Genomic DNA, 122,413 nt, shown 5'->3' with positions numbered 1-122,413 from the left:
GAACCACATCTCATTCAGTATCTGGATCCTTTATCTCAACAAGCAGACTAGATGTTCCTGGTATCATTTGTCATAAACAAATCATCTCCTTAACAGTAAGTCTATTTTAACATGTAAAGAGTCGAGCTAAGTACAGAATTGATAGGAATCATAATGTTGGTATTTGTGCCCTAAGGAACTATGAATGTGCAGCATTTTAGGTATTTATAATTTTATAAATAATTTTATCCATGCAGATTAGTCTAAGTGCAATTCATAAGTGTGCAACTGACCAACACATTTACGCTTTTGAGTTTCAGTTACAATCTCATTAAGTTTATACAGAATTGGAATATTTAAGAAAACAAGTTTCACCACATTAATAAGCTTAACAAATTAGATTTGTAGTAATAACAACTTGAGGATATTTGTTGGTTAATTGAAGTGCTGAAAAATATAAAAGTATTTAATTCATAAAAACAGTGAAGAAGTGTAAAGGGAAATCTAAGTAAGTTTAACATTGTGCCCCAAACATTAAAGTCTTCTTAAAACTGAGTGTTAAAATTTTCTAGACTTAAAAATAGAATAATAATATTTATAAAATGAACTTAAAGTTATAAGAATGGCTTATCTTTTTTCATTTTTATTGGTTTGGTACAGGAATCCAATCACTATTCTCTGTACATCTCTTGAAGCACCTCTCCAAACTTAAAGCAAACATCTCCCTTTATTGCCATTTATTTAGGAGAAGTTTTTTTTTTTTATTATTTCATTTATGTCCTCTATTCTCTCAATCTTCTCAATCTGGAAATCACATTAGATACAATATAGAATTTCTGGATTTATTCTCCCTGTATATGAACTTCTTTTTCATGCTTTTAAATCTGTTGATTCCTTGTACTGGGAGAGCTTGTCATTTCTCAGCTTTTATTTTGGCTGCTCCTGCAGTCCCCCATGACTCTTGCATCACCTTCTTAATCCACATCCGAGATATGATCACTACAACCTTAACTAATGAGCCCTGAGTTACATGATGAGGAGGACACCAAGATGGTCATAACCTGATCTCCTGCTTCACCAATGAGCTGGCAGTTGCTGCCATGCAAGGCTGCAGTTCCATAAGAAAAGGCAGTTACAAGTCACAAAAATAGCTGAGGAGGTATTACCACATCCACAGCCATGTTGATATTGCACTGAGTTATTTAGAGTCTCTTTCCGTTGGTTATGGCATGTCAAGCATGGGATACCTATGAAGAGGTTTGGCAAAAGCTCAGGCATTGAGGCTGGTTTTTTGGAAGAGTCAAGATAAAATACAAACAAAAGTAATGGAGGATGCTCTTCCTTTATCCCTTCTTTGGTGAAGGTTCCATAAAATTATAATAATGGTGTTTAATTTATTGCTCATTGCAGGGACTAGAGGCAGATAGCTCCAAACTATGAACTTAGACCTGAACTAGAAGTTCTTCCTCTGAGAACTCACTTGTGTTCTCTCTGTGCAGAAACTGCAGGAATGGATATTTCTGCTCTTTCGTAAAGACTCGTAGTATATTTACACTTAGTTTTCAAAATTCCAGCCTTAATCTCACTCATGCTAATCATCCTAGAGTTCCTGCTCCAGGCTAGGTACCAGGGATGCCATTTTCATGCAACTGCAGTTGACAGCTTACTCTTCTGAAATAAAAAGTTGCCAAAATCATAGAAACTTGCTGGCAAGGGGAAGAAATCCAAGATATAAGACACACGTGGGGCAGAATGCCATGATAATCTGGGACCACAGTGTGTGAGCATTTCGCATGTCAGAGAGGTACTAGGGTCTACTGCATTGGTCAAAATAAACCTTTAGGCAATCACATCGGCTTTTTATTATTATCCTTTTCTTCCTTCCTTCCTCTCTTTGTTTCGCTCTTATTTGCATTATTCAGGACCACTGTGGCACGCAGGATCTTTAGTTGCAGCATGTGAACTCCTAGTTGTGACACGTGGGATCTAGTTCCCTGACCAGGAATCGAACCCAAGCCCTGTGCATTGGGAGCATGACATCTTAGCCATTGGACCACCAAAGAAGTCCCCAGCTCTTTTCAGCCCTTACATGAAAAAAATAAATATATCTAGTTCTTTGACCTAAAGAATCCACTCACCTCCCTCCTTAGTGTCATATGATAAGACCAGACTGAGGTGACTTTCAAGATTTGTCAGTGCTTCTGGAATGCCAGGGAGCTTTGGGTTGTAATTGCCCATGTGTCACCTCCAGCTATCTGCTAGACTGCCTCTTTTCCTTCATATTCAAGTTAACCGTCACAGACTCCTGCGGTGCTCCTTATCTTTTCTGTCACAGCACAGACTGGCCTTTCTAATACGTACTAAATTAGCTTTGATTTTGTCTGAGAGCCTCTAGATTCATAAAATATGCCAGCTGGAAACTGACTCATGCAATTCAATTCCCTAACTTCAGAGAGTTATGGTAACTGTTAAAACCCTACAGGCTGGTGAATGGTAAAGCTAGAATGGGAAAGGATTTCTGACTCTCCACTGGGGGCTACTTAGTCTACTGATGAGGGAGGGGCACTGACTGTTTACCCTTGTATTCCATAAAAGGCTTCTCCTTGTTTTAACCCTTCAGTTATTTCAGCAGAGTGGATGGCGTGGTGGCCATACAAAGGCATGTGATGATTTTTTCCCTGCTGTGGATAACATCCTAACTCTCCTTTCCTAGATTTCCATGGCTTTTTCACCATGTGCCCTTCTGTAACCGTGGATCAGCCCTTTTCTCTTTAAGAGAGTGCACCACAGGATGACTTCCAGCTTGCTTTTTCCAGGGGAGAACACAGGTGCTACAAAAAGAGATGTCTCACGAAAAGGAATCATAACATAAGGGTGGGATACAGTTGAATGACAAAAACAAATATCTAAGGTGTTTGAATCAAGGTCCATGCATTCATTTATTTCTCAAGGTAGCAAGAAGATAAGACAATTGAAATTCCATCTATAATGAGTTACAAATGATAGTAAGCCCAGGAACCTTGAGCATATATATCTATAAGGCAAATAAAACAAATATTTTTCAGAATGTGGGCATCACACTTTAGCTAACCTGAGGAGAGCCACTCCAAGCCCCCAACACCGTGACACCAAGAATCATTCTCAACCGATTGTTTTCCAAACAAAACGTGAAAAGGCAAATCTGTGACTAATAATAATAGAAGAAAATTTTCATCCAGAAAGACTGGATGCCCATCAAAGTCACATCTCTTCTTCTGATTCTGGTTCTCGTTCAGCATTTTTCAGGAGTCCAACTTCTGAGGGGCAGAACCTCGTAAATCGAGATTTAACCAACCTGAAGACATAATGAAAATCATCTTGTATTATGCTGTTTAAAATTAAACCCCCAAATTATCTGTATCTATAATACAACAAACTCCAAATTATCTGTGCAAATGGAAGAGGTACCCCCAAAAAGAAAAATCACTTTTATTTGTCTTTGGAGCTACCTGTGAACATTTTGTGGATTAAAGCTGCATAGGAGCAAACAGACACAATAAAGCTCTAATATGTAATGATTGTTTGCATCATATTCAAAATTTATAACTTTAATAATTTCTAAAACAAGCAAGAGAATCTCTGAAGTAAGCCCAGACAAAAGAGCTCAGGTGTGTGTTAAAGAAGCCCTCTCTAAGAAGGAAGCACACAAAGGCATCTCCTTCCCCACGTCGAGCCCCATGTCAAGCCTGGGCTGTACTGCAGCCCTTACTGCAGCCCTTACAGCTCTCTGAAGACTGCAGCAGTCTTCAGAGAGCTGCTTCTGTGCTGGCCCCAAGCTGCTCTATTGCATGTGATGGGCCTGGATGCATTCAGAAGTTGAAAGAAGTGACCTCTATTCTTCTAACTATTTGCATAGATTAAGAGAATCTGTAGGTGTGGTTGGGAAATTATCATTTTGGCATTGGAAGATATGAAACTTCTTGGTGGCAGAAACTCAGCAGGCTCTTTTGTTCTCTGATATAATAAAAACTAGGTAAAGCTTTTCCTGTACAGGATTATTTGTGAAGACATCTCGCTGTGACTATGTCAATAAAACATAGCTAACTTTCAGAAATATACAATATGGAAACAAACTGATAAATAAAATCATTCTCATTTTTTGAAAAAATGTCACTAGCCTATCTGTATCTATACACTTGTTTCCTGCCTTTCTTCTCCCACTGAAGGTCTGGCCCACCCCTCACAATATACCTAGTTTTTACTTGTGCTCTGGATCTCACTGGAGTATGAACTTCCTAAGAACAGAGACTTCATCTTATTTACTGCCCTGACTCTTGTCAGTGTCTAGAACGATGTCTGGTACACAGTGCCTCACCACATATTTAATGATTTAATGGGCTTGTGGAACAGTCTTCCAGGAGTTTATATTACTCATCTTGCTGTTGTTGTTCAGTCACTCAGTCGTGTCAGACTCTTTGGGACATCATGCACTACAGCACGCCATGCTTCCCTGTCCTTCACTCTCTCCAGAGTTTTCTCAAACTCAGTCCATTAAGTCGATGATGCCATCCAGCCATCTCGTCCTCTATCACCCACTTCTCCTCCTGCCCTCAACCTTTCCCAGCATCAAGGTCTTCTCTAATGAGTTGGCTCTTGGCACCAGGTGGCCACCAGAGGTAATTCTTCAGTCACTTGCAACTCACCATTAATTCCTCCAACACACAACGGAGCTGTATCAGTAACATCTATTGACTTATCAAGAGCCAAGAAAAACTACTCAAAATCACTTGGCTTGATAATTAGTTAACTATTGACCTTGCTCCCAATGTCCTCAACTCTTCAATGCACTATTATCATGAAAGGCTAATACTTCTAACTAAGGTGACAACTGGCACAGTGTGTCATTTTGAATCCCACACAGTCACCTCCATATTGCAAAACCTGAATATGCATTAAATGAAAGGAATTAATTAGTTACTTCATTCACTAGATTTATTCCTGATGACTCCTAGAAAATAAATAACTGTCTACTTATTACCAACTAATTGTTAACACAGAATCTAAGGACTCCTGCTGTTCCCCACATCTGCTCTCTGAGCTGTATCTGTTGCTGCTGTTGTTCAGTCATAAGTCGTATCCAACTCTTTGCAACTCCATGGACTACAGCATGCCAGGCTCCCCTGTCCTTCACTATATCAGGGAGTTTGCTCAAACTCATATCCATTGAGTTGGTGATGCCATCCAACCATCTCATTCTCTGTCACCCCCTTCTCCTCCTGCACTTAATCTTTCCCAGCATCAGGGTCTTTTCCAATGAGTTAGCTCTTCATATCAAGTGGCCAATGTATTGGAGGTTCAGCTTCAACATCAGTCCTTCCAATGAATATTCAGGACTGATTTCCTTTAGGATTGATTGGTTTGATCTCCTCGCTGTCCAAGGGACTCTCAAGAGTCTTCTCCAGCACCACAGTTCGAAAGCATCAATTCTTCAGCATTCAGCTTCCTTTATGGACCAACTCTCACATCCATACATGACTACTGCAAAAACCATAGCTTTGACTCTACAGACCTTTGTTGGCAAAGTAATGTCTCTGCTTTTTAATATGCTGTCTAGGTTGGTCATAGCTTTTCTTCCAAGGAGCAAGCATCTTTTAATCTCATGGCTTTTAATCTCATTTTTTAATCTCATGTCACCATCCACAGTGATTTTGGAACCCAAGAAAGTAAAATCTTCCACTTTTTCCATTTTTTCCCCATGTATTTGCCATGAAGTGATGGGACCAGATGCCATGACCTTAGGCTTTTGAATGTTAAGTTTTAAGCCAGCTTTTTGGGTCTCCTCTTTAACCTTTATCAAAAGGTTCTTTAGTTCCTCTTCACTTTCTGCCATTAGGGTGGTATCAGATTGGGGGATAGAGTAATAAAAGGAAATGCAAATAATTTTTAGTTCCTAGAATCATGCAAGTGCAGAAAATTAAGGTCAGGGTATGTCTGGGCTTTTGCTCCCACATGTTCTCTTCAGTTAATATAAGAGCAGAGCTGAGACTCTGGGTATATACTTCCAGAGTCGATCTGGAAATCAAACTTTCAAAAGGCAAAGGTACAATCTGATATGAATTTTGTCATTTCTATTTTGTTCTTCAATATGGCTCACAAGAGTCGTCTCCTTGAAGACCAACATGAAAATGGGTAATATTTCTCCATCCATCCAGAGGGGCTTTTGAAATAGTTCTGTACCACAGTGGTATTATATATGAAATACAACAAAGATTTCATAAAGATAGGTCTGTCCTATGAGCTGTCATAAGGACAACAGCAGGCATGGGACTAGATGAGGCAATCCTTAAATCATTATTCTGGAAGGCTGAAAAGCACGCCTTCATTTTTCAGAGATTTGGGAGGTAGGAGTTTCATAACCCAGTTTTGTTTCCATGGTGATCTTTGTGCTCTGTCAAATAAATTCTGATAGAATGTCCTCAAAACCCATCAGCTGTGACTGAGTTACAATCCAGTTCACAGTCAAACCATGATGAACAGATTTTCAAAACTCTTCATGACTACAGGAACTACATATGACCTCACTGAAAGTTAGTATATATTCTTCATGATATTCTTTAAGCTACTGCTTAATGTTATATAAAAATACATTAGAACACAAGTTCTTGGCCTAATATTTCAAGAGCAATATGAGAGTGAAACTTAAAAGCACATAAAACATGATTTCCAAACAACTGAACACCATTTGAGTAGTTCTGAAACAGATCTGTTAAAACAGAAATAAGTGTCTATTGAGTACCTATATAATTTTGACAGTATGACAAAAGCTGTGAGAGATATGAAAAAAGGTCTTTTCCTGCAGGTGAACAATCTAGTTAGCAGATAAGACTAACCTGAGCTAATAGTAAATATCACAAGATAGATCACAACTGTTAAAATGTGTATTAGAGACTAAAGTACTGCAAAACTCTTGAAGGGAGATAAGCAAAGACTAAAACAATCACAGAAGTTTTCACAGGAGAGATGGGCATTTAATTAGGATATGCCAGGTAGAGGTAACTATGTGGTCAATAAGTCAAAGGTTCTGGGTAAGGAGAGGCAACTGAAACAGTAAACATGGAGCTTCTGGTTTCTAGAAAACTATAGGTGGATAAGAGATTCATTAGTGGTCTGAAGGTTTTTGAAACAGGAAGAGACAATAGTCTTCTTTTGGCTCTGGATGGGAGCTGACATGGGGTAGAGAGATTGCTTGAATGCTGGCTTTATTCTTGGAGGCTGCACAGCCCCTAAGGAGATGAGGCCCAGAAGTCAGCCTAAAACAACAGAGGAAGAAGTCAAGTTTCACTCAATGACAGAGTGAGTCTTAACCACCAGCACATACACATGCTTTGAGGGAACTGAAAAGGACTAATAGAAATCACTCAGGGAGAAGGTAGAATTTGCCAGCACCCATGGCACTTAGACCTCTGTACTATGCTGTGCTTAGTTGCTCAGTTGTGTCTGACTCTTTGTGACGCTATGGACTGTAGCCCGCCAGTCTCCTCTGTCCATGGGGATTCTCCCAGCAAGAATACTGGAGTGGGTTGCCATGCCCTCCTCCAGGGGATCTTCCCAACCCAGGGATCGAACCCCATGTCTCCTGCACTGCAGGTGGATTATTTACCATGTTAGCCATAAAGGAAACTTAGACCTCAAGTAGGGGGTAACTACAGATCAAGGTAGGCTGACCCAAAATATACAAGAGACATAATGGAAGCTAGACCAGGAAAAGATTTCCTCACCCAGAGACACAACACCAAAGCTCTTTAGCAGTGAAGCTCAAAGAAGCACAGAGCAGGAGAGATAACCTGGGTAAATGTCTAGAGAAAGGACTAGAAAGCTAGTTCAGGCAGAGTCTGAGACCCCTCTGGTCTAGAATCAGCTACTGTAATTTAGGGATTTAGAGAACAAGCTAGATGTGTACTGTCCAATATGGTATCACTATGCATATATGAATATTTAAATTAATTAAAATTAATGTGGCAGTAGGCACATGTCCACCTGCAATGCAAGAGACCTGGGTTCAATCCCTGGTTGGGAAGATCCCCTGGAGATTCCCCATGGACAGAGGAGCCTGGTGGACTACAATCCATGGGGTTGCAAAGAGTTGGACAGGACTGAGCGACTAAGTACAGCACAGGCACATGTCAAGTGCTCAATAATCATACACAGCTCATGTCTATACGATGACCATAGATATAGAACAATCTTCAATCAATGCTAAAGTCTGAAGGATTGGAGCCTGCATGATTAATAGTTGGAATCAGCTAGGCCAACTGTGGTTTGGCGTTACCTACCATGCTAATAGAAATAATAATGAACCATACTCGCTTCTTTCATTCCAACAATCCTTCAAGCTTCAGTTTAATTCTCAATTGTGAGGAGGCCTCCTCTGTGTTCCAATAGTGCTTTATTCTTACACTATTTCCATTTATCGTACTATATTTAAACTGTCTCTCTCCCCATAGGGTCTATACCTTATACACTTTTTGATACAGAAGAAGGAGAACAAGAACTAGAGGAATAATAAAAAGAACAAGAGTGAGTGGGGGAGGTGGTTCAAGATAGCAGCCTAGGAAGGTCTTGAATTCACCTCCTCCCATGGACACTACATAAAGAACAATTCCCTATTAAAAAAAAAAAAAAAAAACCTGAAAACCATCGAAAAAGCTCCTCTACAACACAGGACAAGGTTCACAATGAGATGGGTAAAAGAGGCAAGAGACATGGTCCCGTCAAAGACCCCATCCCCAGTGTGAAGACTCACAATCAAAGAGATCTCACAGATACAGAGCTTCTTCCTGAGGAGCAAGAATTTGTGCCCTATATCAGGCACCCAAACGCTTGGGACTTGCATTGGTGAGATGAGCCCCAAAACATCTGGCTTTGAAAGACCAACAGGACTGATGTCGAGAAGAACCAAAGGGGTGTAAGGAATAGAGATTCCATTGTGAAAGGGCTTGCATGCAGCCTCACCCACTTGGCCATACAACATAAAAGCCACAGTTTGAAAAGTGTCTAGACCATACATGAATGGAATTCATTTCCTAACCTTAGAGCATCTACTAGCAAGGAAGAAATCTGTTAGGATTCTCTCCAGGGATGGAAGCACTGGCAGGTTCCATTTTTGCTTTCTTCGGCCTCTACTTTGCTAGTGCCAGCACTAGCAGCCACCATTTTTGCACTCTTTTTCTAACTTGCTAGCACCAGTGTTAGAAATCAAAGGAGAAATTAAAAATTACCCAGAGATAAGTGTAAGTGGAAATACAACATACCAAAACCTAGACAGCAAAAGCAGTTCTAAGATGAAATTTATTTATAGCAACACAGGTCTACCTCAAGAAATAAGAAAAAATTCAAATAAACAGCCTAAATTTTACATCTAAGGGAACTAGAAAAAATGAACAAAGAAAGCCCAAAGTTATTATGAGGAAGGAAATAATAAAGATCAGAGCAGAAGTAAATGAAATAGAGACTAAAAAAGCAATAGAAAAGATCAATGAAACAAACCGCTGGTTCTTTGAAAAGATAAAATTGGCAAACTTTTAGCCTTACTCCCTAAGAAAAAAAAGAGAAGGCTTAAATAAGTAAAATCAGAAATATAAGAGGAGAAATTGCAACTGATACCAAAAAAAAGGTACGAAGGATTAAGAAAGTATTATGAACTGTTAAACACCAACAGATTGAATAACCTGGAAGTAATGAATGGTGACTGCAGCCATGAAATTAAAAGACGCTTACTCCTTGGAAGGAAAGTTATGACCAACCTAGATAGCATATTCAAAAGCAGAGACATTACTTTGCCAACAAAGGTCCGTCTAGTCAAGGCTATGGTTTTTCCTGTGGTCATGTATGGATGTGAGAGTTGGACTGTGAAGAAGGCTGAGTGCCGAAGAATTGATGCTTTTGAACTGTGGTGTTGGAGAAGACTCTTGAGAGTCCCTTGGACTGCAAGGAGATCCAACCAGTCCATTCTGAAGGAGATCAGCCCTGGGATTTCTTTGGAAGGAATGATGCTAAAGCTGAAACTCCAGTACTTTGGCCACCTCATGCGAAGAGCTGACTCATTGGAAAAGACTCTGATGCTGGGAGGGATTGGGGGCAGGAGGAGAAGGGGATGACAGAGGATGAGATGGCTGGATGGCATCACTGACTCGATGGACGTGAGTCTGAGTGAACTCCGGGAGTTGGTGATGGACAGGGAGGCCTGGCATGTTGCGATTCATGGGGTCCCAAAGAGTTGGACACAACTGAGCAACTGAACTGAACTGAATGAATAAATTCCTAGGAACATACATCTTCCAAGATTGAACCATCATGAAATAAAATATCTGAATAGGTCAATTACTACGAAAAAGACTGAAACGGTAATCTCAAACAAAAAACTCTCAATGAAGAAAAGTCCAAGACCAGGTGGTTTCACTGGTAAACAGTACAAATATTAAAAAAAGATTTAAATACCTATCCTTCTCAAACTTTCAAAAAATGTAAGAGAAGAGAATGCTCCCAAACTCATTTCACAAGGCCAACATTACCCTGATGCCAAAATCAGACAGATATCACATAGGAAAATAAAATTATAGGCTAATATCACTGATGAACATAGGTGCTAAAATCTTCAACAAAAGATTAGCAGACTGAATTTAAGAATGCATTAAAAGGATCATGTACCCTGATCAAGTGGGATTTATTCCAAGGATGCAAGGATGGTTCAACATCCACAAATCAATAATATGATACATCACATTAACAAAAAATAATTAAAATCATATGAATAGATGCATTTATGATTTAGAAAACCTCTCAACAAGTGGGTATAAAGAGAAAATACTTAACCTAATAAAGGCCATATATGACATGCTCACAGGTAACATCATACTCTGTGATGAAATCATGAAGGTTTTTTCCTTTAAATCAGGACCAAGACAATGATGCTTACTCTCGCCACTTTTAGTCAAAATAGCATTGTAACTCAGAGCATTTAGGCAAGGGGAAGAAAAGCATATAAATTGAAAGGGAAGAAGTAAAACTGTTACTATTTGCAGATGACATGATACTATATATATATATATATATATATATATATATATATATATATATATATATATATGACTTCCCTTATAGCTCAGTTGGTAAAGAATCTGCCTGCAATGCAGGAGACCTGAGTTCAATTCCTGGGCAGGAGGATCCCCTGGAGAAGGAAATGGCAACCCACTCCATTTATTCTTGCCTAGAGAATCCCCATGGACAGAGGAGCCTGACAGGCTACAGTCCATGGGGTTGCAAGAGTTGGACACAACTTAGAGACTAAACTACTATATATATATATATATACACACACATTATATATATATAATGTAAAACCCTAAATACTCCACCAAAAAAAACAGAACCGATAAATTCAGTAAAGTTGTAGGGTAAAAAATTAATATGCAAACTCATGTTTTTATATACCAACAATGAACTATCAGAAAGAAAAGTTAAGAAAAAAATCCCATTTAAAATGGCATCAAAAAGAATAAAATATAAAATACATGCAAACAAATTTAACTAAGGAGATGAAAGATCTACGTACTGAAAACTATAAGACACTGATGAAAGTAATTGAAGAAGACACAAATAAGCGGAAAGATATTCCATACTTACGGATTGGAAGAATATCATTAAAATGTCCATATTACCCCAAACGATCTATAGATTCAATGCAATCCCTACCAAATTACCAAAGGTATTTTTCATAGACATAGAACAAACAGTCCTAAAATATGTATGGAATCACAAAAGATCCTGAATAGCCTAAGCACTCTTGCAAAGGAGAACAAGGCTGGAGGAATCATGCTTTCTGATTTCAGCCTATACTATGAAGTTGTAAAATCAAAACAGTACGATATTGGCATAAAAAGATCAATGTCACAGAACAGATAGCCTAGAAATAGACCCACACATAATATGGGCAGTCAATTTACAATAAAGAAGGCACAAATACAAAGTAGGGAAAGGCCAGTCTCTTCAAAAATAGTGCTGGGAAAACTGGATAGCCACATGCAAAAGAGTAAAACTGGACCACTGTCTTACATCATACACAAAAATTAGCTCAACTAAGATAAGTTTATAATATTTTATGCTTTATGTAATAGAATATTACTCAGCCATAAAAAAGAATGGACTGGACCTTAAGGGTATTATGTTAAGTGAAATAAGGCATAGAGGAAGAAAAATTCCATATGATTTTAGTTATCTGTGAGATGGGAAAAACAAATGAACAAACAAAACACATAGATACAGGGAACAGACTGGTGGTTGCCAGAATGTGGAGAGGTGGGCATAAATAGATGCAGAGTATCAGGAGGCACAAACTTCCCAGTTATGAAATAAATAAGTCTTATAGTTTTCAAAGTATAGGTCTTGTGTCTCCTTCAGTAGGTTTATTCCTAAGTATTTTATTCTTCTTAATGAGATGGTAAATGGGGTTGTTTCTTGAATTTCTCTTTCTGATCTTTCATTGTTAGTGTATAGAAATGCAACAGATTTATGTGTACTAATTTTGTGACCTGCAACGACCAAATTCATTGATGAGCTCCAGTAGTTTTCTTTAGGATTTTCTATGTATAGCATCTTTAGGATTTTTTGTATATAGCATCATGTCATCTGCAAACAATGACAGTTTCACATCATCTTTTTCCAATTCGGATTCTGTTTGTTTTTGTTCTCTGATTGCCATAGCTAGGACTTCCAAAACTATGTTGAATAGAAGTGGCAAAAATGGACATCCTTCTCTTGTTCCTGATCTTAAAGGAAATGCCTTTACCCTTTCACTGTTGAGTATAATGTTAGCTGTAGGTTTGTCATACATGACCTTTAAGGTATGTACTCAAATTATGTTGAAGTATGTACCCAAATCCCAAAGAAAGGCAATGCTAAAGAATGCTCAAACTACCACACAATTGTATTTATCTCACATGCTAGTAAAGTAATGCTCAAAATTCTCCAAGCCAGGCTTCAGCAATATGTGAACCGTGAAGTTTCAGATGTTCAAGCTGGTTTTAGAAAAGGCAGAGGAACCAGAGATCAAATTGCCAACATCTGCTGGATCATCAAAAAAAGCAAGAGAGTTCCAGAAAAACATCTATTTCTGCTTTATTGACTATGCCAAAGCCTTTGACTGTGTGGATCACAATAAACTGTGGAAAATTCTGAAAGAGATGGGAATACCAGACCACCTGACCTGCCTCTTGAGAAACCTATATGCAGGTCAGGAAGCAATAGTTAGAATTGGACATGGAACAACAGACTGGTTCCAAATAGGAAAAGGAATATGTCAAGGCTGTATATTGTCACCCTGCTTATTTAACTTGTATGCACAGGACATCATGAGAAACGCTGGGCTGGATGAAGCACAAGCTGGAATCAAGATTGCCAGGAGAAATATCAATAACCTCAGATATGCAGATGACACCACCCTTATGGTTGAAAGTGAAGAGGAACTAAAGACCCTCTTGATGAAAGTGAAAGAGGAGAGTGAAAAAGTTGGCCTAAAGCTCAACATTCAGCAAACGAAGATCATGGCATCCGGTCCCATCACTTCATGGCAAATAGATGGGGAAATAGTGGAAACAGTGTCAGACTTTATTTTCTTGGGCTCCAAAATCACTGCAGATGGTGATTGCAGCCATGAAATTAAAAGACGCTTACTCCTTGGAAGGAAAGTTATGACCAACCTAGACAGCATATTAAAAAGCAGAGACATTACTTTGCCAACAAATGTCCATCTAGTCAAGGCTATGGTTTTTCCAGTGGTCATGTATGGATGTGAGAGTTGGACTGTGAAGAAAGCTGAGCACTGAAGAATTGTTGCTTTTGAACTGTGGTGTTGGAGAAGACTCCTGAGAGTCCCTTGGACTGCAAGGAGATCCAACCAGTCCATCCTAAGGAAGATCAGTCATGGGTGTTCATTGGAAGGACTGACGCTAAAGCTGAATCTCCAGTACTTTGGCCACCTCATGCGAAGACTTGATTCATTGGAAAAGACCCTGATGCTGGGAGGGATTGGGGGCAGGAGGAGAAGGGGACGACAGAGGATGAGATGGCTGGATGGCATCACTGACTCAACGGACATGAGTTTGAGTGAACTCCAGGAGTTGGTGATGGACAGGGAGGCCTGGCGTGCTGTGATTCATGGGGTCGCAAAGAGGTGGACACAACTGAGCGATTGAACTGAACTGAACTGATGTACCCAAATTATGTTGAGGAATGTACTCTCTATGTACACTTTCTGAAGAGTTTTTTAATCATAAATAGGTGTTGAATTCTGTCAATAGATTTTTCTGCTTCTTGAAATGATCCTGTCACCTCACACCAGTCAGAATGGCCATCATCAAAAAAATCCCCAAACAATAAATGCCGGAGAGGGTGTTGAGAGAAGGGAACCCTCCTAGACTGTCAGTGGGAATATGAATTGGTGCAGCCACTATGGAGAACAGTATGAAGGTTCCTTAAGAAGCTAAAAATAGAGCTACCATATGATTCTACAATCCCACTCCTGGGCATATACCCAGAGAAAAACACGGTCCAAAAGGATACATATACCTCAATGTTCATTGCGGCACTATTTACAACAACCAAGACATTTAGGAAGCAACCTAAATGTCCATAGACAGAAGAATGGATTAAAAAATTTGTGGTAAGTATATATAAAGGAATATTACTAAACCATGCAAAAGAATGAAATAATGCCTTGTGCAGCATCATGAATGAACCTAGAGATTGTCATACTGAGTGAAGTAAGTCAGAGAAAGCAATATCATATAATATTGCTTATACATGGAATCTAAAAAGAAAGGACATAAATGAACTAATTTACAAAACAGACATAGACTCACAACAGACTTAGAGAAGGAACTTACAGTTATGGGGGGAGGAATGGGGGATATTTAGAGAGTTTGGGGTTGACATGTACACACTATTATGTTTAAAATGGATAACCAACAAAGTCCTACTATATAGCACAGGGAACTCTGCTCAGTTTCCTATAACAACCTAATGGGGAAAAGAATTTGAAAAAGAATAGATACATGTATATGTAGAATGGAATTACCTTGTTGTACACCTGAGAATAACACAGCCTTGTTAACCAACTGTACTCCGATATGAAATGAAAAGTTAAAACATGAAAATAAAAGAAATAAATCATGGGAATGTTATATATAGCATGGTGACTATAATCAATAATATTGTATTGTAGATTTGAAAGTTGCTAAGAAAGTAAATCTTAAAAGTTCTCATCACAAGAAAAAAAGTGTTTGTAAATTTGTATGGTGACAAATGGTATGCTGCTGCTGCTGCTAAGTTGCTTCAGTCATGTCTGACTCTGTGTGACCCCATAGACGGCAGCCCACCAGGCTCCCCTGTCCCTGGGATTCTCCAGGCAAGAACACTGGAGTGGGTTGCCATTTCCTTCTCCAATGCATGAAAGTGAATAGTATAACTAGACTTATTGTGGTGGTCATTTTGCAATGTATATAAAAGTTGAATCATTATGTTGAACACCTGAAACTTGTATAATGTTGTGGGTCAATTGTGCTGTATTTAGTTGCTCAGTTGTGTTCAACTCTTTGGAACCCCATGGACTGTAGCCCATCAGGCTTCTCTGTCTATGGGGATTCTCCAGGGAAGAATACTGGAGTGGGTTGCCATGCCCTCCTCCAGGGGATCCTCCCAATCCAGGGGTCGAACCCAAGTCTCCCACATTTCAGGCAGATTCTTTACCACCTAAGCCACCAGGGAATCCCCAAGAAATACTGGAGGGGGTAGTCTATGCCTTCTCCAGGGATCTTCCTGACCTAGGAATTGAACCAGGGTCTCCTGCATTGAAGGAGGATTCTTTCCCAGCTGAGCTACCAGAGAAGCCCCATGTCAACTGAACTTCAATTTAAAAAGAAATCTACCATAGGAACCAGGAAAAAAAAAAAAACAAAGACAAGAAAAAGAAGAATCTTCATTGAGTTCTTATTATGTTGTAGGCAGTTTAAATACATGATTTTCATTTAGGTCTCCATTTTTTAAACAACAAAACTGATATTTAAGGTGATTAAATAATCTACCCTAATATAGCTGACAAGCAGTAAAGCTAGAATATGGGTTCTTAGCAATCTGTATATTGCTCCTCATCCATCATGAAACATTGTATCAAAGTCCTTGTAAAAACATGGATCATTTAACTGAATCTTACTGTTAGAAGTATTGCAGTAAATGTCAAATTAATCAGATATTCAAACTTAATGGGAGACATACATGTTTGTCAAGAATGACCACAAGCTTGGGAAATTCCATAACTGGGGTATGCATGGGGAAATGGAGGGGGCTCACTGCAAGTATGGGGAGGACCATGTGGAAAAGAAAACAGCATATGCAAAGACATGGAGGCACAGAAGAGTGTGTTGAAGGGTGATGCATAGGTTAGGAGCACAGCAGAGACACTTTTTAGCTATTCCAACTTAAACCAAATTTATTCTTTTTATTGGAAATGTCTGTGCTTATAGACAATTTTCTGCTATATTACTCTGTTTTGTGGAATGCTAAGGAGTGAAATACCTCTTTGAACTTAAATTTCAGTACTGTTGAATCTTTTTTTTTTCAGTATTGTTGAATATTAATGATCATATCCCAAAAAATAGAACTTCCACGAACAAAAAGCACTAACTTACCAGGTGACAAAGACATAAATTGCTCCAACGATGCTAATGGCTGTTGCATAATGCCAACAAAAGCATATGGAGAGAAACATAACGTTGTCATGATCCATTAAATCCCATGCAGGACCTCCACTGGGAGGATAAAGGATAAACCCAATCTGTAATTTAAAACAAGAGCACACATTAAGAAGTACCAGCCATATTCCCAAAGATGGTGCAGTTCAAAATGTTTCATTTCAAGATTAATGGTAACATAACTCCCATTATCTGAGATGCTACAGATAAGAAACTCTACCTGTTTTACTAAAATGGACAATATCTACTAGTTAATTCTTTTGGGAAAATGTTAAGGATATTTATAGATCAATTTTCAAGATATGAATAGTAATCATCTCTGGATATTGGTGGACTTTCAGAGAATATATTAGGATTCCAAGTTGCTCAGCTTCACTAAATTATTTCAAAGTCAGAGTTTTGAAAAACAGGTTTTAAAATAAACAAAGCCTTTAATCCATTTTGAGTTTATTTTTGTGTTTGGTGTTAGAAAGTGTTCTAGTTTCATTCTTTTACAAGTGGTTGACCACTTTTCCCAGTACCACTTGTCAAAGAGATTGTCTTTTCTCCATTGTATATTCTTGCCTCCTTTGTCAAAGATATGACCCAGAGGGATGGTATGGGGAGGGAGGTGGGAGTGGGGTTCAGGATTGGTAACATGTGTACACCCGTGGCAGATTCATGTTGATGTGTGGCAAAACCAATACAATATTGTAAAGTAATTAGCCTCTAATTAAAATAAATAAATTTAAATTTAAAAAAATAATAAAAAAATAAAATAAACAAAGCCCATGGGTAACATTATATTCATACTGAAAGCTTATCTCCTAAGATCAGGAACAAGACAAGGGTTTCTTATTTTACCAATTCTACTTAACACTGTACTAGAAATTCTAGCCAGTGCAATTAGTCAAGAAAAATTGATAAAGCACATCCACATTATAAAGGAAGAAGTAAAACTATCTATATTCACAAATGACATGATCTTATATACATATAATTATAAAGAATCCACAAAAAAAACCTATTAGAGCTAATAAATAAATTTAGCACACTTGCAGGATACAAAATCAACACACAAAAGATGCAATGAACAATCCAGAAAAATTGTTAGGAAAACAATTCCACTAATAATAGCACTGAAAAGAATAAAGTACTTGGGAATAAATTTAAGCAAGGAGGCTCAAGATTTGTACTTTGCAAACTACAAAACATTGTTGAAAGAGATCAAAGAAGATCTAAATAAATGGAGTATAGCCAGGGGTCGTAAGAGTCAGACACAACTTAGCAAATAAACCATCATTACACCATATATAAAAATAAACTCAAAATGAATCAAAAACCTAAATATGAGAACTAAAATCATAACTCTTAGAAGAAAACACAAGGAAAAAGCTTCATGTCCTGGGATTTGGTACTGATTTCTTAGACATGACACCAAAACACACCAAAATTTAAAACTTATGCACATCAAAGGACAGTTCAGGAAAATGAAAAGACAACCCTTAGCATAGGAGGAAATTTTGCAAATCATATATCTGATAAGGAATTGATATCTAGAATATATTAAGAACTCCTAAATCTCAACAAAAAGCCAAAAAAAAAAAAAAAGCCAAACAAAATTTTAATGGGCAAAGGACTTGAAGACTCATTTCCCCAAAGGTGTTTAAATCCTCAATAAGCTCAAGAAAAAAATTATAAACATCACTAGTTATTAGAGAAATGCAAATCAAAACCACTATGAAATATCACTTCACACCCCCTAGAATGGTATTAATAATAGTAAGTAACAAGTGTCGGTAAGGATATGGAGAAATTGGAATCCTTACACGTTGCTATTGAGAATGTAAAATGATACATATATGCGTGCCCAGTCTTGTCTGACTCTTTGTGACCCCATGGACTGTAGCCCTCCAGGCTCCTCTCTCCATGGGATTTTCCAGGCAAGAATACTGGAACAGGTTGCCATTTCTTACTCTAGAAGATCTTTCCAATCCAGGGACCAAACCCATGTCTCTTGCATCTCCTGCATTGACAGGCAGATTCTTTTCCACCGTACCACCCGGGAAGCCCATAAAAATGATACAGCCATGTGGAAAACAATTTGACAGTTTCTCAAAAAGTTAAAGTAGAATATCATTTTAGATACTGTATTTACCCAAAATAACTGAAAACAGGTATCCAAACATCTACACAAATGTTCAAAGCAGCATCATTCACAAGGGCCACAGTTGAAAACATTCCAATTGTCCATCAACTGATAATGAACAAGCAAAATGTGGTATTTCCATACCACAGAATATTATTCAGCCATAAAAATGACATTAACTTATAATGCAACATGGATGAACCTTGAAAACATTATGTTAGAGAAAGAAGATAGGCACAAAAGGTAATATATTGTATAGTTCTGTTTGTATGAAATAACCAGGATAGGTAAACCATAGAGAAACAAAGCAAATTAGTGGTAACCGGGACTGGAAGGAAAAGAAAAGGGAATGACTGGTTAATGGATCTGGGGTTTACTTTCAGGGTGATGAAAATATTTTAGAACTAAACAGAGGTGAGAGTTGCACAACACTGTGACTGTACTAAATGTTGCTGAATTATACACTTTAAAAAGCATAAAATGTTGCTAGAGGGGAGAAGGTTCCGGGGATGAGAGAACTGGTGAGGGAGATTAAGAGGTACAAATTTCCAATCACAGAACAAATGAGTTCCAAGTATGAAATGTATACTGTTGGAAATATAGTCAATAATTATGTAATATCTTTGTATAGTGGCAGATAATAGATCCAGATACTACATGGATATTAGATCCGAGGGATCATGTTGAAATGTATAGAAATATCAAATCACTATGTTGGGCATGAGGAACTAACATAGTGCTCTAGGTCAGTTATACTTCAGAAACAAACTTACAGAAAAAGAGATCAGATTTGTGGTTACCAGAGGTGGGAAGTGGGGGAAAGGGAATTGGATGAAGGCAGCCAATGGGTATAAACTTCCAGTTATAAGATAAATAAGTGATATAATGTACAATGTGATCAATATAATTAACACTGCTGTATGTTATGGAAGTTAAGAGAGTAAATCCTGAGATTTCTTATCACAGGAAACAATTTTTTTCAATGTCTTTAATTTTGTTTCTACATGAGATAATGGATAGTCACTAAACTTATTTTGGTAATCATTTCATTAAGTAAATGACATCATTGTGCTGTACATCATAAACTCATACAGTGTTGTATGTCAATTATTCTTTAATAAAACTGAAAAAGCAAGGAAGGAAGAGAGGGAGGGAGGAATTTAATTCTGTTATGTGAATTTTACTCCAATAAGAAAAGTAAGATAAATAAATGATACGTAGATAGACAGAGGAACAGATGTCAGGTTTGAGATCTAAATGAAATACAAAATCAAGATAATTACATGGATAATTGTACAAAAGTCTACCATATATTAGCTAACTATGTGTCAGTTACTGTGCTTAGGAGATTTCTCTACTATGGCCCTTCAATAATATATTATTATCCCAAGTTAATGTAATGTTATCCTCATTAACAAGACTGGAAAATTGGGTGGTTTAGTAATTTGCTTCTGATCATAAATCTAATAAATGTAATCTTACTGGGGGAAAAAAAAGCATTTTAGTTTATAATATTGAGTGAAACCATTTCTGTTGGAAATTTCCAGTAATATGAATAAATCAGGGAAAAGTAAGAGTTATGCCTTAATCACATGTTCCTATTTCCCATTTGAAAGGTTTCCCTTTAGGGAATTCCCTGGTGATCCAGCAGCTAAGATTCTGTGCTCCCAATTCGGGGGGTCTGGGTTCTATCCCTGGTCACAGAACTAGATCTCATGTGTCACAACTAAGAGTTTGCATGCTGAAACTCAGGATCCTGAATGCCCAACAAAGATCAAAGATCCTGTGTGCTGCAACTAAGACTCAGCACAGCCAAATAGATAAATATTTAAAAAATAAAGGATTCCCTTTAGTTGGAAGGAGAACTGCCACTGGTACTTCCTGGAAGATGTACCACCATGTGTCAGGCACTGTAACCTCACTCAGGCACATAAACTTCACCCTAATTCTCATCCTCACAACCACCCCAAGAAGAGGGTGTCATCATCCCCATATCACAGAGGGTAGAACTGCAACTCAGAGACTTTGGTCATGTCCCCAGTATTACAAAACAGCTGATTGACTAACAGGGTTCCAAGCCAGGAGGGCCTGCCTCCAGAACTCTGTGTGCTCCTTCTTCTACCCAACATGCTCTTTCATCATTTAGCCTTTCTCCATGGGGCAATGTGGCTTGGACACAGTGGCTTGGAAGGACAGTGGCTTGGACACCAGGGTCTGAGTGAGTCATCTCAGCAGTTTGATACAGTTTGAACAATCGGTACTGAGACATAGTTGGTCCCATGAAGACATGGTACTGTCTCTCCCTTAAAACACAGATTATAGACTGGCAGATCCTGAGCCACATCTATATCACAGATGTGCTTTGCCTGCCCTGCACATTTTAAAAAATAAGTTGAATTAATTCACAATGCTTGAAAAATTAGGGAACTTCACGCAGAAGTCCATAGTCTCAGCTTACTTCTAAAAATAGAAATATCTGGCCACACCAGACCTGTATTTCAAAGCATGAACAGCAACATGTATTCTCCATTGATTCATCATTCAGGTTGGTAGCTGCCTGACCAAGTGGAGCAGTCCAGAGGCCTTCATTTTTACACTGGTGCTATGTACTTTATTTATTAACCAATGTCACATTCATAAATTTTTCTAAAATATCAAAGCTGACAGACTCCTTTTGTTGTGTCTATTTTATAGATAAGAAATCTAAGTAAGGTGCAAACCTGCCTCTGGGTCTCCAAACAGTCACAAAGGCACTTGCATCATTGCAAGAGCTCAGGACTCTGCATAAGGGCAGGGCTCCATTCTAAAGGGTTGAGTAATTAACAAAAGAGAGATCAATCATCAAATTAGAAATCTGAGCTTACAGTACCCATAAACTCCAGGACGAGAATGCCACCCAGCTGCTTTGCCTGCTGTTTGGACATATCTGTGTTTTGTAATACCCCTTTATAATACTTCAAGGAAAGCTCACAGTGGAAACCAAAGTGATCAGAGCCCAGGTCCCTGAAGGCCCTGGAAGAAAAAGAGACTTTCTAGCTCCTCTGTGCTCACTGTATGGAAATGACAATAAGGAAACTCAAACCATGTAGTCAATTCTCAGTTTAAGGGGCCCAGCCATTTCAACCAGGGTGTCAGAACTGCTTCTCATGTTTTCCTCTCACATCAATACATGGAGGTTGACAGAGAAATCTGTGTCAACCAAAGGCCTTTTGAGAGGTTGAGTTTAATGACCTAGTTAGTTTAAGGACTAGCTCTCCAGTTCCCACCCATCAGTCTCACTTGTGTTTCTTCAATTCCATTCACATTACTCACCTATCCCAGCCTGGGGAGTGATCAACTCCAGCTCCCAGAGGGAAGACATAACAGTTGTTGTGGGTTAAATCATTCCTTCTAAAAGGGCGTGTTGAAGTCCTAACCCCTGATACCTGTGAATGTAACCTCATTTGGAAATAAGGTCTTTGTAGATAACATCCAGATGAGGTCATATTGGATCAGAATTGACCATAAATCCAGTGGTGAGTGGGGCTTCCGTGATAGCTCAGTTGGTAAAGAATCTGCCTGCAATGCAGGAGACCCTGGCTTGATTCCTGGGTCGGGAAGATCTGCTGGAGAAGGGATAGGCTACCCACTCCAGTATTCTTGGGCTTCCCTTGTGGCTCAGCTGGTAAAGAATTCACCTACAATGTGGGAGACCTAGGTTCGATCCCTGGGTTGGGAAGAAGGCTGCCCACTCCAGGATTCTGGCCTAGAGAATTTCATGAACTGTATAGTCCATGGGGTCACAAAGAGTTGGACACAACTGAGCGACTTTCACTTTCCAGTGATGAGTGCCCTTATAAGAGGTCCATGTAAAGACACAGGTACACAGAAATACACAGGTGTGACTCTGGAGGCAGAGATTGGAATTATGCTACCAACAGGCCAAGGAAAGTCAAGGATTGCTGGCAACTGACAAATTCTCCCTTGGGGCCCCCAAGAAAGAACCAACCTGCTGACAACTTGATTTTTAGTTCTATCTCCCAGAACAGTGAAGTCTTCCTGCTTGTTGGAATTTGTTATTGCAGCCCTTGTACACTAATACAGGGGCTAAGGCTGAAATAAGCAGAAGAGTATCACCTGTCCTAAACTCAAACCTGGACACACTGGTGACTCTCACTTATCTTTCAAACCCCAACTAAAGTTCACCTTCTCCTAGAAGATTTCTCAACCCTCTTCCTATGGAATTAATAGTATCTCCTCAAGGCAGAGGCATTTTCAGATTGGAACATTTCATTCAAGCAACAGTCTCATAAGATATCATTACTATTTTTTAGTTGAGGAATCTTAAGCACACAGAACAGTTAGTCTATGGTCATGTGATTAATATGGTAGATTCAGAATTCAGATCTGGGTCCGCCTGACCTGGACTCACAGACTTCTCCCTTCATGCCACAGTCACAACTGTTTTTTGAGTTTCCAAAATAAAATCCCTCCCAGGTGTGTTGTCCTCTTTCCTTGATTCTCTCTGCACTGTGGTCCTCACACTGGGAATGACAAAGTGCAAAAGTGAGCTTTAGAAATACTCATTCACAAACAGACTCAGAAAACATGATTCATGGAATAAATAAATGTGCCTGAGAGATTTTTTTTAACCTTTTCTAAATTGCCTTTGATTAGGCTTTTGAGAAAAATATATTTGGCTGTAATGTGGTTCAAGAAACCATTTTGATAGGTGGGGAGGGGAACTCCCTTCAGGTTTGTCTATTACTTAATCATTTATATATGAGCTATTTTAAATAATGGCCACTGTGGGTATTTTCCTCATTCTGTTCACCTCTCCATATTTATGGTTCCAAGAACCCAGGTGTACCTTTTCTCTAATCTGTCTATATATTGTTTATTAATCACATATGGAGAAGTAGTAAGAGAAAAAATATGCTGAAAAGCAAATCACAGTGTAATAGTATTACCTGAGATAGAGTTTGGGGCATAAACATTCATAGCAACAAAACATGGAAGCAAAATAAATTCACCTAAGCCCCTGAAACATTTTTGTTTCAGAGGAAACTAACAGGGAGAGGGCAGGGGAGGAGACGTATTGTTGTTAAACCTGCCTTTCCCGCCAGTGTGTGTGTTTGCATTGGTATCAAATGTTCATTTTCCTTTAAGTCCCAAACTAATCTAGGCATAATGACAGATGGAAAGTTTTTAAATGATCTTGGATTTATGCCCAAAGATTCTAACCTCAAATCTCTTCCTTAGAAAAGCTCCTGGGGAAATATGAAAATATTATTCCTCTGCCAGAAAGAACGATATTAAGCCAACCTATGGCCTGGAGAATCCCAGGGACGGGGGAGCCTGGTGGGCTGCTGTCTATGGGGTCACACAGAGTCAGACACGACTGAAGCGACTTAGCAGCAGCAGCAGCAGCATGGTCAGTTATGAAAGCTCACAGCTTCCTCCCTCAGATATTTAATCAAACATTAATGATTAAAGAAGCACTAAATAGTTTCATTCATTCTGAGCTTATCTTTATTATTCCTTTTTTCAACTCTGGGTTTCCCCCTTTCTCCTTACTTTCTAACTTCTTTATTTGCATATTTAGCTCTTTAAAAACTTGATTTAGTAAATATATGGAGAATCGTCAACCCAACAAAGATGGAATATACTATTTTTTCAAATACATGGAACATTTACTGCCAGTGACATTGGGCTACATTCCAAAGGCAGTCTCAACACATTTTAAAGGGAACACATACAAAGCAATAGAATTGCAAATAAACAATAAAAAAGAAAGAATATTTTGGGGAAACTGAAAAGTATGCTCCTAAATAACTCATAAATTAAAGAGGAAAGCACACAGAAAATGCAACATTCAAAATTTCCCAAGAGTGAAATCTCACAGGAGGTAGCTAAAGTAATATATAGAAAAGGAATTCTATAGAAAGGTATGGGGCTTCCCAGGCAGCTCAGCAATAAAGAATCCACCTGTTGTGCAAGACCTGGGCTCAATCCCTGGGTTGGGAAGATCCCTTGGAGGAGGGCATGGCAACCCAGTACTCTTGCCTGGAGAATCCCATGGACTGAAGAGCCTGGCAGGTTATAGTCCATAGGGTCGCAAAGAATCAGACAGGACTGAAGCAACTGTGGACACATGCAGTCTTAGATGTATTATATGTGAAAATAAGAAAATTAAATATAAGTGAATATTCAACTCAAAAAACTAGAGAGAAAGAGAAGACAACCTTATGACATTAAAGAAAAAACTGAAAATAAGGAGAAATTGACAAATCCATAACTAATATAAAATTTTAACAGATCTCTATCAGAAAGTGAAAGATCAACTGAATGAGAAGCAATTAGAAACAGAGAATACATAAACATACAATTAAAAAGAGTTCCAAGAGCCTGCCTTTACCCCACATTGAGAGGAATTTTTAATTTCCTTTTAGTTTCCCTGGAGCCAAACAACCAGCCATCATATCTACCCCAGACCTGGAGTCCATAGGCCTGCAGTCCACATCTTCTCCAACTATGCATTCCTATTCTGTCTGGCCCGCCGGTGGCTTGCCCTACTTTGGGTTGTTTAATTGCAACTACATATTTTTTACCCTCTTACTTTCATTTAGTTTTCTCTTTTTTAATATCTTTTTAATTTCATAGGTATTTTTGATAGTTTATGTATCATTGTTATATGTTTGAATCAGAGGAGATTTGCTGAAGCATAAACCCACTTGTCATCTTGGTCAGAAGTTACCACTGTTGAATTTTTTTTAATTTATTTTTAGTTTTGGTCAGCAATACATGCACAATATACAGTAAAGTATTCCCATCAAGAGATACAGAATGCATAATTATGTTTTACATGCCATTCTATTTAGCTTCCCAACAGATGATAAATAATCTCACAATGCAACTTCTGTATACCAGCTGGTTAAATTTACTGATTATAAATTTTATCACATGATAAATAATTTTTTACTTTTTCTATATGATTTTTCCTTCAAAATAACCCTTGAATCTAGCTCTTTACTCGCCTTGAATCTAGCTCTTTCTACTCTCCCACAAGCTTAAATATCACATCTTTCCTAGCTACCATTTCGACCATGATATTTCTCTGCCCCTTGCCCACAAGGGCATTGTTATCACTCTTCACTGAAATGCAAATCCCTGGAAGAACCTCATCATCCCATATCCTTGAACTTTAGTGACTAAAAATCTCCTTTAAGAAATCTTCTGTCATTAAACCACATTCACCTTTCATCCCAGACTTTCATTATATCTATATATGTATATTGGATTATGACTTATCAGTCTCTATAAAATAGTAGTCCCCAATCTTTTTGGCAACAGGGACTAAATTCGTGGAAGACAATTTTTCCATGAACTAGGGTGGAGGAAGTGAGAGTTTCAGTTCAATTCAAGTGCATTATATTTTTTGTGTACTTCATGTTTTTTCATATTATATCAGCTCCTCCTCAGATCAGACATTAGATCCCGGAAGTTGGGGACCCCTGCTGTATTGTAGATGTTCACTATGTTTTCAACAACACTCCAAGATTAGGGAGTCAACAGTAAAATGGAAAATGCCTGGGATTTGGAGTCAAACAGACCCACATTTAGAACCTAGCTCCATTACTGAGTGATCCTGGGAAAGTAACTTGCTCTCTCTGAGCCTTCTTTATCAGTCAATTGGGAATGATAATATCTAACTTCCAAGTTGTCATGAGGACAAAATGAAACACAAGGACAAAATGAGAATGAAATAATGTGTATGTAAAAGTCGCGTCCAGCAGCCAGCACATACTTATTCCTCAACACATAATTCCCTCCCTTTCCTGCCTTCCATGTTTCTCAAGCTTATTACTCATTAGGCTTTAAGTGACTTTAACATCAGGAACTGCTTCCAGCTAAGCACCAGCTCAGAGTTCCTACAAAATGGATATTCAGGTGTGTGAAGAAGGTGGACACCTCCCACCTCCTTTCCTGCTGCTCTGTCACTATTCCCACCAGGGTCACTGAGCCCCTCAATTAAGCATCACCTGTCAAAGGCTCACATTCTCACTGCCAGCAGAATATCAGAAGGCAGTCTCTGGGTTTCAGAGCACAACACCTACAATCAAAGAGAGAAGGCCATCAGTGCAGACACCAGGCACGTTGACTGGAGGCCCCAACTCACCTGCCAGAACCAGCTTCCCTGAAGCAGGAAAAGGCTTGTCCGCAGAAGTTCCACAGTTATACTGGTCTGTGCAAAGAGCTCCATGAAGGCAATCACGCCTGTCGAAAACACGACCAAGACCAGAAGCTTGTGCACAAAGATGTCCAACATTTCCCGGCCATGAATGTGATTGTAGAAAACAAAAGCTGTCAGAGGCAGAAAAAATTGTTTGCCTTTTTCAGTGAAACTATCTACTGTTTCCCTCAATACACAACTTTCATAAACACACACATTTATTTGTCCAAAATATCAGATGCTCACTGCTTCCTACAATATTGGAAACCTCTAGCATTTGGGGGGACTTCCTAGGTGGCACAGTGGTAAAGAATCTACCTGCCAATGCAGGAGGTGCAGGAAATGTGGATTCCATCCTTGGGTCTGGAAGATCACCTGGAGTGGGAAATGGCAGCCTACTTCAGTATTCTTGCCTGGAAAATCTCATGGACAAAGGAGCCTGGTGGGCTACAGTTAATGGGGTGGCAAAAGAGTCGGACATGACTGAGCACACAGCATTTTTGGAGTCATCACTACCTCTTTAGGATGGAATCTTTGAAATTTCCTTTCCCCTTCCCCAGCTTTTATTCTCTTCTCCACTATATCATGACATTTTCTATAACTATATTTCAAAGCCATGTTTTATGCAAAAATAAGAATAATAAGCATGAAGGGAACAGTGAAACAGGTGTTGAGGTGAACAGACAGATGAATGAGACAAACCTTCACCTTAAGAAATTCAGTCCACTGAAGGCAGTAAATATACACACAAGTCATAAGAGTGGAATTTGATGGGTGTTATAAGATTCTCTGGAAGCTCCCAAGAAGTAGTAACTAACTATATTTTTTAATCCCATGGACAGAGATGCTGGCTTCAGTTTCATCCTTTTCATTTAGATGAGAGGGAAAAGATGTTCACTGAAAATATGGTAACACCCTCAGATAAAGAGAATCCTGGCATCATGGCTGGTGCCCAACCAAAGCTCTTACCTTTGGATGTGGGAGGCAAAGTGGACATTAGGAAAGACTATCTCTTGATAATGGGGAGATTTTTCTAGTTCTACAAACAATCTATCCCTTATATATAAAATAAATGAAAACAAATCATTAAATACTTGTTTTCAGTGTTTCTGTACAGAGTAACAGGGAGGCTAATGGAACAAAGAATGTTAGGACTTCATTTTTATGCGACCGGATTTTTTGGACCCTGTTTATCATGTAATGGTGGAGTTTCACTATATCAATATTAGATTTGGAAGCTACTCTACTGTGAGTGGTGGTCTCCTCGTTTGAGGATATTTATGCTTCACTATTCTCAGCTCAATTTTATATGTCAAAAATGGAAATAATGATCATCTCTTGGATAAATCAGAGATAAACAATGGCTGTCATTATTGTTGATTCGTTGCTTAATCGTAACAGACAAGTTCTGCAAGCCCCATGGCTGGAGCCCAGTAGGCTCCTCTGTCCATGGAATTCTCCAAGCAAGAATACTGGAGTAGGTGTTTCTTTAAGAAAATGTGAACTATGAATAAAACACATTGAATTTTTTCATGTGTTGTACTAAATGAGTCAGTGTGTGTGTGTGTTAGTATTCAGTCATGTCCAACTCTTTGTCACCCCATGGATTGTAGCCCACCAGCCTCCTCTGTCCATTGAATTCTCCAGGCAAGGATACAGGAGTGGTAGCCATTTCCTTCTCCAGGGGATCTTCCTGACCCAGGGATCAAACCCAGGTCTCTTGCATTGCAGGCAGATTCTTTACGAACTGAGCCACCAGGAAAGCCCAAATGAGTCAGTAGGGAAGGAAAATCTTTGGCATCCTGTCTAGGACATCTCAATAGCTCACCACGGCCCAAACTAAACAAATGACCTTGTGGGCCAAGGCTATACCAGGACACAAAAGAAATATTATTGTAAAGGGCTAGACAAATGTCCAAGAATAATGAAAGGTATATGAAAATACTCATACTTACCCTCCACAAATAAGGCATTTGATAACATTAACTTGCTAAAGGAGGCAGGAAGTGAAACGACGGTAGAAGATAAGATATTGGTTACACCCAGCAGCCCAAAGAAGAAGTACATGGTAAAATGCTGCCAGCTCAGGAGTTGGACCCATTGACCCTCTTTGTAGTCATATAAGGTCAGGTGTGGTCCTCCAGGATAAAACTGTTCTCCAAGGATGCCTGCAGAGGGATATATCACACTTTAAGCCATGTTTCCACAATTTTACTGAAAAAGGAAGATGAAGAAGAACAGGCTACTTCTTATCCCAATATATTATCTTTTTATGGCACTGATTCTTCTATCTGGGCTGTTACCTAACAACTGAGCACTGGTTCTTTAGGCTGGTTTTGAAGCTTCAAAGATTGGTTTGGATAATCATTCTTAGTCAAAGATAGTGAGTTTCATCAAACAGCTATTTCAGATCTTCAAAGCTAATGGTCTTAGTTCCACAGAGTTCCCTGATTAGTTCCCCTGATGGCCTTAGTTCCTACTTTAATCTAATGACTAGATAAATCCTGAGTAATTTTAGATTTAGATTTGTGAGATTAATCCTATAGCATCTGATTAATTCTTCTTACATAGTACATCTTTGGGTAGTGAGTTGTGCTTGGTTCAGGATTAAAATGCTAGAGTTCAGCTTCTCCCCAGTTACGGATAACTGAGAAAGCACACACAGATATAGCATACAGTCTAGCCAGTTACACAAATTCTGAAAAACTTTCTTGAAGATGCTGCTTCATTTATTTATCTATAGAATTTGGCAAGGAAATTCCTCTCTTTGAAAAATAGTTGATCCACAGTTGGATGACCATCACAAAGACCTCTCATCATGAACAAAGTATGAAGAAATCTGAAGGAAAATTAGGAAGTTCTGCCTTCAATAAAGGAGAGGCTGAAGTGGAGCTCTAAAAACACAATGTTTTTACAGAATCATAGAACCAATGGAAAGGCCTTACAATCATCTGGCCCAACCTCTGTCTCTAATTTAGTAACCACACAAAAAGGATGAACACAGAAGATAAGGTTTTCTTCAACCTGAACCCTGTGGATAGCCTATCAGCAATAATTTATTATTGACACTTTCCCATAATCACTTGATTACCTTTGTGACATTTTGAAAAATGGTTTTGGATAGAGTTAACTCTTTCAGGCCTCAGAATAACTGACATAAAATTATCTTAAAGGCTCCAACTAAATCTAAAAAGAAAATTCACCTTGACTGGACAGGCAAGTTAATTGCTATGACTAACTCATAAGGAATAGCCCTTTGTATAACATGAAGTATAAGTTCTAATAAATTATACTAGGTAGAAATTACAATTAGAATAGGTATTCAGGTATTTTTAATGAAATATTTATTTTAGCAATTTTTTGTTTTGATATTGAATTATCTCCTTGCATGTGAAAATACCCCAAAAAGCAAACAGAACACAGAAAAGGGTCACTCACCCGTTAAAGTCATTCCAACTATTACAATTCCTTCCAACATTTCAGCTCGATGGAATAATGCTTTGGAATCAAGGTAAGAAGTCCGTTTCTGCTTTTTGAAGGCATATTTCAGAATGTACTTTATAGTCCACCAAATCCCCAGGATAAAGAAGAAGGATCCAGGGAGAGCATGGCCTTTGAAGTTCCCCATAACTACCAAAATAAGAACATAGAGAAGATGAAGGTGTTTCCTTTCCAAAACTTGGCCAAAACATCACTTATTCCCATGTACTATCTTCTGATGATGGTAGATATATACTGCTGGGTCAGAGGATCCAGTATAACTGTCGACAGACATAGACCAATTACAGGATCAACAATACCATCAAGTAGAAAGACAGACATTCGTTGAACAATTAACCTTATTCTAGGCACTGTGTCTACTGGTTTACATGTGATCTCTAACCTAATTTTCACAATATACCAACGAATCAGGGGTTAAATCATATTTTCAATTGGGATACAGGTGTAGAGAAGTGAAATTACTTATCCAAATCTCACAATTATTAAAAAAAACTTTGATGAATGTGAGTCTCAGTGAACTCCGGGAGTTGGTGATGGATAGGGAGGCCTGGCGTGCTGCGATTCATGGGGTCGCAAAGAATTGGACACGACTGAGCGACTGATCTGATCTGGGTGTAGAGTGAAAGAGAAAAAGAGAGAAGTCTGGGATGGATGTTTTGGCCTGAGAACCTGGGAGAAGGGACTTGCCACTGTTTTTAACAAGGAGCTCAAAAGATCTCTTAAAAGTGATAGTGTGTACTCAGCCAAAACACTTTAATCATATTTGAAAGATAGTAATAGGAAAGTTCTATCTTTATGTTTAAAACTCAAAGTGATATGAAATTGCCTACAAAAAATTTTAAGTAGGTAATTTCAGAGTATCAAACATCAAGTGTGTGGAAGAGACCACTAGTGCTCATCAAATATCTGTGTATTCTTCCACGCACTTTTCCTAGCCTCCTCTCCATTTTAATCAGAACCATGTTTCTAGTTCTGTCCAGCAGATTGTGGCATTTGTCACTTTCATGTTAAGTCAGTTAAGAGCTTATGTGACTCCTTTAACTTGTTTTTCCCCTGCTTTGGCAACCTAGGCATGGTATAACTACAACATAGAAGATAGTCAACCAGATTGCATTAGATTTTTGCAGGAAACAACTCTTTATTGAGTTAAGTCATTAAAAGTTGACATTTAACAGCCTAATCCAGCAGATTGAGAGGGATACCAAGCCAAATCAAATTTAAATTCTGTAAACATAACTGCTATATGATCGAGCAATAAAAAACAGAAATATCCTCCTTTTTTGGTCAGTGCTATAGAAAACCAGGCTTGAATTGAATTGCTACATGATCAAGCAACAAAAAACAGAAATACTCTTTTTTTTTGGTTTTGACCAAATATGTCTTGAATTCAGTCTTACAGAAATTCAGTCTTGAATTTTTTGAGTTTACGTGAGTAGTCCTTTGTTCAAAGCTAATGTACCTTCTACAGAATAACAAAGAGAGAACTCAGAATCGTCCCTGTGGATTGGACAGTAGATCAGTGCAGAAGAACTCATGAGAGGGGGATTTCAGGATTCTCCCCAGCCCAGTAGGGCTGAGTGCTGGACCCCTTGGTTTGGGACAGATTCCTTTGAGTTACTTCCACATCCTCCTGACAGAACCGTGAAGTTTCAAAGATGAACTATGAAGCTGACTAAAACACTAAAAGTCTCTTAAATCTCCAGCTGAGATCCCAGACGGACATTCCAGCAGCCCCTGAATCATCCATACACTGGAGTGGGTTGCTATTTCCTTCTCCAATGCATGAAAGTGAAAAGTGAAAGTGAAGTTGCTCAGTCGTGCCCGACTCTTAGCGACCCCATGGACTGCAGGCCACCATGCTTCTCCATCCATGGGATTTTCCAGGCAAGAGTACTGGAGTAGAGTGCCACAAGAGACTAAAAAATATGTCTACATGGGATTGAAAAGTACACCTACACTGTAAATTTTTTTTAACTTTTCTGGAAAAGAATCTGATATATTCTAAAGGAATCTTAAAGATTTTTACGTTCCTTGGTACAGGGATTGCACTTCTAGGAATTAATCCTAAACATCTAACTGGAAATAGAAGTACCAAATTAGAAATAATATACATCTCTAAAATTAGGAGATAGGGGATATATTTAGTTAAAATAAATAAATAGGATTTTTTTAAAAACTGAGGAAGATCTGAAGACCTAGAAAACAAGATCTGAATCCCAACTTTACCATTTACCCACTCCATGTCTTTGGGAAAGTTATTTACCCCTTCAGGGCCTCAGATTCCTCTTCTGTTGTGATCATGGGGCTCATGTGCTCAGTGGTATTCAACTTTTTGCAACCTGCTCTACAGTAGCCTGCCAGGCTCCTCTGTCCATGGAATCCTCCAGGCAAAAATACTGGAGTGGGTTGTCATTTCCTTCCCCGGGATCTTTCTGACCAAAGGATTGAACTCTCATCTCTTGCATCTCCTGCACTGGAGGCAAATTCTTTACCACCTGGGAAGCCCCCCTCTTTTCTTAAGTAAGACAAACTTTCTAACTGATAAAATGAGATATTTCAAAGCAAACAAACCACAGTATTATTAAACAAGCTCCTGCTATTCTCAACCCATCTCAAACTATGAAAGAGAAACAAAAGTAAAACCAGATGAGAAATTCTACTTGGATACCAACTGCAGCAAAGCAAGAAGCACCTATACCATTCACCTAGCAATCATTCATGTATGGCCTGTAACATTGCTCCTGCTGCTGTCTTAGAGGGTTACTAGAATTTTCTGTGGTTATTTAACTCCTTGACTGCAATTAAAGTATAAGCTGCAAGTAGATTGAAAGCAGGAACCAATCTACTCTTCCATTCCCCACTGGACCTATGAAGCTCTAAGTTAACAAGAGTAAATAAGCCCTTCTTATAACACAGGATCACATATTTATTCAACACCTCCATTGAACTAATCATCTTATTTATACCACCCACTACCAGAAAATAATATTTTCTCCAGTTATCACCACTCATCCACTTACTCAAGCCCAAAAATATGAAAGTCATCCTAGAGTCCACCTGTGTCCCTGAAAACTAATTGGTTATTGATACTTACTGCCTCTACTTCCTTTGTCAATCCTCTCCTGCCCCAAACTTGGTTGACTTCCCCTAGCCTCTTGAATTTTATCTACTTGGAAAATCCTCCCTCATGGACAGACAGAAAAGAATCACTCTTACACCTTCTCAGAGTACTCAGTTCTTATTTTAATGAATTCTTTGTGTGATTAGTTACTGGAAATGTGCCTTCTCCATTAGCCTGTATGCTCATCACTATATTGTGAGAGCCTGTAAAGCAGGTAATTGAGGCCTCTCAGTGGTTATGAGCCTGGGTCATCCATTTTTTCTCTTTTTTTAGGTTCTTGGTATATGGGGGATAAAAAAGAAGGAAGTTCCAAACAAGAGTTACCAAGACTGTGGTTGCTTTTAAATATTCAGGTTTTCCTAATAAATACTTTGAATACACACATAAAATATATTGCGTATTTTAGAAATGGCATGAAAATATCTGAATTGTAAAACTCTAAGCCAAGTCTACCTCCATGACCAGCTAACAGATTCTTGTACCCCCGAAGGCTGAACAAACCAGTATATCTCAGAACAGTCCCTGGGATGTGATTGGGAGGCAATGGGAATAGTTGAAAGATTTTGAGATGATCAGAGTGGGATAAGAAATGACTCCTTTTCCTATGTCAGTTATAGAACTTCTGTATCATTAGCCTTTTAATCTGAAACATTCTAATAGTTCCAATCTTTCTGTTTAAAAGACCCAAACAAAATGAAGTCAAAGCAGTCTTGCTATATTTGCCTGGCTAAGGGACTCAACAGACCCAGTTGCTCCTAAAAACAAAAATGGCACTCACTTAATTTCACTTCCATTGTGGAGAGAGAAAACTCACTCAGAACCTCAAACATCACTCAAGTCAACTTCTAGAACACCACCACCTGTACATCTGTCTTTTGTTCCCTGGTTGCCTATTGCCTGCAAGTGCAATTGCTGGTAAAAACCTAGTAATCCAGAGTTTAATTAGATCTCAATCCAAAAGCTGACATGTTGCCTTTGGAAGGAGAACATGGGGCCCTCCTCCACAAAGCAGAGCACTCCCGCCAGACAGCCAGCAGAAGCCCCAGGGAAACCACCAGGCTAGCAAACCAGAAGGTCCTTCATCAGCATCCTCCCTGCTTGATCGCACCACTTATAAAGGTTCAGGCGGCCCTAAAGTGGTGAGCTTCATGATTCAATCACTGGTTTCTAGCTTCCAGTCATCCTAAAAATTTATACACTTCCCCATCCAGAAAAAACCCTCTGCTCCTAATGACACCAAACATCACCCCCTAAGCTAAGACAAGAAACAATGCCTGAAACCCCTATTAGCTGTATTTTACTGACCAACACCTGCCATACACGAACACTCACTCACCACCCAAAAGGGAAATATTTTAAAACTCTAGCATTTGGGGGTAATACTGAGCAAATCTCAAGTGCAAAATCAGGTGTTAGGTGTTCATTCCCATTAACCAAAGCCACTTAAACAATGACCAGGCCTGTGTACGGAAAGGGGAGAGAACTGAAAATAGTTGCGAGAAACAGGTTCTGAAATTTACTCATTGGATTCTGAACCAGATATAAATGAAAACCATGGAGAAAAATTTAAACTAAAAATTCATCTTCAGCCACCACCAAACTTCAAGTAAAAATTCATCTTGAGCCATGACCAAAATAAAATAGTACTAAATCTTATTTAGTGACTCATATCAAGACATTTATAAATCCAATACAATAAACCCATTTGAGCTATTTCTTGAGCTCACTTTATCATTTGCCTTCATTTTCAAAGCAATGTGTATATAAGCATATGTAGCTTTAATTTTTTTTTTGATTCTCCATCATTCCATATCAGTTCTTTCTCTCCCAAATTTCAACTGTTGATGTATGGAACAGTCTTATGGACTCTGTGGGAGAGGGAGAGGGTGGGAAGATTTGGGAGAATGGCATTGAAACATGTAAAATATCATGTATGAAACAAGATGCAAGTCCAGGTTCAATGCACGATACTGGATGCTTGGGGCTAGTGCACTGGGACGACCCAGAGGGATGGTATGGGGAGGGAGGAGGAAGGAGGGTTCAGGATGGGGAGCACATGTATACCTGTGATGGATTCATTTTGATATTTGGCAAAACTAATACAATTATGTAAAGTTTAAAAATAAAATAAAATTAAAAAAAAAAAAAGACATTCTTAGTTAAATTATCCTTACCTTCACACTTTCCTCAGTGTCAACTCCCATGCAATTCTCTTCTCCCAGAATAGAATTTACAATGGTCCCAGTCTCAAGAAGGAAAAGCAGATACTGACTGGCCTAAATCTAAAATTGTCCCGTTTTCCTCCTTGGAGACTAAACCAATGTGCTCACATTAAATCAATGTGCCACCTTGAACCTGAGCAGATAAATCTTCCGAATATGTCACAATGCCTGCATTGTGTGTCTAAGGACCACATCCTTTTAAACACCCTACCTCCAGTTCAAACATTGTGCCACAGAATATTTCCCAATGAGACTCACCTTGACACCCCACCCACATGACCACAGTCCTGTCCCACCTGCTGTGAAAACCAGAGCCAGGAGAACATGTCTGATCTTTGGCCTCTGTCTTCCAGGCTATCAAGATGGACAAGCAACAAAAGGAAAGACCATGGCAGCAGTAATGTAATAAAGCCTGATTTTAAGTCTGATAAAGACAAACCATCTTCTTACAGGGCATCAAGCAAGAGACTGGCACAGGTGCTTAAGTTGGGAGTCACAGTCAAATCAAAGTTATAGGAATAAGAAAGTTCAGTTCAGTCCAGTTCAGTCACTCAGTTGTGTCCAACTCTTTGTGACTCATGGACTGCAGCACACCAGGCCTCCCTGTCCATCACCAACTCCCAAAGTTTACCCAAATTCATGTCGGTGATGACATCCAACCATCTCATCCTCCGTCATCCCCTTCTCCTCCTGCCTTCAATCTTTCCCAGCATCAGGGTCTTTTTAAATGAGTCAGTTCGCATCAGGTGGCCAAAGTATTGGAGTTTCAGTTTCAACATCAGTCCTTCAAATGAGTATGCAGGACTTATTTCCTTTAGGATGGACTTGTTTGATCTCCTTGCAGTCCAAGGGACTCTCAAAAGTCTTCTCCAACACCACAGTTCAAAATAAGAAAAGATGATGGGAAAACATTTAAGTAGGTCAACAGTGAAGGTCACTTGCCCTCACAGAATACACAAACTGAGAGATAGGTGAATAAATAAGTTAGATTAAATTATTCTAAACCAATATGAGGCTTGCACAAAGTAAAATGTGGGCAAGAAAGAAGCAACAGTCTGACTCTAACCTGGAGAGCCAGCAACTGCTACCTATCTGCATTCAAGTCTTATTTCCTCCTTCAGTGTAAACTCTTGGTGAACAAGTGCCATGTCCCCTAGAATGCTTCACACCTAGTTAGCACTCAATAAATAGCCAATGAATGACGAGCTCCTGCCTGGGACCCCACCTCCCTGAAACACTGGCCTGGGTGGCAAACAGGATCAGAAAGAGTCAGGGTGCCTAATTAAAGGCAGACTGGGCTCATTTCACATCTACTAAATCAATCAGCAGGAGGAAGCCCAGAAGTCTGCATTTTTAAGAAGTACTCACCACTTGATCTTTAGGTACTCTTGAGTTTTGAGGAACAAAGGCTTAGAGTATGTGGGGGACAAGCAAGGTGGCACAAAGACACTCAGATTTAAATGTGGCTTCCCCATCACCATACCCCAGAGGTATTTGTCTTCCATAAGTACCTAAGTCCTGATGTGTTTGCTTACATCACACTTCGTATTAGGCAATGGTGTGTGGCTCAACACCTGCTCTTGAGACCAGACGCTAAACTGGCTCTGTCAGGTGACAATAACCATTCCAGAGTGCTGCCATTCTATTTATTTTACTCTATTTTATCATGCATTATTAAGACATCATTTTACTTTTATCTTTTCTATACCCCTGGTTCTAATTCCCATATCCTTCTCAATGTTCAGATAGCTAAAACCATCCATGTCACATGGATCATTCTTCTTCAAACATCCAGAATCACAAACAGAACACTCAACTTGAAACTATGTGACAGGATAAGGAAATCCAAAGACATCTTGAAAAACAAAACTGACAAATAGAAAGTAAGAATAAATGCCATGTTACATTATGTGCCTGTAGCCAACTCTTCAAATATAGAAGCCTAGATTGTTTCTGTTAGTAGTGTTGCACCTGATATGGGTAGGAAGCTGCTGCTGCTGCTAAGTCACTTCAGTCGTGTCCGACTCTGTGTGACCCCATAGATGGCAGCCCACCAGGCTCCCCCATCCCTGGGATTCTCCAGGCAAGAACACTGGACTGGGGTGCCATTGCCTTCTCTGGGGTAGGAAGCTAGCAGGTACTATAAAGTGCGAATAACTTTTCATGTATCTGCTTATTCTCTCTTTGAGAAAACTGAAGGAAATATTCTTTCCACCACAGTTCAGTTCAGTTAGTTGCTCAGTCGTGTCCAACTCTTTGCGACCCATGGACTGCAGCACGCCGGGCCTCCCTGTCCCTCACCAACTCCGAGAGTTTACTCAAACTCATGTCCATTGAGTCAGTGATGCCATCCAACCATCTCAACCTCTGTCGTCCCCTTCTTTCCACCACAGGTATGAGGAAACTGATACTCCAAGAGATTTACTAACCAACACTATGGCACAGAGTTATTAAAGACCAGAGCCAGGATTTCAAGTTCTTTATATATCTGATTCCAAATCCCATTCTGTCCCCCTATATCAGGGCAAAGACTAGAAAAGGTTTTTGAATAGTCCCATCAGAAAGTCTTCATCAAGTACATTTGCATAGGTTAAACATAGAAGGGAGAGGAATCGTCCCTCTAGGATTATCAATAACTGAATTATCAGCACCAGTGAAGGAGGTGAAGCTTTTAATGTAGCCACAATATTTATTTATCCACTAGGATAGTCAAAGTCAGAATGCACAAGGATGCCAACAAAAAAGGAAATCAGGCTGAGTAGTGTGCAACATCATTTGACAAAGGTCTAGACACTGAGATGAGTATTAGTGATGTGGTAAGAATCTAAAGCAGTCATCTGTATTTCCAGGCTTCATTCAGTTCAGTTCAGTCACTCAATCGTGTCTGATTCTTTGTAACCCCATGAACTGCAGCATGCCAGGCCTCTCTGTCCATCACCTACTCCCAAAGTTTACCCAAACTCATGTCCATTGAGTCAGTGATGTCATCCAACCATCTCATCCTCTGTCATCCCCTTCTCCTCCCACCCTCAATCTTTCCCAGCATCAGGGTCTTTCAAATGAGTCAGCTCTTCACATCAGGTGGCCAAAGTATTGGAGTTTCAGCTTCAATATCATTCCTTCCAATTAACACCCAGGACTGATTTCCTTTAGGATGGACTTGTTGGATCCTCTTGCAGTCCAAAGGACTCTCAAGAGGCTTCTCCAACACCACAGTTGGAAAGCATCAATTCTTCGGTGTTCAGCCTTCTTCACAGTCCAACTCACATCCATAGATGACTACTGGAAAAAACATAGCCTTGACTAGATGGACCTTTGTTGACAAAGTAATGTCTCTGCTTTTTAATATGCTGTCTAGGTTGGTCATAACTTTCCTTCCAAGGAGTAAGCGTCTTTTAATTTCATGGCTGCAATCACCATCTGCAGTGATTTTGTAGCCCAGGAAAACAAAGTCAGCCACCGTTTCCAGTCTTTCCCTATTGTTTGGCATAAAGTGATGGGGCCAGATGCCATGATCTTCATTTTCTGAATGTTGAGCTTTAAGCCAACTTTTTCACTCTCTTCTTTCACTTTCATCAAGAGGCTCTAAAGTTCTTCACTTTCTGCCATAAGGGTGATGTCATCTGCATATCTGAGGTTATTGATATTTCTCCCAGCAATCTTGATTCCAGCTTGTGCTTCTTCCAGCTCAGTGTTTCTCATGATGTACTCTGCATATAAGTTAAATAAGCAGGGTGACAATATACAGCCTTGATGTACTCCTTTTCCTATTTGAAACCAGCTTGTTGTTGCATGTCTAGTTCTAACTATTGCTTCTTGACCTGCATACAAATTTCCCAAGAGGCAGGTCAGGTGGTCTGGTATTCCCATCTCTTTCAGAATTTTCCACAGTTTATTGTGATCCACATAGTCAACGGCTTTGGCATAGTCAATAAAGCAGAAATAGATGTTTTTCTGGCACTCTCTTGCTTTTTCGATGATCCAGCAGATGTTGGCAATTTGATCTCTGGTTTCTCTGCCTTTTCTAAATCCAGCTTGTACATCTGGAAGTTCACGGTTCGTGTGTTGTTGAAGCCTGGCTTGGAGAATTTTGAGCATTACCTTACTAGCATGTGAGATGAGTGCAATTGTGCGGTAGTTTGAGCATTCTTTTTTATTGCCTTTCTTTGAGATTGGAATGAAAACTGACCTTTTCCAGTCCTGTGGCCACTGCTGAGCTTTCCAAATTTGCTGACATATTGAGTGCAGCACTTTCACAGCAATATCTTTTAGGATCTGAAATAGCTCAACTGGAATTCCATCACCTCCACTAGCTTTGTTCATAGTGATGCTTCCTAAGGCCCACTTGACTTCACATTCCAGGATGTCTGGCTCTAGGTGAGTGATCACACCATCATGATTATCTGGGTCATGAAGATCCTTTTGTACAGTCCTTCTGTTATTCTTGCCACCTCTTCTTAATATCTTCTGCTTCTGTTAGGTCCATACCATTTCTGTCCTTTATTGAACCCATCTTTCCATGAAATGTTGCCTTGCTACTTCTAATTTTCTTGAAGAGATCTCTAGTCTTTCCCATTCTGTTGTTTTCCTCAATTTCTTTGCACTGATCGCTAAGGAAGGCTTTCTTATCTCTCCTTGCTATTCTTTTGAACTATGCATTCAAATGGGTATATCTTTCCTTTTCTCCCTTGCTTTTCACTTCTCTTCTTACAGCTATTTGTAAGGCCCCCTCAGATAGCCATTTTGCTTTTTTGCATTTGTTTTTCTTGGGAATGGTCTTGATCCCTGTCTCCTGTACAATATCATGAACCTCCTTCCATAGTTCATCAGGCACTCTGTCTATAAGATCTAGGCCCTTAAATCTATTTCTCACTTCCACTGTATAATCGTAAGGGATTTGATTTAGGTCATACCTGAATGGTCTAGTGGTTTGCCCTGTTTTCTTCAATTTAAGTCTGAATTTGGCAATAAGGAGTTCATGATCTGAGCCACAGTCAGCTCCTGGTCTTGTTTTGCTGACTGTATAGAGCTTCTCCATCTTTGGCTGCAAAGAATATAATCAATCTGATTTTGGTGTTGACCATCTGGTGATGTCCATGTGTAGCGTCTTCTCTTGTGTTGTTGGAAGAGGGTGTTTGCTATGACCAGTGCATTCTCTTGGCAAAACTCTATTAGCCTTTGCCCTGCTTCATTCTGTACTCCAAGGCCAATTTTGTCTGTAACTCCAGGTGTTTCTTGACTTCCTACTTTTGCATTCCAGTCCCCTATAATGAAAAGGACATCTTTTTTGGTTGTTAGTTCTAAAAGGTCTTGTCGGTCTTCATAGAACCGTTCAACTTCAGTTTCTTCAGCATTACTCGTTGAGGGATAGACTTGGATTACCATGATATTGAATGATTTGCATTGGAAATGAACAGAGATCATTCTGTCGTTTTTGAGATTGCATCCAAGTACTGCATTTCAGACTCTTTTGTTGATTATGATGGCTACTCCATTTCTTCTAAGGGATTCCTGCCCACAGTAGTAGATATAATGGTCCTCTGACTTAAATTCACCCATTTCAGTCCATCTTAGTTCACTGATTCCTAGAATGTCGATGTTCACTCTTGCCATCTCCTGTTTGACCACTTCCAATTTGCCTTGATTCATGAACCTAACATTCCAGGTTCCTATGTGATATTGCTCTTTAAAGCACAGGACCTTGCTTCTTCACCAGTTACGTCCACAACTGGGTGTTGTTTCTGCTTTGGCTCCATCCCTTCATTCTTTCTGGAGTTATTTCTCCACTGATCTCTAGTAGCATATTGGGCACCTACCCAGGCTTCATGCTGCTTCACAACTCATGTCAATGAAAACTGTCTAAAATACTTTGTCAAAAATCATAAAATTACACACTTAAAATTTATGGCTAAATTTTATTATATGTAAATTATACTTCAATAAAGCTAATTGAAAAGGGAGAATGAACACTTCTGCACTTACTTCTCTCCTGGCAATCTGGAACATGATTTTGATGGATAGAACCTTAGCAACTATTTTAGATAATAAGGCCCATGTTGAAGAGACAAAGCAGTGAATCTGAAAGAAACTTAATCTGGACAACTTTGTTAGGATCTATCCCATTCCTGAATACTACATTTCCATGAATATTTTATGCAATATGGAAATGAAATCTATCATGTATAAAAGCCAAAAATATTTAAATCTATTTTGTACAGCAACAATAACCTTAAAAACTATGTTTCATATAATAGCTAACATTTTGTTTGCTTTCTGTATACCAGTCTCCATTCAAGTAAGTGCTTTGCATTTTAACTTATTTAAACTTCAGAAGAAACCTCTGAAGTAGACACCAGTGGATACTCTTGTCACTCTGATTTTATACACAAAGAACTTGAGGCAAAGTTAGAACTAAGATGTCCACAATCACATAGGTGATAAGTAACAGTACTGGGCTTTATATCCAACCCTTGGTCTACAGTACCTTTACCACAATGTACCATAAATACAGTTAAAAAATACATGACCAAGAAGACTTTGGCAATTAATGTAACTGACAAAGGCTGAGCAGCCAGAATGTAATTTTTAACCAGGAGTCAGTTAAAAAGAAAAAAAAAATTCTGTTCCCCTATATGCTTCTACCATGGGCAAGAATAAGAACAAACAATTCAACACAAGGCAAAACCTTAGTGACTGATAATCATATGAAAAGATGTTCAATATCACTAGAAATCAAAGAAAACTAAATTTAAAGTAGAGCTATATTTTCACCTATTACTTTGTCAAAATTAAAAACGATCTATTACATCAAGTGTTGAGGAGAGTGTGAGGAAACTGGAATGCTTATACACTGCCAGAAGTGTAAATGAGATTGCTGGCCATAGTCCGGCACTTCCATATGTACTATGTACCCTAAAAATTCATAGACTAGACATGTTCCCTTGAATATAAAAAAAAAATTATTGCTTCATTGGTAGTAGTAACATGAAATTAGAAATAACCTGAATATCCATCAACAGAGAAATGGAAAAATAACATGAAGCAACATATATGTAGAATACTAGAGTTAAAAAAGACCTCTTTAAAGATAAAATGCACTAGATCTATATTTAGCAACATGAATGGATTTTTAAAGCATTAAGTTGAATGAAAATTGCAAGTTGCAAAACACAATTATGGTTTGATGCAACTTACATATTGTTCTTACAAACCATTCATTGCTCACTCACATATATGAATATAAAAATATAAAGGCAAGAATAGTCACTATTTTTTAAATTTTATTTTATTTTTAACTTTACAATATTGTATTGATTTTGCCATATATCGAAATGAATCCACCACAGGTATACATGTGTTCCCCATCCTGAACCCTCCTCCCTCCTCCCTCCCCATACCATCCCTCTGGGTCGTCCCAGTGCACTAGCCCCAAGCATCCAGTATCGTGCATCGAACCTGGACTGGTGACTCGTTTCATATATGCTATTATACATATTTCAATGCCATTCTCCCAAGTCATCCCACCCTCTCCCTCTCCCACAGAGTCCAAAAGACTGTTCTATACATCAGTGTCTCTTTTGCTGTCTCGTATACAGGGTTACTGTTACCATCTTTCTAAATTCCATATATATGCATTAGTATACTGTATTGGTGTTTTTCTTTCTGGCTTACTTCACTCTGTATAATAGGTTCTAGTTTCATCTACCTCATTAGAACTGATTCAAATGTATTCTTTTTAATGGCTGAGTAATACTCCATTGTGTGTATGTACCACTGCTTTCTTATCCATTCATCTGCTGATGGACATCTAGGTTGCTTCCATGTCCTGGCTATTATAAACAGGGCTGCGATGAACATTAGGGTACACGTGTCTCTTTCAATTCTGGTTTCCTCGGTGTGTATGCCCAGCAGTGGGATTGCTGGGTCATAAGGCAATTCTATTTCCAGTTTTTTAAGGAATCTCCACACTGTTCTCCATAGAGGCTGTACTAGTTTGCATTCCCACCAACAGTGTAATAAGAGGGTTCCCTTTTCTCCAAACCCTCTCCAGCACTTATTGGTTGTAGACTTTTGGATCACAGCCATTCTGACTGGCGTGAAATGGTACCCCATAGTGGTTTTGATTTGCACTTCTCTATGAACAAAGCTAGTGGAGGTGATGGAATTCCAGTTGAGCTATTCCAAATCCTGAAAGATGATGCTGTGAAAGTGCTACACTCAATATGCCAGCAAATTTGGAAAACTCAGCAGTGGCCACAGGACTGGAAAAGGTCAGTTTTCATTCCAATCCCAAAGAAAGGCAATGCCAAAGAATGTTCAAACTACCGCACAATTGCACTCATCTCACACGCTAGTAAAGTAATGCTCAAAATTCTCCAGGCCAGGCTTCAGCAATATGTGAACTGTGAACTTCCTGATGTTCAAGCTGGTTTTAGAAAAGGCAGAGGAACCACAGATCAAATTGCCAACATCCGCTGGATCATGGGAAAAGCAAGAGAGTTCCAGAAAAACACCTATTTCTGCTTTATTGACTATGCCAAATCCTTTGACTGTGTGGATCACAATAAACTGTGGAAAATTCTGAAAGAGATGGGAATACCAGACCACCTGATCTGCCTCTTGAGAAATTTGTATGCAGGTCAGGAAGCAACAGTTAGAACTGGACATGGAACAACAGACTGGTTCCAAATAGGAAAAGGAGTTCGTCAAGGCTGTATATTGTCACCCTGTTTATTTAACTTATATGCAGAGTACATCATGAGAAACACTGGACTGGAAAAAACACAAGCTGGAATCAAGATTGCCGGGAGAAATATCAATAACCTCAGATATGCAGATGACACCACTCTTACGGCAAAAAGTGAAGAGGAACTAAAAAGCCTCTTGGTGAAAGTGAAAGTGGAGAGTGAAAAAGTTGGCTTAAAGCTCAACATTCAGAAAACGAAGATCATGGCATCCGGTCCCACCACTTCATGGGAAATAGATGGGGAAACAGTGGAAACAGTGTCAGACTTTATTTTTCTGGGCTCCAAAATCACTACAGATGGTGATTGCAGCCATGAAATTAAAAGACGCTTACTCATTGGAAGGAAAGTTATGACCAACCTAGACAGCATTTTCAAAAGCAGAGACATTACTTTGCCAACAAAGGTTTGTCTAGTCAAGGCTATGGTTTTTCCTGTGGTCATGTATGGATGTGAGAGTTGGACTGTGAAGAAGGCTGAGCACCGAAGAATTGATGCTTTCCAACTGTGGTGTTGGAGAAGACTCTTGAGAGTCCCTTGGACTACAAGGAGATCCAACCAGTCCATTCTGAAGGAGATCAGCCCTGGGATTTCTTTGGAAGGAATGATGCTAAAGCTGAATCTCCAGTACTTTGGCCACCTCATGAGAAGAGTTGACGCATTGGAAAAGACTCTGATGCTGGGAGGGATTTGGGGCAGGAGGAGAAGGGGACGACAGAGGATGAGATGGCTGGATGGCATCACTGACTCGATGGACGTGAGTCTGAATGAACTCCGGGAGTTGGTGATGGACAGGGAGGCCTGGCGTGCTGTGGTTCATGGGGTCACAAAGAGTCGGACACGACTGAGCGACTGATCTGATCTGATCTGATCTGATAATGAGTGATGTTGAGCATCTTTTCATGTGTTTGTTAGCCATCGGTATGTCTTCTTTGGAGAAATGTCTATTTAGTTCTTTGGCCCATTTTTTGATTGGGTCATTTATTTTTCTGGAATTGAGCTGTAGGAGTTGCTTGTGTATTTTTGAGATTAGTTGTTTGTCAGTTGCTTCATTTGCTATTAGGTCCCATTTGTTTATTTTTGCTTTTATTTCCAATATTCTGGGAGGTGGGTCATAGAGGATCCTGCTGTGATGCATGTCGGAGCGTGTTTTGCCTGTGTTCTCCTCTAGGAGTTTTATAGTTTCTGGTCTTACGTTTAGAAGGATAGGCACTATTAATAGTGGTTTCCTTTGGGGAGAGTGAAGGAGACTAGAACTGCGGGATACCAGGGGGTGCTTAATCTGTAATATTCTCTTTTATTTAAAAGAAAGAAAAACTTGAAACAAATAATACAAAATGTCAGTTTTGCATGGTCAGAAGACTAGAGAATGCCTTACTGTGCACTTTCATTATTTTTTTTAATTAATAGATTTTATTTTTTAGAAACACTTTAGGCTTATAAAAATTAAGCAAAAATACAGAGTTCCATGTTTTCTATCCCCAACCCTCACAGTTTCCCAATTAATAACATGATGCATTAATGTGTTACCTTTGTTACAACTGAGGAACCAATCATGATACATTTTTATTAACTGAAGTGCATAATTTACATTAGGGTTCACTCTTTGTGTTTACAGGTCTTGAGTTTGACAAATGCATCATGTCATATATCCACCAGTACAGTAACATACAGAATATCCCTCAAAACTTCCTTTGCTCCACCTATTCATCCCTTCCCTCCTGCCCCTGAGCCCCTGGCAACAACTAGTCTTTTTACTATTTCAATAGTTTTTGTCTTTTCTATAATATTATATAACTGGAATCATACAACACGTAGCCTTTTCAGACTGAACCCTTTCTCTTAGCAACAGGCATTTAAATTTCCTCTATGTCTTTTTGTGTCTTGATAGTTCATTTCTTTTTAGTGCTGAATAATATTCCTGTAGGTCAAGAAGCAACATTTAGAACCAGACATGGAAAATGGACTGGTTCAAAATTGGGAAAGGAGTATGTCAAGGCTGTATACTGTCACCCTGTCTATATTTAACTTCTATGTAGCGTACATCATGCAAAATGCCAAACTGAATGAATCACAAGCTGGAATCAAGATGTCAGGGAGAAATATCAACAACCTGAGACATGCAGATGATACACCACCCTAACGGCAGAAAGCAAAGAGGAACTAAAGAGCCTCTTAATGAAAGTAAAAGAGGAGAGTGAAAAAGCTGGCTTAAAACTCAACTTGCAACAAACTAAGATCATGGCATCTAGTCCCACCACCTCATGGCAAATAGATAGGAAAACAATGGAAACAGTGACAGACTTTATTTTCTTGGGTTCCAAAATCACTGTAGATGGTGACTGCAGTCATGAGGTTAAAAAACATCTGCTCCATGGAAGAAAAGCTATGACAAACCTAGACAGCATATTAAAAAGCAGAGACGTCACTTTGCCAACAAAGGTCTATATAGTCAAAGCTATGGTTTTTTTCAGTAGTCATGTATGGATGTGAGAGTTGGTCCATAAAGGAAGCTGAGCACCAAAGAAATGATGCTTTCAAACTGTGGTGCTGGAGAAGACTCTTGAGAGTCCCTTGGACAGCAAAGAGATCAAACCAGTCAATTCCAAAGGACATCAACCCTGAATATTCATTAGAAGGACTGATGCTGAAGCTGAAACTCCAATACTTCGGCCATTTGATGTGAAGAGCTGACTCACTGGAAAAGACCCTGATGCTGGGGAAGATTGAAGGAGGGAGGAGAAGGGGATGACAGAAGATGAGATGGTCGGATGGCATCAATTCAATGGACATGAGTTTGAGTGAACTCCGGGAGATGGTGAAGGACAGGGAAGCCTGGCGTGCTGCAGCTCATGGGGTTGCAAAGAGTCGGACATGGCTTATTGACTGAACAAAAACAACAATATTCCATTGTATGACTGTTTCACTGTTTCTTGTTTTTGTTTTTTAACCCATTCCCCTATTGAAGGACATCTTGATGCTTCCAGTTTAGGATGTTTATATTATACAGTTGCTATACACATTTAAACATTTATGTGCAGGTTTTTGTATGGACATCAGCTTCCAACTCATTTGAGTAAATATCCAGAAGCACAATCCTGAATCATGTGGTATGAGTATGATTTGTTTTGCAAGAAGCTTCCAAATTGTCTTTTAAAATACCTGTATCATTTTACATCCCCAGGAACAAATAACAAAGAATTGCTCCATATCTATCCATTTTAGCATTTGATGTTGTCAGTGTTCTGGATTTCAGCCATTCTAATAGGTGTGCAATAGTACCTTATTGTTGTTTTCATTTCCATATCAATAAAGACATAATTTGTCATCTGTATATTTTCTTTAATGAAGTGTCTGCTCAGATCTTTCACTTACTTTTTATTTGTTTTCTTACTGCTGACTTTTAAGAGTTCTTTGTATATCTGGATTTCTCTCCTTTATCAGACACTTGAATTGCAAGTATTTCCTCCCAGTTTGTGGCTTTTTTTTTTTTTTTTTCATTCTTTTAAAAGTATCATTCACAAATTGGAAGTTTTAAGTTATAGTGTAACATACATGTTTTTCTTTCATGGATTGTGCACTTGATGTTGTAGCTAAAAACTCATCATACCCAAGGTCACCTTGATTTTCTATGTTATATTCTAGAAGTTTTACAGTTTTTTTTTTTACATTTAGGTCTATGATCCATTTTGAATTAATTTTTGTGAAAAAATATAAGGATTATTTATAGATCTTTGTTTTTTTGAATGTGGGTGGGTATACAGTTGTTCCAGCACCACAAAGATTATTCTTTCTATGCACAGAATCTCAAAGATCACTTGACTATATGTATGTGAGTCTATTTATGGGCAGTCTATTGTGTCTCATCTATGTGTCTTTTCTTTCACCAGTACTACACTGTCTTGATAAGTGTAGCTTTAAACTATTTCTTGAAATCAGGTAGAGTCAGTCCTCTGATTTTGTTCTTCAAGATTGTGTTGGTTATTTTGGGTCTTTTGCCTTTCTATACAATGTTTAAATTTAGTTTGTCAATATCCACAAAAAATTTGCTGGGATTTTAAGTGGTATTGCATACATAGATCAATACAACACTGAATCTAAGAACTGACAACATTGGTTCATTTCACCCATAAACATGGAATATCTTTCCATTTATGTAGATTTTTAATTTCTTTCACTAGAGGTTTATAGTTTTCCTCATATAAATCTTGAACATATTTTCTTAAACTTGTATTTCTTTTCTTTTTTTGGTGCTAAGGTAAATAGTGTCAAGCATTTCTTTTAATTAATCATTGTAATTGAAGAATAGTTACTTTACAATATTGTGATGGTTTTTGCCATACATCAACATGAATTGGCCACACGTATATATGTGTCCCCCCGATCCTGAACACCCCTCTCACCTCCCTCCTTACCCTATCCCTCTGGGTTGTCCCAGAACACTGGCTTTGGGTGCCCTGGTTCATGCATCAAACTTGCACTGATCATCTATTTTACATATGATAATATACATGTTTCAGTGGTATTCTCTCAAATCATCCCACCCTCACCTTCATCCACCGAGTCCAAAAGTCTGTTCTTTACATCTGTGTCTCTTTTGCTGCCCTGCATATAAGATCATTGGTACTGTCTTTCTAAATTCCATATATATGTTTTAATATATAGTATGTGTCATTCTCTTTCTGACTTACTTCACTCTGTATAATAGGCTCCAGGTTCATCCACCTCATTAGAAATGACTCAAATGCATTCCTTTTTATAGCTGAGTAATATTCCATTGTGTATATGTACCACAACATCCCTAACGATTCACCTGTCGATGGACATCTAGGTTGATTCCACGTCCTAGGTATTGTAAATAGTGTGAAATGAGCATTGGGGTACATATGTCTCTTTCAATTTTGGTTTCCTTGGGGTGTATGCCCAGCATTGGGATTGCTGGGTCTACTATATTCCCAGTTTTTTAAGGAATCTCCACACTGTTCTCCATAGTCGCTGTACCAGTTTGCAGTTCAACCAACAGTGTAAGAGGGTTCCCTTTTCTCATGCCTTCCAGCATTTATTGTTTGTAGACTTTGATGGTGGCCATTCTGACCAGTCCTTTATCGAGCCCATCTTTGCATGAAATGTTCCTTTGGTATCTCTGATTTTCTTGAAGAGATCTCTAGTCTTTCCCATTCTGTTGTTTTCCTCTATTTCTTTGCATTGATCGCTGAAGAAGGCTTTATTATCTCTTCTTGCTATTCTTTGGAACTCTGCATTCAGATGTTTATATCTTTCCTTTTCTCCTTTGCTTTTCACCTCTCTTCTTTTCACAGCTATTTGCAAGGCCTCCCCAGACAGCCATTTTGCTTTTTTGCATTTCTTTTCCACGGGGATGGTCTTGATCCCTGTCTCCTGTACAATGTCATGAATCTCATTCCGTAGTTCATCAGGCACTCTATCTATCAGATCCAGGCCCTTAAATCTATTTCTCACTTCCACTGTATAATCATAAGGGATTTGATTTAGGTCATACCTGAATGGTCCAGTGGTTTTCCCTACTTTCTTCATTTTAAGTCTGAATTTGGCAATAAGGAGTTCATGGTCTGAGCCACAGTCAGCTCCTGGTCTTGTTTTTGCTGACTGTATAGAGCTTCTCCAACTTTGACTGCAAAGAATATAATCAGTCTGATTTCGGTGTTGACCATCTAGTGATGCCCATGTATAGAGTCTTCTGTTGTGTTGTTGGAAGAGGGTGTTTGTTATGACCAGTGCATTTTCTTGGCAAAACTTTATTAGTCTTTGCCCTGCTTCATTCCATATTCCAAGGCCAAATTTGCCTGTTACTCCAGGTGTTTCTTGACTTCCTACTTTTGCATTCCAGTCACCTATAATGAAAAGGACATCTTTTTTGGGTGTTAGTTCTAAAAGGTCTTGTAGGTCTTCATAGAACCGTTCAACTTCAGCTTCTTCAGTGTTACTGGTTGGGGCTCAATAAAGGACAGAAATGGTATGGACCTAACAGAAGCAGAAGATATTAAGAAGAGATGGCAAGAATACACAGAAGAACTGTACAAAAAAGATCTTCACGACCCAGATAATCACGATGGTGTGATCACTGACCTAGAGCCAGACATCCTGGAATGTGAAGTCAAGTGGGCCTTAGAAAGCATCACTATGAACAAAGCTAGTGGAGGTGATGGAATTCCAGTTGAGCTATTTCAAATCCTGAAAGATGATGCTGTGAAAGTGCTGTACTCAATATGCCAGCAAAATTGGAAAACTCAACAGTGGCCACAGGACTGGAAAAGGTCAGTTTTCATTCCAATCCCAAAGAAAGGCAATACCGAAGAATGCTCAAACTACCACACAATTGCAGTCATCTCACACGCTAGTAAAGTAATGCTCAAAATTCTCCAGGCCAGGCTTCAGCAATATGTGAACTGTGAACTTCCTGATGTTCAAGCTGGTTTTAGAAAAGGCAGAGGAACCACAGATCAAATTGCCAACATCTGCTGGATCATCGAAAAAGCAAGAGAGTTCCAGAAAAACATCTATTTCTGCTTTATTGACTATGCCAAAGCCTTTGACTGTGTGGATCACAATAAACTGTGGAAAATTCTGAAAGAGATGGGAATACCAGACCACCTGACCTGCCTCTTGGGAAATTTGTATGCAGGTCAGGAAGCAACAGTTAGAACTGGACATGGAACAGACTGGTTCCAAATAGGAAAAGGAGTTCGTCAAGGCTGTATATTGTCACCCTGTTTATTTAACTTATATCCAGAGTACATCATGAGAAACACTGGACTGGAAAAAACACAAGCTGGAATCAAGATTGCCGGGAGAAATATCAATAACCTCAGATATGCAGATGACACCACTCTTATGGCAGAAAGTGAAGAGGAACTCAAAAGCCTCTTGATGAAGGTGAAAGTGGAGAGTGAAAAAGTTGGCTTGAAGCTCAACATTCAGAAAATGAAGATCATGGTATCTGGTCCTATCACTTCATGGCAAATAGATGGGGAAACAGTGGAAACAGTGTCAGACTTTATTTTGGGGGGCCTCCAAAATCACTGCAGATGGTGACTGCAGCCATGAAATTAAAAGACGTTTACTCCTTGGAAGGAAAGTTATGACCAACCTCGATAGCATTTTCAAAAGCAGAGACATTACTTTGCCAACAAAGGTCCGTCTAGTCAAGGCTATGGTTTTTCCTGTGGTCATGTATGGATGTGAGAGTTGGACTGTGAAGAAGGCTGAGTGCCAAATAATTGATGCTTTTGAACTGTGGTGTTGGAGAAGACTCTTGAGAGTCCCTTGGACTGCAAGGAGTTCCAACCAGTCCATCCTAAGGTCAGTCCTGGCTGTTCTTTGGAAGGAATGATGCTAAAGCTGTAACTCCAGTACTTTGGCCACCTCATGTGAAGAGTTGACTCATTGGAAAAGACTGTGATGCTGGGAGGGATTGGCAGCAGGAGAAGGGGATGACAGAGGATGACATGGCTGGATGGCATCACCAACTCCATGGATGTGAGTTTGAGTGAACTCCGGGAGTTGGTGAAGGACAGGGAGGCCTGGCGTGCTGCAGTTCATGGGGTCGCAAAGAGTCGGACACGACTGAGTGACTGAACTGAACTGAACTGAATGTCTTCTTTGTAGGAATGTCTGTTTAGATCTTTTGCCCACTTTTCGACTAGGTTGTTCAATCAACCCAATTTGATTGGATTGTTCAATTTTCTGGTATTGAGCTGCATAAGCTGCTTGCTTTATTTTGGAGATTAATTCTATATCTGTTGTTTCATTTGCTATTATTTTCTCCCATTCTGAGGGCTGTCTTTTCACCTTGCTTACAGTTTCCTTTGTCATACAAAAGTTTTTAAGTTTAATTAGGTACAATTTATTTATTAATTTCCATTACTCTGAGACGTGAGTCATAGAGGATCTTGCTGTGATTTATGTTAGAGAATGTTTCAAACTCCAATTGTTCATTGCTGATATATAGGAGAGCAGTTGACTTCCATATATTAACCTTATATCTTGCAATCATAATCACTTACTAGTTTCAGGAATTTTTGGTTATTGTTGATTCTCTTGGATTTTCTACATAGACAATCATATCATCTGCTTAACAGTTTTATTTATTTCTTCCCAACATGTACACTTTGTATTTCCCAACCTGTGCATTTTGTATTTCCTTTTTTTATATTATTGAATTAGCTAGAACTTCTAGTATAATGTTTAATATTGCTGGTAAAAGGGGACAAACTTGCCTTGATACCAGTCTTAGGGAGAAAGCATCCAATCTTTCACCATTAAGTATGATGTGAACTGTAGGTTTTGTGTAGATATTCTGTATCAAATTAAATAAGTTTCCCCTTCTATACCTATGTTGCTACTTTTCAGATTAAAAAAAAAAAACAAACCTAAGACAGTCTTTGTTGTTGTTGTTCAGTCACTCAGTCATGTCCAACTCTTTGCTACCCTGTGAACTGCAGCATGCCAGGCTTCCCTGTCCTTCACCATCTCCCGGAGCTTGCTCAAACTCATATCCATTGAGTCGGAGATGCCATCCAACCATCTCATCCTCATCCTCAGTCATCCCCTTCTCCTCCCGCCTTCAACCTTTCCCAGCATCAGGGTCTTTTCTAACGAGTCAGCTCTTCGCATCTAATGAGTCAGCTCTTGTGGTCAAAGTATTGGAGCTTCAGCTTCAGCATCAGTCCTTCCAGTGAATATTCAGGACTGATTTCCTTCAGGATTGACTCCTTTGATCTTTCAGTCCAAGGGACTCTCAAAAGTCTTTTCCAACACCACAGTTCAAAAGCACCAATTCTTCGGCGCTCAGCCTTCTCTATGGTCCAACTCTCACATCCATACATGACTATTGGCAAAACCATAGCTTTGACTATATGGACCTTTATCAGCAAAGAAATGGCAAAGTAAGATGGTCTTTAGAACTAGAAAATAGAGAACCTTAAATGCCAAGTTAAGAAGTTTGAATTTTATTCCATGGACAATAAGAAGTAACCAAATGTTTCGAGTAGGGGGGGAAAAAAAAAAAGGATGTGACAGAGATACGCATCAGACCCCTTAAAATCTTCCACAATACAAGAATCTAATTTCTATTTAAAGATGTCCAGACAACTCCTCCAACTTCCTTCAATACCTCATTCTGCTGACATTCAAATCTCATGCTCTGTTAGCCCTGCCTCATAGCCAACTTGAATCCCTTAGAGGTCTCAAGGAAGATGCAGAATATTCATCAGTCTTGATAAACTGCTTTCACACAAACCTTACTTGCAAACTCAGTATTTTACTACCTACTCCCTGCCCATAAAAGAAAGTTATGTTACTCTTGTTCAGAGCAGAGACACAGGCAACCCATGGCCCATACTCACTTATTAAGCAATGTACAGTCAAAATACAGTGACTACACCTGAATCAACAGTGTCGACACAGTCATTTTCATCATACCTTCTAAAGAAGGAGTTGCTATTGTCAAGAGCTCTATTCATAAGGATATCTAGATGCCTGTCTACAGAGAACATCCTGTAACCCAGTTCTATCCACTGGGGACATAAGGTTAAATCAGAATCCTCATTTTAGCCAGATCTCCATGTGACTTACATACACAATAAAAACTAGAAACACTGGTCTGGTCTAGGGCAGAATTTCCCAACAGTGGCACTATTAACAGTCCACGCCAAATTATTTGTTTATTGGTTCTCCTGTGCTTTCCAGAATGTTCAGCAACTTCCCTGGCCTCTACCTACTAGATTCTGACAGCAGTTTCCCCCTAACTGTGAAAATCAAAGATATCTACAGATATTGATAAATGTCCCCTGAGGGGCTAACTCATATCCCCTTCCCAAATAAAAAAACACTGGTTTATAAGACCCTTGGTTCAAACCCCTTAACATAAAAATAGGTGGGTTTTTTTTTTTCTTTCTCTTCAGAAAAAGACAAATATAACAAGTTTAGCTGTTAACTACTGTATCAAAATATGTTCAAACAAGATTATGTGCACCTTTTTCAGAAAGATAAAGTACATGTTATTGCAACTAACAGAACAAAACTTCATTTTGAAAGATAAGACTTGCAAAATTCCCATGACCTTTCATATAAACATTTTTGAAGTGTACTGTTTAATATTACTATTGAAGACAAAGGATTTGGCATTAAATATGACATACACGAGGTCCAAGGACCTATCCTTTCATGTCATCACTGCAAACATATTTGCTCTGCTGCTAAGTCGCTTCAGTCGTGTCCGACTCTGTGCGACCCCATAGACGGCAGCCCACCAGGCTCCCCCGTCCCTGGGATTCTCCAGGCAAGAACACTGGAGTGGGTTGCCATTTCCTTCTCCAATGCATGAAAGTGAAAAGTGAAAGTGAAGTCGCTCAGTCGTGTCCAACTCTTCATGACCCCATGGACTGCAGCCTACCAGGCTCCTCCATCCATGGGATTTTCCAGGCAAGAGTACTGGAGTGGGGTGCCATCGCCTTCTCCAATATTTGCTCTAGATGCCATCATATAAAAGTCTATCTAGAACATCTCCCCATTTTGAAAAAGATCATCTACAAGGCTAATGCTCTGTGTCCACCCTTAAATAGTGTGTGTGGTGACAAAGTAGGGGAAGTCATGTTCAAATTCAGTTTATGAGAAAACAAATAAATTGCAGAAGCTGAAGCTAGCATGGTGATATCTGAACACTGTACGATTTTGCTGGCATAGAGAAGGAAAAGTTTGCATAATAATTCTTTGGTCTCTTAGTCTCCTGGATTCAGGAAATTTAGGTCTCATATGTATTCTGATTAATTTTTTCACAGAAGCCATCTAGGAAATAATGGTTCCTGATTTGGATGAGTGTCTCTGGAAAATATAGAAAGAAACAAGACAATTTCAGCTATTGATAAACTAGCTCAGGGTATCCTAGCAGAAAACAAAGAAGAACTAAAGAGCCTCTTGATGCAAGTTGAAGAGGAGAGGGAAAAAGTTGGCTAAAAACTCAACATTCAGAAAACTAAGATCATGGTGTCTTGTCCCATCACTTCATGGCAAATAGATGGGGAAACAGTGGGAACAGTGACATATTTTATTTTGGGGGGCTCCAAAATCATTGCAGATGGTGACTGTAGCCATGAAATTAAAAAACGCTTGCTCCTTGGAAGAAAAGCTATAACCAACCTAGACAGCATATTAAAAAGCAGGGACATTACTTTGCCAACAAAGGTCCATCTAGTCAAAGCTATGGTTTTTCCAGTAGTCATGTATGGATGTGAGAGTTGGACTATAAAGAAAGCTGAGCACTGAAGAATTGATGCTTTTGAACTGTGGTATTGAAGAAGACTCTTGGAAGTCCCTTGGACTGCAAGGTGACCCAACCAGTCAATCCTAAAGGAAATCAGTCCTGAATATTCATTGGAAGGACTTATGCTGAAGCTGAATCTCCAATACTTTGGCCACCTGATGCAAAGAACTGACTCATTTGAAAAGACCCTGATGCTGGGAAAGATTGAAGGCAGGAAAAGAAGTGGACGACAGAGGATGAGATGGTTGGATGGCATCACCGACTCACTGGACATGAGTTTGAGTAAACTCTGGGAGTTGGTGATGGACAGAGAGGCCTGGTGTGCTGCAGTCCATGGGGTCACAAAGAGTTGGACAGGACTGAGCAACTGAACTGAACTGAACTGATCCTGAGGGGAGGATGGGGACATTGGTTGTGCTTGGAAGTTTTGAGCTGGGCTGAGCTGAGTCGAAGGGGCGAGGCCAAGGCAGGGGAAACATCTATGCAGTGGACGAGACCATCGGCCCAGTACTACCCTCAAATACGTATGGTCTTATTGATTCCATTACACAGAAGAGACAGCTAAGCTTAGAGACATTTGCCACTTGCCTGAATGTCTGTAGTTAGTAAGTGGTAGAGGGCAGAAAAGGAAGCCAAATCTCCCAAGTACTAGTGGACAGTGTTCTTTCTGTTAATACAACACCAAATACCCTTGTTTTAGTTTCTTGTTGCTGCTCTAACAAATCACCATAAATTTCAGCAAAATATTCAATATCTTTCAGCTCTGGAACTCAGAAATCAGAAATGAGTCGCACTCAAATCTCAGTCTCTCTCTCTGAAGCTGCTCCACATTCTTCTGTTGCTACGTGTCCTTTTTATTTCTCTGATTATCCTGCCTCCCTCTTGTAAGGACCCTTATGGTTACATTGGGCTGACCGGGATAATCCAGAGTATAATCTCCTTATCCCAGATCCTTTACTTAATCAAACCTTCAAAATCCCTTTTACCATGTGAAGAAAAACAGAATACATCACCCCAAAGAATGGCTCTTTGACATAAAAATTATTTTTGAGCTGAAGGCTATTAAGAATGCAGGGAGGAGGCGGTCCTAAGATGGTGGAGGAAAAGGAGAGGGAGATCACTTTCTCCCCAACAAATACATCAAAAGAACATTTGAACACTGAGCAAATTTCACAAAACAACTTCTGAATGCTGGCAGAGAACATCAGGCACCCAGAAAGGCAGCCCATTGTCTTTGAAAGGAGGTAGGGAAAAAAATATAAAAGACAAAAAGAGAGACCAAAGAGGGAGGGATGGAGATCCATCCCGGGAAGGGAGTCTTAAAAAAGAGAGAAGTTTCCAAACACCAGGAAACACTGTCACCGGCGAATCTGTAGCAAGCCTTGGAACCTCAGAGGGCAACATAACCGGGAGGAAAAATATATAAATAATTAAAACCCACAGATTACATGCCTAAGGCAACTCCCAGCGGAGAAGCAGTGCAGACATCTGCATCTGCCACTAGCAAGTGGGGACTGGACAGGGAGATGTGGGCTGCATTGCTTAGGGTAAGGACCGGGCCTGAATGCCCTGAGGGCAATCGGAGGAAACTAACTTGAGATAGCAAACCATACTGTGGGATAGCTATCCTGCGAAAAGCCCTAACCTAAAACACTGCCAGGCCCACTCACAGAACAAAGGACTGAGCAGAGCTAGCTGACTGCGGACCGGCCCATCCCCCGCTGGAGACAGGCAGGCGAGGGCAGCCAGAGCCAGGAGGAGGGGGCAATTGCAGCCCCAGAGAGGCATCATCTACCAAACTGCAAGCAGGCTTCATTGCTAACCAAGTCTTCTTGGGATTCTGGATGGTCGACATCTGCCAGGAGGGTCACAGCCAGAGAGAAGCTCCCCAGAAGAGACACACGGCACACCTGAGAAGGTGCGCTGGTTGTACACCCAGAAAACCGAGCAGCAGGGACGGGGGAGACGATAAGTCGCAGCGACTGTACTCGCCAAGCACCTGGTCACCTGAGCTGCTCAGACCTGGGAAGGACACAAAATGCAGGCCCAACTGAGTCTGCGCCTTTGTGGAGTATTTGAGTACCTGAACCTGAGCGGCTTGGACATGAGAAGTGCATACAACCCAGGGCCGGCCTCAGACAGTCCCGTCAGAGAAACCTAGAGCCTGAGCAGTGTAAACAGGGAAAGCACACACTCCATAAGTGGGGGCAAACCCAGTGTGGCCAAGACAGTGTGAGCACGCCCCACACACGCCAGTGATATTTGTTTACAGTGTTCCTCCCTCCCCACAGCACGACTGAACAAGTGAGCATAAAAAAACTGACCACCACCACCCCCTTGTGTCAGGGTAGAAATTAGACACTGAAGAGGCCAGCAAACAGAAGCTAAAATAAACAGAGGGAACCACTTTGGAAGTGACAGGTGCAACACATTAAAACTCTACAGTTAGCACCGACTACATAGGAATGGGACTATAGATCTTGTGAAGTGTAAGCCAGATCAAAGAACTATTTGAAAATGAACTGACCTCACACTGTCCACAACAACACCAGAGAAAGTCCTAGATATATTTTTACTATTATCATTTTTTAAATTAAAAAAAATTTAAGTCCTATATTAACCTTTAATTTTCATTTTTATAACCTATTACTTTGCAAAAAAAAAGACCCTATTTTTTAAAGCAAACTTCATATATATATATATTTTATAATTTTTGTGACTTTGTTTTTTTCTTTAATATTGTATTTTTCAGAATCTAACCTCTACTTTAGATTTTTAATCTTTGTTTTTTGGTATTTATTATCAATTTTGTACCTTTAAGAACCCAATCTTCAGTACCCATTTTTACTTGGGAGCAAGATTACTGGTTGGATTGCTCTCTCCCCCTTTGGACTTTCCTTTTTCTTCATCAGGTCGCTGCTATCTCCTCCCTCCCTCTTCTCTTCTCTACCCAACCCTGTCAATCTCTTTGTGTGTTCCAGGCTGTGGAGAACACTTAGGGAACTGATTACTGGCTAGATCAGTCTCTCTCCTTTTGATTCTCCCTTTTATCCTCCTGGCCACCTCTCTCTCCTTCCTCCCTATTCTCTTTTCTGTGTAACTCCATAAACATATCTGAGGGCTACAGACTGTGGAAAGCACATAGGGAAGTGATTACTGGTTAGCTTGCTCTCTCCTCTTTCGATTCCCCCTCTTCTCCTCCTGGTCACCTCTATCTCCCTCCTCCCTCTTCTCTTCTCCATGTAACTCTGTGTACCCCTCCGGGTGTCCCTCACTGTGAATAAACTTTACATCATTGACTTAGATGTTTTATCATTGGTGCTGTATAGATGGAGAAGTCTTGAGGCTACTGTAAGAATACGACTGAAAACCAGAGCCAGGAGGCTTAAGTTCAAATCCTGAGAACACCAGAGAACTCCTGACTCCAGGGAACATTAATCAGCTCATCAAACGCCTCCATACCTACACTGAGCCAAGCACCACACAAGGACCAACAAGTTCCAGAGAAAGACACAGGAACATAGGCCTGAACTTCAATATACAGGCTGCCCAAAGTCACACCAAACCCATTGACATCTCAAAACTCATTACTGGACACTTCAGTGCACTCCAGAGAGAAGAAATCCAGCTCCACCCACCAGAACACTGACACAAGCTTCCCTAACCAGGAAACCTTGACAAGCCACCCATCCAACCACACCCACAGCGAGGAAACTCAACAATAAAGAGAATTCCACAAACTGCCAGAATACGGAAAGGCCGCCCCAACCACAGTAATATAAACAAGGTGAAAAGGCAGAGAAATACCCAGCAGGTAAAGGAACAGGATAAATGCCCACCAAACCAAAGAGGAAGAGATAGGGAATCTACCTGATAAAGAATTCCAAATAATGATACTGAAAATGATCCAAAATCTTGAAAACAAAATGGAGTTACAGATAAATAGCCTGGAGACAAAGATCGAGAAGATGCAAGAAATGTTTAACAAGGACCTAGAAGGAAAAAAAAAAAAAAGAGTCAATATATAATGAATAATGCAATAAATGAGATCAAAAACTCTGGAGGGAACCAACAGTAGAATAACAGAGGCAGAAGACAGGATTAGTGAGGTAGAAGATAGAATGGTAGAAATAAATGAAACAGAGAGGAAAAAAGAAAAAAAGAATTAGAAGAAATGAGGACAACTGCATAGACCTCTGGGACAATGTTAAATGCCCCGACATTTGAATCATAGGAGTCCCAGAAGAAGACAAAAAGAAAGGCCATGAGAAAATACTTGAGGAGATAATAGTTGAAAACTTCCCTAAAATGGGGAAGGAAATAATCACCCTAGTCCAAGAAACCCAGAGAGTCCCAAACAGGATAAACCCAAGGCGAAACACCCCAAGACACATATTAATCAAATTAACAAAGATCAAACACAAAGAACAAATATTAATAGCAGCAAGGGAAAAACAACAAATAACACACAAGGGGATTCCCATAAGGATAACAGCTGATCTTTCAATAGAAACTCTTCAGGCCAGAAGGGAATGGCAAGACATAACTTAAAGTGATTAAAGAAAATAACCTACAGCCCAGATTACTGTACCCAGCAAGGATCTCATTCAAATATGAAGGAGAAAGCAAAAGCTTTACAGACAAGCAAAAGCTGAGAGAATTCAGCACCACCAAACCAGCTCTCCAACAAATGCCAAAGGATCTTCTCTAGACAGGAAACACAGAAAGGGTGTATAAACTCAAACCCAAAGCAATAAAGTAAATGGCAATGGGATCATACTTATCAATAATTACCTTAAATGTAAATGGGTTGAATGCCCCAACCAAAAGACAAAGACTGGCTGAATGGATAAAAAAAACAAGACCCCTATATATGTTGTCTACAAGAGACCCACCTCAAAACAAGGGACACATACAGACTGAAAGTGAAGGGCTGGAAAAAGATATTCCACGAAAATAGAGACCAAAAGAAAGCATGAGTAGCAATACTCATAAAGTAGACTTAGTAGACTGGTCTACTAAGTAGAAAACTAATACAATTATGTAAAGTTTAAAAATAAAATTAAATTAAAAAAAATAAAAAAAATAAACACACACATACACACACACAAAAGAAATGGAAAGATATCCAGCAATCTTCAAATTTAATGCAATCCCTATCAAAATACCCATGACATTTTTCACAGAACTAGAACAAATAATCCTAAAATTTACATGGAACCACAAAAGACCCAGAATTACCAAAGCAATCTTGAGGAAAAAAAGCACAAAGCTGGAGGAATAACCCTCCCAGACTTCAGACTCTACTATAAAGCTATAGTAATCAAAATATACTCATACTACTATGTAGAGGGCTTCCCTGGTGGCTTAGCTGGTAAAGAATCTGCCTGCAATGTGGGAAACCCAGATTCGATCCCTGGGTAAGATCCTCTGGAGAAGGGAACGGCTGTCCACTCCAGTATTCTTGCCTAGAGAATTTCATGGACAGAGGAGTCTGGCAGGCTTCAGTGCATGGGGCCACAAAGAGTCAGATATGCAAAGAGTCTGACTGAGGGACTAACATTTTCACTATGTATAAAATAGATAACCAACAAGAACTTACTGTATAGCACAAGAAACTTACACTCAATGCTTTGTAAAACCTATAAAGGAAAATAATCTGAAAAAATAGATATATGTGTATGTATAATGAATCACTTTGCTATACATATGAAACACAAAATCAAATATATACTTCAATAAAAAAATTTTAATAAAAAAATTTAAGTTGCACAAAAAAACAACAACAACAACAAAAAAGATAAAGTAGACTTTAAAACAAAGGCTGTGAAAAGAGACAAAGAAGGACACTACATAATGATCAAAGGATCAATCCAAGAAGAAGATATAACAATTATAAATATATATGCTCCAACATGGGAGCACTGCAATATGTAAGACTAATGCTAACAAGCATAAAAGGGGAAATTAATAATAACACAATAATAGTGGGAGACTTTTTAATACCCCACTAATACCTATGGATAGATCAACTAAACAGAAAATTAACAAGGAAACACAAACTTTAAATGATACAATAGACCAGTTAGACCTAATTGATATCTATAGGTAATTTCACACCCAAACAATGAATTTCACCTTTTTCTCAAGTGCACATGGAACCTTTTCCAGGATAGATCACATCCTGGGCCATAAATCTAGCATTGGTAAATTAAAAAAAAAAATTTTAAATCATACCAAGTATCTTTTCTGACCACAATGCAGTAAGATTAGATGTCAATTACAGGAGAAAAACTATTAAAAATTCCAACATATGGAGGCTGAACAACATGCTGCTGAATAACCAACAAATCATAGAAGAAATCAAAAAAGAAATCAAAATATGCGTAGAAACGGATGAAAATGAAACACAACAACCCAAAATCTATGGGACATTGTAAGAGCAATGCTAAGGGGAAGGTTTATAGCAATACAGGCTTATCTCAAGAAACAAGAAAAAGGTCAAATAACTAACCTAACTCTACGCCTACAGCAACTAGAAAAGGAAGAAATGAAGAATCCCAAGGTCAGTAGAAGGAAAGAAATCTTAAAAATTAGGGCAGAAATAAATTCAAAAGAAATGAGACCATAGCAAAAATCAACAAAGCCAAAAGCTGGTTCTTTGAGAAGTTAAATAAAATTGACAAACCATTAGCCAGACTCATCAAGAAACAAAGGGAGAAAAATCAAATCAACAAAATCAGAAATGAAAATGGAGCAATCACAAAAGACAACACATAAATACAAAGGATTATAAGAGACTACTATCAGCAATTATATGCCAATAAAATGGACAACTTGAAAGAAATGGACAAATTCTTAGAAAAGTACAACTTTCCAATACTAAACCAGGAAGAAATGGAAAATCTTAACAGACCCATCACAAGCACGGAAAATGAAACTGTAATCAGAAATCCTCCAGCAAACAAAAGCCCAGGATCAGATGGCTTCACAGCTGAACTCTACCAAAAATTTAGAGAAGAGCTAACACCTATCCTACTCAAACTCTTCCAGAACACCACAGAGGAAGGTAACCTTCCAAACTGATCACCCTAATACCAAAATCTAAAAAATATGCCACGCAAAAAAGAAAAATACAGGCCAATATCACTGATGAACATAGATGCAAAAATCCTTAACAAAATTCTAGCAAACAGAATCCAACAACACATTAAAAAGATCATACACCATGACCAAGTGGGCTTTATCCCAGGGATGCAAGGATTCTTCAATATCCACAAATCAATCAATGTAATACACCACATTAACAAATTGAAAAACAAAAACCATATGATTATCTCAATAGATGCAGAGAAAGCCTTTGACAAAATTCAACATCCATTTATGATAAAAACTCTCCAGAAAGCAGGAATAGAAGGAACATACCTCAACATAATAAAAGCTATATATGACAAACCCACAGCAAACATTATCCTCAATGGTGAAAAATTGAAAGCATTTCCCCTAAAGTCAGGAACAAGACAAGGGTGCCCACTCTCACCACTACTATTCAGCATAGTTTTGGAAGTTTTGGCCACAGCAATCAGAGCAGAAAAATAAATAAAAGGAATCCAAATTGGAAAAGAAGAAGTAAAACTCTCACTGTTTGCAGATGACATGATCCTCTACAAAGAAAACCCTAGACTCCACTAGAAAATTACTAGAACTAATCAATGAATATAGTAAAGTTGCAGGATATAAAATCAACACACAGAAATCCCTTGCATTCCTATACACTAAGAATGAGAAAATAGAAAGAGAAATTAAGGAAACAATTCCATTCACCATTGCAACGGAAAGAATAAAATACTTAAGAATATATCCACCTAAAGAAACTAAAGACCTATATATAGAAAACTATAAAACACTGGTGAAAGAAATCAGAGGACACTAATAGATGGAGAAATATACCATGTTCATGGATTCGAAGAATCAATATAGTGAAAATGAGTATACTACCCAAAGCAATTTATAGATTCAATGCAATCCCTATCAAGCTACCAATGGTATTCTTCACAGACAAAAAACCTCGAATAGCCAAAGAAATCTTGAGAAAGAAGAATGGAACTGGAGGAATCAACCTGCCTGACTTCAGGCTCTACTACAAAGCCACAGTCATCAAGACAGTATGGTACTGGCACAAAGACAGAAATATAGATCAATGGAACAAAATAGAAAGCCCAGAGATAAATCCACACACATATGGACACCTTATCTTTGACAAAGGAGGCAAGAATATACAATGGATTAAAGACAATCTCTTTAACAAGTGGTGCTGGGAAAACTGGTCAACGACCTGTAAAAAAATGAAACTAGAACACTTTCTAACACCATGCACAAAAATAAACTAAAAATGGATTAAAGATCTAAACATAAGACCAGAAAATATAAAACTCCTAGAGGAAGACATACGCAAAACACTCTCGGACATACATCACAGCAGGATCCTCTATGACCCACCTCCCAGAATATTGGAAATAAAAGCAAAAATAAACAAGTGGGGCCTAATTAAACTTAAAAGCTTCTGCACAACAAAGGAAACTATAAGCAAGGTGAAAAAACAGCCTTCAGAATGGGAGAAAATAATAGCAAAAGAAGCAACAGACAAACAACTAGTCTAAAAAATATACAAGCAACTCCTACAGCTCAATTCGAGAAAAATAAATGACCCAATAAAAAAATGGGCCAAAGAACTAAATAGACCTTTCTCCAAAGAAGACACACAGATGGCTAACAAACACACGAAAAGATGCTCAACATCACTAATTATCAGAAAAATGCAAATCAAAACCACTAAGAGGTACCATTTCACGCCAGTTAGAATGGCTGCGATCCAAAAGTCTACAACCAATAAGTACTGGAAAGGGTGTGGAGAAAAGGGAACCCTCTTACACTGTTGGTGGGAATGCAAACTAGTACAGCCTCTATGGAGAACAGTGTGGAGATTCCTTAAAACACTGGAAATAGAACTGCCTTATGACCCAGCAATCCCACTGCTGGGCATACACACTGAGGAAACCAGAACTGAAAGAGACACGTGTACCTCAATGTTCATTGCAACACTGTTTATAATAGCCAGGACATGGAAGCAACCTAGATGTCCATCAGCAGACGAATGGATAAGAAAGCTGTGGTACATATACACAATGGAGTATTACTCAGCCATTAAAAAGAATACATCTGAATCAGTTCTAATGAGGTGGATGAACCTGGAGCCTATTATACAGAGTGAAGTAAGCCAGAAGGAAAAACACCAATACAGTATACTAACACATATATATGGAATTTAGAAAGATGGTAACAATAACCCTGTATGCGAGACAGCAAAAGAGACACAGATGTATAGAACAGTCTGTTGGACTCTGTGGGAGAGGGAGAGGGTGGGATGATTTGGGAGGATGGCATTGAAACATGTATAATATCATATATGAAAAAAGTCGCCAGTCCAGGTTCAATGCAGGATACAGGATGCTTGGGGCTGGTGCACCACTGGGATGACCCAGAGGGATGGTATGGGGAGGGAGGTGGGAAGGGGAGTTCAGGATGGGAAACACGTGTACACCTGTAGCAAATTCATGTTGATGTATGGCAAAACCAATACAATATTGTAAAGTAATTAACCTCCAATTAAAATAAATAAACTTATATTAAAAAAAAAAAAGGGGTGCTCAGGGCTGGTGCACTGGGATACCCAGATGGGGAGGGAGGTGGGAGGGGAGTTCAGTATGGGGAACACATGTACACCTGTGGCAGATCTATGTCAATGTATGGCAAAACCAATACAATACTGTAAAGTAATTAGCCTCCAAAAAATAAATAATAAATAAATTAAAAAAAAAGAATGCAGGGAAAGCTCTACGTCTCTTTTTTTACCTAAAGGCAGAATACACATTCTTCTTTCACTGGAGATAGTCTTACCAGTCCAGAGATGGCCCCAGAGGAATCTGCAAATGAATATTAGCCACTAGTTCCCTGCCATATATTTTTCTTCCCAGTTTGCTGCCCTCAGAAGCCTAAGCTTGCTTTCTTTGTCCTGTCATTTCTCTCCACAGTTATTGCTCTTTGTTGAAGATGCTGTAGAAACTGTAGTTCTAAGCCACTTAGAAAAGTGAAAAGTGACTTTTCACTGAGGTTTCTCCCATGTGCTATGCACTGCAGGAGTTAATAAACTGTTTTCCTCTTGTTGATCTTTTTGTTACAGAGTCCGAGCTGAAAACCTAAGATGAGTAAAATTTTGTCTACCCTACTTCCTGACGACTCACATGAAACAGGTTGGGATGTCCCACTCTCTCCAGATCCTGCAGATGGGATCCTGGAACAAAAAGCCAGGGAAAGGTAAGAATTCCTACCCAAGTCAGCTCTCTCAGGTCTCTCTGCAATTCCTGAGCAAGAAAGGAAGGTAAAATTTTCCCTTATCCCTTCCTCTCCAAATGTTTTTCCAAAGAATTATTTGTAAATTTTAGTTATTTAAACTGTGACTCTGTGGATTTGGTTTTCCAGGTACCAACAGCCTCTGGGGCTTCCCAGGTGACATGGTGGTAAAGAGTCTGCCTGCCAGTGGAGGAGACACAGGAGATGAGGGTTCAACCCCTCAGTCAGGAAGATCTCCTGTGTCAGGAGCCATGTTAGGCATTACTGACAAAATGGAGGCATGGCCCCAACCCCTTCTCCTCATCTCACAGGCACAGTCCCGGGATGAAGGAGTTAGACCTTGTGATTCTGACTTGTTCTTTCCTTTCTTTGGTTGAGTTGGCTGGAAAGAATGTTAAGGTGCTTGAGAGAAGCATGAGAAAGCACAAAGCCTTCTACAGTTGTGCCCAGGAAATAATCTATAAAATAACCATTGACATTTGTTCAAGGATCTTTACAAAGAATGTCCCAGGATGAGCACATAGGCCACAGCTTGAGGCCATGGGAAGGATTGTTATCTGAGACCTGTTTGTGTGGGGAATGTTTATGGCAAAAGAAGTTTGCTGAGTTTAGTGTTTAGGAATAATTAAGAATAGCTAGAAGCCTTTTTAGGAAATAATGATCTTAAGATGCTAGGGGCAAATAGGATTTAGAAAGATAAGAAATAAACTGAGGAATGTGGCATGAATTACAATGTAATCACAAGTATAGGACACATAAGAGAAAGTAGATAATAAATAGTAAAGCCAATTCTGAGAGAATCGCTGAAGCAGGAACTCTGTAGGACAACAATGATTTCTGGAGACAATAAATCTGGGTGGGGAAAACTAAAAATGTCAAACCTATGACCTAATGCTTTTGTCAAAGTATAAAAGAAAACCTGAAGCTTAAAATAAACATGTAGTTCCATACTATGAGTCAGAGGCTACATCCGCCGACACCACTCACCCCTTCAGGCTGATTCCCTGGCTGCTGGAGCTGGACTCCGGCACTCCTGGAGAGAAATAGGCTACCAACTCCAGTATTCTTGCCTGGAGAATGCCATGGACAGAGGAGTCCAGTGGGCTACAGTCCATGAGGTTGCAACGAGTCAGACATGACTGAGCAACTGAGCGCACACGTGCACGCACACACACACACACACACACACACACACAGCCTCTCAGAAACAGTCTTTAGTTTCCAGAATTGTCTCTGTCTTTTGTGGTGTTTCATAAGGAAGCCATAAAGGACCTTTGTCATCTCTCCCTTATTTGTATTATTTGCACTGGGAAATTTTTCAGCATAATCCCTTAGGTACTACACAGATTAGTGGGTCTGTGATTTAAGGTATCTCACTCTGTAAGAAACCAGAGCTTCTTCACGCCATGTAACAACAAAGGTCTTTACTTTCTTAGACAATCTTTGAGGGAAACTTTGCATTTCAAGGGGAACTGCATCTTATGTAGAATCTTTGGGGATGACTCTAAAACTGGACTGGAAGAAACACAAGCTGGAATCAAGATTGCCAGAAGAAATATCAATAACCTCAGATATGCAGATGACACCACCCTTATGGAAGAAAGTGAACAGGAACTAAAAAGCCTCTTGATTAAAGTGAAAGTGGAGATGGAAAAGTTGGCTTAAAGCTCAACATTCAGAAAACAAAGATCATGGCATCCGGTCCCACTACTTCATGGGAAATAGATGGGGAAACAGTGGAAACACTGTCAGACTTTATTTTTGCGGGCTCCAAAATCACTGCAGATGGTGACTGCAGCCATGAAATTAAAAGACGTTTACTCCTTGGAAGGAAAGTTATGACCAACCTAGATAGCTTATTCAAAAGCAGAGGCATTACTTTGCCAACAAAGGTCCATCTAGTCAGACTATGGTTTTTCCTGTGGTCATGTATGGATGTGAGAATTGGACTGTGAAGAAGGCTGAGCACCGAAGAATGTGTTGGAGAAGACTCTTGAGAGTCCCTTGGACTGCCAGGAGATCTAACCAGTCCATTCTGAAGGAGATCAGCCCTGGGATTTCTTTAGAAAGAATGATGCTAAAGCTGAAACTCCAATACTTTAGCCACCTCATGCGAAGAGTTGACTCATTGGAAAAGACTCTGATGCTGGGAGGGATTGGGGGCAGGGGAAGAAGGGGATGAAAGAGGATGAGATGGCTGGGTGGCATCACTGACTCGATGGACATGAGTCTGAGTGAACTCCGGGAGTTGGTGATGGACAGGGAGGCCTGGCGTGCTGTGGTTCATGGGGTCGCAAACAGTCGGACATGACTGAGCGACTGAACTGAACTGAACTTGTGTCCATGGTTAAGCCATAAAAGGCACATTGGTTTCAAGTCATGAAAAGGCTTATTCATTTAGTTACAGTCACATTAAAATAGGTATACCTTTAAAGATTTGAGCTTTTATCTTTAAAAAGATATTTGAGAGATTTCTCATTAGAAACTAGGCCCCAAGAACACATAACAAGGTTGTTTTATTGTTCTTTACTCTGTAACCACACCTCCTCAGCTCCTAGTCTTTCTGTATATGGGGGCCCACCACAAAACATAAATAAATAAAATTCACAGCCTATACTACACTTAAGAAATGTCTTAAATAATAATTGCTTTAAATTTCTCATAATAAATAAATATGCTCCTGATTTTTCTTCTTTAAAAAAAATTTCTAGTGACTTAGTTTCTGGTGATGTAAATTTTACCACATCTCTAAAATATAAACATCAGAAGAGTTAACTAGAACACTACCTACAACTACCTGAGACTGGATGGAAAAAAGAAGAGAGACTTTTCTTTAAACAAACAGCTATGAAAGGTCCCTTGTTCAAAATCTAGTCCACAGCCTCTATGAGGCTATCTGTCAAGAGCAAATTTTAAAACCTTAAAAATTTTCTCCACAAATATTGGTAAAAATCTTTAGCCATCTAAGCAAATAACCTTACCTTGTTCCATCTGCCAGAAATGCAATTTGAATTGAACTTTCTTTTATAAAGTGGTCAGTTTTATATTCCATAACTTTTATTCCATAAAGGGCTAAAATTTTTAAATGAAAGGAATAAGATGTTTGTTTGCATCTGTGTGTATATTTATATATGTCTGGGCATGTGTTATGTATATGTGGTATTTTTGTACCTTTGGATAGTATTGCCAAAAATAACATCTGAAAGAGCTTAATAAGGATGTGTATAAATTAAAATGTTCCTAAAATGCTCAGAAATATAGAAATGAACCAAAATGTTTTTCAAGTTCGATTGGGTTAATCTTTAGTAAATAAAAGCTAGTTTAAGTTTTAAAATTTAATAAAACAAGCATTTCGTCAGGAATTTCAACTTTAAATTTAACACATATATACAATTTTTTCTACCTGGACTTAATAGTCAAACAAGCATATGTTACCTCTACTAGACATTTAAGATTATAAAATTACAAATCAAATCTAAGAGAAATATACAACAAATTGCTTTATGTACATCAAGCACAACAGCAAAACAAGAAAAAGAAGCTATGTATTTAATTTTTTAAGTGCTTTGCTTCTATGATTATTAAGAATAAGTTAATTAACTAAAAATAGGTGGGATAAGAGTTTATAAATTAACTTCTCAACAATGATTATATTTTACTTAAAAACGGCTTCCAAAATCTTCTTGGTGAAATAAGCCTTATTCTATGTTAAGTGATAGGTAGTCATTAACTATCTAGATTATTTCCAGAAGATACAATACTGAAACATTATTGCTAAACAGAAGTTCACTTTTGGCTTCTTATGACAGAGGGACAAAAGACATTTGGGTCTATTAATAACATGTTTTTCTTGCCGTGTTAAAATTTGTACCATGAATAAAAGTCGTATGTATCTAGAAATTATGAAATGTTTAATTCATAATTTGCCAATCCATAAAAAAATGTTGGTATGTGACACTTCACAGTTGTCTGCTTCTTAATTCTCACTGAAAACTAGGGTTACTAGGGATTAAAATTTTTAACAATATATGTAATTAAAATTACTAATATAGTAAGAAAAAAACTCTGTATGTAAAGTATATAAGGAAAGTAAGATACAATTTTGGTAAGAAAAGATATGAGGTATGAAGATGCTTTTCTGTTATGGGAAATGCGGAGTAATTTTCTCCTGGTTTAGAGGTTAGGGTTAGGGTTAGGGTTGTTGGTGTGCTGCAAGTCATGGGGTCACAAAGAGTCAGACACGACTGAGTGACTGAACTGAATTGAAATGAAAGGTTGTTTCAGAATAATATAGGAGAAAAAAAAAGGACAAAACTAAACAGATTTAGAAAGTTTGGAATATAGACAAAATCTTGTATAGTCAAGATGGCTCAAATTGAATAAATTTACCACAAAACTTTTTTTTTTTTAAACAAGGGATTTTAAAATAAGCTTTAATATCAAAAGTGAGCATATGTAAAACTAAAATTTATTTTACACCAAGGAAACTAGAATTGAAAGAGACACGTGTACCCCAATGTTCATCGCAACACTGTTTATAATAGCCAGGACATGGAAGCAACCTAGATGTCCATCAGCGGATGAATGGATAAGAAAGCTGTGGTACATTTACACAATGGAGTATTACTCAGCCATTAAAAAGAATACATTTGAATCAGTTCTAATGAGGTGGATGAAACTGGAGCCTATTATACAGAGTGAAGTAAGCCAGAAAGAAAAACACCAATACAGTATACTAACGCATATATATATGGAATTTAGAAAGATGGTAATGATAACCCTGTAAGCGAGACAGCAAAAGAGACACAGATGTATAGAATAGTCTGTTGGACTCCAACCCTCTGTTGGAGAGGGTGAGGGTGGGATGATTTGGGAGAATGGCATTGAAACATGTATATATCATATATGAAACAAATCGCCAGTCCAGGTTCGATGCATGATACAGGATGCTTGGGGCTGGTGCACTGGGATGAACCAGAGGGATGGTATGGGGAGGGAGGTGGGAGGGGGATTCAGGATGGGGTACACGTGTACACCCGTGGCGGATTCATGTTGATGTATGGCAAAACCAACACAATACTGTAAAGTAATCAGCCTTCAATTAAAATAAATAAATTTATAATTTAAAAAAAGAAAAAAGAAAATAAAATTTATTTTCCTTTCTCTGTTAAAAGAACTAAGTCTTTTCAGACTACTGATCTGCTCTTGGTAAGAGATTATAAAAGATTCTGGATTCTGGATTTTTTTTAACCTTTTAAGAAATCTTCCTATAAAACCAAGATTTTTTTAAATTTATTTTTTATTGAAGGATAATTGCTGTACAGAATTTTGTTGTTTTCTGTCAAACCTCAACATGAATCACCCATAGGTACACATATATCCTCTCCCTTTTGGACTTCCCTCCCATCTCCCTCCCCATTCCACCCCTCTAGGTTGACACAGTCAAACTAGTCCCTGTTTGAGTTTCCTGAGCGATACTCCCGTTGCCTATCTATTTTACATATGGTAATATAAGTTTCCACGTTACTCTTTCTAAACATCTCACCCTCTCTTACCCTCTCCCCATGTACATAAGTCTATTCTCTATGTCTGTAAAACCAAGATTTTATGTCATCAAAATATTACCTGTGCTTCACGTTGTCTTTACCAGGTGTTCAATTAATTAAGAAAAAGGGTCTTAATATTAAGAGAGCTAAGTTTTGCTTTTTTTTTCCTCAGGACATGTAACTTTCTGTATTCACCTTTAAATCTTTTTATTGTCACTGTGGATAAATGGATAATATATTATTTCACAGTGATCTGTGATCCTCGTAAATCAAGTGTTTCAAGCTTTCGACATTTTTTACAAACTTTTCAAAACCAAATTCTAAATGAAATCTTTTTGATTTGGAACTAACTTTGAGATTTTCCAGGGGTATTCTGGAAAATCTCAAAGGATTTGTTCTCTAAAAAGAGAAAAGTTAAATTAATTAGGCTTATTTGATATGTTAAATTACATGGGAATAAGAAGGATTCCCTGGTGACTCAGACAGGGTAGAGTCAGCCTGTAATGCAAGAGACCCGGGTTCAATCCCTGGGTCAGAAAGATACCATGGAAAAGGAAATAGTAACCCACTCCAGTATTCTTGTCTGAAAAATCCCATGAATGAAGGAGCCTGGAAGGCTACAGTCTATGGGGTCGCAAAGAGTTGGACACAACTGAGCATCTTCACTTCTACTTCTAAGAAATGATGCTAAATCATCTTTAGGTTCTATTTGTATGGGTGTGTTAGTATTTTAAGTCGTCCAGAAATCATAAAAAACTGACATGTCCTAGTATGATGTTAATAGTCATAATTCCAGCTATCATCTTAAAATGTTGTATGTCACAGATAGCCAATTTTCCTTGTCAGTTAAATTATAATGTATTCTCATCAGACTTTTAACCATGGCCATGCATACGTCTTTTGGAATTCACAGAAAGTTATTGTTTTATTCTGATGCTGCCCTGAAAGCTTAATTTCTAGAACTGTAATAGAAAAACTGATTGATCTATAAAACTGTTAACCCATGATCAAGAAGAACAAGAATTAATTACATAGGACTAAATGAACTGATAAGGATGATTATAATTTTTTATGATTTTTTCCTTTGAAACATACCAGCTCATTAATGTTTTGCTTTTCCAAATTTAAGGAAAACTTTTTCTCTTTTCTATCAAGCTACTCATAATTTATGGCAATTTGGTAAATTATATCTTTGTAAACAGAATTTTCTCTCTATCTGATCCCTCAAGAATTCAGAAACTTATTATTGAGTATTCTTATTTTCATGGCACTATCAGTTCTGTTCAATCGCTCAGTCGTGTCCGACTCTTTGCGACCCCATGAACTGCAGCACGCCAGGCCTCCCTGTCCATCACTAACTCCTGGAGTCCACCCAAACCCATGTCCATTGAGTCGGTGATGCCATCCAACCATCTCATCCTCTGTCGTCCCCTTCTCCTCCTGCCCTCAATCTTTCCCAGCATCAGGGTCTTCTCCAATCAGTCAGCTCTTCGTATCAGGTGGCCAAAGTATTGGAGTTTCAGTTTCAGCATCAGTTCTATGAATGAACACCCAGGACTGATCTCCTTTAGGATGGACTGGTTGGATCTCCTGGCAGTCCAAGGGACTCTCAAGAGTCTTCTCCAACACCACAGTTCCAAACATCAATTCTTCAGTGCTCAGCTTCCTTTAGTCCAATTCTCACATCCATACATGACTACTGGAAGAACCATAGCCTTGACTAGATGGACCTTTGCTGACAAAGTAATGTCTCTGCTTTTCAATATGCTTTCCAGGTTGGTCATAACTTTCCTTCCAAGGAGTAAACGTCTTTTAATTTCATGGCTGCAATCACCATCTGCAGTGATTTTGGAGCCCAGAAAAACAAAGTCAGCCACTGTTTCCCCATCTATTTGCCGTGAAGTGATGGGACCGGATGCTATGATCTTAGTTTTCTGAATGTTGAGCTTTAAGCCAACTTTTTCACTCTCCACTTTCACTTTCATCAGGAGGCTCTTTGGTTCTTCTTCACATTCTGCCATAAGGGTGGTTCATCGGAATAACTGAGGTTACTGATATTTCTCCCAGCAATCTTGATTCCAGCTTGTGCTTCTTACAGCCCAAAGTTTCTCCTGATGTACTCTGCATAGAAGTTAAATAAGCAGGGTGACAATATATAGCCTTGACGTACACCTTTTCCTATTGGGAACCAGTCTGTTGTTCCATGTCCAGTTCTAACTGTTGCTTTCTGACCTGCATACAGGTTACTCAAGAGGCAGGTCAGGTGGTCTGGTATTCCCACCTCTTTCAGAATTTTCCACAGTTTATTGTGATCCACACAGTCAAAGGCTTTGGCATAGTCAATAAAGCAGAAATAGATGTTTTTCTGGAATTCTCCTGCTTTTTCCATGATCCAACAGATGTTGGCAATTTGATCTCTGGTTCCTCTGCCTTTTCTAAATCCAGCTTGAACATCTGGAAGTTCATGGTTCACGTATTGATGAAGCCTGGCTTAGAGAATTTAAGCATTATTTTACTAGCGTGTGAGATGAGAGCAATTGTGCAGTAATTTGAGCATTCTTTGGCATTGCCTTTCTTTGGGATTGGAATGAAAACTGACCTTTTCCAGTCCTGTGCCCACTGCTGAGTTTTCCAAATTTGCTGGCCTATTGAGTGCAGCACTTTCACAGCATCACCTTTCAGGATTTGAAATAGCTCAACTGGAATTCTATCACCTCCACTAGCTTTGTTCATAGTGATGCTTCCTAAGGCCCACTTGACTTCACATTCCAGGATGTCTGGCTCTAGGTGAGTGATCACACCATAGTGATTATCATGGCACTATAGTTATTTGCATAAGTTCTGTGAGAATCTGCTTTCTTTATAAAAGAACACTGTGGGCAATATTGATTATATTACCAAGACTTTGATTGGAATGTAGTATTTGAGAATGACGTACATAGACTCAGACATAACCAGACAATATTAAGAAACTAAGGTTGGCTTTATGGATCCAACAAAGCCTCCCTTCAAAAAATTACCAGGTATCCTATTTATAGGGTTCCCAGCCTAACCAATGAGAATGGAAAATCATTTCCTAGCAGATACAGAACCTCATGGCATTTTAGATCTCAAGAAGAGAAGAATTCACCTAAATCTATAGGACTTAGAAGTGAGTCCTTGGCTTGGCTTCCAAACTCTATCAAAAGTTCTAGCAAAGCAGACTTAAAAGGGCTTACATGATCGATCTCTATTCTTGCTGCATTTATATAAATAATCAGATCAAGTTTAATGAAATTAGACTTATTTGGCAAACAAATTAGTTTCATTTTGACTCTCTTTGGTAAAAATGGAGGTGACTAGAGAGAGAAAAATGCTGTTTCAATGGAAAACTATAACACACCTTTGTGGAACATTAGATCCTAGCCCTGTTCACTGTCACTGAGGTTTTGTTATTTGCATGTGAACTAGAGTGAATCCCAAATTCTTTCATTTCCAACACTATCTGGTCACAACTCTCCAAACTAGCATTTCGAGTGTTTTTCCCACCCTTCTGACTTGTAATCACTAAGAAATAAAACTGCCCTTTCCCCAAAACCACTGAAGCTGAACAACTTGATATAAACAGAAATATCACCCACCACAGTTCAGGTATGGACAACCTTGTCCTTCCTGCCTGCTGCTGTATAGGTCACTCAGAAGGTTCACTGGAACACACCGATGACATCCTCAGAGACATTCAAACTGCAAAACATACTTTGAGCTCAGTATCTTGAAATCTGTTCAGCTGATGGTCATCTGGATTCAGAAACCGGTTTTATAGTCAACTCCAACCATTAAACATCCTTTTCCTTTAGTTTCTATAGAAATGCCTCTTACTAAATCCCTGATTGCTCGCATCACACAGTCGCTTAATTTAGATGGAAACTAATGGGAGTCAAACACGACTGAGCAACTTCACTTTCACTTTTCACTTTCATGCATTGGAGAAGGAAATGGCAACCCACTCCAGTGTTCTTGCCTGGAGAACCCCAGGGATGGGGGAGCCTGGTAGGCTGCCGTCTATGGGGTCGCACAGAGTCGGACACAACTGGAGTGATTCAGCAGCAGCAGCAAACTTAATTTAGATGGAAACTACCTACAACACCACCTTCTGAAATGGGACACAACTGTTGAACTGAAGGGACCTATTATCAAACTAAGAGACTGATTCAATAAAATATGAAACAATGTTCTTAAATCCATTCTTTTCTGCTTGTTCCTGTCTATATTCTTCTCCCCATTTGCTGATCTCTTACTTCACAACTTCTAACCCAACTCGACTTTTAATATGTGACACTTTCTAAAAATAAAGTTTCAAATTGGGAACTAAAGGAAATCAGAATAAGTCATCCCAAAATATGCCTCTTGGACATAAAAACAATTTTGAGCTGAAGGCAGTAGCAAGTGGAGGAAAAGCTCTCTCTACCTGCCTCCTTTCTGTCTAGAGGCAGGATGTAAGTTTTTCTTTAACTGGAGACAGATTCTTATCAGCCTGAAGGTGGGAAGATGAAACTGCAAACAAGTTGCCATTAGTTTCCTCCCATATGTTTATCTTCCCACATTGCACCCCTTGAAAACCTAAACTGCTTTCCTCTGTCTTACCATTTCTCTACAAATTTATTGTTTTTTGTTGAAGATGCTCTATATCCAGAATTCTAAACTGCCACTTCGAGTTATTTTTCAATGAATTTTCTTTCACGTGATATCTGCTACATGCATTGTTTTTTGTTTTTGTTTTTAAAGACTGTTATTTTTCCCTCCTGTTAATCTTTTTGTTAAAAATACCACCTGAAAACCTAAAATGGATAGAGGTCCAGTTTTTCCCTTCCTGATTCATGTAGAGCAACTCGCTCTGTTTCCAGAGATTAGAACTTGGCCATTTTAGGGCTTCCCTGATAACTCAGTTGGTAAAGAAACCACCTGCAATGCAGGGCACCCTGGTTCAATTCCTGGGTCAGGAAGATCTGCTGGAGAAGGGATAGGCTACCCACGCCAGTATTCTTGGGCTTCCCTAGTGGCTCAGCTGGTAAAGAATCTGCCCATAATGCAGGAGACCTGGGTTTGATCCCTGGGTTGGGAAGATCCCCTGGAGAAGGGAAAGGCTACCCACTCCAGTATTCTGACTTGGAGAATTCCATGGACTGTGTAGTCCATGGGGTCGCAGAGTCAGACACAGCTGAGCGACTTTCGCATACCCTTTTAGGTATATCAGTCAGATGGAGCGCCTCTGACAGTCATAAAAATAAAAACTTAAAAAATCTCCAACAGACAGTGGGGAGACAACAGAAATGGAAACTGGGTTTTTCTGCTACCAAGCAAGGGAAATGAAGGAATGAATAAATGGCTGTAGAAATCTCCAGAAAAAGCCTGTAAGAGTTAAGCAATCCCAGTTTTTAGTTTGACTGTTTCTGATCTTTGGTCCACGTAACTAGACTTGTCCTTCACAAAGTTAATTCCTTAATCACTCTCTGACCCGAGGCATCCTGCATCTGCATTCTTTCCCTCACACACCCTTGTAACAGTCTTCAGAAAGAAAGTCACAGGCAGATAATCTTGAGGATGACCAAACCCAGTGTTGTAGCTGTTACGGAACTTTCCAGAAGAATGAAAGACAGTCACTGCCTTGATCCTTACCACATACTTATGAAGAAGACACCCAGCTATAACACCTCTGCCTATTTCCCGGGGGACGGGGGACACAGTTGAGGCGCTAGCCTGTGTTTCCTCTTTGCCAGGCAAAGGAATAAAACCACACTTTCTTTCTCCTTCATGACTCTGTATTTCTGCTCGGCATCCGTGCACAGAGAGCCAAGATTTTGGCAGCAGAAGGAGCCTCCTTAGACTCTCAGTTTCCATCACTGAAGAAAACTCAAGGGCCTAGTGTTATGTACTTCTCAATCCTGGCTGCACCACAGAATTATCTGAAGAGCTCATAAAAAATAACTAATGCCTGGACCTCAATTCCAAGAGTTTCTACTTCAAGTCTGCTTATATATATACATCTCCTGGCTCAGCCCCTATTTTTTTGGAGTACTTTCTCAGCGCTACTAAGAGGTTGTTTTCCAGGATACAGCCTCAGCAAGACCCTGAATAAAACTCAGACTCACAACTCTCCTGTTGTACAGTTTTAAACTCTCCAGATGGTTTTTGTTAACTCTCCAGATGATTCTCATTATCTAGAGGTGAACCCACTAAGCCCGTCTCTTATGCCTGGTATCTGAGCTCCATCAGCCTTGCTGACTGCTACACTAAATGAAGGAAGGGAAGGGAAAGAGGGGCTGACCACGGGTCCTGTCATGTGCCAACACATAATACATTTTACATATACCAGTTAATTGAATCTTCTTAATTATCATTCTCATTTTAAAGATAATGATAAAAGAGATAAATTTCATAAGGATTACAACTTCAGTCACAATAATGTTGCAACAGAACCAAGATTCAATGCCAAGCCTATATCCAAAGGGGACAAAGGAGAAATAATATTTTTTGAGCACCCACCAATCTAGGAGCTCTATAGAATCCTCCCAATTCCATGAGGCATTATTTTCCTCCATTTTAAAGACATTTGACAAGTCAGTGACTTGAAAGGCTAACTAACTTGTCCAGGACAAATAGCTTGTAAACAACAAAACCTGGATCTTGATTGAAGTCTGTTCACTTCTAAAACCCCCTCCTCTATCCCATCCTTCTCTGAGCCTCAAAAGCTAATTCTAACCACCGTAACAAGAGTCATTAACATTTATTAAGTGCTGACTTTGTATTAAAAATGGTACTCATAGCTTTATATGTGTTATCCAAGAAAAAATCAAGTAAAATGATTACAACAGAAAAAATAGTTTTCAGTATATGAGGTATGGGCCAGCAGCATCTCTTGCAACAATATTCTCAGATAACTCATCAGCACAATGAAGTTGGATAAGACTGCTTCAGATGGGCTTTGGTTTTGCTTCTTATCTTTTCAAACAGTTGTTCTGGTAATACATAGTCTGGTCTAAGGTTCTCCATTTACCAGATTCCACAGGCCCCAGTGAAAGATACATAAGGAGGCAGCTGCTTCCATTCTGTGGTTGAAGATGATGTTAGAAAAAAAAAAAAAATACAATGTTAAAATACCTTCTTCTCAGTATGGCCATTTTTCTTTGAGCATTTCAGGGTATTGTTGTCTAGATACACATTGTTATCTCCCAATATCCACAGCAAGAGGTCACTCCTTAATAAAACAGATTATACTGGAGGTGGGATTACCTAATAGCCCTAGGAAAGCCAGAATGGGATAAAGCACTGTTTCTCAAACTGTCTGTAATGTACAGACATTTTAAAAGGAAATAAATTCCTTTCAAGCCAGCATGTTGACAAATTGTTTCTTAAATGTTAATAGTAAAATATATATATTTGGACAACTGTGAAAATAAAACCGATTTATAAATTAAATATAAGCAAACACTACAAAACCAACACAAATCAAACTAATGCAAATCAAATAGACAATTAATTCTTTCAAAATAAGTGGCCTTTCGCAGCTACAGCATATATTATTTTTGGTCCAGACGATGTATATTATTGTGTTCCCCCAACTGACTCATATCTCTATTCAAACTAAAATCCACTGTAAGGTTGCCTGGCATTTTAAGACCATCTTCTTTATTCATCAACCCTTAATAATTTAATCAGCACTACATGCCCTGCATCATGATCCAAAATACAAAAATGTCAGCTTCAGCACTGAGGTCACTGGCCGAACTCTAATAAGACACTCATCCAGGTAATGTAGAATATGCTTACATATTTCTCAGTAATTGCGCAGTCAGATTATCATAATAAAAAGTTTGCAGACCCCCTTCCTCACCCTCCAAGAACATATCAGCAGACTCATAGCAGTCTATTGACAGCAACTTGAGAAACACTAGGATAAAGAATTAGGAAGAATTGTACCCAAATTCAACTCTCACATCCATACATGACTACTGGAAAAACTGTAGCTTTGACTAGACAGAACTTTGCTGGCAAAGTAATGTCTCTGCTTTTTAATATGCTGTCTAGGTTGGTCATAACTTTTCTACCAAGGAGCAAGTGTCTTTTAATTTCATGGCTGCAGTCACCATCTGCAGTGATTTTGAAGCCCAAAAAATAAGTCTGTCACTTTTTCCATTGTTTCCCTATCTATTTGCCATGAAGTGATGGGACCAGATGCCATGACCTTAGTTTTCTGAATGCTGAGTTTTAAGCCAACTTTTTCACTCTCCTCTTTCACTTTCATCAAGAGGTTCTTTAGTTCTTCTTCGCTTTCTGCTATAAGTGTGGTGTCATCTGCATATAAAGAAATATAAAGAAAGCTGAACGCCGAAGAATTGATGCTTTTGAACTGTGGTGTTGGAGAAGACTCTTGAGAGTCCCTTGTACAGCAAAGAGATCCAACCAGTCCATCCTAAAGGAAATCAGTCCTGAATATTCATTGGAAGGACTGATGCTGAAGCTGAAACTCCAATACTTTGGCCACCTGATGCGAAGAACTGACTCATTTGTAAAGACCCTGATGCTGGGAAAGATTGAAGGTGGGAGCAGAAGGGGATGACAAAGGATGAGATGGTTGGATGGCATCACCAACTCAATAGACATGAGTTTGAGTAAGCTCCAGGAGTTGGTGATGGACAGGGAAGCCTGGAGTACTGCAGTCCATGGGGTCACAAATAGTCAGACACAACTGAGCGACTGAACTGAACTCTACCCAAATAGTTCATGAGAGGAAATTTCTCTTTATATAAATATTTTAGCTAATAAATGCAGAGGAAATTATAGACTTTAGAATTTTACAAGCCAGGATGAACTAATAAATTCAGGCAGTGATAAACAAAGATGATCGACATCCAAGAAAGACAGTCCAACAAAATGTGCCTGAAGTATTCTTGCAAAAAAAAGTGAACCTAGGTGTGATCCAGCCTTGCTATGAAATTCTTAACTTACAGCAAATACAGGGGCAGAGGAGCTTATTAAGTGACATCATATGCAACCAGTAAAACCAAATGATGCAAAGTTCTACAGGACAAACTAGCTTCTTCAACAAATAAACTGCAAGAAAAACCAACAGAATCAAAGAGAGAACTTGTATACTAACAGAGACTTCTGAGTCCTATCTATAATAGCAATGTATAAACTTTATATAGATGTTAATTCACACAAAGGTATAGTTCAACTTTTAATTTTATAGGGGTGATAATAGTGATTATATTTAGGGGTTTTTCTTAATTTTTATTTTTAAAAGATATATATGAAAATATTATGGACCAAATAATGTGATGACTTGTTAGTTTAGATGATTATAGTTTCCAAACTGTGATGGTTAATTTTGTATGTCAAATTGGCTAAGCCCATGCTACTCGGTTTTTTGTCAAACACCAGTCTACATTGCTGTCAATGTATTTTTCAGATATGATCAACATTTAAATCAGAAGACATGGAGAAAAGCAGATTATCCTCCACAGGACAGGGGGGTAAGGCAGGGGAGCAGGGGGCAGGGAGGGGATGTACTCAGTCAGTTAAGAGCCTCAAGAGAAAAGACTGAGGTTCTCCAAGGAAGAAGCAATTCCGCTTCCAGATTTCCTTCGCAACAGAAACTGCAACATCAACTCTTCCCTGGTTCTTTAGCCTGTTGGCGTATGCTACAGATTTCAGATTTGCCAGTTCCACAATCTCAAGAATCAATTCCTTAAAATCAATCAATCTCTTTCCCTTTCTCCATGTAGTCAAACACGCACACACATCCTTTTGGTTCTTTTTCTCTGAAGAATTCTAATACCAAAATTATCTGGAAGAAATGAGAAATGAATAAGGAAACAGATAAAACAAAATTGGCTGTAATTCAACAATTACTAAATTGTTGCTAGTTGACATATTATACTACTGTCTCTATTTTTGTGTCTTCACACATTCTACTTAAAAAATTGGGAAAGCTAAAAAGAAACAAAAAAGCCAAGCCAAAAAAAATGCAAGACTTGTTTTGCTTTTGTTATTTTTTTGTCACAAGGTCTTGAAGGCAGCACAGCATACGGGAAATCAAGGCTGCCTGAGGCATCTGAGGTCCTGACAAGACTCAGAAGAGAGTCTTCCCCGGAAGGGCCTGGCCTTGGTAGTGACTCTTCCCTTGACCTTGAACTTCCAGTCTAATTTAGACTGCACCCTCTCTGTCTACTTTATAGAGGGAAAGAAAAATGCTGTGAGGGAAAAAAGACAGAAATTGAATTTATACTTCAAATTCAAGTTCAGACAAGAAGAAGCTGAGTTTTGCAGCTCGCTATGTTCCATGGGAAATGCTCTGACTCCTGTACAGGAAAATAAGGGGTCAGAGTGAGTTGAAGTCTCCTGCCTTCCTGCCTCCTCCCTGTCCCCCAACTTTACACTTAAAGCTATTATTTCAGGGGAAAAAATCCTCCATGCTTCTGCCCCCATCTCATAGAAGGTCAGGTATGCAAGTGCATGAAAAAAACCTCAAGGTAAATGAGAATTAACAAAGGAAATATAGAGGAATGAGGAGCTGCTGCTTGGGCTGCCTGGGTGTGAGCTGGCTCATGTGTCTGTGAACAGTAAGGTCCCTGAGAAAACCATACACGAGCCTTCCTTAGACAGAAATCTGAAAGGTCCCATGAAAGTATCAGTCACCAGTGTTGACAGCTTTACAAGTTTGTCAGCCAGGTTTTCAGTACCTACCCTTCAGCCCTTGGGTAGGCCTACTTGCCATATTTATCAACAACAACAAAATATAGGATACCAGTGAAATTAGAATTCCAGATGAGCAATTTTTGGCATAAATATATCCCATGTATTGCATGTATTACATGAAATTCAAATTTTGCTGGGTATCCTGTGTTTTACCCAGTAACTTATGAAGGTATTTCCATGGAGTAAAGAACATTGCAACAGCTCAGTGTGGAGATTTCTCAAGTAATACTCATGAAGCTAGTAAAGAAACTGTCAGTGAAGTGCCACATGAAAATAAGAAGGAAAAAAAGAAAGAATATTTCTCTCTCCCTAAGAATGAAATCCATTAGCATGTTTCTCTGAGTAAGAGATCTCAGTTGACTTGGCTGTGACTTCTGAGTATATCCAAATGTCTATTTAAACATCCTATGCTTTTCTGAATTACACCGTGGCTATTTCTTAATCAAAAGTGCCCCTGTGCCTCATTTATACAGTAGCTCCATAAAGGAGTTGTTGAAAACTTAACTTTTTTTATTAGCTTTCATGTACTCTCACTTTATAAATTTTTATGTTGCACTAATTCTGGAAAAGATCCTGTATTCCTCTCTTGCTGACAATCTGCTACATACTACATCTTTCAAAAAGATAAATGAAAAGGAAAATGAAGTCTCTTGTTCAGTGATTCCTCATCTAGATAATACTCCCAAAGTGTGTGTGTGTGTGTGTGTGTGTGTATGCTTTTCAACCAACTCCTTTGGATCTACTTGGACACACGAGAGGGCCTCAGGGGTTCCACACTGGATGGTCTCTTGAAGTCTATCCAGCTTCTTGACACCACTGTTCAATGTCCCCATCCAGTGTTTCCAGCCCACATCACAGCTGCATAGAAGTCAGACTACAGCCCATCACCATTTAAAAAGAGGCTGCTAACTGGCACTAGGGATACAGAAAGAAAAGGAGATACCACTGTTAATCAGCACATCCATGGCTTACCACTCATTTAAACAATATGCATGGATTAAGGACTTCCCAGATCTTCCCTGGTGGCTCAGACAGTAAAGTGTCTGCCTACAATGCGGGAGACCTGGGTTCGATCCTTGGGTTGGGAAGATCCTCTGGAGAAGGAAATGGCAAACCTCTCCAGGACTCTTGCCTGGGAAATCTCATGGACAGAGGAGCCTGGTAGGCTACAGTCCATGGGGTCGCAAAGAGTCGGACACGACTGAGAGACTTCACTCACTTCTCACGGACTAGGCACCTGCAAAATCTTACCCTCCCATCCCTTAGGGGTACAAATTACAGTTAGGTTCCTGGTATTAGTAAGAGGAAACTAAGGCTTAGAAAAGACAAAGCTTATTGGAGGTGTCCTCACAGCAAGTTAAATGGCAGAGCTGGGATTTGAACCTCATCTCACTGACTCTGAAATCCATGCTCTTACTGATATGCACCTGCCCTTACATGGAGACAATGAAACTCAGTGTGTGAAGGACAAAGAGGACTCCAGCATGCCTGGCCCAGAGGGCGAGGTGGGGCAGGAGCAGGAATTATGTAAACTGGCTAGAAGTGAGGCTTCAAAGCTTACTTGAGGCCAGCTGCGCATCCTGCTGCAGGCCCTGCTTCTCTGAGCGCTGTCATTATGCAGACAAGGAAAGATAAAGTGTGAAAAGAGAGACAGAGGTGCCCACAGCTCCAGGCATGCTGCTCCTCTGCCAGTATCTGGAAGCTAGTAAAAGCTTTGAAGCAGGGAAATTGCAGTCTAAATGTTATTTCAGGGTGATTAATTTGGTAGGAATGCACAGAAGATATTAAAGGGAGCAAGAGGCTGGAGGCGAGGAAACTGGTTAAGAGGCTATTGCAGACGCTAATTTCCAAGATGAGTCTGACTCAGAACAGGGCAGTGGAACGGGGGTAAAAGAGCAGAAGTGAGTGTTCCCTGCCAAAGGAAGAACTGACAGGCTCTGGGGACCTGCAAAGCTGTGGCTGCGGGTCAGTGATGGTCTGAGGCTGGGACAGACAGAGGAGGAAAGACACTTCCAGAGCCAGTACATGTCCCAGCCCTGAACCCTGACGTACCTGTCTCTTCTGTCTCCTCTCTAGACCACAAGCGCAAAGGAGTCATGGAGCCTCCCTGTGTCTGGCAGCCCCACAGCTTTTCCCCATTGCCAACCACATGCTGCGGGTTTGGTAGACTCAGTAAATATTGACTGGCAGTCTGTTTCTTCCAGCTGGAATGCTGTGTTCCCACCTTTGCCTGGAAATGCCACGGGCAAATGCTTTCCTGGAGGCCCAGCTCAAACACCTCTCCCTCAGAGAGGCCTCCGGTCAATTTAAATTAGATCCTGCTGTTTTCCTCCCAGAGAAACTTCTCTTTACATACTTCTTACAATATGTACTTTTACATTTGTTACTTTTTTATTTTTCACTTTCTGTTGTTGCTTTAGCTGTCAGTGGCAGTTTTCTACTCCCCACTAGGCATAAGCACTGCGAAGTCAGTTTGTCTTTTCACCAGGGAGTCCCAAAAGCCCACAAAATGCTATCCCCTAAGAATAAAATGTAATTTTAAATTGCCAGTAGCTGCATTTTTTAAAAGTAAGAAGAAACTGGTGAAATTAATTTTGATAACATTTTTATTTAACCAAACATATATAAAATGTTATCATTTAAACATATGATCTATAGAAAAAATTATTAATGAGATTAGTTAACATTCCCTTTTTTGCATTAAGTTTTCAACTCACCACATATCTCAGTTGGAATTAGCCAAGCATTCTCTAAACACATGTGACTAGTGGCTGCTATAATGGACTATTAATATAGATACTTGCAGGATGCTTACATGTACTACTTTCTTAGTACAAAGTTAATTCATGAAAAAAGGAGGTTGGGAAGGGTAGAAAGATGGAGAAAAGCAAGAGAGAAAAAGACAGGGAAGAGAAACTAACCTTTGCTGGGTATTTACTTTCACCTATCAATAAATTGTGTGATTTAATTCTCATATCAACCCTGGAGAGGTAGGTTGAGAACAGTCTATAAATGAGGACACTATCTCTGCCCACATCACATTCTCTTTTGAGCAAAAGAAGCAAGATTCAGAACCAGTCTCCCTTACCCAGCTGTGCTGCGTTACTCACACAAGCCATACCTAACAAGTCTAAACAGGCCCCACTGCTATCTACACTTTCTCCCCGCAGGTAAGACAGCCCAGGGCTCCTATAAGGTATTATTTTGAATCTCACATACTCTCTCATTTCAAAAGTATAGTCTAACCATTGCAGGCTAACGTGGGAGTGTCTCCTTCATCCTCCAGACATATTTCAGAGGAATTCTTATCCCATTGCAGCCGTTAATTGTTGTTGTTGTTCAGTCTCTCAGTTGTGTTCGACTCTTTGTGACACCATGGACTGCAGCATGTCAGGCTTCCCTGTCCTTCACCATCTCCCAGAGCTTGCTCAAACTCACATCCAATATCCAGCCTTGACCTACTGCTTTCCCAATTTGGAACTAGTTCGTTGTTCCATGTCCGGTTCTAACTGTTGCTTCTTGACCTGCATACCAGTTTCTCAGGAGGCAGGTAAGGTGGTTTTGTATTCCCATCTCTTGAAGAATTTTCCAGTTTGTTTTGATCCACATAGTCAAAGGTTTTAGCATAGTCAATGAAGCAGATGTTTTTCTGGAATTCTCTTGCTTTTTCTATGATCCAATGGATGTTGGCAATTTGATCTCTGGAAATATTTCCTACAGACATGTTTCAGAGGAATTCTTATCCCATTGCAGCTGTTCATTAGGACTCTGCTATAACCAAACAACATGATGGCATTTAAAGTTCTCCAAATATTCCAAACTCCCTAACATGCCTCCTTAGCTCTATAGAGTTTTTCTGCTGCCTGGAACCCTTCCTTCCTTCAACCAATAATACACATCCTGCATGACTCAGTTCAAGAAAAAGAGGAGGAAGAAAGAGAACAAAAAAAAAAACTCATCAGTAATCTCATCTCAACCAAGGAATCTCCCTAATTCACTCTGCAAGTGTGTGGAACCCTATTCTGTGTTCAAGACACTCTCACAGAGTTTTTTCTGAATGCCATCATTACATATCTAGGATCTCCCTCACTACACTGTGAGCTTCTGAAAAGCAAGAACTGTGTCTCTTATCTTTACATCCTCATTGCCCAGCATTTATTGAATGGGTTGTTAAGTAAATAAATGATGGATGGACTGTTGAGCATGCTTAGAGCCCTGTTTGAATATAAGAAGCAATACCTGGTACCACATAGTCTTAAAAGAGGACTAGAGTGCTCTTGCAACATCAGCATCCCAACAGACCAGCTGTCAGGGTATGGTTACAGTGATAGGAGCAGACAGCCTCTACAGAGGACATGGTGATGCCCTCACACATTTCATAAGAGGTAATATTCTAAGCCAGCAGTCCCTAACCTTTTTGGCACCAGGGACTGGTTTGATGGAAGACAATTTTCCCACGAACCACAGTGGGCTGGGAATGGTTTGGGGATGATTCAAACACATTACATATATTGTTCTCCTCTGAGAATCTAGGAAATTCTATCTTACATGGCTCAGATGGTAAAGAATATGCCTGCAATGCAGGAGACCTGGGTTCAATCCCTGGGTGAGGAAGATCCCCCGGAGAAGGGAGCAACACACTCCAGTACTCTTGTCTGGAGAATTCCAGGGACATAGGAGCCTGGGTGGGGTGGGGTGGGGGGCTACAGTCCATTGGGTCACAAAGAGTCAGACAAAACTGAGCAACTAACACACATGAGAATCGAATCTGCCAACAATCTGACAGGAAGCAGAGCTCAGGCAGTAATGCAAGCAATGGCGAATGACTGTGCATACCGATGAAGCTTCACTCACTCACCCACCACTCACCTCCTGCTATGCCGCCTGTTTCCTACCAGGCCATGGACCAGGAACTCCTGTTCTAAGCTGTGCAGAAGATTTAGCAAAGCTGGGACTAGCCCTTATGTTAGCCTCAGGTTCAGTTCACTTCAGTTGCTCAGTTGTGTCCGACTCTTTGCTATCCCATGGACCACAGCACATTAGGCCGCCCTGTACCTTACCAACTCCTGGAGTTTATGCAAACTCATCTCCATGGAGTCTGTCAGACCAACCAACCATCTCATCCTCTGTTGTCCCCTTCTCCTCCTGCCTTCAATCCTTCCCAGCATCAGGGTGTTCTCCAATGAGTCAGCTTTTTGCATCAGGTGGCCAAAGTATTGGAGTTTCAGCTTCAACATCAGACTTTCCAATGAACACCCAGGACTGATCTCCTTTAGGATGGACTGGTATGATCTCCATGCAGTCCAAGGGACTCTCAAGAGTCTTCTCCAATACCACAGTTCAGAAGCATCAATTCTTCGGCGCTCAGCTTTCTTTATAGTTCAACTCTCACATCCATACATGACTACTGGAAAAACCATAGCCTTGACAAGATGGGCCTTTGTTGGCAAAGTAATGTCTCTGCTTTTTAATATGCTGTCTAGGTTGGTCATAACTTTCCTTCCAAGGAGTAAGCATCTTTTAATTTCATGGCTGCAGTAACCATCTGCAGTGATTTTGGAGCCCCAAAAAATAAAATCAGCCACTGTTTCCCCATCTATTTCCCATGAAGTGATGGCACCAGATTCCATGATCTTAGTTTTCTGAATGTTGAGCTTTAAGCCAACTTTTTCACTCTCCTCTTTCACTTTCATCATGAGTCTTTTTAGTTCCTCTTCACTTTCTGCCATACGAGTGGTGTCATCTGCATATCTGAGGTTATTGATATTTCTCCCAGCAATCTTGATTCCAGCTTGTGCTTCTTCCAGCCCAACGTTTCTCATGATGTACTCTGCATAGAAGTTAAATAAGCAGGGTGACAATATACAGCCTTGATGTACTCCTTTTCCTATTGGGAACCAGTCTGTTGTTCCATGTCCAGTTCTAATTGTTGCTTCTTGACCTGCATATAGGTTTCTCAAGAGGCAGATCAGGTGGTCTGGCATGCCCACCTCTTTCAGAATTTTCCACAGTTTATTGTGATCCACACAGTCAAGGGCTTTGGCATAGTCAATAAAACAGAAATAGATGTTCTTCTGGAACTCTCTTGCTTTTTTGATGATCCAGGAGATGTTGGCAATTTGATCTCTGGTTCTTCTGCCTTTTCTAAATCCAGCTTGTACATCTGGAAGTTCATGGTTCATGTATTGCTGAAGCCTGGCCTGGAGAATTTTGAGCATTACTTTACTAGCATGTGAGATGAGTGTAATTGTGCGGTAGTTTGAGCATTCTTTGGCATTGCCTTTCTTTGGGATTGGAATGAAAACTGACCTTTTCCAGTCCTGTGGCCACTGCTGAGTTTTCCAAATTTGCTGGCATATTGAGTGCAGCACTTTCACAGCATCATCTTTTAGGATTTGAAATAGCTCCACTGGAATTCCATCACCTCCACTAGCTTTGTTCGTAGTGATGCTTTCTAAGGCCCACTTGACTTCACATTCTAGGATGTCTGGCTCTAGGTGAGTGATCACAGCATGGTGATTATCTTGGTTTAGGAAGCTAAAGCTAATCCTTACCACACCTGTTTTCAACAAGATGGGTGGACTTTGATGGGATTAGATCTGGTTGACAGAGTGCCTAAAGAACTAGAGAGGGAGGTCTGTGACATTGTACAGGAAGCAGTGATCAAGACCATACCCAGGAAAAGAAATCCAAAAAGGCAAAATGGTTGTTTGAGGAGGCCTTACAAATAGCTGAGAAAAGAGAAGAAGCTAAAGGCAAAGGAGAAAAGGAAAGCTATACCTATCTGAATGCAAAGTTCCAAAGAACAGCAAGGAGAGATAAGAAAGCCTTCCTCAGTGCTCAATGCAAAGAAATAGAAGAAAAGAATAAAATGGGAAAGACTACAGATCACTTCAAGAAAATTAGAGATACCAAGGAAACATTTCATGTAAAGATGAGCAAACTGAAAGACAGAAATGGTATGGATCTAACAGAAGCAGAAGATATTAAGAAGAGGTGGCAACAATACACAGAACAACTATATAAAAAAGATCTTCATGACCCAGATAACCACGATGGTGTAATCACTCACCTAGAACCAGACATCCTGGAATGTGAAGTCAAGCGGGCCTTAGGAAGCATCACTAGGAACAAAGCTAGTGGTTATGATGGAATTCCAGCTGAGCTATTTCAAATCCAAAAAGATGATGCTATGAAAGTGTTGCACTCAATATGCCAGAAAATTTGGAAACTTTGGAAGATGGCACACTAGGGTATTACACTATTAAAAAGAACCAAACAACAATACCACACAAGAGTAAGCCCCATGTTCTCAGCAAAGGCACACTCCTGAAAAGCAAACAAATCAAGATGAATGACATGTCATCCCCAAATAGCCCAATTTTCCTCATCCTGAGAAGCAGGTCAGGGTCCAGGGCAGCCTACAACCACTGCCTGGCACTCATCCCCTCGCCTCCAGCATAGAGAAATTAGTTTTAGGAATCAGAAACTTTCATGGAATTTCTCATGAAAACTATCATTATAACATCATGGACCAACCAGGAAGTGAGGGAGAAGAGGGCTTGATTATCAGGAAGCTGGTGGCTCAGTGGTAACAAATCCGCCTGCCAATGCAGGAGACATGTGTTCAATCCCTGGGTCAGGAAGATCCCTAGAGAAGGGAATCGCTACCCACTCCAGTATTCTTGCCTGGAAAATTCCAGGGACAGAGAAGCCTGGTGGACTACAGTCCATGGGGACACAAAGAGTTGGACATGACTGAGCAACTGAGCGCACACACAGATCATTACCCTATGCCCCATACTTACTCACCAGGCACTGTTTGCCTTTTCCTCTTTTTTTCTTGCTCTGCTTGCGGAATCTCAATTTCCAGATTAGGGATGAACCCAGGCCACCGCAGTGAAAGCACAGAGTCCTAACCACTAGGCAACCTAACCACCAGTCCTACCACTAGGGAACTCCCTGCCTTGGTCTTCTTGCAGGCAGATCTGAACCCAGGATTTGACATTGCTGGGCAGGTATCTAACCAGAGAAACACAGCACTGCCTGAGAGAGGACTAGAGGTGTTAGGAAAGCATGGCTTCTAATGAACTCCAACTGAACCAGAAACAATAAATAATCGACAACAAACACCTCCTCCCTCATTACTAGGCTGATCAGAAATACTCTTTATATAAACTGGCTTGGAGGTATCCTGGAGCCAGGGTGCAGGAGCCAAATGTGGCAAGGAGGCTCTGGTCACTCCCCACAAGTGCCAGAACAGGGACTTTGAGTAATAATAATGTGTTAATGTAGGTTTGTCAGAATGTACCTCTCTAGAGTGAGACGTCAATAGTGGAGAGGGCTGTGCATGTTTTGAGGGAGAAGATGTATGGGAACCCACTGTACTTTCTGTTCAATTTTGCTGTAAACCTAAAACTTCTCTAAAAAATAAAATCTATTTTTCAAAAAGGCACTGCAGGTAGATGCCCAAGATAAGTAGCCATGCTTAGTTACTCAGTCATGTCCAACTCTTTGCAATCACATGGACTGTAGCCCACCAGGCTCTTCTGTACACAGGATTCTCCAGGCAAGAATAGTGGAGTATGCTATTGTGCCCTTCTCCTGACCCAGGGGATCTTCCTGACCCAGGGGTTGAAACCGGGTCTCCTGCATTGTAGGTAGATTCTTTACCATCTGAGCCACCAGGGAAGCCAGATTCCCAAGGTATTTGCTTAGTCATTCAGTCATGTGCAACGCTTCATGACCCTATGCACTGTAGCCCTCCAGGCTCCTCTGTCTGTGGGGATTCTTCAGGCAGGAATACTGGAGTGGGTTGCCATGCCCCCCTCCAGGCAATCTTCCCAACCAAACCAAGGTCACCCACATTGCAGGTGGATTCTTTACCGTCTGAGCCACCAGGGAAGCCCAAGGTACAACAGCACATAAACAACAGAGCAGACAGCATAACTTTCCAGAACCCAGCAGGGGCAGCTAAGAGGGGGCTCCACCAGTTTGTCCTGTGTGTGGCATCTACTAGCATCCTAACATGGTCCTAAAGGAAAACCAAAAATCATATTCTGTGCTCCCAAATCACTCATGATTTCCTGAGCCAAAAGTCATGAAGCCTCACTGAAGCAACAGGAAGGAAGTGGAGGAATCAGGAGATACTCTTGTTTACTGGGAATTGAGTCTAGTACCCTGCACGGGAGCTCTCCTGGTACCTCAACAAAAGCCAACTATATCCAAGCCAGATGAGTCATCCTGTGGCCCTAGCCAGGAAAGGAGTTTCTCTCAAACATGCCAAATTTCACAGTCACTTTTGAAATGTAGGTCAGCCTCTGCAGGATGAGACGAATCTTCATATCCCTAAAGGACAAGAGCCACAGCTGACAAGCCACCAATATGTAGATTTTTTTTTCTCCTTTCAACATCATGTCCTTCACTCTTGTGCTCTCCTCTGAAATCCCTCCGCTGCTGCTACGAAATCCCTCTAGTTTATCCCAAATCTTGCCCTTCTCTGCAACTATAACAAGACAGATGCTAAAACAGTTATTCCTGTGGCCTCACCAAGAAGCAATGAAAGCAACCTGCCCCCCCTCAAAAATCATGACCTGAATGCATCCTCCTCAAAGGGCCTGTATCATGCAGTGTGCATAGCTGTGCCTGCCCCCACCGCTCCACCCCCACCACCACCCTCAGGACCAGACAAGTGGCCACATTTCTACCACCAGACATGAAGGGAAGTAACAAGAAGCTCTGTACCCGAGTAGAGGCTCCCTCCTGTGGGAGCATCCCATCTTGCTGGCTTGTCAGCCCATTCCAAAAGAACTGAAGGTTGCTTACAAAGATTAACAGAGTTGGCAAAATAAAATAAAGAAAATCATAAAAATGGGAAGTTGAGGGGCTTGTTTCTTCTGGATTGGGAGTGAGGAAGACTGGTAGCAATTTAATTGTCTCTAACTTCATTTCTCCCTACCTCAACCTATCTCTTCTTTACTGATCTTACCTGATTCTAGCTCTCTTGTCAAAGTCACCAAAGATCCCAAATTGCTGCATTCAATAGCCAATTCTGTCCTCAGCTTACTTGAGCCACTAGCAGAAATTCAAAGAGTAGATCAGGGCCCTTTGCTGGAAAATACTCTTCCCCTGTTTTTCCTCCTCACTGGTTCCTCCTTCTTTTCTGCTTTCTCGTATCTCACAGGTCCTTAAAATTAGCAAGTCCTCAGGCTCAGTTTTTAGAACTCTTTTCTACCTGCCCTCAGTACTGGGGGATCTCATTCTGCTTCACAGCATGAATACTATATCACCACTCCTAGATTTCTATCTTTAGCTCAGCCTTCACTGCTTAACTCTAGACTCCCATATCCAGCTTCCCACTCAGCATCTCCACTTAAATATCTGAAGTGAAAAAGTGAAGTTGCTCACTTCAAAAAAAAAAAAAAGTGAGTCACTTGTCCGACTCTTTGCAACCCCATGGACTGTAGCCCTAAGAGGTTCCTCCATCCATGGAATTTTCCAGGCAAGAGTACTGGAGTGGGTTGCCATTTCCTTATGCAGGGGATCTTCATGACCCAAGGATTGAACCCAGGTCTCCCACATTGCAAGCAGATCCTTTTACCATCTGAGCCACCAGGGAAGCTCAGATGTCTGACATACACCTCAAATCCCAAACCATCCAAAACAGATCTCCTAACATCCCTCTCGGACCAGACCTGCTCTAGTTTTCCCCACTCAATGACAACTTCATCTTTCTGGTTACTCGCCCCCACCACAGTTAAGGATGATGTAGAGTCATCCTTAACTCCTTTCTTTCACTTCTTACATCTAACCCACTAGAAAATTCTGCTGGCTCTATCTCCAAAATATTCCCCGGGGCTGTCCACTCTTTACTGCACCCCTGTAAGCACTTTCATATAGGTCTGGGTTATTACAATGGGCTAACTGGACTCTGCTCCCACCTCTGCCCTTCACATTTTTCTCAACATAGGAGCCAGTGTTACTCTATTGAAGTATAAGTTGGGCCCAAGTTTTCACAAGAAACTTCATCAATTCAGTTCAGTTCAGTTGCTCAGTCGTGTCCGACTCTTTGCGACCCCATGAACCACAGCACCTGTGGCCTCCGTGTCCATCACCAACTCCCTGAGTCCACCCAAACCCATGTCCATCGAGTCGGTGATGCCATCCAGCCATCTCATCCTCTGTCGTCCCCTTCTCTTCATAGCCCCAAGTGATGTCACTCCTCCAGCCTCTTCTCATCCTCCCCTCCACGAGCCACACTGGCCTCCCTGTCTCTCCTTGCACACCAGGCTTGCCTCCACCTTACAGCCTTTGCACTTGCTGCTTCTCCTTCTTGAAATGCTCTTCCCCTTATCTCCTCTAAGTCTTTGCTCAAAAACTTTCTCAAGGAGTCTTTCGTGATCATCCTATTGAAAACTACTAAGTGCCTCAAACCCCATCCCCTTTTCTTGCTTTACTTTCCCATAATAATTCCCATCTAAACTACTATGGACTTCCCTGGCTATTTCATTGATTGTGTTGCCCCTCACTCGAACAAAAGCTTCATGGATGTAGGATTATTTTTTCTATTTTTCTTTTCTTCTTAATCTCTGGCTCTAGAACTGTGCTTGGCATATAATAATTTGGTACATAAGTGTTAGATGTCAATGTGAATGAAAAGTTCTTGCTCTTTTACACTAAAGATTACTATAGAAATGGTGAACTAATTTTTGACTGTGTCAAACCAATTCTCCCTTCATAGTCATTCATCATTCTTGGTCTGAGTAGCACCTTGGACTTGAGGCAGAAGGGTTAAGGATTAAGAAACAAAACAAAGCCTTGTTTTAAAGCCTTAAAACAAAGCCTTCATGTCTTAGTTAATGCTGAAAATTTGCCAAATTGAATAAAAAAATCAATAGACCATAACCCGACAAGTTTCTGTCAGTTTTACACACATACACACGTCCAGTTGCACACCAAAAGCAACTAGTAAGGAAACACATTAAAACTTACGACTCTTTTACTTGTACCCACACTCCCCACGGCTCATGAGTGTTGAAGGTGTGTTGTTCAGTAGCTGACAATCCTGGCAGATGCTGCTTTAATGCTTGAGAGAGACAAGCATCTTTCACTAGCATCAACCTTGGAACAGCTCCAGAGAAATCCTTTTTTCTTCCTCCCACTCACATATTTCTCCCTGGGCATGGCACGCATTGCCAGTGGCCTCCATCTCCACTCAACCTACAGAACCCTGGCCCATAACACCCCTTAATTAATGTCATCAGATAAGCAAGACTGAGTATCACTCCACTATGCACACTCTCTGCTTAGCAGAAGACCCTGTCCTTGGCAAACCAGCCACCGTCAGCAGGTGCTTCTCCAGGTCCTGAGAAGGACTTACAGCCTTTATGCCCACTCTCACCAAGTCTGCCTCCTGACTAATCATTTCTATGAAACTTCTCATCGTCCAACTTAGGTGGCCAGTGTGTAAGCACAGAAAAAGTGGAGGCTTCCACAGGGATAAGGCCCTCCCATGACCCTGCTTTTCTCTCCTGGGCCAGTCCACCAAGCCAGGCTACTCACACCCATTCCCACCCAAGGGAAATAGATAAAAAGCTGCAGGGTACACCCCTCACCTGTGTACAGCCTATGAAGATTAAGAAAACTCAGGAAAGAACATTCACAATCATTGCTGCTGGTTTCGGTATTTGGACCCAGTTGCCAATAAGAATATTTCTTAAATCTTGCTTAAAAAATAAATTTTACACATTTATGTGTAAAATGCACCCATGAAATTGAGGTTGTGCTATCTACCGTAAAACAAAGTAAACCAAGGAGATGTAGAAAATCCTTCTTTTCCAAGTATGGAAGTACCACATGTTGCCCAGACCTGAATCATTCTTTTAATTAGAGGTTCTAAGTCAGTATGGATGGAGAAGTCAATGGCACCCCACTCCAGTACTCTTGCCTGGAAAATCCCATAGACGGAGGAGCCTGGTAGGCTGCAGACCATGGGGTCGCTAAGAGTCGGACACGACTGAGCGACTTCACTTTCACTCTTCCCTTTCATGCATTGGAGAAGGAAATGGCAACCCACTCCAGTGTTCTTGCCTGGAGAATCCCAGGGATGGGGGAGCCTGGTGGGCCGCCGTCTATGGGGTCGCACAGAGTCGGACACGACTGAAGCGACTTAGCAGCAGCAGCAGGAAGTCAGTATGGAAATGCTTTTAGAAAGGGAAAAGAGATCTCTGAGAATCTCCTCTTAAAGGAGGTTAAATATGCCATCAATTAAGATCAAAGAACGGGTAGCAGTTTCATTAGGTGTTTATCTGGATACATAAACTTGGAGGAAGGTGATCAAACAGGTTCTTGATTTTATTTTCTCCCTCTTGTGACACCTGAGTGACCCTAGAAGAATGAGGCAGAAACAGCTAATAGATTTGTATGGCCAAAAACAAAATGAAAATGTGGGGTCCCTTGTTCATAAATTGTTGGGATGTTCACAACAGTGACAGTAGAGCATTAAACCAAGAATGAAGCTCTCTCATCTAAAACTGGACCCTGTACAACTGTACACATTGCATAACCATGAAGCTGGCTCTGAAGATAAAGCATTCCTCTTCTGGTTGTTCAGCAACCTCCATGGCAACTACAGTGGAAAGAGATGCTCTGGGCATCATTCAACCTAGGCAGTGTCTGGAACGCTCCATGTCCCTATGAAGCGTCACTCCATGCTGGTATGAATTGTACTCACAAACATGGCTGTTTCCTTAGAGATGCAAAAGTTTTCTTATCCGGAGACTAAATAGACATTTCTCCAAAGAAGACATACAATGGCCAATAGGCACAGGAAACCATACTCAACTATTAGATACTCAATTATCAGAGAAATACCAATCAAAACTACAATGAAGTACCACCTCACACTGGTCAGACTATCCATCATTTAAAAGTCTATAAAATAACAAATGCTAGAGAGGATGTGGAGAAAAGGGAACTCTCCTACATTGTTGATGAGAATGTAAATTGGTGCAGCCACTATGGATAATAGTATGGAGGTTACTTAAAAATCTAAAAACAAGTTACCATATGATCCTGCAATCCCACTCATGGGCAATATCCAGAGAAAACTATAATTCAAAAGGACACATGCAGCCCAGTGTTCATAGAAGCACCACTTATAATAGCTAAGATATGGAAACAACCTAAATGTCCATCAACAAATGAATGGATAAACATGTATTATATATACACACCATGGAATACTAGTGTAGCGTTAGTCATTCAGTCATATCCAACTCTTTGCAACCCAGGGATATTCCCAACCCAGGGATCAAACCTGGGTCTCCTGCGTTGCAAGAAGATTCTTGACCACCTGAACCATCAGGGAAGCCCCAGGGGGAATACTACTACTCAGCCATAAGACTATCATACTAAATGATATGTCAGAAAGAGGAAGACAAGTACCATACGATATTACTTATTGTAGAATCTAAAATATGACACAAACGAACTTCTTTACAAAACAGAAATAGACTCACAGACATAGAAAACAAACTTATGGTTACCACAAGGGAAAGGGAAGGGAGAGATAAATTAGGAATTTGGGATTAGCAGATACAAAGTATTATATATTAATATAAAACAAACAAGGGCCTACTGTATAGGTGTGTGTGTATATATATATACACATATATATGTATACATATACATACATATGTATATATATATACACACACAGACAAAAATGTGTATGTATATATATATATATACATATATACACATAACTGAATCATTTTGCTGTACACTAGAAACTAACACAACATTGTAAATCAACTATACTTCAATTTTTAAAAAAGCTTTCTCCACCAGTAATTGGTATTTATTTATTTAAGATTGGGCCACAATTAACCTAATCAACTGGACTGATCTGAAAAGAGCAATCTTTCAGGGTGGGCCCAGTAAGAGATTTGAGTGCCTGGAGGCAGAAGATTTCCTATAATTTTGGTTAAAGAAGAGATCTCTTTACCCTAACAAGTTGGAAGAGACTTCTTTGTCCATCAGCCATTGGAAATGGTTAGATTTTATAAGAATTAGTTACAAAAAATATGACTCAACCATATGGCTGTTGTTGTTGTTTAGTTGCTAAGTCACGTCCGACTCTTTTGTGACCCCAAGAACTGTAGCCTGATGGGCTCCTCTGTCCATAGGATTTCCCAGGCAAGAATTCTGGAGTGGGTTGCCATTTCCTTCTCCAGGGAGATCTTCCTGATCCAGGGATTGAACTACGTTGCAGGTGAATTCTTTACTACTGAGCCACCTGGGAAGCCCAACCATATGGCTAAGGAAAGTATATTAGTCTTCAAGAAGATTTCTGACAAATGTTTTAGGTTGGGTCAGTTGTTTCTTTTTTCTCTTTCTGTGTTTTTGCTAACTCTCCCTCTTCATGTTGTTCAGGCTCTCACTTGGAATAACCAGCAGGCCCTCCCTTTTCCATCCACCATCACCACCCTCAATCAATATTCACTCATCCTGTGACCAAACGGCCCCTCTAATACATTAATTTCAGAAACGTGGTTAATGATGAGATGGACTAGAGGTGGAGGTGAGCCTAACAGAAGGCCAGTGGAGAAACCTCAATTAAACCAGAGTCTTTCTGCAAAGGATACCACTGCTTTCTCCAATACTAGTCTAATGGCTCTTTCTGTAAGAGTAAGATGCTCAGTGATGTAAACTAACTTGCTAATCATTTCTCCAATGACTTAAAACACCAAAAAATATTCATTCACCTTTATTCTTGCTTTCTTATTGGACATAGACTCAGAATTGCCAGTGATAAATTGCTTCTCAAATCATACCCACAGGAAAAAGAGAAAAGGATGTGTTTCAGTTTGAGTATGATAAAGAAGAAGATACTTCTCAATATTATTTGTTAACTAGAACTTGGAAAAATAAAGGGATTATGTGACAAAAAATGAAGTAGAAATTATATTATTGCAGATTTTCCTGAAATTGTACTTTTCAGGCCTAAGTTCCCTCATTAACAATACTCCATCCCCAAGTCTGGCCATGTGTTTTATGATTCAGCAGTATCAGTGAAGGATGTGTACCAAAAGGAAAATTCAGAGGTTTCACTGTGCTCAGTGTGAGAGTCAACACTGTTTTCCATGAAACTAGAACCACTGTGCTCTAAGTACAGGAGCAGGTGTTTAACACAACAACCCCAATCTTTTCTTTTCAGAAGAACTAATTTCATCCCAGTGTCAGGATACCTCAAAATCCAAACATCCACCCAGTTGACCTTTCTCTGTTTTTAACTTTTCAAAAATATCTTTCAAGACAGGTAAACAATTCGGTCCTCTTAATTTATATTAAAAAAAAATATTGAATTCAGACCTAGAGACACATACAGACAGAAAGTGAGAGGATAGAAATATATTCCATACAAATGGAAATCAAAAGAAAATCAGAGTGACAATTTTCATATCAGACAAAATAGACCTTAAAATAAAGAATATTATAAGAGATAAAGAAAGACACTACATAATGATCAAGGGATCAATCCAAGAAGATTACATAACAGTTGTCAATATTTATGCACCAACATAGGAGCACATCAATACATAAGGCAAACAGTAATAGGCATAAAAAGGGAAATTGATAGTAACACAATTATAGTAGGGAACTTACTTACACCAAAAGACAGATCATCAAAACAGAAAATTAATAAGGAAACACAAGCCTTAAATAACTCATTAGATCATATGGACCTAATTGATATCTTCAGGACATTCCAACCAGATGCAGAAGAATACACTTTCTTCTAAAGTGTACACGGGACATTTTTCAGGATAGACCACATCTTGGGTCACAAATCAAGCCTCAGTAAATTTAAGAAAAATTGAAATCATATCAAGCATCTTTTCTAACCATAACACTATGAGACTAGATATGAATTACAAGTGATTAAACAATACATTTCTAAATAACAAACAGATTACTGAAGAAATAAAAAGGGAAATCAACAAATTCCTAGAACTGACAACAAAAATGTGATGACCCAAAACCTATAGGATGCAGCAAAAGCAGTTCTAAGAGGGAAGTTTAGAGCAATACATTCCTACCTCAAGAAACAATAAAAACAACAAATAGATAACCTAACTTTACACTTAAAATAACTGGAAAAAGAAGAACAAAAATAACCCCAAACTGGTATAAGGAAAGATAGCTCAAAGATCAGAGCAGAAAGAAATGAAAAAGAAATAAAGGAATCAATAGTAAAGATTAATAAAACTAAAAGCTGGTTCTTTGAGAATATAAACAAAATTGACAAACCATTAGCCAGACTTATCAAGAACAAAAGGGAGAAGAATTAAATCAACAAAATTAGGCATGAAAAAAGAAAGGTTACAACAGACAACACAGAAATACAAAGGATCATAAGAGACTATTATAAGCAACTATATGGCAATAAAATGCACAACCTGGAAGAAATGGACAGATTCTTAGAAAAGTTTAACCTTCTGAGACTGAACCAGAAAAAAATAGAAACTATGAACAAACCAATTGCAAGCACTGAAATCAAAACTGCTATCAAGAATCTCCCCAAAACACAAAAGCCCAGGGCCAGACGGCTTCATAGGTGAATTCTATCAAACATTTAGAGAAGAACTAATCCCTATCCTTCTGAAATTGTTTCCAAAAATTCCAGAGGAAGTAACACTTCCAAATTAATTCTACAAAGCCACCATCACCCTGATACCAAAACCAAACAATGACATCACAAAAAAAGAAAATTGCAGGCCAATATCACCGATGACGGAGAAGGCAATGGCACCCCACTCCAGTACTCATGCCTGGAAAATCCCATGGATGGAGGAGCCTGGAAGGCTGCAGTCCATGGGGTCGCAAAGAGTCAGACACGACTGTGCGACTTCCCTTTCACTTTTCACTTCCATGCATTGGAGAAGGAAATGGCAACCCACTCCAGTGTTCTTGCCTGGAGAATCCCAGGGATGGGGGAGCCTGGTGGGCTGCTGTCTCTGGGGTCGCACAGAGTCAGATACGACTGAAGCGACTTAGCAGTAGCAGCAGCAGCAGCATCACTGATGAACACAGATGTAAAAATTCTCAACAAAATTCTAGCAAAGAAAATTCAACAATACATTAAAAAGATAATGCACCAAGATCAAGTCAGGTTTATCCCCAGGGATGCAAGGATTTTTCAATATACACAAATCAATCAATGTGATACTCTATATTAGCAAATTAAAAGATGAAAACTATGTGATAATCTCAAGAGATGCAGAAAAAGCTTTTGCCATAATTCAGCACCCATTTGTGATAAAAGCTCTTCAAAAAATGGGCATAGAAGGAACCTGTACATAATAAAGGTGATAGACAACAAACCCACAGCAAACATTATTCTCAACAGTGAAAAACTGAAAGCATTCCTTCTAAGATCAAAACTAGACAAGAGTGCCCACTCTCACCACTATTATTCAACACTGTTTATAGCTAGGAACACACATAGCTAGGAAGTCCTAGCTATGGGAATCAGAGAAGAAAAAGAAATAAAAAAGGAATCCAGATTAGAAAAGAAGAAGTAAAATCCTCACTGTTTGCAGATGACATGACACTATACATAGAAAACCCTAAAGACATTACCAAGATATTATAAAGTACTAGAGCTAATCAGTGAATTTAGTAAAGTTGCAGGATATAAAATCCATACCTAAAAATCATTTGCATTACTATACACTAGAAAGAGAAATTAGGTAATCAATCCCATTTACCACTGCAACAAAAACAATAAAATACCAAGGAATAAACCTATCTAAGGAGACAAAAGAACTGTATACAGAAAACTGTAAGACACTGATGAAAGAAATCAAGGATGACATAAACAGATGGGGAGATATTCTATGCTCCTAGATTGGAAGAGTCAATACTGTAAAAATAACTCTACTACCAACTGTAATCTACAGATTCAATGTAATCCCTATCAAGTTACCAATGGCATTTTTCAAAGAACTAGAACAAAAATTTTCACAATTGGTATAGAAACACAAAAGACCCCAAATAGCAAAGCAATCTTGAGAAAAGAATGCAGCTGGAGGAATGCAACCTCCCTGACTTCAGACTATACTACAAAGCTACAGTCATCAAGACAGTATGGTACTGGCACAAAATCAGAAATATAGACCAATGAAACAATATAAAAAGCCAAGAGATGAACCCACACACCTAAAGGCACCTTATCTTTGACAAAGGAGGCAAGAATTTGAATGGGGAAAAGAGTCATTTCAATAAATGGTGCTGGGAGAATTGGAAAGCTATGTATAAAAGAATGAAACTAGAATACTTCCTAACACCAATAAACTCAAAATGGATTAAAGACCTAAATGCAGGACCAGAAACTATAAAACTCTTAGAGGAAAACAGACAGAACATTGTATGACATAAATCACAGCAAGATTCTCTATGACCCACCTCCCAGAGTAATGGAAATAAAAACAAAGATAAACAAGTGGGATCTAATTAAACTTAAACACTTTTGCACAGCAAGGAAACTATAATCAGGTGGAAAGACAACCCTCATAATGGGAGAAAATAATAGTAAATGAAACAACTGACAAAGGGTTAGTTTCTAAAATATACAAGCATCTCATAAAACTCAATACCAGAAAAACAAATAACCCAATCAGAAAGTGGGCAAAAAAACCTAAACAGACATTTCCCCAAAGAAGACATACAGATGGCTAAAAAACATATGAAAAGATGCTCAACATCACTTATTATTAGAGAAATGCAAATCAAAACTACAATGAGATATCACCTCCTACTGGTCAGAATGACTATCATCAAAAAATCCACAAACAGTAAATGCTGGAGGGAGTGCAGAGAAAAGGAAACCTTCTTGCACTATTGGTGGGAATGTAAATTGATTACAGCTACTATGGAAGACAGTATGGAGATTCCTCAAAAAACTGGGAGTAGAACTACCATATGATCCAATAATTCCATTATTAGAATACTGGAGTGGGTTGCCATTTCCTCCTCCAGGGGATCTTTCCAACCAAGGGATCCAACCTGTGTCTCCAGCAGATCCTGCATTGCAGGCAGATTCTTTACCACTGAGCCACCTGGGAAGCCCTAGGCATATACCCTGAGAAAACCAAAATTGAAAAAGGCACATGTACTCCAGTGTTCATTGCAGATCTATATACAATAGTTAGGACATGGGACATATCTGAGTCAGTTCTAATGAGGTGGATGAACCTAAAGCCTATTATACAGAGGGAAGTAAGTCATAAAGAGAAAAACAAATATTATATATTAAAGCATATATATGGAATCTAGAAAGATGGTAGCAAAGAACCTATTTGCAGGGCAGCAATGGAGATGCAGACATAGAGAAGAGACTTATGAACACAGGTGGAGGGTAGAGAGGAAGGGGAAGGTGAGAGGAATGGACAGAGTAACATGGAAGCATGTACACTACCATATGTGAAATAGCTATCTGATGGGAATTTGCTGTATGACTCAGGGAACTCAAACTGGGGCTTTGTAATAACCTAGAGGGGTGGAAAGGGGTCGGAGGTGCGAGGGAGGTTCAAGAGGAAGCGGACATATGTATACCTATGGCTGATTCATCTTGATATACAGCAGAGGCCAACACAATGTTGTGAAGCAACTATCCTTCAATTAAAAATAAATAAATTTATTTTTTTTAAATCTTGAAGAAGGACTTCTAAAGTGGCATGAAAATTTGATTTCCAATCCCCAAAATAATATACACAGAAAACAGGAGGGGAAGAATCCCAACTTAGCCTCTACTGAATCCTGTGCAGTTTCTGGGTAAATGAGGTCCTGGAGAAAGCTGCCAACAGAAGGACAATTATGGGTTTTGGCAGAAGAGCATGAGAGTAGAGGGCAGAGACAAAAGTGGGAGATGGAAGCAGGACTGAGACTGAAGCAACTCAAAGGCTCCTGCCTGCTTCAAGGGTTTCCCATTATCAAGCAGATTCTCATCTCAGGGAAAAATAAACTCCCATCTGAGAGGCAATCAGAATGTAACTGCTTATCAGGGCACAGTACTTTGACCCACTCACTCTACCCTTTCTTACTCATCATCATTCAAGCAGAAATAAACAAAAATAAGCCAAAAGCAGAAAGAGTAAGGATCTAAAAGAAGCTGAAGAGATTAAGAAGAGGTGGCAAGAATACACAGAAGAATTGTACAAAAAAATGTCTTTATGACCCGGATAACCATGATGGTGTAGTCACTCACCTAGGGCCGGATATCCTGGACTGTGAAGTCAAGAGGGCCTTAGGAAGAACTGTTACTAAGAAAGCTAGTAGAGGTGACTGAATTCCAGCTGAGTTATTTCAAATCCTAAAAGGATGCTGTTAAAGTGCTGCACTCAATATGTCAACAAATTTGGAAAACTCAGAAATGGCCACAGGACTGTAAAATGTCAGTTTTATTCCAACCCCAAAGAAGGGCAATGCCAAAGAAAGCTCAAATACCATACAATTGTGCTCATTTCACATGCTATCAAGGTTATGCTCAAAATCCTTCAAGCCAAGCTTCAGCAGTATCTGAACTGAGAGCTTCCAGATATACAAGCAGGGTTTCAAAGAGGCAGAGGAATTAGATATCAAACTGCCAACATTCACTGGATCATGCAAAAAGCAAGGGAATTCCAGAAAAACATCTACTTCTGCTTCACTGACTACACCAAAGCCTTTGACTGTGTGGACAACAACAAACTGAAGAAAATTCTTCAAGAGATAGGAGTAAAAGACCTCCTTTCCTGTCTCCTGGAGAATACTATATGCAGGTCAAGAAGCAACAGTTGGATCTAGACATGGAACAACAGACAGGTTCAAAACTGGGAAAGGAGTATGTTGAGGCTGTATATTGTCACCCTGCATGTTTAACTTAAACCCAGAGTACATCATGTGAAATGCTGAGCTGGATAAATCACAAGCTGGAATCAGGATTGCTGGGAGAAATATCAACAATCTCAAAGATGCAGATGATATCAGCCTAATGGCAGAAAGTGAAGAGGAATTAAAGAGCCCCTTGATGAGAGTGAAAGAGGACAGTGAAAAAGCTGGCTTCAAACTCAACATTAGAAAAACTAAGTAGCTTCTAATGTGAAAGGTTACATATTATGCAAATTAAGAACAACAGAGCACTCCCATTTGTGTGGCTTTCCTGGGCATCTTTCCTTCAAGCAAGGCTTTAGAAATTCAGATCACATTCCTGTTGGAGGCCATCTTCAACGCATGGACTCTATGTTCACCATAGAGGCAAAAGAGAGGTGGTAGAGAAGGCTTAACTGGTTTAAACCAATCAGATGGCCCTATCTATACACAAGACAAATAGAAAATACAGTTGTGTGATCTGAAAGAAAAAAACTAAGATCATGGCATCTGGTCCCATCACTTCATGGCAAATAGAAGGGGGGAAAGTGAAAGCACTGGCAGATTTTCTTTTCTTGGTTTCCAAAATCATCACTGATGGTGACTGCAGCCATGCAATTAAAAGGCACTTGCTCCTTGGAAGGAAAGTTATAACAAAACTAGACATCATATTAAAAAGCAGAGACATCACTTTGCTGACAAAGGTCCTTACAGTCAAATTAATGATTTTTCTTTAGTCATGAATGGATGTTGGTCCATAAAGAAGGCTGAGCACCGAAGAATTGATGCTTTCAAATTGCAGTGCTGGAGAAGACTCTTGGGAGTCCCATTGACTGCAAGGAGATCAAACCAGTAAAATCTAAAGAAAATCAACCCTGAATATTCATTGGAAGGTCTGATGCTGAAGCTGAAGCTCCAATATGTCACCCACCTGATGTGAAGAGTTGACTCGTTGGAAAAGACTGTGATGCTGGGAAAGACTTAAGGCAGGAGAAGGGGGACCACAGAGGATGAGATGGTAAGATAGCATCACCAACTCAATGGACATGAACCAAACTCAGTGGACAGCAAACTCCAGGACATAGTGGAGGACAGAGGAGCCTGGTGTGTTGCAGTCGGTGGAGTCACAAAGAGTCTGAACAACAACAATAACAATATGCCAAAAAACAAAACCAGTTACACCTACCACAATTAACAACTGTGAGACTGTATCAAGTTCTTCTGTGCATTTCTCTCCAGAAACCACAATCTTTGTCCTTGAGTACATCTTGCAAACAGGCTGAAGGTCCCAGACATGTGCAGGAAGACAGGAAATGGTCCTAAGCTCATCAAGTGAAGACAGAAAGCCTCACCCACGCTCTCCTCGTCTCTCTCACTGGAAAACACCAGAGAGAAACGGATCCTCCTCCGATCAATGCTGATTGAAAGGAAATGAAAGTGATAGACTTTTTCCATCCGCCATCTAACGCTGCAGCTGCTGTTATTATTATCATTAAATACTGCAAGTAAACTGTTTCTGCCACAAGAACCATCATAGAGATCATGAGAATACTGACTAGTATGCATCCCTGTATTCCTGCTGTAGTAACCCAACCCAGAGTCCAGCCAACACTGGGAATAAAAGTAAGGTTTTAGAAGACTTCTGATCGGCCTCCTTTTCAGGTGAAAACGTGATCTTAAGACCTCTGTTTTAAAAGACAAACTGACTTCCAATTTTTTCTAAGACTGACCCTTTAGCCCCAATCCTTCAAAGAAAGGAACATTTTCATCAGATGATAGTAGTAATGTCTTGTCATTATCTTCAAGTAAGAGCTTTCTTACTTTTTTACAAATTGATCTGGGACACAACGTTTTAAGAAACATACACTTTTCCACCATCCAAGAGACTTATAAGTAGAAAAGTCACCTATCTGCTCAGGCAGAATGGGAAAGGATGGCAAGGTGCTTGGCACCAGCCAAACTAAAGAACACTTGTTTCTTCAAGTAGCAAAGCATTAAAGAAGAGATACCCAGAAGACAGGGTGTCAGACCGAACTTCTAGGCAGCAATGAATCAGCAAAACACACTTGGTGCTTGGTGACCAAATTAAAAATTACCTAATCTCAGAGCAGAAGAGACAGCCCAGGCTCAAAGTCTGGAGGTCCGTTATGGACCCGTAGAGCATTAAGCTCATGCATGACCCCAGAGTAATCTCACTAACCCAACCTCAAACTGCAAGTAGCAAAGTCAAGGTCTGACTCTTCAGCTTCAGTTCTAACACAACACTGGTACACTGCTGTTGAATTTCAGAGGCTGAAATTCACCCTGGCTGAACTCACCCCTTATACCTGTCAGCAGATCTTGGACTCCCTGGTTTGGCCCTTACTGCTCTCTATGGCATTTGATTCCAAGTCACCCATCAGCCTTAGAGAATTAGCCCCATTTCACCATCCATTGCTCCCAGCTCCAATGCTTGGGGCAGATACATGATGTACTGACTGAGCTTACCTTCCCATAAGCCAGGAGTTGGAGTTACCAAACACAGGAAACATATTTAAAAAACAATAATGGACATGAAAGAGGAACTGTTATCTCAGAAGCCAAGATAAATATTAACGCAGACCATGGTTTAGCAGAGTAGGGCATGTTATGTACAAAATGTTACACTGATGGACTTAACTGTTTGACTGCATAATGGTACAAAAATGTGTGTGGAAATACACTTCTAGGTCAGTCAAGGACAGTGTGTTTCATTTTAAACACAATTGCTTTACTATTTTGGGGTGCCAGACATTGTGAATTTTGTCTTTTGGGGCACTGGATATTTTTTCATATTTCTAAATATTCTTGAGGTCTGTTCTGGGATGAGTAGGTGACCTGGGAGCAGTCTGATCCTCTCAGGTATCACTTTTTGATGATCTGTTAGGCATGTCGGGAGCAGTGATCAGTTTAAGGCTAAGTATTCCCCGTTACTGAGGCCAGACCTTCCTGACTGTTCTGTCCAATACTCGTGAATTATAAGTCTTCTAATCTGGTTGGAGGGAACAAGCAATATTCCCAGACTTCTGTGACTGCAGGGAACTGCTCTCCACCCTCTCCCTCATCTTTGCACCCCTCCCACCACCCTCCAGACTCCTGTAGTTGACTCACTTACTCTTATGAACACGTGAGGGGCCTTCCCGCATGTTTCCAGTGACCCCTCTCTGTGCAGGTCTCTTGGTTCTGGAACTCAGTCCTGTGAACTCTGGACACCTTGGTTTCCTGGGCTCTCAGCACCACCTCCTCAACTCAAGGAGTATGAGTTCCACCTGGGGCTCAGCCTGGACTGTCTCCCAGGGATCAGCTGGAGCAGTTGGAGTGTTCACGTCTTTGTAATTTCCTGGATATCACTGCCCTCCCATTGCCTGATGACCAGTGTTTCAAAACCCATATATTACTTCATATATTTTATCTGATATTTTTTATTATTTCAGGATAAGAATAAATCTGGCCCTGTTACTCTATCTTGGGCAAAACCAGAAATTCTTTCAAATTCAGTCAACTTAGCACTCAACACCAATATTATTACACAGAAAAGATACCACTTTAACCTGAGTTTTTCAAAATGAGGATCTTGAGCCACTGACCCAAGAATCTCCTAGAAAGATTGATAAAAGACACATTCCTACTTCACATCCTCAGACTACTGAATATATATATATATATATATATATATATATTTTTTTTGGCCACTAAAGGGATTCCCAAGCAGCTCAGTGATAAAGAATCTGCCTGCAAATGCAGAAGATGCAATGCAAGAGACATAGGTTCGATCCTTGGGTTGGGGAGATCCCCTGGAGTAGGAAATGGCAACCCATTCCAACATCCTTGCCTGGAAAATTCCATAGACAGAGGAGCCTGGTGGGCTATAGTCCATGGGGTCACAAAGAGTTGGACATGACTGAGCATCAGCAGGCACACACACACCAAAAAAATTGAGAATTGTTTTCATTACCATGCCAGTTCATTAACAAAAAACAATAAAATCCTCTTCTAAAAGTTGGAAATCATTAAAATAGGTAATGGGTTTAAAAGGCAAGGAGAATACTGGAAGTCCAGTCTGAAATGATGTTGACCCTCCAATACCTCTTCCAGCTATATAAGCATACTTTGTATAACCCATGTCTCTCCATGGCCACATGAGAAATTTTGGAGCCGCTGCTTTCTCATTCACTGCAACAGTAGTGCTCCATTTGGAAATTGGAAAACAACAGTGATATGGGGAAAGACTCATGACTCTCTCCACACACACAGCCTCTGGATGGTAAGCACCCAGGCCAAAGCCAAAGCTTTTTCCCAGAAGATGTGTTTCTTCTCAACTCACTGAGTAACTGTCATGCTCTCCACCAATGAATTCTCATCAAAAATATCAACAATCACACTATCAATCTTTTATTTTCTAATCTCAAGAGCAATTGGAATATCCCCTGTACCATCCTGACTCACACCAGCCCCATTTCCAGGGAAGGAAACAAACAGCCTAAAAGGCTTGTATAAGGTGTAAATACAATCTGGACATCATGAGGCCAAGTTTATCAGAGGAGAAGTAGGTTGCATTATTCGAGCAGTGTGTGTGTTAGTCACTCAGTCATGTCCAACTCTTTGAGACCCCACAGACTGTAGCCTGCCAGACTCCTCTGTCCATGGAATTCTCCAGGCAAAAATACTAGAGTGGGTTGCCATTCCCTTCTCCAAGGGATCTTCCCAATTCAAGGATCGAACCTTCGTCTCCTAAATTGCAGGCAGATTCTTTACCATCTGAGCTACCAGGGAAGCCCTATTTGAGCAGAGTTGCTCACAGATCTTCTCTGGGACTTGGTATTGGCCATCTCACTCATTTCAAAACTAATGGCAAAGTTATTGCTACTGGAGAACATGAGAGAAGCACCAGTCCAAGCCTGAGCTTGTAGATGAAAGAACAAAACAAGTATCTCACACCTCAAATCATCACGTGGCCTCTACCTGAACCTACTTTTTTATCCCAAGTCTGACTACATTTCATTAGCATTGGGAAAGGAGGGGACAAGGTGGAGATGGGTGGATAAAGGCAGAGACAGATTACCTTTCAGGCCATGGTGAATATCAAAAAGTGGCAACCACAACAGGTGCTTCACTCCTGAGGATAATATTACACATGGCATAAAGCATTCAGACACTGCAAGGAGGTTATCCTGTGCTTAAATCCTGATTTCATCACTGTGTGACCTTGGAAGAGTTACTTAACCTCTCTGGGCCTCAGTTATCTCATCTCTAAAATAATAATAGCCTCTACACCATAAGGCATCCATGACGGTACAACGAGAAGAACCCTGAGAAGAGCTGACACCTAATAAACTGTCACTCACTTAGCCATTAGTTGTTTGTGCATCTTTCTGTGAAGAAAGAGCTTTAAAGTATGATCACGGTCACATAACCTCTCTCCTCCATAAAACACAATACAGTTCACGAAGCCCCATTACATACAGGACTTCATGAATCCTCTCTTAGAAGTAGAGGGAGAAAGGCCTGCTTTTCTGATGAGGAAAAGGAGGCTTAGTGTCTGTATGGGGTTTTCCCACTTGCCCCAGGAGGATGATCTCATTCATCCTCATTGATTCATTCTTCTGCTCCCCGCAGTGGAAACAACAGAGGAAAAGTCACACAAGCAACAAGGAAAAAACCAGATTACCCTGCTCTCCCACAGTCTGTCTTCATGCCCTCGGTGTACACAAACTGAGGGCAGAGCAAGAGGAGGAGAAGCGACACCAGAGATGGAGACGCTGGGCTGTCAGTTCTCCTTGCTGCTGGCTTAAAGGTAAGAGCTTCTAGGTCCCTGACCCCAGTACCCCCCATTCTTTCTCAACAAAACCTTCTCTCTCCTCCTTATTACTCCCTCTTCCTCAGGCCTTTGTCCTCAAGGTTCAGCTACCACATGATTTTGGTGCGAGCATTTTTCACGATTTTTCCTTCTGCATTATTTTTTAATGTTATTAAATTTTCATTATTTATTTAATACACAGTGTCCCTAAATCTGTCCTAAATGTGCTTCTTACTACATGCCTCTCTCTATGCTGGTTTTTCCCCTCTTCCTGTAACAGCTGTTGACAATCATTAGTCTGAATTATTTCTGGCTTATAGAGAGAGGAAGCGAGATTCAAATAACTGGAGAACAACTCTCTGATCTAAAGGAAGACTTTATATTTGAGTCTTCAAATATAAAGGACACATCAAAAGAAAACAAGCTGTTAATTTTTTTTAAGTCTATACCTAGACATATCAAAGTGAAATTCAGAACTTTATACTTTGTTCATTTAAAGTGTGAGGATAGTAATTTAATACAGGGCTACCTGGAAATGAGGGATGTCATTTGAATTTTATGTAAGTAGTTGCTATTTAGTTGCTATGTCATGTCCTACTCTTTTGGGACCCCATGAATTATAGCCCATCAGGCTTCTCTGTCCATGAGATTTTGAAGCAATACTGGAATGGGTTGCCATTTCCTTCTCTGGGGGATCTTCCCCACTCAGGGATTGAACCCACATCTCCTGTGGCTTCTGCATTGGCAGGCGGATTCTTTACCACTGAGCCACAAGGGAAGCCCTCATGGGGTTAAAGCCTCAAACCTAAAAATACCTTCACTAAATATCTAGAATAATGTTTGACTAAGTGTCTGGATACTGTAGCCTGGACAAATTGACACAAAAAATTAACTTTGCAGATGGAAATAACCCAAATGTCCATCAACATTTGTTTTGGATAAACAAAATGTGATATATATGTACAAAGAAAAATTATTAAGCTTTAAAAAGAAATCAAATTATGACACTATGATCTGGGTGAACTTTGAAGACATATGCTAAGTGAAATAATCCAGTCATAAAAAGACAAATATTCTATAGTTTCACTTATATGAGATACCTAGAGTAGTCAGATGCATTAGAAAGAATGTAGAATGGTTGCTGCCAGAGGCTGAGAGGACAGGGGAAGGTAATAGAGAGTTAAGGTTTAATGAGGACAGAGTTTCATTTTGATGAAAAAGTTCTGGAGATGCACAGTGGTGATGATTGCACAAAAATGTGAATGTACTTGACGTCACTGAACTATACACTTAGAAATGGTTACAAAGCCAAATTTTATGTTATGCTTTTTACCACAGTAAAAAATGAACTGCTTACATGTATAGGCTTTAGTATGACGCAGACATCATGCTAAATGTTTTCTACTGATTTTCTCATTTAGTGGCTTTGATATCCCCACTTTATAGGTAATAAAACCTCCATGACAAAGTGACTTACACTAGTAAGAAGTAGGTATCAAGTTGAAACCTTCAGTCTGACTCCAAAGTCTCACTGACTGAGCACAGTGTGCTAGACTGAAAAGAGTGACTACATTAAGTTAATAAGATAAAAAGAAAACTAAACTGTTTTTCAAGAAATATTTTAAAGTTGATTCACTATATTAAAAAATTTAAGATTGAATTCCCAAAATTCAAATCCAGACTGGGTATGACTAATAACAGGACCCCTCAAATAGTCCTACGTTGACCTTCACCACGTGAAGTTCTTATCCCAAAACCACAGTGTCTCTAGAAATAAGAAAAACAAACAAACAAACAAACAAGGATTCACAAGTAACAGGAATAGAAAGTGTACCTGGCATCTGCCCCATTCTTCCACAAGCCTTCAGACATTTCATTGTTTCTCTGTATTTTCAAATAAAACTACTGTGGTTCTATTTATATTTTTAAATTATATTCATGTTTAGATCTACACCCATGAGTAGACTCTTGGAGAAGGACTGGAAGGATACAGACCAAACTACTAACAAAATTACATCTGGAAAAACTAGTAGAAAGGGAAGAAGGCAGTAAATAAAGGGGAAATCATTACTTTTGATGCTTGTATACTCTGTTTCAGCTTTTTAAAGGCAACAATGAGTCACCTGGTATTACTGAAAGTCTACGGTAAGCCCAAGGTCTATAGTAGTTCTGTTCAATCAAGATGAAAAGACATATATGATATTATACATGTTTCAACTGAGTCGCCAGTCCAGGTTTGATGCATGATACTGGATGCTTGGGGCTGGTGCACTGGGACGACCCAGAGGGATGGTACGGGGAGGGAGGAGGGAGGAGGGTTCAGGATGGGGAACATGTGTATACCTGTGGCGGATTCATATTGATATATGGCAAAACCAATACAATACTGTAAAGTTAAAAATAAAATAAAATAAATTTTTAAATAAAAAAAAAAGAAAATACAGATGATTATTTGTAATGAGCTCCATCTAAAAAACAAGTAAAACATCTCCAGATGAGATGGCTGAATGGCATCTGCTGTAGTTCATGGGGTAGCAGAGTTGGACACAACTTAGCAACTGAACAACAACAAAACATGACCGGTCTGCACATGCAACACATCCGTATACAAGACTCATGTTGATATTCTGGCCACTCCTGGGAAACTGTACCAACTCCACTCCTCCAAATGGTCCCCCCACCTCCAGTGATCCTCCTTCCATGGACTTCCTGACTACTGTTGTTATAAACAAAAAAAGCTGCTTTGATGTATTATATCCAAGGCAGCACAGACTAGTGGTTAAGGCTTGGGCTCTAGGGGGTGCAAGAAGAATAAAAGAATCATCCAAGGGAAGAGGGGCCTTAGAGATCTTTTAACAGTTGATGGCACAGAGACGGCCATAATGGCTCAGTCTTGCCCAAGGTCACACAGGCGGTCCACAGCAGCATCAGGACCAGACCTGGGTTTCCTCTGACACAGCTCAGTACTTCTCAAGGAAGAGACAGCAGAGATCTCCAAACTGACTCTCCACTGAGGTGAATACTACAGGTCTTATCTTCTTCAACAATTGTACATCATAAGGTTATAAATATTAAGGTTATAAATATTACCATGTGAATGTTCGACTCTCTTAGCAACATGAAAAAGGGCTTTCCAGCACACACTGTGTGTGTAGGGAGTTGGGGACGAGTGCAACAATCACAACCATGTCAAAGACTTTAGAGTGTAGCCTGCATCTGAAATGCAGCCTAATAGTCCAGGATGCCAAACCACTTCAGCAGAGCTCCAAGACAGCCACCACAAGAGTGATTCCAAGAGTGGGACCCAGACTCACTGGGCAGTCCTTCAAGGCCCTGAAGGGGGTGGGTTGGAGGTCACTGAAGCAGTGGAACAGATGGGGAGGGTATGCTGGGCAAGGGGTAGAAACTGGACTCCAGAGATGGATCATTCCAGAGACACCTCCAACTATGCAACTGCTGCCAGTTCAGCTTGCCACTTCCTACCAATCTTACCTCCCAAGCCTCTCCTTCCCCACAGGCTCTCCCCACCACTCTCTCCTACCTCCCCCTTCCCCCACTTTTCATCTTTCCATCTACTGACTTCTCATGAATTATCCCTATCACAACCCAGGGTCCTGATGATACAGTCACACTTTCTAGCCTCAATGCTTTTGTCCATGCTTTCCCTTCCTCCTAGAATGCCTGCCACCTTCTGTTTTAGGATCCCTTTCCCCTCAACCAAAGCTGTTTGTCAAAATCTTTCCCAGAAATGCCAACCCTTCTATAAAACCATCCTATAAGTTCTCTTTCCCAGAACTTTCTAGATCTTTCTAAGGTGCTTGATAAATTCTACCTCACTTTCCTCTCCAGACTCTCTCTCCCTTACAGCTATACACAAGGCCCCATTAACAACTGGTCTGCACTCAGTAAACCCTAGGTGGTAGTGTAGAGGTCAGAATGGTGGCTGGGAAAACAAGTGCAGCAGGGGAAGCTGAGAAGGGAGCCGGTGATAGGTAGTATTATCTCCATATACAGAGGATGGAACTGAGGTAAGATGGGCTGAGTAACTTGCTCAAGATTAAACAGGAGGGTTTTGAATTGAACCAGACCAGCTGGCTCTTTATACTGATCCCTGCAACACTGTTTCTTCTAAACCTCCAGCCCTGAAAACCACTTCAACTCTTCCACTCACAGTGTGCAATGCTTTTCTGAATCAAAAACACACTTTCAATTAAGGCACCTACTGCTTTCTAAGTCAGAAATTAAAGATCAATTCTGGCCACAATAGTAAATAATATCTGATAAAGCCTCAAATCTAAAACATTGCTTAAACAGAGACAATTATAGATGTCTAAGATGGAATGAGCCTCAGGCCATTCACCTAGCTCAATATTTGCCAACATTTCCATTTCTAAATCCTGAAATAAATATCAGAATTATGTGGAAGCACAACGATCTAACAACCACTGTGAATATTATTTTGATGTAATTATGGGATTAATACAGAACAGTGATGTTATTTACTGATGTACATAGGGATGTACATAGTGGTCTGTACATAGTGGTCATAATATAACATTATTGATGTACATAGTGGATATACATTATTGATGTACATAGTGGTACATAGTGTGATTAATATATAACATTATTGGTGTACATAGTGGATGTACAGCATTTCTAAACAAACATGTTTAATGTGTTTTTTAATGATCAAGGAAGAATTTGTGCCTACCACTATGAGCAGGAGAATACAGAAAAGACATTGAGCTTCATTCACATGTAACTGAAACAGTAACTACCTATAACAATTCAGGATTTAAATAATTTAATATTAAACATCTTATTATAGAAAGTAAAAGTTTCGTTAGTTGTGAATAACCCAGATAACTTTTCAATCCTCTACCAAAATAGAGTGTTGGGGATGGATAAAAATACCGGTTCTACAAATGTATACACTGTTCTCACTGAAAGAAAACAGAAAAATAAAGTTATCCATAGTTCAACTTTGAAGTTAGAAGAGGCTTTTAATAGGAAAGCAGTTAAATTTCGGTTCCCAGGAAATTTTTAAAAATAGCATACAGATGACCCCAAAACTAAAGTGTTACCAAAGAAGTAAAGGAAACGAAGTCTGTTCAGTTTGTGGCAGCAAGCGGTATTCTCTCCCTGATAAAGAGAGGGCTAGTGAGAATAGGAAAAAGAGGCAAGATAGAGATCATAGAGCGATAAACAGGATATCCAATACGTATCCAAAACTTACCCAAATCGGTCTTACTCAATACTACTTTTCCACTTTGCCAGTTTTAAATGAGACAGCGGCTGGGCTTTCGTTGTTGCTGTTTCTGTCCTTTGGATCCCAGAGCCCCAAGAACGTTTAACAAGTAGGATGGGATCTGGCCCCCTCTCGCATTAGAGGAGAAAAGTTTAAACTTGGATTCTAGGTTGCTTCATTGGGAAAATGAATAATAATAAGTGCCTGCAAGGAGAGAACGTGGGAGACGTGCTCAGCTGACGTCGGCCCGAGAAGGGGCAGCACAGTTCCCCAGCGCAGCTGTCCAGATGTGTCTCATCTGATTCCCCCGCGGGGCATGAGTCTAGGCGGCCGCCGCTAGCAGAAGCTCCAGCTGATTGGTCTCCGGGGCTCCTCGCTTGCCGCCTATTGGCGGGTCAGCCCGCCACTCCCGCGGGCCTCAAGCCCCGCCCCCCGCCCCCCGGGCTCGCTCGCTGCATCCTTGGGAAGAACCTGGAAGTGGAGCGCGGGTGCTGATGTGGCACTCGGCGGCCACTGCGGGCCCGGGAGGGGCCGGGGCCGAGAGGGGTCTTCCGCACCAGGGCTAGTCCCGGCCCTGCTTCCTTTTACTTCCACCCTTTCAGGTGGTTAGGCTGGTTTCTTTAAACAGTGTGATTTCAACCCGTTCTTGGGATGAAATTTATAGGCACGCCCCGCTCTGACTTAAATCCCCAACATTTCCGAGTGGAAGGGACTGGGGCTCCGAAATGCCCACGCCCCCAAAGGGCCTCAAACCACGTCTCAGAACTTCACTCTCCCCTCTTGATCCAGGGAGCAAAAAATGAAATTCAAGAGCCTTTTTCATGGGGACAGTATTCTTTTGTTGGAGGAAAAAAACTTAATGAACCCTTCACTGAAGTCCTCATTAACTAGAGAAGTTGTTCTTTCTGCAGAAAAGCCCAGGGTTGATTATGGGAGAGATTTGGAAGACTTGGTTAGTTTCAGCTGGGTGATGGTAGTTGTAGGAAAATGAAAAACGTTGTTTTGTGAGAATGTAAACAGGACAGCAAAACGATGCTTTGATCCTGGGGAAACTGTTGAAAGATTGATTAGTTGGGGGGAGTGTCTGCAAACCAGTCACCTTTACAATTTGAGGATGTTGACAGCAATGTGACCTCATTGAAACATTAAGATGGCAAAAGCTACATTCATTGGGCCACACGCCATGAACTGTGCCAGGTCTTCACTAAATTGCTTTACCTGCATTATCATGTTTAATTCTTACAGCCACCCTATGAAGTAGACATTAAAATTATCTCCACTTTCAGATGAGGCTACCAAGACAGAGACCAGGCAGTCTATCATAGCACACCACCAAGTTTTCCAGTATGTGTTCACATCATGCGTACATAAATTTTCATGCCATTTGCCAGGAGTAGTTGGGTCAGAGTTTATTATTATGAGTGCCTCTGCCTTCTGATGTCCAAAGCTTTCACTCTGTAGATGATGTATTCTTGGTTGGTCTATTTGTTACCTATTGCTATTTAACAGATTACCACAAATTTGGTAGCTTGAAACACCACACATTTACTCTTGCAGTTTTTAAAGGTCAGAAGTTGAGGCATGGCTTAACTGGGATTCTCTGCTCAGCATCTCACAAGGCTGCCCTCACAGTGTCTGTCAGGATACATCCTCATCTGGAGGCTCAAGGAGGGAAGAATCTGCTTCCAGGCTCTCTTGGGTTGTTGCAGGCTTCATTTCTTTGTGGCTTTAGCTCTGCATCCCCTGCTTCTTTCTAGATGTCAGCTAGCAGCTGCCCTTGCCTCCTAGAGACTAGCCTCGATCTCCTGAAGTTCCTGGATGCCAGGAGGTGGAGAGCCTGGGGTCCTCCTTAGGGTCTGTCTGCCACAATGGACTAGTCAGACACCGCAAGTCTTTATAGCCCTGATTTCCATGTTATCTCTCCTCTGCAAGCCCTCCAAAATTCAGGGTCCCATTCACCAAGGAAAAAAAAATACATGAGTAGATTCACAATATTCAGTCACTCTAGCAGTCAAGAAAACTCACGAAGGAAGCTTGGCCCTTGAAATTCATCATGAGTTCAGCTTTCTGGAACATTTGTAATCTGATAATGGTACACCTTTAATTCAAAAGTTATTCAACAATGGCCTGACAGTCAAGGTATATGATCAACCTTCTACACTCATTACAATCAACAGGTACCTGACATTGTTAACCACTGACATGGCTTCCTCAAAAATCTACTAAAAAAAAAAAAAGACTTCCAGGGAGGAAGATGGAGTAGATACAATTTTCCCTGTTTCTCCTGCTAGTACAACCACAAACCCTGACTTTACGTATAAACAAATATAAAACAACTTTGAAGGGTTGAAAGAAGAAGGCAGAGAGGCTTAGAATCTAGGGACCAAAGGAATGTCATGATCATGAGTTCCTTGATCCAGACTTGGACCCCAGCAAAAGACTGCTGTCTTTTGTTTTTAGCCAAAGAACCAGGAAGGAGGAACCTAGAAAGACAAGATGAGTTTAGACAATAATGGGTATGCTCTAGCCAAACACCCCAGACAAAAGTGTGGCTTCCCCCACATCCACCTCAGCAAAGGCTAGCTGGGTCCTAGACTTCCACCTTTAGCAGGCTATAATAAGGTAAAAACTAAGGGCTGGTTCTTTGAAAAGATCAATATAATGAACAACTGGTAGCATGACTGACAAAAAAAATTAAGAGAGAAGACATCAATTATCAACGTCAGGAACAAAACCAGGGATCTCACTATAGACCTTGCAGACGTCAGAAAGAAATAAGGGAACATTCCCAACAACGCTACACACATAAAATTTGACTTAAATAAAATGAACCAATTCCTTGAAAAACACAAATTCCCACAACTCACTCAATATGAAATAATTTGAATAGCTCTGTAACCAATTAAGGAAATTGAATTCATAATTCAAATACTCCCAAAGAAGAAATCTCCAGGCCCAGAAGTTTTCACTGAAGAGCTCTACCAAATGTTTAAGGAAGAATTAACACCAAATCTACATAATGTCTTTCAGAAAATAGGAAAGAACCCTTTCCAACTGACTTTGGCAAGACAGAACTTCTCAGATGCAAAACCAAAGAAACAAAGCATAAAAAAGAAAACAGACCAATCAATACCCCTAATGAATACAGATGCAAAAATATTAGCAAATAGAACTAAGCAATATATAAAAATTATTATACACCATTAGCAAGTTGTGTTTTTTCCCCAGGGATGCAGGGCTTATCTAATTAAAAAATTAACCAATATGACCCCTGACATTCATAGACTAAAGAAAAATTACACAAATTTATCAGTTGATGCATGGATCACAACAAACTGTGAAAAATTCTTCAAGAGATGGGAATACCAAACCACCTGACCTGGCTCTTGAGAAATCTGTATGCAGATCAGGAAGCAACAGTTAAAACTAGACATGGAACAACAGACTGGTTCCCAAATCGGGAAAGGAGTACATCAAGGCTGTATATTGTCACCCTGCTTATTTAACTCAATGGCACCCCACTCCAGTATTCTTGCTTGGAAAATCCCATGGACGGAGAAGCCTGGTGGGCTGCAGTCCATGGGATCGCAAAGAGTTGGAAGCGACTGAGCAACTTCACTTTCACTTTTCACTCTCATGCATTGGAGAAGAAGATGGCAACCTACTCCAGTGTTCTTGCCTGGAGAATCCCAGGGACAGCGGAGCCTGGTGGGCTGCCGTCTATGGGGTTGCACAGAGTCGGACATGACTGAAGCGACTTAGCAGCAGCAGCAGCAGAGTACATCATAAGAAATGCCAGGCTGCATGAAGCACAAGCTGGAATCAAGATTGTGGGGAAAATATCAATAACCTAAGATATACAGGTGACACCACCCTTATGGCAGAAAGTGAAGAGGAACTAAATAGCCTCTTGATGAAAGTGAAAGAGGAGAGTGAAAAAGTTGGCTTAAAACTCAACATTCAGAAAACTGAGATCACGGCATTCAAGCCCCATCACTTCATGACAAATAGATGGGGAAACAATGGAAACAGTGACAGATTTGATTTTGGGGGGCTCTAAAATCATTGCAGATGGTGACTTCAGCCATGAAATTAAAAGAGACTTACTCCTTGGAAGAAAAGTTATGACCAACCTAGACAGCATGTTAAAAAGCAGAGACATTACTTTGCCAGCAAAGGTCTATGTAGTCAAAGCTTTGGTTCCTCCAGTAGTCATGTATGGACGTGAGAGTTGGACTATAAAGAACGCTAAGCATTGAAGAATTGATGCTTCTGAGCTGTGGTGTTGGAGAAGACTCTTGAGAGTCCCTTGGACTACAAGATCCAACCAATCCATCCTAAAGGAGATCAGTCCTGAATATTTATTGGAAGGACTGATGCTGAAGCTGAAACTCCAGTACTTTGGCCGCCTGACGGGAAGAGCTGACTCATTGGAAAAGACCCTGATGCTGGGAAAGATTGAGGGTGGGAGGAAAAGGGAACAATAGAGGATGAGATAGTTGGATGGCATCACCAACAGGAGTTGGTGATGGACAGGGAGGCCTGGCATCTGCAGTCCTTGGGTTTGCAAAGAGTCAGACATGACTGAATAACTTAACTGAACTGTTCAGTCGATGTAGAGTAAGCACTTTCAACAAAATTCAGCATCAGAAAAATGCTCAGAAAAATAAAAAAGGAGAGGAGAACATGCACAAGAACACATACAAAATACCCACAGCTAACATTATGCTTGGCTTCCCAGGTGACTCTATGGTAAAGAATCAGCGTGTAATGCAGGAGATGTGAGTTCAGTCCGGGGGTCGGGAAGATCCCCTGGAGAAGGAAATGGCAACCCACTCCAGTATTCTTTCTTGTTTGGAAAAATCCGATGAACAGAAGAGCATGGTGGGCTACAGTCCATGTAGTCTCAAAGAGTTGGCCACAACTGAGCACACGCAACACTATACTTAATGTGGAAAACTAGATGCTTTTCTTACATACTTTGTGATTCTCTTTATATAACATCCTTGAAATGACAAAATTATGGAAATGGAAAACAGAATAATGATTGCCTGGGGTTAAAGAGGGGGTGGGGTGGAAGGGAAATGAGTGTGAATATAAATGGGCAAAGTAGAAGATCCTTGTGGTGTTGGAAGAATTTTGTAGTTTGACTATATGCATGGGATGTTGTTGGGATATTGTACTATAATCGTGCAAAATGTTATAATTGGAGGAAACTGAGTAAAGAGTACATGAAATCTTGGGTCTTCCCTGGTGGTCCTGTAGCTAAGCTTCTGCGCTTTCAATGCCGGGGACCTGGGTTCGATCCTTGGTCAGGGAACTGGATCCCATATGCTGAAGTTAAAGATCCCACATGCTGGAAAAACAAACAAACAAAAGAAGATCCCACATGCTATAACTAAGACCAAAAGCAGCCAAATGAATAAACTTAAAACAAAAAAGAATACTTGAGGTCTCTCTGTATTATTTCTTTCAGCAGTATGTCCATCTATAATTATCTCAAAATAAAAATTTTAACTAAAAAAAAAAGATTTCTGACTATCTCCCTCACCTCCTCCTGGTTTACACAACTTATTAAGCAGTCTGGTCACCGAATACAGCTCTGTCCAGAAAGAGAGGATCTCCTATCAGCCACTTACTTTCTGGGTAATATTCTAGATGAAATAAGTGGAGGGTTACACAGAAATATTCTGCAAATTTGGAATTCTGGGTTGACTATTCTTGAGCATGATGTTGCATCCTTTCTCTTCACAGCACCACTAGGCCAGTTAGATTGGTATACCTTCAAGGTGACAGCCTGGCCCAAAGGGGACCTAGAGGATTCAAACCTAATTCTAGTTCAGCCACCTGCATTCTCTTACCGGATGACATGGTCCTAGGTCATAAGAATAATGGATGCTTGATTGTGTACACTGCCCACTGAGTTCTCCTCTAATAGCCCATGCATCCCCAGATGAGGAACGTAAGAATCTCAAGTTTTAGAAAAACTGGGCTTGTCCCTTTTGCACCCTACTCACCAGATAAAAGATGTGATGTGAATAGGGCATGATTAGAAAAGAGGTGAGGTTATAGCTACTGAAACAGACACACTGATTTTGTAGAGGTTGAGGGAGAGCAACAACCCTAGTGCCAGAAGAAGGAACATCAGAAACCCTGGGGCAGAGGGAGAAGGGGGGAACATTAATCATTCATCTTTCACAATTGCCCTGGAGACTTTTTCCCGGAGGAAAAGGCGTAGATGAAACCATCCCAAACTGTTGTGGTCATCTTATGTGACACTGTGAGTCTGTCATTCCCTGCCAGGCAGCTCTGACCACAATTTGATACCCATTCTCCTTAACCTTACCAAAAAGTCTCCTGAAAACAGCAATAGATGACTCCAATTCCAGTATTTCCCCCACAGAACACCTGTCAATACCTCTGAATGTTCCCTTCACTCTTATTCTCAGTCATTCATGGGATGGAAAAGCTACCACTCAGCAAGCAGCATGAATAGAACAGATTGGACTGACTACTCTCAGGTGGTCTTCTCAAAAAAGGATTAGCCTGAACCCTATGGCTTACCAATTAGCCAAGAAGCCACCCTGGAAGCTCTGCCGACCTGTACTCCCCCACCCTCCTCTGGACAGTCCCAACAGTTGGCAGCAACCCTGGTCCAAGGACACTGCGCACATCCCCAATATCGTATTTTTTGAAGTGGAAGCCAGGCACTAACTTGCCTCCATTTCCAAACCACAGTGACTTGCATCTTAAAA

The 122,413-nt window shown here is 39.9% G+C and overlaps 1 protein-coding gene across 5 annotated transcripts; it reads right to left on the bottom strand.

Annotated features, from left to right (window-relative positions):
• Positions 1-2,893: 2,893 nt before the first annotated feature.
• TMEM45A (transmembrane protein 45A) lies at positions 2,894-115,968 on the bottom strand. 5 transcript variants are annotated; one of them, XM_019970460.2, is made up of 6 exons: positions 115,647-115,968; positions 30,539-30,730; positions 29,056-29,268; positions 27,047-27,231; positions 16,698-16,843; positions 2,894-3,313 (listed from the first exon to the last, which is right to left on the bottom strand). In XM_019970460.2, the coding sequence occupies exons 2-6, from the start codon at positions 30,726-30,728 to the stop codon at positions 3,220-3,222; spliced, it is 828 nt and encodes a 275-aa protein (XP_019826019.1). In that variant the 5' UTR covers positions 30,729-30,730; positions 115,647-115,968; the 3' UTR covers positions 2,894-3,219. The 5 variants fall into 5 exon arrangements, with proteins under 5 accessions (XP_019826019.1, XP_070643211.1, XP_019825937.1 ...); XM_070787110.1 differs by lacking the exon at positions 115,647-115,968 and adding an exon at positions 107,726-107,913; XM_019970378.2 differs by lacking the exon at positions 115,647-115,968 and adding an exon at positions 84,733-84,883.
• Between the last annotated feature and the right edge of the window lie 6,445 nt (positions 115,969-122,413).

Source organism: Bos indicus, chromosome 1, assembly GCF_029378745.1.
Source record: "Bos indicus isolate NIAB-ARS_2022 breed Sahiwal x Tharparkar chromosome 1, NIAB-ARS_B.indTharparkar_mat_pri_1.0, whole genome shotgun sequence".
Taxonomy (NCBI): domain Eukaryota; kingdom Metazoa; phylum Chordata; class Mammalia; order Artiodactyla; family Bovidae; genus Bos; species Bos indicus.
This window is presented reverse-complemented; position numbering and strand designations above follow the sequence as displayed.

Coding starts and splice junctions, on each gene's coding strand:
- TMEM45A (XM_019970378.2), bottom strand. CDS start 84,778: ATGACTCCTTTGCGCTTGTGGTCTAGAGAGGAGACAGAAGAGACAG. Junction 29,269..30,538: donor AGTTGGAATGACTTTAACGG/GTGAGTGACCCT, acceptor ATCCCTCTGCAG/GCATCCTTGGAGAACAGTTT. Junction 3,314..16,697: donor ATTTATGTCTTTGTCACCTG/GTAAGTTAGTGC, acceptor TTATGTCTTCAG/GTTGGTTAAATCTCGATTTA.